At 41.3% G+C, this 141,909-nt stretch overlaps 9 protein-coding genes, 1 long non-coding RNA gene, 2 other non-coding genes and 1 pseudogene across 18 annotated transcripts; 6 read left to right on the plus strand and 7 right to left on the minus strand.

Annotated features, from left to right (window-relative positions):
• Positions 1 to 10,666: 10,666 nt before the first annotated feature.
• Positions 10,667 to 29,899, minus strand: LOC122031450. Of its 2 annotated transcripts, none has more exons than XM_042590575.1 (2): positions 29,407 to 29,899; positions 10,667 to 11,332 (listed from the first exon to the last, which is right to left on the minus strand). In XM_042590575.1, exons 1-2 carry the CDS (start codon positions 29,554 to 29,556, stop codon positions 10,844 to 10,846), a joined length of 639 nt encoding a protein of 212 aa, XP_042446509.1. In that variant the 5' UTR covers positions 29,557 to 29,899; the 3' UTR covers positions 10,667 to 10,843. The 2 variants fall into 2 exon arrangements, with proteins under 2 accessions (XP_042446509.1, XP_042446504.1); XM_042590570.1 differs by having other exon boundaries at positions 10,668 to 11,335.
• Positions 29,900 to 30,034: 135 nt separating this feature from the next.
• LOC122039399 lies at positions 30,035 to 30,196 on the plus strand. The gene has a single exon (XR_006128222.1). It is a non-coding gene; the product is annotated as a U1 spliceosomal RNA (small nuclear RNA).
• Positions 30,197 to 30,637: 441 nt separating this feature from the next.
• LOC122031420 (mitogen-activated protein kinase 9-like) lies at positions 30,638 to 35,281 on the minus strand. Its single transcript, XM_042590542.1, has 11 exons — positions 34,963 to 35,281; positions 34,166 to 34,574; positions 33,951 to 34,078; positions 33,785 to 33,844; positions 33,286 to 33,435; positions 32,192 to 32,347; positions 31,925 to 32,062; positions 31,766 to 31,839; positions 31,579 to 31,680; positions 31,282 to 31,504; positions 30,638 to 31,188 (listed from the first exon to the last, which is right to left on the minus strand). The coding sequence occupies exons 1-11, from the start codon at positions 34,978 to 34,980 to the stop codon at positions 31,117 to 31,119; spliced, it is 1,530 nt and encodes a 509-aa protein (XP_042446476.1). The 5' UTR covers positions 34,981 to 35,281; the 3' UTR covers positions 30,638 to 31,116.
• A 257-nt stretch (positions 35,282 to 35,538) lies between these two features.
• Positions 35,539 to 44,344, plus strand: LOC122031429 (nicotinate-nucleotide pyrophosphorylase [carboxylating], chloroplastic-like). Of its 3 annotated transcripts, none has more exons than XM_042590556.1 (12): positions 35,945 to 37,042; positions 37,174 to 37,295; positions 37,401 to 37,616; positions 38,767 to 38,900; positions 38,980 to 39,043; positions 39,175 to 39,257; positions 41,630 to 41,713; positions 41,808 to 41,960; positions 42,934 to 43,110; positions 43,591 to 43,658; positions 43,879 to 43,983; positions 44,064 to 44,344. In XM_042590556.1, the coding sequence occupies exons 3-11, from the start codon at positions 37,583 to 37,585 to the stop codon at positions 43,973 to 43,975; spliced, it is 894 nt and encodes a 297-aa protein (XP_042446490.1). In that variant the 5' UTR covers positions 35,945 to 37,042; positions 37,174 to 37,295; positions 37,401 to 37,582; the 3' UTR covers positions 43,976 to 43,983; positions 44,064 to 44,344. The 3 variants fall into 3 exon arrangements, with proteins under 3 accessions (XP_042446484.1, XP_042446490.1, XP_042446497.1); XM_042590563.1 differs by having other exon boundaries at positions 35,947 to 37,042; positions 37,401 to 37,511; XM_042590550.1 differs by lacking the exons at positions 35,945 to 37,042; positions 37,174 to 37,295; positions 37,401 to 37,616 and adding an exon at positions 35,539 to 35,916.
• Positions 44,345 to 46,731: 2,387 nt separating this feature from the next.
• Positions 46,732 to 64,302, plus strand: LOC122031473 (annotated as a pseudogene).
• An 834-nt stretch (positions 64,303 to 65,136) lies between these two features.
• Positions 65,137 to 66,271, minus strand: LOC122031483. The gene is made up of 2 exons (XR_006125806.1): positions 66,007 to 66,271; positions 65,137 to 65,678 (listed from the first exon to the last, which is right to left on the minus strand). It is a non-coding gene; the product is annotated as an uncharacterized LOC122031483 (long non-coding RNA).
• On the minus strand, positions 66,032 to 66,193 carry LOC122039118. The gene has a single exon (XR_006128013.1). It is a non-coding gene; the product is annotated as a U1 spliceosomal RNA (small nuclear RNA).
• A 134-nt stretch (positions 66,272 to 66,405) lies between the features above and the next one.
• Positions 66,406 to 79,830, plus strand: LOC122031466 (uncharacterized calcium-binding protein C800.10c-like). The gene is made up of 13 exons (XM_042590582.1): positions 66,406 to 66,821; positions 68,306 to 69,443; positions 69,720 to 69,938; positions 70,066 to 70,277; positions 71,566 to 71,640; positions 72,858 to 72,929; positions 75,052 to 75,150; positions 75,257 to 75,328; positions 75,396 to 75,510; positions 76,838 to 76,906; positions 77,079 to 77,433; positions 78,729 to 78,918; positions 79,005 to 79,830. The coding sequence occupies exons 1-13, from the start codon at positions 66,672 to 66,674 to the stop codon at positions 79,533 to 79,535; spliced, it is 3,297 nt and encodes a 1,098-aa protein (XP_042446516.1). The 5' UTR covers positions 66,406 to 66,671; the 3' UTR covers positions 79,536 to 79,830.
• An 18,854-nt stretch (positions 79,831 to 98,684) lies between these two features.
• Positions 98,685 to 104,905, plus strand: LOC122031489 (RNA demethylase ALKBH9B-like). 3 transcript variants are annotated; one of them, XM_042590608.1, is made up of 7 exons: positions 98,687 to 98,969; positions 99,066 to 99,569; positions 103,073 to 103,158; positions 103,238 to 103,548; positions 103,659 to 103,730; positions 103,813 to 104,425; positions 104,767 to 104,905. In XM_042590608.1, the coding sequence occupies exons 1-7, from the start codon at positions 98,816 to 98,818 to the stop codon at positions 104,770 to 104,772; spliced, it is 1,746 nt and encodes a 581-aa protein (XP_042446542.1). In that variant the 5' UTR covers positions 98,687 to 98,815; the 3' UTR covers positions 104,773 to 104,905. The 3 variants fall into 3 exon arrangements, with proteins under 3 accessions (XP_042446549.1, XP_042446542.1, XP_042446535.1); XM_042590601.1 differs by lacking the exon at positions 104,767 to 104,905 and having other exon boundaries at positions 103,813 to 104,515; XM_042590615.1 differs by lacking the exons at positions 103,813 to 104,425; positions 104,767 to 104,905 and having other exon boundaries at positions 98,685 to 98,969; positions 103,659 to 103,734.
• LOC122031538 lies at positions 104,540 to 106,031 on the minus strand. The gene is made up of 3 exons (XM_042590642.1): positions 105,895 to 106,031; positions 105,344 to 105,512; positions 104,540 to 105,260 (listed from the first exon to the last, which is right to left on the minus strand). The coding sequence occupies exons 2-3, from the start codon at positions 105,503 to 105,505 to the stop codon at positions 104,715 to 104,717; spliced, it is 708 nt and encodes a 235-aa protein (XP_042446576.1). The 5' UTR covers positions 105,506 to 105,512; positions 105,895 to 106,031; the 3' UTR covers positions 104,540 to 104,714.
• A 220-nt stretch (positions 106,032 to 106,251) lies between these two features.
• On the minus strand, positions 106,252 to 111,624 carry LOC122031523 (GDSL esterase/lipase At5g62930-like). Of its 2 annotated transcripts, XM_042590632.1 has the most exons (7): positions 111,421 to 111,624; positions 110,831 to 110,908; positions 109,895 to 110,035; positions 107,752 to 107,828; positions 106,935 to 107,099; positions 106,654 to 106,781; positions 106,252 to 106,394 (listed from the first exon to the last, which is right to left on the minus strand). In XM_042590632.1, the coding sequence occupies exons 1-7, from the start codon at positions 111,541 to 111,543 to the stop codon at positions 106,357 to 106,359; spliced, it is 750 nt and encodes a 249-aa protein (XP_042446566.1). In that variant the 5' UTR covers positions 111,544 to 111,624; the 3' UTR covers positions 106,252 to 106,356. The 2 variants fall into 2 exon arrangements, with proteins under 2 accessions (XP_042446566.1, XP_042446564.1); XM_042590630.1 differs by lacking the exon at positions 106,252 to 106,394 and having other exon boundaries at positions 106,456 to 106,781; positions 111,421 to 111,623.
• A 131-nt stretch (positions 111,625 to 111,755) lies between these two features.
• On the plus strand, positions 111,756 to 113,906 carry LOC122031513 (28 kDa ribonucleoprotein, chloroplastic-like). The gene is made up of 5 exons (XM_042590625.1): positions 111,756 to 112,228; positions 112,820 to 112,921; positions 112,990 to 113,295; positions 113,381 to 113,530; positions 113,678 to 113,906. Exons 1-4 carry the CDS (start codon positions 111,824 to 111,826, stop codon positions 113,435 to 113,437), a joined length of 870 nt encoding a protein of 289 aa, XP_042446559.1. The 5' UTR covers positions 111,756 to 111,823; the 3' UTR covers positions 113,438 to 113,530; positions 113,678 to 113,906.
• Positions 113,907 to 114,425: 519 nt separating this feature from the next.
• On the minus strand, positions 114,426 to 117,061 carry LOC122031546 (probable L-gulonolactone oxidase 4). Its single transcript, XM_042590649.1, has 3 exons — positions 116,319 to 117,061; positions 115,918 to 116,173; positions 114,426 to 115,382 (listed from the first exon to the last, which is right to left on the minus strand). Exons 1-3 carry the CDS (start codon positions 117,024 to 117,026, stop codon positions 114,565 to 114,567), a joined length of 1,782 nt encoding a protein of 593 aa, XP_042446583.1. The 5' UTR covers positions 117,027 to 117,061; the 3' UTR covers positions 114,426 to 114,564.
• Between the last annotated feature and the right edge of the window lie 24,848 nt (positions 117,062 to 141,909).

Raw genomic sequence — 141,909 nt, forward strand, 5'->3', positions numbered from 1 at the left:
AAATCAAGAATCGAAAACTTTCTTATGATGGAGATAGAGCAATGGTTTGCTCTAATGGAAGGCTTCAAGGCTCCAAGAAATTCAAAGGGCAAAGTTCTCAAGAGGAGCAAGTGGAGCCAAGAGCAAGTCCAAAGGTGCGAGGCCAATGACAAAGTGACCAAGCTTTTGGTCAATTTATTGCCAAGCACCATCCTTTGCAAAATTGGAGAATTTGAAGATGCAAAGGAATTATGGAGCAAATTGGCCAAGCTTCATGAAGAGATCCCCTCCATTGCACAAGATCATGAAGAATCCAGAGAGGGTGACTCTTTGGAGCAAGACAAAGAGGAGGACTCCGAGATTGAGAGATGCTCAACCTCCGAAGAAGAGGAAATCCAAGAAGCTTCATCCTCAAGGGAATGCACCGAAGGGAACAAGGAGGGAGTATACTCCTTGTTTCATATTCAAGATGATGAAGCCTCCACCTCTAGGATTGAGGGGGAGCAATCCTTGGTGACACCGGATCAAGAAGAAGGAGAAGTTTCTACATCCGGGTCAAGTGAAGAAGAAGAAGATGGTGCCACCTCCGACATTCAAGAAATATCAAATGGAGGAGCAAGTGCCATCCCTACACAAGAAGGTAAAAATAGTTCAATTAATAATAAAAATCATATTATATGTTTTGAATGTAGGGAACATGGGCACTACAAGAGCAAGTGTCCAAACTTGGCCAAGAAGAAGGGTCAAGTGGCACAAAAGGGCAAGGAGAAGCCAAAGGAGACCATTCCCGGAACAAAGAAGAGCAAGGAGCACATTGTGTGCTTCTCTTGCAATCAAAAGGGGCATTACCGGAGTCAATGCCCTAAGGGGAAGAAGATGGTCAAGGCTCAAGGAGGGAGCTCAAGTCAAGGGGGAGCTTCTAAGGTAAAAAGGAAGGTAACTTTTATTGAGCCTACCCCTTTACATCATGGTAAAAAACATGCTAGTTCTAATTTTTATCATTTTAATGCTATTTACCATGAAAATAGAAAGCATGATAGCGTTAAAGAAAAACATATAGCTTTTCATGCTAAAACTACTACACCTAAGGCTAGGAATGTAGGTAAAAGTCTAGGCAAGAACTCTAAGGATTGTAGCTACAAGCCTAGACACAAAAATGCTCATAAACTTAATGGAAAACCAAAAACTAAGGACTTAGTGATGGAAAATCAAGTCTTGAGGTCAAGACTTGATAAAATGAAAAAGACCCTAAAAAGGATGGAAAATATCCTATTAGGGCAAAATGAGCATAACCTAGGTTTAGGGGTACAAAAGTCATCCAATGGCCATAGAGGTTTGGGATACAAACCAAAGGCTAAGAAGGATGTGCCCTCTTACCATAGAGTTCCATATAGTTATGGAACAAACCCTAGGTCTAGTGGTCAAGCTAAAAATACTAGGGAAGTCATCCCTAAGAGTATTTTTGCAATAAATGTGACTAAGACTTCTAAGAAGTCTAAGAAAGTCACAAACAAGGTCACAAGGGAGGTTATCCCTAGAGTTGACCTAGAAAGTGTGACCAAGGCTTCCAAGAAGCCAAACAAGGTCACTAGGAAGGTATCTAGGGAAGTTATCCCTAGTGAATACCTAGAGCATCCAAGGAGCACCAATAGGTGTTGGGTTTCTAGGAGCATCTTCTCTACCCCATAGATGGGTTAGAGAGTGTCAACTCCGATTAGAAGGGTAGTTAACCCAACTTTGAGGAAATTGACACTCAAGGAGCATTTTCAAGGTTTTTGTTAACCTTTGAAAATGAAATGGAACTATTATTTACTCATTGAAAGAGTAACATGTGTCTATTGGTGGAAAAATTGATTTTATCTTAAAATGGCACAAATCAGAAAAATATAAGAAATACCAAGTTGGGACTTTGGTATTTTCTTAGTGCTACTCTTGTGGAAAAATGAAATATGCCAACATTTAAGGATATGTTTAATTATTAAGTGGCATAAACAAATCAAGAGAAATAAGAAATGTCAATTTAGGTTTTGGCATTTCTTTGAAGCATTTAGGGCAATCTAGGTTTAATGTTTAAAATTAAAACAAGTGGTATCGTTTTAAGTTAAAACAAGTGGTATATTTTGAGTTTAGCTAAGTGATTAAGGATATTTAGATAGGTAATCTAGGTATATTTTATTTATGCTAAATCTTGCCATGATTGTTTGCCCATCATATGCCATGACATCATGTCTATTTTTGACTTCATTGTTTTATTATGAAAAATCCAAAAATACCATGTCATGACATTCATACATCATGTAGTAATAGGATATTTTCTTTTGAAAATTAGTTTCTTTTGATGTATGCCATAACATAATCATGCATTAAGTTCAATTCCTTGTAATTAAGGACAAATGACATTTAACAACCCTTATTAACATGTGACATTCTAGGTGGATGTCTAATATTTCTAAAATGCCTAGATAGATATGCATGATCCCTAGATTAGGGCAAAAACCAAAATCTACATCTCACAAAGACTATAAGGTGACTTGTATGTGGTTTAGTGCACATTAGATACAAGTGAGATGTTAGGATGATGAACAAAACTCAAGATGTTGATTTAGTGCATTCCTTTGAGTTTAAATTCATCAAAATACATAGTTATGTGTTTCCCCATCATTGGGAAAGCTAATGTACAAGTCATGTGCATTATGTCCAAGGAACATGATGAGATATTGGTTTTAAAAATGTTTTCAAAATGATTTTGGAAAACCTTGGTGAAGGCTATCTTTTGATAGTAATCACCATTGAATAGTTAGGCACAAACTTGAAGAAAACACTAAAGTTTTTGTAAGTTTTCAAGTTTGTGTCAATCTTTGAAAATATGAAGTATTTTCATAGAAAACTATTTTTCCGTGATAGTAAATGCCCTAAATAATGTCTACATGAAATTTCATAATTTTTAGATTTTTGTAGAATTTTCTAGGGGTTTACGAGTTGAGTGAAATGGAATTTCAGCAACTATCGAGCTCGATCGATCCATGGATCGATTGGGCGCTGAATCGATCCGTGGATCGATTCGGAAGGCAAGATAGCATGGATCGATCGACCGATCGATCGGGTAGTCTGAATCGATCAGTGGATCGATTCAGAAAGGTTCAATCGATTGGAACCCAACTCCAATCGATCCAAGTTGCTGATTTTGGCTGGGAAGGCCTGATTTCAGCATCTTTGAACCATGGTTAGTCCTTGTAACCATTCCAAACCCTTAAAAATACACTTGTATACACAAACCGGGTGTTTTCGTGTTGAACACGAGGATGGAATAGTTAAGGAAGACTTCGTTGAAGTTTAGGTTGAGGTTTGTTTCAAATTTTGAATATTTGAACCTCCAAACTTCTAAAATTTGGGTTTCCTAAAGTTTTAGGGATTCCAAGTCATTGTTGGTGCAATGACAGAAGTTACCACCATGTCTTTAGGGGGAGGGACTCTTTAAAGACATGAAAATTATTTTTCATGAACCTTGGAAGGTGGTCAACCTTCCGTTAAGAACATGCTCAAGGTTGAGCGTTTGAACTTTAATGGGGAGTGGACATCCTCATTGTTCAAGTGGCTTCAAGTGGATAATGCTCAAGGATGGGCATTTGCCTACATTGGGGAAGAATGTAGGGTTAAGGTTAATGAAGGGTATGAGATCTTCATTATCGTGTTGGTCACAACGAGTGAAGTTGTGTACAACGATGAGCAACTCTTCAACAATGGGGCATTTGTTGAAGAGTGCCAAAAATTGAGGCACGGGTTGATGTGTGCTCAAAGATGGTTTGATGTGTGCCAATAGGGGGAGAATGAAAGGGAGTAAGTTAGGCTTTCATTACCTAGAGGGAGTTTGCCCTCTTAGGGGAAAATGAAAGGCTTAACTTATGTATTCATTACCTAGTGGCATGAAGAAGGTTCAGGCTATGAGATTAGTCTAACTTACATGTGGTATTGTAAGTGATAGTGTTGGTATTGTCAAACATCAAAAAGGGGGAGATTGTTGGTGTAACATCCCCCAGGTCAAGGTTGACCTGGTTGACCAAGCTTGAGTCTTGGTTTGGGTTTCGATGTTTGACAATGCAAGGTTGATTGAAGAAGAGTCGAGTAGGTCAAGGATGACCGGATACTTGACTGGGAAGTCCTAACTGGGATGTTAGGCAGAAGGAAGTCCTAGTGAGTGAAGCTAGGCAGAATGAAAGTCCTGGTGAGTGAAGCCAGGCAGAAGGAAAATCCTGGTGAGTGAAGCCAGGAAGTCATAGTGAGGAAGTCTAGAGAGTGAAGTGAGGTAGTGAGGAAGTCCTAGTGGTGAAGCTAGGCGGAAGGAAATCCTAGTGAGTGAAGCTAGGTGGGAAAGTCCTAGTGAGTGAAGCTAGGCAATGAGGAAGTCCTAGTGAGTGAAGCTTGGCAGTGAGAAAGTCCTGGTGAGTGAAGCTAGGCAGTAGAAATCCAGGTGGGTGAAGTTTGACCGGACATTTAGTGAGTAGAAATCCAAATGGATCATGGATGACCAGACACTTGACACGAGACGGTAAGTTCAAGTGGGTCAAGGTTGATTGGACATTTGGCAAGAGGAGAAAAGTCCAAGTGGGTCAAAGAGTTAACTGGACACTTGGTGACGAAGTCCTAGTAGGTCAAGGTTGACCAAATGCTAGGTAATGAAGAGCCCTAACAAGTCACAGTTGACCTGATATTGGGCATGGGAACCCTAGACTTGAGCTAAGCAAGTTAGGGTTGGTCAAATGATCACCTGATCGATTGAGCCAGAGCCCAATCGATCAATCGATCAATTAGAAGATTGTTGCGAAGAAAGCTAGCCCAATCGAGCTAATCGATTAGTGATATGTCAATCGATCAGTGGATCGATTGGCACCCATTCTCATAAGCATAGAAAGGTCCGGATCGATCAACCGATCGATTGGGCTACTCGAGGCGCTGGATCGATCCATGGATCGATCCAAGTCTCCCGATCGATTGGGAACATTGAATCGATCGGGATCGAGCCGCAGGCGTTCATTGCCTGCGACATCTCTTCACCGATTCACGGATCTCGCCAACTCCTCCTAGCGCTCTCAAAGATCGGATCGCCAGTTCTTGAAGGATCTTGGAAGCTTTCCAAGTCAAGAGGCGGATCAAAGTCAAGAAGAGAAGCTAGAGTTAGGGTTTGTACTCATTGTAAGCTTGTAAGCTTGTATTTCTTGTATCCTTTCCCTCTTTTCTTGTACTGAGTCTTGTAGGGCTTCTCCGCCCTCGGTAGTTACCGAAAAGGAGTGTTTTCTTAGTGGAGGGTGCGTGCGTGGTGTGGATCCTTGGACTAGTCACCTCTTGTGAGGTGGATACCAAGTAAACCAACCGTGTTAGCGTTGTGTGAGTTGTTTCTGTATTTTCCGCTGCACATCTTCGAAGAAACAAGCAACGCCGAGCAACGCGCACGCGAAGAGCTATTCACCCCCCCCTCTAGCTACTTTTGGTCCTAACAAGAGGAAGGCATTCGTCCGCTCGGATGCCTTTGGGGAGAAATTTACTGACAAGATCTCCCTCACCTTTGAAGAGGCGATCAAAGCGGCTGTGGATCACTTAAAGGCCAAAGGCCACTTGCCCGCCGAGCTGACCATCCCTCCCGAGGACCTCGCGACCGTGATGGGCGCCATCCCTGATGCTCTTTTTGATTTCGACGCATGAGGAGTGTTTCTTATGAACTTTTTTGTATCCCCGCCGTTCGGCCAAACTTATCTTTGCTGTAACTTTTTTGGTTAGCCTTGTGCTTAATAGATAATCTTTTCCTTTCCTTCAGCTTTTGTTTTGGCAAGAAATTTTTCTCTCGTCATAACTAAAGTGTTCTTTAAAACTCCTCCGCTCGGCTTCACGCTCTAACATGGACCCAAGCCGCCTGCCTTCAATAACGTCTTTCGCCACGCAATTAAGCAGCCGCTCGGCGCACGAACGTCACTCGTTCACTTGCTCGCATTTTTAATTCTGATTAACCATCTTTTGCTTCGCGCCTTACCTCAAAGGGGATTTCGCTAGATTTTCGCAATGCGAGCCGCTCGGACGTTTATAGACGTCGGCTCGTCTCTCGATATTTAACGTCGGAGCTCGATGGTCTTCCGCTCGGACGTTTATAGACGTCGGCTCGTCTCTCGATATTTAACGTCGGAGCTCAATGGTCTTCCGCTCGGACGTTTATAGACGTCGGCTCGTCTCTCGATATTTAACGTCGGAGCTCGATGGTCTTCCGCACGGACATTTATAGACGCCAGCTCGTCTCTCGATATTTAACGTCGGAGCTCGACTGTCTTCCGCTCGGATGTTTATACGCTCGTCTCGATATTTAACGCGACTCGGCGGTCTTCCTTCGGGCGTTTATAGGCCGGCTCGTCTCGATATTTAGCGTCGGCTCGGCGGTCTTCCGCTCGGGCGTTTATAGACGCCGGCTCGTCTCGATATTTAACGTCCGAGCTCGGCGGTCTTCCGCTTGGACGTTTATAGACGCCGGCTCGTCTCGATATTTGCGTCGGGCTCGGCGGTCTTCCCTTCGGGCGTTTACGCGCTCATCTCGATATTTAACGCCGAGCTCGGCGGTCTTCCTTCGGACGTTTATAGCCGCTCGTCTCTCGATATTTAACGTCCGAGCTCGACGGTCTCGGACGTTTATAGACGCCGGCTCGTCTCTTGATATTTAACGCCGGAGCTCGGCGGTCTTCCGCTCGGACGTTTATAGGCGTCGGCTCGTCTCGATATTTAACGTCGGAGCTCGGCGGTCTTCCGCTCGGTTTATAGACGCCGCTCGTCTCTCGATATTTAACGTCGGAGCTCGACGGTCTTCCGCTCGGGCGTTTATAGACGCCGGCTCGTCTCTTTAACGCGGGCTCGGACGTTTATAGACCGGCTCGTCTCTCGATATTTAACGTCGAACTCGGCGGTCTTCCGCTCGGGCGTTTATAGGCGGCTCGTCTCTCGATATTTAACGCGGAGCTCGACGGTCATACTGCCGATCGGCGGAACCCTTGGCCATCCTTTGAATTAATTTCGCTTCCTGTAGGCGACCGAGATGTATATAAATTTACATTTAGCGCACCTTTCACCCAGCTCGGATAACGTACTCCCAGCCGAACGGCTCGGGGTCTTCTTCGTCGAGCGCTTGGCTCGGATAACATACTTCCGGCCGAACGGCTCGGGGCCTTCTTCGTCGAGCGCTTGGCTCAGATACTGTACTCCTGGCCGAACGGCGCAGAGTCTTCCTCGTCAAGCATTTGGCTCGAATATTATACCTCCGGCCGAACGGCTTGAGGCCTTCGACATCGAGCGATTGGCTTAGATACTATTACCTCCGGCCGAGCGGCTCGGGGCCTTCATTATCGAGCGCTTAGCTCGGTTATTATACCTCCGGCCGAACGGCTCGGGGCCTTCTTTCGGAAAATTACGATGAATTCTATGCCCGAAAGAAACTATATCTGAAAAACTAACCTGCCGATCAGCATAAAATCTAACTCAATTTCTCAACTCCCGAATACCCGTGGAGTGAGGTGGATACAATGTACTCGTCGAAATTTATCAAGGCCAGGAGGATGGCGAAACTCCCCGGTCGGTCCACCATGGCCGCTCGGCCCACCAGAGGTGGAGGCGGCCTGCTGCGTTATCCTTTTACTTGAGCCTTCCGCTCCCGTTGCTCCACGAGCCTTCGTCATCGAGCGCTTGGCTCGGATACTATACCTCCAGCCGAACGGCTCGAGGCCTTCTTCATCGAGCGCCTGGCTCAGATATTATACCTCCGGCCGAATGGCTCGAGGCCTTCGGCCTCGAGTGCTTGGCTCGGATCTTATACATCATGAAGATAGGTCGCTCGGCCGATAATGCCAATTGCGCACATTATAACATTTTGCCTTCTACATGTCAAATATACAACCAAACGGAGAATATACAACACATATTCTATTGGTGCACCTTTCACACTGCCCCGGACGGGCTGGAGATAATTTGCGCTTCATGATGGATCCAAGTGTCAATCCATCTTTATCCGCTCGGCAGCTCGTCCACCCAACTTCCTCGTATGCGGTCGATTCATCGCCGGACATCAAACTCCCGCTCTTGAGGTTCCAGAAGGAGGGACTTGCTATAAGTTGAATTCGGGAGATGAAGTATCTGCTTTTGAGGGAAATGGGACTGTGGCAGTCGGTGCTTCCGCTCGGGAGAAGCGTCCGCTCGGAGGGCCTTGCCTTTTCTATTGTCCCGTATTGGTATTTCATCGGCGAAGATCGATTGCGATTCATACATGATCGGGGCGTCCGGAATAGGGCCCGGTGAATAGAGCGATGGCCGGTGGTGTTTGCTCGACCACCCGGCGTTACTTGCTTCGATCGCTCATTTGTTGCTTTTTTTTGCTCCTGGCGTGGCGGCCCTCCACTCGATCGGGCGTGAGTTCCCCTTGGAAAGCGCACCGTGTGTTGTCATCGGCCTCGTCCATTGTTTCCGTTCGGATCGGGGCGTTCCCAGACAATTTGATCTGTCCGATCTTGAATCAGCGGACCTTTGGGCACGTGGCGCTCTCGGGTTCTTGATGTAGATCTCCGGCTAGTCTCACGAAGCTCCAGCGAACAGAAGTCGGGCGGGAAGGGGTTCCGGCGACCCTCCGGCGCTCAAATCAGGTAAGCAAGTGGTGGAAAAAGTAGTTCCAAAGCTTGTAGAACGCGTCTCCGTGAAGTCTGCGACTCTTTATATAGGCGGTGAAAGAGCTTCTACGCGCCCACCGAGGGCGTGTCCGCAACCCATACCTCGGTATGTATTTGTCAGAAAGCTTACTCATCGCGCCTTCGATGGGACAACAGGACACCCCGTTGTCAGACTAGGAGTATGGCTTAGGCATACGACTTGACGACTATCAGCAGATGTTCCTGTCCCTATTTACCCACCGCCGGCCAGGACGTCCATCCGGCCGGCTAGACGAAGAGCGCCGTCCGGACGACCCTAATTCCCTGCGCCGGCCGGGCGGCGCGCCCATTACGTCCTGCCTTCTCTTAGGCCTTCCGCTCGGTCATTATTTACTGTTTCATTGAGCGTCGGAACTCCGATCCCTGTCAGGGCGCCTTTTACTATTAGATGTTTACTGGCAGACCGATCGGCTTGCCCTTTTCTCATGAGTCCGGTCGGCTCACCCTTCTTCGACGGACCACCTGGCCTTTTGACCTCCACGTGGCGTTGACCCCTCGTTAGGGGGTCCCGGGCTCTTACCACTGGATCATAGATAGTTAACAATCTTATAGTGTATCAAGTTATGGGTTTTTCATTTTTTTAATATACCAAAAGTTAATCAATCTTTGTTAAGTTAAACTCTTACCGTTTACCATGAATATCGAAGAGGAGTGGACCGCCACGGATAATTGGAGTCTGGAGAGAGCACAAACGAACACTGACCGATAGACATCTATTGAATGCTGATTTAGTGCACAGCGATGTAGACGATGGAGAGCGATGGATCCAAACAGCGATGTAGATAAACGATGGAGAGCAATGGAGACGATGGATCCAAATGTGATAGACAGCGATGTAGATAGATGATGGAGACGATTTCTGATGCGATGGACAGCTAGCGATGGGCTTTCTTTGAGCTAGGCGGAGGGAGGGACTATTTGGTGCATTCTTAACTTTTCCGAGCCTACACTATTTTGCATCATTTACGTCTTGCTTATCTTGATTTTCATGATAATTAAATCTAGGCCCAAGAAGAATGTAACTACACAAACTCAAGTGAATTATCAAGTTGCAAGCAATTGTACGTGGATATCTGGTTTGGTTGTATAGGTGGCAGGGTCTTGGAACTTAATTTGCAGTGTATTCAGGCCATTATCAGAGATTCAGAATGCAAGCGCTAGCTTATAATGGCTCGTCAAACTCATCAATTAATGGTTGAGGAGCCAAGGTCAGCTGATAATGGGAATTTCCAGGTGGATATCATTTCATATCTATCAAGTTTTACTCATGTTACATATGATGAAACCTTTAATTTATAGCTAGGTAATAGAAAATCGAAAATGTATCAAATACTTGTACAAAGATTTATCACTGTTGTATTATTTAATTTAATGATGATACTATAGAATAAACTGTCTATTAATGATGGAAAGGTTGTCACTAATGTCACTTACTTGCAATCGGTCACGTACAATCAATTTGGTGGCTTTTGAGTAATGCTTGACACAATATCAAACATGTTACAATCTGCCAACTAAGCTTTGGCCGCTTATCGTGTGGGACGTCCGAGATGAATGTATGATCTTTTTGTATGATCTTTTAGAGAAATTGGTCTTTTGAAATATAGTGACGTCATTTGTTGGATAGTGGATGATGATAATTATTTGGTGACATTTTTGTGTTGACATTAGAGTTTAATCCCACGTTACGTTAGAAAGTTATAGATGAAGAAAAGCGAGTGATGGTGTTTAAATAAGAGGCCTCATCCAACCTTAAATCGATCTTTTTGAGTAGGAGAGTGGATGTCACAATTGAAAAAATTTTATATTACTTTAATATAAATTTAAATAATAATTTCCAAATTATAAAAGATGTATAATTTCATTTTTGGATTTAAGATATTAAATGTAATATATTAAAATTTGAATGAATATAAAATTTATATGTAATTATTGATAGATTAATTATAGGTTGATAGAATCGATTATGGCAGCTACGGCTTCTCTGCTCAGAGCAGTGCGGATGTGCTCGTCGGTCATATCCCATGCTCGCTGTGTGATGTCCATGATTAATACCTCACAGGCACGGGCGAGCAACAAAGGGACATCAGGGGTAATCCGGTTCTCCATCTGTTTGGGCTTCATGATCCTCCTTATGGTTTTTAAAGGCAGGTCGGGGCTGCGAACAGGCATCTGCTCCATCTCCTCCAGCCACAACGGTTTCTGCGGTTGCGGTGGAAACAACAAGAGCAACTGCGACTGCGACTCCGGCTGATGCTGCGGTGCAACTGCGACTCCGGCTGCTGCTGCGGCTGCGGCTGCGGCAGAGACGGCAGCCCACCATCGGTGGCGACGAGGATGCCGGCGGGGGCGTCAGGTGCGACGGCAAGAACGGCCGAAGCACCAGCGGTGGCAGAGGCACGAGCAGTTGCACTAGCGGGTGCACGGGCACGGGTGGCCGCGGGAGTACGGGCGGTGGTAGAGGCACAAACATTGGCACGGGCAGGTGCACGGACGTGGACACGGTTGCGGGCAGGGGCACGAGTGTGGGTAGGGATGGGAGCGCAGGTTGAGACAAAGGTGGCAGGGGTAGGGGCGGCTGCTGCCGTGGCGGTGACGATGGCTGCTACGGTGACATTTGGCTGATGTTGCTGCTGCGACAAAAAAAAAAACAACAATTAGAAAAACAATTCTCAAACTGATAAATTACAGAAACACGACTTCCGCCCATGTTAATAAATTCATGGAAAAAAGATGGATAAGTACAACCGATTGCTAATGGCCACAAGTATAACCCACAGCACTAATTGAACCCTCTATGAGTGTGAGCAAACCTTCCTGTTTCAGATTAATAAGCGTTATAGCATTTAACTGACACTATGAAAGCATATGCATTTTTAAGTAATGCAAATACACTGATTGCGACTCAAAAAACTCTGAATTGTGGCACAATGGAGCACACAAGTGTGACCATCTACACTAATTGTGTAGTTACTATCCTTACTGAACCCCAGCGAATCAAGAATGAAAGCTTCATTCAAGTGGTAGAAAATGTTTGGATAGTGGCAAGGCAGCAACTGGCACAGTTTAATTCAAGCTGAAACTTTTGCCAAAATCAGTTAAACCCAAACTCAAGGAACTGAATTTTGAACACTTTTAGCGCATTAGAGAGAGGGCAGCAAGGGCCAAGGTGCAGTAGGAGGTGGAACAAATGCAGGGTCTCTCTCATGGGCAGATGGGCGAGGCCTACAAGCAGCTTCGTCGCCAAGCTTCAAAGTTGACTGAAGCTGAATTTTTCTTCTACGCTCAGCGTGCCAAATTGCACTATCTGAACATCGTGGACAGGAACACAGTCTTTTTCCATGCACTGGTGAAGAGGAATAACAAGCGCAGGGAAAGTGTGGTTGTTCACAAGCGAGATGGGGAATTAACTACAAGTCTTGATGGGGTCGCGGCTGAATTTTATGAACATTTCAAGTCTTTAATTGGCATTGCAGTATCTAGATCAGCCTTCCAGAGGACTGCTTGGACAATGGTGAGTGGGTAAGGCAGGAGCAGTATGCAAGGTTACTTAGAATGTCATCAGAGGAGGAGATCACCAAGGCTTTGCTTAGCATTGGAGACTCAAAAGCCCCTAGCCCAGATGATTTTAGTTTCAAATTCTTCAAGCAGTCATGGGCATCATTCACTAGGATTTTATGGCTGCAAATTGCAATCATGGAGTTCTTCACTCATGGGAAATTATTCAAGCAATGGAATCATACACGGATAGAATTAGTGTCTAAAATAGCCCCTGCAAATAGTGTTAATGAGTATAGGTCCATATCCTATTACATCATATCCAAGCTCAAAGCTATAAACAGTATCAAAACGAGGTCGCTCTTCATCGGACTAATTGTCAGAAGAAGCACGAGCTAGAGGAAAGAAGAAGCTGAAATTCTGAGCCCTACAATATCAACAACTCAAAAGACTAATCATCAAACGAGCTCGACTTCAAATGGATCCTCGGGATGGATTTAAATACAACACTCGAGTACCTCTACCTTTCAAATTAGAAGGGTTTGCTTCATGGGAAGGCAAGGATGAAAATTTTTCTTATGATGGGCATAGAACAATGATTTGCTCTAACATAAGGATTTGAAACTCCTAAAAACAAAAAGGGAAAACCTCTTCGGAAAAGAAAATGGATCGAGAAGCAAATCAAGAGATCTAAGGCTCATCGTAAGGTAACTAAGATTCTGATTAATTTGGTTCCTAAATCCTAAAGATATATTGTGCAAGATAGGTAAAAACTGATAGATCGGATGAGTATGATAGGGGGTGAATATCGTACTCTTTTAAAACTTTTCTTTAGTCTTTTAAAAACAGAATCGTGCACAGCGGAAAGTAGAAGAATAGACAAGTCTGTTTTATTTCGTTCGAAGCCTAGCTCGACTCCTACTTGAAGACCCGCGATCCTTGATCGCACCGATGGGCAATCCACTATAACCCTTCTTTCCGAGATCCTCGGAAAGAAGCAGATCGTACAAATGAGCAGAGTAAGATAGTAACAGCCTACTATCTTACTTGAATTAAGTACAATGCAAGTTAAACAAATATACCGATTACTTAGATAGAAGATGTAGCTCGAATGACACTTCTTGGATGGTACAACAACTTGCTTGATGGATGTGTAGAAGAGTAGTAGCATGAACAACTTTTTCACAGAGATGATATCAGAATCCGTTACCCAGCCACGGACCTGGAGCTTCACTTTTATAAGAATCGTCAACGTTCGGTCGACCGATCCTTTGGGTTCGGTCGACCGAACCCGCTCCCTTCCTTCCCAACTGGAATCTGACGCTGGCTCGATCTTCTGCATTAACTGGTCATTAAGGGTTCGGTCGACCGAACCTCTTTTTCGGTCGACCGAACAACTTCCTTCCCTGTTCGTCGAAATCTACTGAGATCTTCATTTAATGCTCCATTAATACTGATTGAATCGGTCGACCGATCCCTGGTTCGGTCGACCGATCAAGCTTCGATCGGACTGTGCTTCACTTTGGTTTGAACTGATCTCTGGTCTGAGTCAAGCTGGTTTGGTCAACCGATCCTCCTGTTCGGTCGACCGATCAGGCCGAATATGCAAAACAGAGTTAAATAGTATTCCTGCAAAACAAAGGTTAGCACAGTAATATAATGCATGAGTAATATAGACAGTAGAACTGTCTTGATCTCAACTTGGAAACCTTCCCGGTTTCTTCAGTTGGATCAGCGACCTAAGGTTGTTCCCTTCAGGAACTCAACTTCACTGTCGCTCCTCCAGTTGCTTACCTCAACTTACCTGCCAAACATGGTCCTCCAGACCTGTTTGGACTTTTGTCTGCTCAGTGTCTGATCACCTGATCCACTAAGACTTTTCCTGTAATATTATGTTAGCCAACAACAACAATAATAATAATAATACAGAAAACAATGGTAAACCTAAACCTAGATTTACCGAGATCCGCTGGTCCGATCGACCGCGCGCGGTCGACCGGAAACCATCCGATCAACCTTGCTTGGAGTTCACTCCTCCAAGACTTCTCGTTACCTAAAGTTACCACCCCCTAGGATTTACTTCATTTGGCTTCAGTCACCAGAACCTAAGGTTACCACCCCCTAGGATTTTCTCCACTTGGTTTCACTCACCAAGACTCAGTATTCGGCTACCCAGGGATTAGATTCTCCAGACCTATCCACCTGGCTTCCACGATATACTGAGATTTCCCTTACCTAGCCTACAACTAGGACTCAATATTCGGCTACCAGGGATCAGGTCCTCCAGACCTATCCACCTGGCTTTCACGATATACCGAGATTTCTCTCCTTGCCTAGCCTCTAACTAGGACTTCCCTTGCCTAGCCTACAACTAGGACTTCTCTAGATCAAACTCCATACTTAAGCATATTTAAACATATTTGTCTGACATTAAAACCTTGGAAGTCGATTGCACCAACAAAAACAAGATTCAAGTGAGCTATGGAGTGAGTTGACCAAGCTCAATGAAGATCCCACCTCGACACAAAACGAAGATAAGTCCAAGGAGGAAGACTCATTGTCTTAAGAATAAGAGAACTCAGAGATTGAGAGGTGCTCAACATCGAGAAACATGATGAAGAAACTTTAACCTCAAGGTTTGACGGGGAGGAATTTTTTACACAGGAACGAGAAGAAACCTTAACATTCAGAACCAATGAAGAAGAATTATGTGTCACCACTACAATTAAAGAAGGTATAACAAACTCAATTCATAAAGATAAAGACCATATAATATACTTTGAGTGTAGGGAGAAAGGACATTATAAGTGATCCGGTGGTAAGGATGGGGGACCCTCGTTGGCGGAAGGTCAACGACACGTGGAGGTCAAAGGTCAAGAGATTCAACCCTGAGACCCGACCGACCGGACTGAGAGGGCCAACCGGCCGGGAATCCCCCGAGCCGAATGAAAGACAACCCGACTAGGGGTCGGGTTTCCGATGCTCAAGGTAGAAAGGTTTCAGGGCCGAGCGGGTTGTCCGTTCGGCCGGGGCACAAGGCAACAAAGACAGGCAGGAGCAATCTCATCCGAGCATACGACCGGGAGTCCTCCTAGTCGGACTGATACCTACAACCGGGGCAGAAGTAATATGCCTGCCGAGCGGTCGAACCGCTCGACCCTGGAACAGACAGGAGACATAAGAGGACAAAGGAGACAGGGGATAACATCATCCTCGAGACATCTGCCGCCGACAGGCAGTAGGGTTGGCGGCCGAGCCGTACACAGGATCATACGGTGGAAGCTTCCACCGTCACATCCGGGATATGCTCGGACGATTGCGGAATGACGTCAGGGGTACTTTTCTGACATGGGCTCGTTAAGGTATGTTTGGGGAAGCGTGCACGCATCAAAAAACATGCTCGCGCCTCCCTAGGGTCCTATATAAGGACCCCCAGACGTCGATGAAGGTATGCGCAATCCTCACTGTAGCCACAATTACGCCACCTCTCTCATTTCTCGTTGCCTGACTTGAGCGTCGGAGGGTCGTCGTCGGGAAACCCCTCCCGAATCGGCTTCTTTGCAGGTCCATCAGAGATATTCATCGCCGACCAGAGACAGCGGAGCGTGCCACGTCCCCAGCGTTCATCGACTCAGCGTTCAGACAGGATCAAATTGGTGACGTCTGTGGGAAGGCACCTGAATCCGAGCGGAGACGATGGAAGAAGCTGGACGACAACTCATGGTGACGCTCTCCCCAGAAGAACTCGACGCACTCATCCAAGCGCGAGCAGCAAAAATCGTGGAGCAGCAGCAGAAAGCTCAGGCCGAGCGGGCAGCGCAGCAGGCGACATCAGCATCGAGGGACCGAGCGACACCTGAAGAGCGGCTGGAGCAGCTCTCAATATGGGGGCAAAATAAGGGACCGACCGGCACCCAGATGGGGGCGCTGCCCGCCCCGATACCTTTTCATCGGGCTCTGTTCCAGACGCTCTCGGAGGTCGCGCAAGCTAATCAGGACAAAGGATCTTCATCGGACGAAGCACTCGTCCGGGACGTCAGAAAAGGAAAAGCGCCCCGAATGGACGCGTCACTCGAGCGGATCAACCGGCAGTTCTCAGATGCCATCCTGCGTGATCCACTGCCGAAGTATTATGTGCCCCCTGCGATCGGGGAATACAACGGGACAACCGACCCAGACGACCATCTGGGTAAGTTCGACAGCACTGCCAGTCTGCATCAACACACAGATGGTGTGAAGTGCCGAGTGTTCCTCACCACCCTTTCGGGATCGGCGCATCGGTGGTTCTGGAGGCTGCCGGACAGATCTATCACGAGTTTCAAAGAATTCCGAACGGCGTTCCTCCATCATTTTGCGAGCAGCAGACGCCATCAGAAGACTAGCGTTAATCTGTTCGCCATCAAGCAAGGCTCGAGGGAGTCGCTCCGAGCTTACATCCAACGCTTCAACTAGGTGGCCATGGACATTCCAACGGTCACCTCGGAAACAATGATGAACGCGTTCACGCAAGGGCTCGCGGACGGTGATTTCTTCCGCTCGCTCATCCGGAAGCCGTCCCGGGACTACGACCGCATGCTGCATAAGGCCAACGAGTACATCAATGTGGAGGAAGCTCAGGCGGCGAGAAGAAAGGAAGCCCTGAATGACCAACCAGCTTCCGTCAAGCGAAAGCAGCCCGCCAGTCACTAGTCCCCAGGGGACCGCGAGCCGAAGCCGCCCGTCCTCATCAGCACACTCGGCCACACGCCGTCCAGCAAGTCGCGGCTGATCGGCCTAAGCCCAAGGGGAAGGTATGGACCTCGATGTTTTGTTCACTCCATCAGTCAGCTACTCACAACACCTGCAACTGTTGGAGCCTCCCCCCATCACTCATCCTGCGCCAAAGAGCTACCGCCGTCGATCACCTTCACCAGACCGGCGACATCGACAATGGAGCCTCGTTCAAAGAATAGACAGGAGATCCCCCGAGCGACAGCATCGTCAGCAGCCCGGAGCCCACTATCGGGCGTCGCATGAACGACCTCGACCATCCGCTCGAGAGGAGGAGAATAGGGACAACGCATCTCGAGGCGAGATCAACATCATCGCCAGAGGCCTGACTGGAGGAGACTCCAATAGAGCAGAAAGGCACACGCAAGGCAGCTGAGGATACACGCGGTCGGCCGCAGCCAGGAGAAGGCGAGCGGACCCGAGATCAGCTTCGGGCCTAGGGACCTCGAGGGAGTCGAAGTCCCGCACGATGACGCCCTGATTATTCGAGCGGTAATAGCTAACTACACTATTCACCGCATTTTCATTGACACAGGCAGTTCGGTCAACATAATATTTAAGAAGGTTCTCTACGGGTTCACTGGGAACGAAGTCTTGCCGGTCGGCCAGGTCCGACTAGCTATCTCGTTGGGAGAGGAGCCGCTCAGAAGGACAAGGACCACCAGCTTCATCGTGGTTGATGCTCCTTCTGCGTACAACGTTATCTTGGGGCGACCAGCTCTCAACGAGTTCCGGGCGGTCGTCTCTACCTTCTGCCAGAAGATCAAGTTCCCGGTGGAAGATCAAGTAGGGGAGGTGCGGGGAGACCAGCTGGCAGCTCGAAGATGCTATGTGGAGATGGTCCGAGCCGAAGCCAAGTCCGCTCGGAAAGTGCCGTGAGTCGAGGTAAATGTTATAACCGAAAAATCACCTTCTTTCGTTTACGAAGAAAAGGAGGAGGTGCAGATTGACTCTTCCCGACCGGAGGCCACTACCTTCATAGCATCCGACCTGGAGGAGAACCAGAAGGAAAAGTTGATCGAATGCCTCTAGCGAAACAGCGACGTCTTCGCTTGGTCGACCCAGGAGCTGCCAGGGGTCTCGCTAAGCGTAGCGCAGCACGAGCTTCACGTCCGGCCAGACGCTCGGCTGGTGAAGCAAAGGAAGAGGGACTTTAGCGCTAAGCAGAATGTAATTATCCGGGCGGAGGTAGAGAAGCTTCTGGAGGCCGGCCACATAAGGGAAGTGCAATTCCCGAGTTGGCTCGCAAATGTGGTACTGGTCTCCAAGCCGGGCAACAAGTGGAGAGTCTGCATCGATTTCCGGGACCTGAACAAGGCATGTCCGAAGGACTTCTACCCCCTGCCCCGGATCGATCAACTGGTAGATTCCACGGCCGGGTGCGAGCTGATATGCATGCTGGATGCATACCAAGGCTACCATCAAGTGCCGCTCGCCCGAGAAGACCAGGAGAAGGTCAGCTTTATCACGGCGGACGACACCTACTGCTACAACGTAATGCCGTTCGGGTTGAAGAATGCAGGAGCTACCTACCAGCGTTTGATGAATAAGGTATTCAGGGAGCAGATCAGACGCAACTTGGAAGTGTACGTGGATGACATACTTATCAAGTCCTTCTGGGCGGCAGATCTCTATGCGGATATGGAGGAGACTTTTCAAACATTAAGGAGATACGGAGTCAAGCTTAACCCTCAGAAGTGCTTGTTCGGAGCAAAAGGTGGGCGCTTCCTAGGTTACATCGTGACCGAGCGAGGCATAGAGGCGAACCCCAGCAAGATAAAGGCATTGCAAGACATGCCGCCTCCCAGAAATCTTCGAGAGGTACAGTGTCTCACCGATCGGATAACGGCGCTGTCAAGGTTTATCTCTAAGACCGCCGACCGGAGCCTACCGTTCTTCAAGATTCTGCGTAAAGATATCAAGTTTCAATGGGACGAGGAGTGCGATCGGGCATTCGAGGAACTGAAGACTTACTTGAATTCCTTACCCGTGTTGGCAAAACCGGCCGTAGGCGAGCCACTCCGCATTTATTTATCTTCAATCGAGCATGCTGTAGGCTCGGTATTAGTAAGGCCAAACGACGAAGAACAGCCTGTGTACTTCTTAAGCCATATCTTAAAGGATGCTGAGTCTCGCTACACCGGTCTCGAGAAGTTGGCCTTCGCCTTGGTCCTTGCCGCTCGGAGGTTGCGCCCTTACTTTTTGGCGCACACCATTATTGTGATGACGAACAGCCCGTTGGAAAGGGTACTCCTAAACCCTGAAGCATCCGGACGGCTCATCAAGTGGACGACGGAGCTAAGCGAATTCGACATCTAATACCAACCCCGCTCGGCGATCAAGGCACAGTCCTTGGCAGATTTCGTGACTGAGGTACAAAAGCCCGAGCCCGAAGCTACATGGAAAGTATATGTGGGCGGATCATCCACTCGTCTCGGAAGCGGAATTGGGATCTTGCTACTTTCGCCTCAGGAAGAGCGGATGCATTTGTCCGTCCGGCTGGACTATCGGGCAACAAATAATGAGGCAGAGTACGAAGCCCTCATAGCCGGATTGCAGACCGCATGATATGTTGGAGCCAGCCGGGTGGTGATCCACTCGGATTCCCAGCTAGCCGCTCAACAACTCATGGGCGCCTTTGAGATAAACAATGCAAGACTCAGGCTGTACGCGGAGGCCTTTGAAAAACTCAAGACCAGCTTCACCGAGGTGGTGGTCCAGAAGATACCCCGAACGGAGAACCAAGCGGCAGATGAATTAGCCAAGCTCGCAAGCTCGATATCGCCCGTCGTCATCCAACAACCAATCGAGCAAGTATCCTTGGTAGCGCACGTGGACCGGATGGAAGGCCTCACATTCCCAAGCGATTGGAGAACAACCATCATGGAGTTTTTGCGCTCAGGTGCCATGCCGTCCGATCGGGATGAAGCACAGCTACTGAGGAGGAGAGCCGGCCGGTTCACGCTCATCGGAGATCAGCTTTACATAAAGGCGTTCTCCCGACCTCTACTGAAGTGTGTCGGTTCGGAAGACGCCGAGTACATTCTCGAGGAGGTACACCAAGGATCTTGCGGAGGTCATCCGGGCGGCCGGTCTTTGGCTAGGAAGATACTGTTGGCCGGATACTTCTGACCAACTCTACATGAGGACGCCGCTCGGATCGTCGCAACATGCCTTTCTTGTCAGAAGTACCATAGTTTCTCTCATAAGCCGACGGAGGAAATGAAAGCGACCACAGTGTCCTGCCCGTTCGACCAGTGGGGCATGGACATCGTAGGACCTTTCCCTATGGCGACCGGACAACGGAGGTTCCTGTTGGTGGCAGTCGATTACTTCTCCAAGTGGGTGGAGGCTGAGCCATTGGCCAAGATAACCGAGCAGATGGTTAAGAAATTCATCTGGCAACACATCATCTGTCGGTTCGGCATTCCGCGTCGGCTCGTGTCGGACAACGGGCGACAGTTCGTCGGAAAGCAGCTCGAGGAATGGTGCGAGGGATATGGCATTGAGCAGCACTTCACGTCTGTGGCGTATCCCCAAAGTAACGGTCAAGCCGAAGTAGCCAACCGGGAGATCCTCCGAATTCTTCGGGCTCGACTCGACCACATGGGAGGAAGCTGGATGGACGAGCTGCCGGGAGTCCTATGGGCCATCCGCACGACCCCTAAGGAGGGAACGGGAGTAACACCGTTCCACCTGGTGTATGGAGGCGAGGCGGTCGTCCCAGTCAAAGTCGGCGTAGAGTCCGTCCGGATCCAGAACTACGACGAGGATAATTCTGAGCGGAGGCAGCTAGAATTGGACTTGATCGACGAAGATCGAGCCAAAGCGTCCGTCCGGCTGATGGCCTACAGGCAAAGAATGAAGCAGAACTACAACCGTCGCGTGATTCCCCAAGCATTCCAGGTGGGTGACTTGGTATGGAAGAAAGTGAAGCCGGTCGAGGACGTAGGCAAGCTGGGGGCTCCCTGGGCAGGACCCTTCAAAGTCGTCGAGAAGCTCCGATCGGGAGCCTACTACTTGGAAGATGAGGATGGACGGCGGCTGGAGAGACCATGGAGTGCAAACCACCTCCAGCCCTATCGGGCCGGATGAAAGGTGCGCCGATGTAATATATTTCATGAATATTCCGTTCGGTTGTATCCTTTGGCTGCAGGAATGAAAGTTATAAGAATAAAGCAAAGGCATAGGTATTGTGCGCCAAGCGGGTAGCTGCATGAAGACGGCGGCTGGAGAGACCATGGAGTGCAAACCACCTCCAGCCCTATCGGGCCGGATGAAAGGTGCGCCGATGTAATATATTTCATGAATATTCCGTTCGGTTGTATCCTTTGGCTGCAGGAATGAAAGTTATAAGAACAAAGCAAAGACATAGGTATTGTGTGCCAAGCGGGTAGCTGCATGAAGGCGTGGTGAAGACCTCGTGCCGTTAAGCCGGGCGTATATTATCCGAGTTATGCCGGAAGACCGTCGAACAGCGACGTTAAATCTTAAAGTCGAACTGGCGACTATAAATCCTCCGGCCGGAAGACCGTCGAGCAGCGACGTTAAATCTTAGAGTCAAACCGGCGACTATAAACCCTCCGGCCGGAAGACCGTCGAGCAGCGACGTTAAATCTTAGAGTCGAACCGGCGACTATAAACCCTCCGGCCTGAAGACCGTCGAGTAGCGACGTTAAATCTTAGAGTCGAACCGGCGACTAAAAACCCTCCGACCGGAAGACCGTCGAGTAGCGACGTTAAATCTTAGAGTCGAACCGGCGACTATAAACCCTCCGGCAGAGTCGAACCGGCGACTATAAACCCTCCGGCCGGAAGACCGTCGAGCAGCGACGTTAAATCTTAGAGTCGAACCGGCGACTATAAACCCTCCGGTCGGAAGACCGTCGAGCAGCGACGTTAAATCTTAGAGTCGAACCGGCGACTATAAACCCTCCGGTCGGAAGACCGTCGAGCAGCGACGTTAAATCTTAGAGTCAGACCGGCGATTATAAACGACCTGGACGGGACAAGTCATGCAGGCTTAGGCTCGGTGATAAACACCAGCAATCGACAAGCCTTGTTCTCAGGGGCAAGAAGAAAATAATAACGTACTTCCGTCCGGGTCGATCGACAAGAAGATAATAAAAAGGTCGGCCTGTGAGCCGAGCGACCGATTGGCCAAGTTACAAAAGGTCAAGTTACAAAAGGTACTTCGCGAACATCTAACGGGAATTCCATTTAAAGAGGTGGGTGTGTTTAGACGAGCGGCCTGGTTACAAAAAATACTTCGTGAAAAATTCCTTTTGAGAGCGAGGAAGGCAGGACGAAAGACGATTAACGAGAAGGAAAGGTGGGGGACGCGAACGGCGGTAGTTCGCGCTCCGATCGGAAGACACAGGTATTGGCGATTTAACGAAAAAAGAGTAAGCTAACAAAAGGACGACATATCTTCATTAAAATTTAGGCCATTAGAACAGGTCGGAGTGATTACAAGAAACACTTCATTCAAGGAAATTATAAACCTGCATCGGGATAGAAGAAAGGAGCGCCGCGTAGTCTTTAGCCGGGATGGCAGCGGAGTCAGGAAGCTGACCCTTGGACTTCAGATAGTCCGTCGTGGTGGCAATGGCCAACTCAAAGGCAGTATACATCCGCTCGCAGACTTTCTCAGAAAATTCGTTCGAGCAGATGCGCTGCAGTCTCAAGGCTGCGACTTGGCCTGGCTCGGCCTCTTGATACTCCTTGAAGGCAGCTCGGGAAGCTTCAAGAGCCTCCTGCAGGGTCTTCAGTTCGTCCTTGTGTTTGGTCGCCTCCCTCGAGCGGCCCGTCTTCTCGTCGTCCAGCTGCTCCATCAACTCCTTAACTCGTTGCTCCAGGGCCCGCGCCTCGACGTTTTTCTTATCCAGATCGGCGATAGCCTGATTCTTCCGATCGGTGGCCAGGCTTATTTTTCGGTCAAAAGTTTTAACCTATTTTTTGAGTTCGGCCAGCGTATAGGCCTGGTCGGCCGTCTTCTTTCGCTCGGCCTCCAACAAATCTTTGGTCCTCTTGAGCTCTTTCTGCAGCTCGGCATACGAGGGGCCTTGGGAGGATGGGCCGCCCGAACTCTTCAGCCTCTTCAGCTCTTCATCCGCCATGGCCAGTCGGTTGGCGACAGTGATCTCCTCCACCCATCTCTGACATAAATAGGAGTATTAATAGCCGATCGGAAAGACAGCGTAAAGGACTTCGGAAGAAAACACACTTACCCAAGTGGCCTGTTGCATTTGGCTGTTGGCTAGGTTGCCGAGCGGAATCATCGCAACACGAGCCCGAGTATCAGCCCACATCTCGACGAGGGGCCCCTTCATGGTGATCGTATGCTTGGGCGTTGTCGACCGATCAGACTCGGCCAAAAGCTCCTCGGTGGGAAGGTGCAGGGTGACCCTGATGGTGCGGCTCCGGCCGGGAGTCATGTCAGCAGACGTAGAGGGACCAGAGGCCGGGGCAGCGAACTTGGACAAAATGGCCGAGCGCTGGACCTGACGGGAGGCAGGTGGAAGAGTGCTGACCGGCACAGCCTCGATAGGGTTGGTAGGCGGGTTCAGTTGAGACGGATTCCGATCGGAGGATAATGCCTCCACCATTGAGGTTTTCCCACGAGAATCGGATCCCGTCCGCTCGGACACATGAACAGCGGAAGTAGTCGATCGCAGCGGCATCTCTGTCCGGCGCCTTTTTTGTCTGAGCGGGCGCTCGCCTTCCCGATCGGAGCCTTCCTCTTGGACGACCGGTTCCCTGTTTGACGTGGCGCCTCCCGTCACCTCCACGGGGGAGGCCTGAGCGGCCGACTCCTCCTCGTTTGTCTCGTTCTCACCCTCGTGAGAGCCGACCGGGGTGATGCCCAGTTGCTTCATCTCCTTGGCAGCTGCCGCCTCAAGCGCCTCCGCTTTTCTCTTCAAAATCCCGAGCATCACGGACTCCATGACGATATTCGCTGCCAAGAAAAAAGAAGAAAATCAGTTAGCACTTAAAGTACATACGCAAGTGAAATTCTTACCAAAGCTGCTCGGGAGTGGAGTTCGGCTCGGACTCAGGCCGAATATATACAACACGCCTTCAGGCAGAAGCTTGTTGATGTCGAGCTTCAGACCGGCAAGCATGTTCGCGGCCTGAAGATAGTCCGGTCGGGTCTTAAATCTTTTTAGCTCGGGAGAAGTAGGCGGTCCGACCTGCCATTTGGTTTGGAAGGGAGCCCGCTCAGGGAGACGAAGATAAAAGTAATACTCCTTCCAGTGTTTATTGGAGGAGGGAAGCTTATCAAAGAAGACTAGGCCGGGCCGAGCCTGGAATAGATAGGTACCTAGCTCGGACTGCTTGGGATAATAAAAATAATAAAAAAATTTCGGACGGAGAGGAATGCGGTGTATCTTGAACAATACCACCACTTCACACAAAAGTTGAAAAGTGTTGGGAACTAATTGGGCGAGCGGGAGACCAAAGAAATTGCAAACGTCGATGAAGAAGGGGTGGAGAGAAAATCGCAGACCGGCTGTAAATTGGTCGCGGAAAAAACAGATAGCTCCGCGCGGCGGTTTGTGCGGCCGAGCGGACGGTGAGGGTAGAACGAGTTCAAAGTCGGACGGAATATCATAACCATCAAGCAAGGTCTCGGCGTCGCGCCGATCAAAGCGAGACTCCATGGTAGTATACCAAGTGCCTAAAGTGAGGTCTGCAGGTCGAGAAGAACTGGCCATTGTCCGACCGGGCAAGAAAGCAAAAGGGCAAGAAAAAGACACACGGCAGAAGGAAGAAGATGATGAAGGGGACAGCGACCAGAAAACAAGAACTTGACAAAAAAACACAAGGGAAACAGAGAAGAAAGGCGGAGGAACCTTACAAAGAAACTGAGGATCGAAGGAAGGAGGCGGGGAATCGTCGGAAAATGAAAAATTGGAGTCGCCGGAACGCTGAAGCACCAAAGAAGGCTGCGGAACACGCGAACACAAAGGTGCGGCGGAGGAAGAAGGCGAAGGCTTTATAAGGTTGGGCCTGATCGGCCTCGGCCATCAGATGCAGGTCACAGGAATCGAGGCCCACATCGGGCCGTTCATTTCAAACCGTCGGTGTCCCATCGGACACATCGCCGAGTGGAGGCGACACGTGGCGCCATGCCACAGGGGCGTATTTAATGAGCGTCATTACGACGCGCAGCGCGCGTGCTCGGTCTTAATGTAGAGGATTTGCATGAATTCCGAGGAGATCCGAAGGGCGTCAGCGTTGACCGTCGACACGGTAGCAAAGCCAGCGGTAGTAAGAGCCCGAACGGCCGTGAGGAGGAACATTCCAGAAAGTGGCAGAGCGGGGTCACTCCGGCCGACCGGCAGTCCAGTCAGTCGGACTTAGCACCTCCTTCGACTAGACTTGAGGGAGACATGTGATCCGGTGGTAAGGATGGGGGACCCTCGTTGGCGGAAGGTCAACGACACGTGGAGGTCAAAGGTCAAGAGATTCAACCTTGAGACTCGACCAACCGGACTGAGAGGGCCGACCGGCCGGGAATCCCCCGAGCCGAATGAAAGACAACCCGACTAGGGGTCGGGTTTCCGATGCTCAAGGTAAAAAGGTTTCAAGGTCGAGCGGGCTGCCCGTTCGGCCGGGGCACAAGGCAATAAAGACAGGCAGGAGCAATCTCATCTGAGCATACGACTGGGAGTCCTTCCAGTCAGATCGATACCTACAACCGAGGCAGAAGTAATATGCCCGCCAAGCGGCCGAACCGCTCGACCCTGGAACAGACAGGAGGCACAAGAGGACAAAGGAGGCAGGGGATAACATCATCCTCGAGACATTTGCCGCCAACAGGCAGCAGGGTTGGCAGCCGAGCCGTACACAGGATCATACGGTGGAAGCTTCCACCGTCACATCCGGGATATGCTCGGACGATTGCGGAATGACGTCAGGGGTACTTTTCTGACATGGGCTCGTTAAGGTATGTTTGGGGAAGCATGCACGCATCAAGAAGCGTGCCCGCGCCTCCCCGGGGTCCTATATAAGGACCCACAGACGTCGACAAAGGTATGTGCAATCCTCACTATAGCCGCAGTTACGCTGCCTCTCTCATTTCTCGTTGCCTGACTTGAGCGTCGGAGGGCCGTCGTTGGGAAACCCCTCCCGACTCGGCTTCTTTGCAGGTCCATGGGAGATATTCATCACCGGGCAGAGACAGCGGAGCGTGCCACGTCCCCAGCGTCCGTCGACTCAGCGTTCGGACAGGATCAATAAGAATAAGTGTTCAAAATTACTCAAGAAGAAAGTTAAAATGACACCCAAGGTGAATGGGAAATCAAAAGAGGTCGGTCCATGATATAAAAGGGTAAAGAGCACATGTGTGCTTATTATGCAATCAACAAGGACATTATCAGAATCAATGTCTAAGGAAAAGGAATCTAACTAAAAACAAAGGAGGGATTTCAAATTAAGGGAGAGCGCCTAAGATACAGTGATTCAATTGTCTGTGTAATGATAAAAAGCATGTTAGACTTAAATTTTACAAATTTAATACTTATTATCATGAAAATAGAAGGCATGATAAATCCAAAGAAAATTTTAAGTCATATCATGCCACTAACAACCTTATCTAAGGATAGGAAGGTAGAAAATATTCTAGGCAAAACCCCTAAGGAATCTAGACATATGCTTAGAAAGAAAAATCTCCAAGGCAATCATGAAAATCTTAATTTGAAAATTTAAGGGTTGAAAATCAAGTCTCATGGTCAGGACTTGATAAATTGGAGAAGACCCTGGAAAATATGACAAATGAGGTTAAAGGGTCTAAAAACAAAATTCTAGGGTTAGGTAAGCAAGACTCATTCAAGGGCAAGAAAGGTTTGGGATGCAAATCTAAAGCCAAGGAGAATGTGTCATCTTATCATAGAGTTTCATATAGTTATGAAATTAACCCTAGGTCTAGAAGTCAAGTCAACATTATAAGGGAGGTTATCCCTCGTGTTGACCTTAAGGAGACTAGTATGACTAAGGCTTCTAAGAAGTTTAGGAAAGTCATCAGGAAGGTATCTAGAAAAGTTATCCTTAGTGAGTAACTGCACCCAAGGAACTCTAATAAGTGTTGGGTTCCTAAGATTATGATCTCTTCACACTAGATAGGTATAGGTTATGCCAACCCTAATTGGAAGGATAGTTAACCCAATCATGGCAAAGTTGACATTTTAGGGCATTGTGAGGTATAGTGATACTTCAACGATGAAATTTCGAATTTAATCTTGAGAATTTTGTAGGGTGCCAATAAGAATTGAAGTATTAAGATTGATTAAAATTGGCATCATAGGATAGAATCTAAAGTGTGTCAAGTTGGGGCTTTTGGTACACTCGAGGGAGATAGGTCGTTCATGTCAAATCAAGTATTTGACATAATGATAAGATAATGACATTTAGATGTCAAATCTAGATATTTCCTTTGTGCTATAATTATCATGTTTGTATGTCACATGTCATGACATCATATCATATATTTATTATCATGTCATATCATACATGCATCATAAGTTATGCTCGATTTCTTTTTGAGGTTATGCATTTGATGTATGTCATACTCATTTACATGCATTATTTCAATTCTTTGTAATTAAGGACAAATATGACATTGGTGTTGGATCGAAGAGTTTCGCTAGAAGAGGGGGTGGGGGGGGGGGTGAATAGCGATTAAAAAAAATTCTCGTAGAGTAAGCGCACAGCGGAAAAAGAATAAACGAAAAGAAAGAGTGACACAAGTAGTTTTTTACTTGGTTCGGAGCCTTTGTCGACTCCTACTCCAAGGCCCGCACGCAAGGGTGCTTTCGATGGGTAATCCACTAGCAATTCGAAATATTACAGATGAAGTTACAATTGCTTTTAAAGGAAAATAATACCAACAAAAACTAAGGAATGACAAGAAAAGCACGTTGTCGGAGGAGCGTCGCAGGAGCGTAGCACGGCATAGCAAGCAATGGAAGATCTTCTCGTTGTTCTACTTTTTGTGACTCCAGTCTTTACCCTCCTTATATAGGAGGTTAGGGGCGTCTGGATCCTTTCGAGCGCTCTGAATATGATGTAGCCAAGCCAATCACGAAGCTCCACGTGTCGACGCACGAAATGGATAAAGTTTGCTTCCGGGAGCCCGGACATTGTTTTCCAACAACTTCCTTCCTGCAAGAAAACGTTATTCTGGAGGCAAATACAAGATATATATCATGTAGAACAGAGTATTAGCACAATTTAAAATCAAACAGAATATTAATTAGATTCCGTCTCCTCGAGACTGGAATCTAGTCATGATTTCGACTTAGATATCCGAAATGAATCTAAGTCAGATCGACGCCTAATGTTCCCTTCCCGGGAACGCGTCCTCATAGTCACTATCCTCCAATGACTTACCTCCACTTACCCGCTAATCTTACCACCAAAAACCTATCCCCCGACCTTGATGATCAACAACAAATGAAGAGTCTTCTTCCCTTTGAATATCTTATATATCTTGGTGAATGAGGACTTTGAAATGCATGCATGTCAACCTATCTCAAAAGGTTTCTAGCAAATTAACATGTATTAATGGTTGAAACACCAACAAAGGGGACTACAAAAAGGGCAAATAGATTGCCAAATCTAAGTCCAGCAAGGGCTCACTCATAAAGGAGAAGAAAAATGGATTGGATTGTGATGAAATACCGAATATCAGCAGCCATCTGCTTTTATTTCCTGTTTTTTAATCCTCTGACCTAAGAGATGTCTTAAATATGACAATCCCATCGAATCACAAAATAGTGATGTAAGTAGGAAGTTTCTAATAACTATAATAGGCTTAGCTCCAATCAAACAGCTACACCAAACACATATAACCAAAGATAAGAACGGGGATTCATAAGAATATGGATAAAATTAATGCTTGGACCTGGCTAAGTTAACACAGCAAGAAACAAGCCTCAAGATACCCAATTCAATTGAAGTCGTTGATCCAGATGATTGGATACAACCTCAAAGACATATATGTTAAGACTATGGAACTCTCATATGGATATAAATGGCAACAAACCTCGTTCAATGTCCAATGTGGAATGGCTATTTTTTTTTACAAATAAAAAGAGGAAACGTTAAACATACTGATAACCCATTAAAAGCAGGTATGACACAGGATGATTTCTCATGTGGACAGCATGACTAATCGATGTAAGAGAAAACTCAATTATTATGGGCATAGTTTATAGGATTAACAAAATCCAAAGATGGAATGGTTCTTAAATCTAATTTTACCAAGTAAAAAAAAACAACTACAAACAGATCTGTCTTAATCAGAAAAAGTTATTTTCCCTAGTCATCGAAGGAATTGAACCGATGACAACTTAAAGCAGAAGGCTTCAGACTGCAAATCGAACTAGCCGAGCAGAGCTGGAACAGATTAATGTAAAAAATTTAGTCATACCTGAGCCAAAACGGGTCTCGGCAAATTGGATCCCTCAAAGAAAGTCACCGCCTCCTTGCCGCTGATCCTCCCATCCCGATCCACATCTGCTCTCAGAAAGTAGGCATCGAACACCCGCATATCCGGCACCTGATCCGGCCGAGACGCCATTTTCACACGAAAAGAAGCCGAACTAATAGAAAACCAGTCTCGGATCGACCACGAGGCGGAGCTACAACCGAGGTGAGCTTCAAAAATCGAAAGCGAAGCTAGAACTCAGAGCCGCCTTCTTCCACAAGATCGAGGAGGAGGAACCCGAGAGGAATACGACCGATCTATGTTCCTGGATCTGGATTCCTCCGATCGAGGGGACGAAGCAAGAATCGAGGGAGGAGGAGGGCTTTCGCTCGACCAGGAGACGAAGAAACGGGGGAGATCATCGCGGACGTGGAATTTTGGCAGCGGCGTTAGAAATGGCGATCGGCCTTGATGGACGGTCGGAGATGCGCTTGGATAGAGATCGAACTATAGACGGTGGATGATCATAATGGATCGGCGCTGCATTGGATTTTAGTCCCACATCTGTAAGTTGTGGAGGGAGAAAGCGAGCCGAGTTGCTTAAGATACAGGCCTCGTCCGACTTTAGACCATACTTACCTGGACGGGGTCGACGGGCGATCATGAAGGTCCGTGGCCTAGATCAACGGCCTCCATTGCACTCCGGAGGCGCGTTGGTTTACCATCTCCCCAAGTGGGAGAGTGGACGTCATAATTTGTGATAGAGGGGGATTCGCGCCTGCGCGGCCCCTGCCAATTTTGTTAATTAAATTTTTGAAGTCTAGGCTACAAACTCGTTCCAGAAGCCTGTTTCTCTTTTCCAAAGAACATCTATCAAAATTCCTGCGGCGGCTTCACCTTTTCCCTTGCAGAGGCCATGCTCTAGATGCCAGTCTATTCCTTTTTTCCAATGTGACTTTTTCTCATCCGTTAGTGTTGTTGATACATTAAATAATTCACAAGGATTGTTTTGAGGTCATTGATCACTTAGTCGGCAACTGTTATGAACAGCTTCCTTTCGTTTTTAGCTTTGAGTAGGTCTCGAGAATTGGCGAGGTTTATCTATTTCTTTTTTTTTTTTTTGATACGTTGATTTGCTCGTGAACAACTTCAGCAGATGTGACACAGACTGGAGAGGCTATGTCAACAAGGAAGAACTGGCATCGACAGAACAAGAAAGCAGCCAGAGAAAATCAAAAAGCAAACCTAAGATTGCTCTGAAACAAGCATAGATTAATGAGCTTGCAGAAATTTTTTAATGATAGCATAAACATCTTTCATATCTTCTCCAAGATGTTCATCAGTATCAAGTAATTCAATGTTAAAGATTAACACTTGTCAACCTTCTGCTCAGGTGTCTCAAAACAGTGGAATTGTTATAGTTATGCAGATTTTCCTGCGATAATGGCCAGAGAGTACACAATTCAGAAATAAAGAGGTCTTCTGCTGCCTGGTGCAAGCCTGTAGCAGATAGAATTGTCACACAAATAAATATGACAACGGAGTGCTGCGAAGCTGATCTCTTAACCTCAGCTAAGTGCTTCTCTTGGGCGTGCCATGACCAATATTCTATCAGTATCAGTTAACTATGAAGCATCTTGCACACCATGTTGACTTTTCAAGAATGAAAGTAATTGTGTAGCTTGGAGGCAACCCATAGATCTTAAAATCCTATCAAGAATGTAAATGTGAGAACTTGGAAGCCAACCCGTCAACCGTATGATCTGTAGTCTCACTTGTTTCCTCCTGAAAGAATACAAGACCGTAATTTCTCCTGGTAAAGAATTTCACATAAACCCAATGCATCATTGCTAATTCTTTATCCTTAAGTACACTTACTTCTTTATCCTTTCTTTGTTTGACCACTACACACTTGGAGGCACTGATGCTTTCACTCTTCAACAAGCTACGTGCACCAATCTTTGATCTGTTTACATTAGTGACTGGCGGCTGATCCGACCTCTCCCCACTCTGTGATCTAGTAGGACTTTCAAGAGTAGAGTGCCCTTCATATCGATTATTATCATCTGCAGCTCTGTCTCTATTGGCACCAACTCTCTCCCTAGGAAAGCATGGCATGTGCTAAGAGAATACAGAAAGAGTTAATAAGCTATAGCTATTGTTTTAGTAAGGTACCTTGGTAAAGAGGCATTCTGTCGAATAGCAACGTTGGTATCACCTTTATTACCACAATGCTCTTCAAGATGAGCAAATTGCCGCTTAAAGCGGTCTACTCCACTGACAGAGAGTAATGGATTTAGATAAATGCAAATTGACGCAGAACACATACAGCAACTATCGATGGACAGTAATGTAGTATGACCTAGGGTACATTAAGTTAGTTTGATTTCCACCGCGTAGATACTCTTGCAACATCTGTGGATGGTATTCCAAGATCTAATCGATATCAAAAGCACTAATGTTAGTAGAACACTAATTCAGAAAAGCATCAGGTAACATATTCACAGTGATAGTGTTATACCTCTCGATAAATCAACTCCCGCACATCATCTTTTGCCAATTTTCTCCTTTCAAACTCGAACTCTAGTTTCGATATTAATTGTATCGAAGGTTCACGGTCAACATTTGCCAGGCCTCGGAAATAAGGATCAGCCAATGCCTTAAAAAAAGGATATATACGATAGTCTCATTGAAGCAATTAGAAAAAAATATATGCATTTCATCTTTATTTGGAAAATAAATCGCCGAGGTATTTCATTTAGAAAAACCCACCAAACTAATTGAATACCTCCGAAGCAGTAGGCCGGTCTTTAGGATCAAATGCTAGAAGATGTTCAAGTAAACGCAGAGCCAAAGGATCTACACCACGAAACTTTTGATGGAAAGGGATAGGTTGTTTCTTCCTCATACTACTTAAATACCTTTTAGCTTTCTCATTTCGAATCTGAATGTTAAACAAAAATAACAATGAGAATACTAAGAGACAATAACATAACATGTTTCCTTTTTCTCATATGCATACTGCAATCTTGGAGATTTTGATTATATATTGCAGTTTAATTCATTTGCTAGTATTTATAATTATACTGCAAACTATAATATTATCGTATAAGTTACAGTTTAATTCAACATCCACATACAAAGCTTAGTGATTGGATAAAGATGTCAAATAATTGGGATGAACACTTCTTGACGATAACAACGATAACCTAGCTAATTGTCATGGAACAACTAATTGTTGTTTTTTCTCTGAAATGTTATGCACAACATCTAAGAGCTCTCTTGACACAATTTTGAACCACTCTTACAATCCCACATACATTCAATAGCTAAGATAGGTGGAAAATGAGGGAGCTTGCCATTAGGATTAGCAGAAAACTTAGATTGAAAATATTTGTTCAAATTGTATAGCTAAATGGATTTAAAACTATGTAGATGACAAATGCATTCAACAGGAAAGTCATGCAGCCTGTTCATCTAAACCGAAGTTCCTTAAGGATCATGTACCATCATATTGTAGGCCAAAGATTTACTAGGTTGGGATATAAGATCATAATCTCTACTTCGAAGCTTCAAAAACGTTGATTAAGCAGCATCCAAGCTAAATAGGCTAATAGACATAGCCAATTAATCATAACAACTGATTTATCACCAGGGCAATTCAGTTAATGGGCATTTCCCATTGCTTACCCTCGTCAGATGAATAAAAAGTTCTTTGTGCAGGATGCTCTATAAACAAAGATTTTCGATTGAAGTTTAATTATTTGGCAACAAGTATACATTTACAGTGTAGATCTGACTCTATATAAATCAGGCTAATTTTGGAGAAACTAAAAGCAAAAAAATATTAGATAGGTTCTTTGAGATAAATGAAGAACAAACCCTAGCAATAGATTCAGCTGAAGGTGTGCCAAGCAGATCGGTCATGAGATCCAGCTGATGCACTACATTCTTTCCCGGGAACAGAGGTCTCCCTGTGAGCAGTTCTGCAAAGATGCATCCTATGCTCCAAATATCAATTGCGGGTGTGTACTATAAACATGAAATGTCATAGATGACAATTAGTAAAACTACAAAACATAATTGGTTTACGTATTGTATCTTTAGTTATAACAGTGGATTCAACAAGATGGCAAACTAGATGGATTATTTAAGCAATTAGGTAAAGCATAGCTAAACCTGGATTACAATGGAGCCAACCTAAAGCTTATCCATGCAGATGAAAGGACAGAAAGTACATGTCAAAACTAGATTAGCAAAGTACTTATTCACAAGTTGTATTTCTGAAGCATTGCTTGATAGGTACAGAAACAACCTTACTTTAGATTAGCAGTGTTTTATAGATAACAACTGTAGGACCAGAAGCTACAAACCATCTTACTTTAGAAAAAAATGAGCCACATAATTCAGGAGCACGATACCACCTTGTAGCCACATAGTCCTATGGGAGGGAAAAGACAGGTTAGCAGCATACCAACATCAAAATTAAGCAACTATCCAACCACATTGTGACTGAGAATGCTTAATTACAGGAAGAGAGCACATACAGTCCAAAATATAGCTGATGGAGCATCATTGAATGCTACTCTGGCAAGACCGAAATCACAAACTTTCAGTTTGCAGTCTGAATTGGCGAGAATGTTCTTTGGCTTCAAATCTCGGTGAAAAACATTGCCTGCACATAGAAGAGGAAAAATTGTCTGAATGTCCTTTGACTCCGCTATAAGTCTCATGGAATATAAGGTTGGTAGTGGCCTTTGACCTGCATGGATATACTTAAGCGCTCTTAGAAGCTGGTACAAGAAGAATTGGTGGTGTTCAGGTGTGAGATCATCATTTGCCTTTATAACCTGATGAAGATCTGATTCCATTAACTCAAAAACAACGTAAATGTCTTTGAATTCCCTTCGCGATGGAGGAAGCATTATATGCTTAATTTGTACAATGTCAGGGTGGCGTAGCAGCCTAAGCAACTTGATCTCTCTCAGAATTCGAGTGGCATCAGACACATGTTCAAAGACGTCATTGATCTTCTTGATGGCCACCCTCTCTCCGGTGTGGGTGTCAATTGCAGCCCCGACTACCCCATAGCTTCCTTTTCCAATAACTTCTTGCACATGATACCGGCTCCCTTCACCATATTCTGTGAAGAATTCATTGTCTAGCGTTCCCTGAATGAACGTGATGAGTTATGAAGTCAATGATAGAAAACAAGCAATTGACCAAAAAGAAAATCCAAACTGAAACCAGAGAATGTACTTCCAACAAGCTTGTAAATGAATAGAAGTCAACAAATACCCCCAAAAACTAATTTATCTGTAACATAAAAGCTAACTCTGAAGAAATAATTCAACGATCCAAACAGCAGCATGCCCTTAATGAAGGAAAGCAATCAGAATTGGGCATTCAAGAACAAATTTTCAGAAAGCGCTGATTTGCAGAACGTTAGCAATGCTTCGAGCAACGAAAAACTCAATTGCGACAATGTCAACAAAAACAAAACAAAACAAAACAAAACAAATCAAAGATAAAATTTAAAAAGTAAAGAAATTAAAAGACCATCTTTTGAGGTTCCATGGCGGCCTCCTCCAGAATTCGGCTCACTTAGAAACCCTTGTTCTGATTCCTCCTCCCTACCGCGTTCCGGATTGCTTTGTCTTGATTAAGGATGACGCAACAACGACTCGGCGGAGATGGCGCGAGAACCAGCGACGGAATCCATCCAAGAGGGATCGAATCGCTATAAAAAGGCGATGATCGAGCAGCGGCGAGGATGAGGGAAGGTGGGCAGCCAACGCGGCATTGCCAACCCTACGGATCTCTCGCCCTCTTCGTCGCCTCCTCCCACTCCGAGACATTAGGAATTTTTTAAACAATGGGAGGGGAAATGAAAACTTAAATAAATAGAGATTAACAATTAATAAAAAATAATGTTAATTAATTAAATTCAATCCCTTCAATTTGAGCACTTTATATAATATTTAAATTTAAAGGATAATTAAAAAACAAAATCGTTAATAAACTTTGGGGTCTTTTGACATTTAATAAAGATTTAGGAGTATTTTGAAAAGTAAATAAGTTAGGGAAGGGGCGGTCTGAAAAAATTCGAAGCGATGCGTCTTTTTCTTCTCCACTGGAAGCCGTCGTCGACACTGCCGTGTCCAGTCATCGCACTCCACCCCCCACTTCTACTAGCTTAACCTCCCCCGCCGGCGGCGATGCCCGCCCTCTCCTTACCCTTCTCGCCTCTTCGATCTCTGCGGTATACTTCCATCGTTGCAGCCAACATCTGGTCCCCCTCGTCCCTCCTCCCGCCCCTTCTCCGATCCTCGTCCCGGTTAGTCCGCCCATCTCTTCGGCCCTCCAGTTCGATCTTTTCGGTTTCTACCGATTACGTCGGAAGGAGCGTTGCAGTAGCCGTCGAGTCGATGGCGGTGGAGCCGCCTTCCCACCCCACCTACGATCTCAAGGCCGTCATCGCCCTCGCTCTCTCAGAAGACGCTGGAGATCGAGGTTTTCTGTCTACCTTATTCTACTGGTTCTATATATATACGTACTCCTTTAATCTCCTAGGCTAGCAGAATTTTGATGTTTCATGTTGGTGTTCTCTTGCGGCTTCAAATTCAAACCTTGATCTGCGATTAAGTCTTAAGTGTTTTTTCTTCGTCGTTTCCTATTTATATAATATGATATGATTATTTATTTTAAAAAATGAATCTTGAATGCATTAGGCATCATTACTGTTTTTGTAGTATCTAATGGGTCATGGTATGGTAATCCGTTTTTGTTAAATGTATATAATTCATTTGAATGCATGAGCTTGTGAATTTCTGTTGAAGTGGAGAACATTGGGGAGACATTGGTTTAATAAGGTAGAGTACATACTGATACGACAATGAGTGTGAGCCCTCCGGAATCGGTTCAAAGTCGGAAGGATTGGCCAGTGTGGCGGTCAAAGTCAGCATGGTCAACGACGTATGGCTGTATGGTAGACTCCGACACCGGGTAGAAGGCCGAGCGGACGCGGCCCAAGGCCGAGCGGATGCGGCCGAGTGGACGGGGCCAAGGCTGAGCGGACACAAGGTGGATTTTTGGCAACGAGATCACCGAGCCAACTATGGAGTCGGGTGGCCCAGCCGGGCACACTAGCCGAGTGGACACAAGGTGAACTTTTGGCAACGAGATCACTGAGCCAACTATGGAGGCGTGCAGCCTAGTCGGGCGCACTAGCCGAGCGGACACAAGGTGGACTTTTGGCAAGGAGATCACCGAGCCAACTACGGGACTGAGCCGACCGGCCGGGCGCACAAGCTGAGCTGACAGCGTGTCCGGTCGGACACATGATATCCCTCAGATCGGCCAATTGCGGGACCCACATGTGTAGCTCCTCGTACACGTCGCATACTATTTTGCAAGTTTGCGCCATTGACAACGGAGCAAGTCGCGCAGAGAAATCGTCCTTGGGAAACTTCTAATCTACCATGTCAGGGATTTGCACGCTCGCTTAAGGAAGGATGTCAGGGACACTTTTTGAGCTATCTTTTCATAGGAAACTTGAGGAAGCGCGTTTCTGCTTCGAGATGCATGCATGAGTGCTACAGGGACACCATAAAAGGGGGGCACCCATCTACAGGAGGAGGTATGTGAAATCAACTGTTGGAACAGTTTATTATTGTTCTTCTCCACTTGTGAGGGTAGCTGACTTGAGCGTCAGAGGGCCAACGCCGAAAACCCCTTCCCGGCCGGCACTAACGTTCCTTGTGGTTGCAGGGCGGACGCAAAGTCTTCTTTGAGTCTTCAGCAAAGCTACGCATCCAGCTTGCCATCTCCTCAATTTTTGGACAGGATCACAAACTATAAAGAAAAGGCCACCAAGGCTTGAAAAAAGAAACGTAAATCTAACTAAATACTTACATGCCCCCACTTCTTCATCTTTTTATTGAATAGTAGGTTGTTGAAAGTTCATTGTGTTAGTTGTGTATAAGTTGCATTTGCAGGTTGTTTCTTTCCTGCCATCCAGATAAACCATGACCAAGTTGATCAAGTAGCTAGTTGGAACAAGGGATCTTTTTGGTAGACAATTTCTTTTCAGCCGCATGAACTTGTGGGTATGCATGCCCACATTTGAGATGGGTGCAACTCCGATATTGTTGTTGATTCATTAACTTCTAGAGAACTAATGGTGATGAGGACTTGGAACTTTAAGCTAAATGGTTAGAAAACTATTTGATTAAGTACTAACTTTAAATGCAATAAACATTGCTTAGTTCCTCATGAGGACATATTTTGTTTACCTGCTTGTACTTGAAAGCCTCATCTGGATGCTAACATTCAGTTTTATGACACAGTGAGCTTGTAACATGCAGTATGAGTCTTGCTGCTTATTCCTATATTATAACCAGAAACCTCATTTGATGCAAACTTCTACCAGTTTAATATTGCAAGTGAATTTAAGAAGGGTAAATATGGCAGTCTGAATAACAAAATATCAAAGAACTAAACCAAGAATTTTCTTTCTTCGTCATTCAGGTAAATCACTATTTGTGGCCTAGGATTTTATTCTCAACAATCAAATCTCCATTCACCCCTTTCTTTTTCTTATCATAAATAGATTTCTTCTACATTTTAGATGTCTCATATTTCTCAAAAAAGTGATTCATTAATGTGGTTTTATATGATGCTTCTAAGGCCAATGAGATTTATATTCAAATATTTCTTCTTAGAAATCTTTTATTTGTCCCTCATAAGCAGAAGTGTGTTGCTACCCGAAGTAGAAACTCGTATTTCTTTTGAAAATCTTCTAATTGTTCTAGATATGATACACTATCTTTAGAAGCATCCCAAATATAAATCTATATTTCAATGTATCTGTTTGTATATTGCATACATAAATATATGCACAATTCAGTATCTCTATTTCTGAAGTTAATACTAAACTCTCGTCTACTCCATGTCTAAATAAAATAAATGGTAATAAGTTCTAAAAAATCATTTGATTCATTGTCAAATCCCCACACATCATTATATATCTATTTTGACTAAGTGAAGGATTAGTGTAATTATACTCCTCAAGGATGGTATTGGAATGTAGTCAAACTATGACCAATAAATTTCTCAAAATTGCAAATATGGTAAAGATGGTAGCTTTCAATTCATCGTTTAGGCAAGATAAAGTCTTTTAATGTTTTAATCTAATGAAATTTGTGCTGAATGTAGTTTCATGTTCAACTCCATTTATCAAGGTATAGATTCTCAGTTGTGTTTGGATACTTTATGTTTCAAGAATTCGGTATCCTTAGTAAATTGTAGAAGCACAGGATGAGCATGCTGTATGGTGCTTATCTGATCTCTTTGTTTGTTCAGGAGATGTGACTTGCTTGGCCATTATTCCAAAGGACATGAAAGCAGAAGCTCACTTCATTGCAAAGGAAGATGGGGTCGTTGCTGGAATTGCTCTTGCAGAAATGATATTTAATGAGGTTGATCATTTCTTGAAGGTAAGAAAGTAGGATTGTAATTTTTAGAACTACAAGACTATCATTTCAATCAGAATAATTTTTATGCTTGACTTGATAGGTTGAATGGTCTGTAAAGGATGGCGACCTTGTATGCAAAGGCATGCAGTTTGGAAAAGTATATGGTAAAACAACAAGTTACCCTTTGCTCATGGCATAATAGTGGCTGAGAGGGTTTTTCTTAATTTTTATTGTGCAAACTTTCTATTATTTGGAAGTGATTAGTGATTGTTTCTCTTTTGTTCTTCAATTGAAGGAAATGCACATAGCATAATAGTGGCTGAGAGGATTGTTCTTAATTTCATGCAAAGAATGAGTGGAATAGCTACACTTACAAAGGTAGAACAAATTCAGCCATCAACAAATACTTTGTTCAATTTACAAATTGGTCGAATGACGTTGTTATGCATGTCTACAAAAGGTCCATGTCTATTTAGTCTCATATCACATGAAAAGCTGTGGGTTGATGAGGGGGTTATAAAGCTTAAATAGTTAATTAACATGGATTTGTGCTTTTTTCAGGCTATTTATTGGGCATTTCATTGCCAATTTTTTCATGTAGAAAAGTTAAATTGGTATAGAGCAGACCTAAGGCTAGTCATTATAAGATCTGCTTGTGATGGGTGAAATTGCTGTCAGTTGAGTCTCATATGCGACAAACTAGGGACTTGAGATTTTGATGAGGACATCAAGTCTTAAGCTAGGTCGATTGTGATTCCTGAGTTTGGTTTCCAATGAGAGTGAACGGGTTACTAAGTATTTAGCTGGTGGCTACTGAGTTAATATAGCAATTCTCCCATTTGCCCAAGTTATTATGTATGACTTTAGCATAAGGGATACAATAAGGTTACAAACTCTAGGTAGTTTATATTTGTTTGAATGGACGTGAACAGTTGCTGATCATGTGTTTTAAGATCAATAAGATAGGAACCGCCTTCTCTTGCAAATTGTATTTATATCTAACCACATTACTGCACACATGAATATTGGTTGTTGGGTCAACTTGTTAAATTCCCCTTTCCCATGATGCATTCTCTGATTTTTGGGAAGAACCTATTCAGATTTTTTTTCACCATTGCAAATTCCTTTATCCTTCTTGCGCATTGACTATTTTTGTGTACAAGATTCTACTGTCCATTTAATTAATTTGGTTAGACGGTTAATTGAATTATTGGGAACTAGTTTGTTAGTTTCTTCTTCAGCATCTTTTGCACTCATTAAGTTGATAATTTGTCTTTGATATGGACACCCATTGGATTTCTGATGTATATCAATATAGGGAAAGTTATCAGTATGCTGACATGAATGATCTCTAACGGAAGCCTTGAAAAAATGAAATAAAGGAGATAATACCAATATAGAATATTGTTTATTAATCTTTGGAAACTTATTATTCTACATTCTGGATTTTTTTTCCATCTTTTACATAATTATCAAATGGATTAAACTGGGGTACAACACAATTTGAAATATTTGTGAACTTTTTCCTCTTGTTTTTCCTGTTTTTATCTCTTAGTAGATTACATTGTTCCATTTTGCATTGATTATGAAACTAATTAGATAGAAGGGTTGATGCTTAGACTGTCACAATTCATGTGGGAATTTAAGCATTATTACTTTGGATCTCCATTACCAACAACAATAACAACAACAACAACAACAAAGTTTTTTCCCACTAGGTGGGGTCGGCTATATGAATCCTTTTACACCATTGAGCTCTATCTCCTATTATATCATCATCTATATTTAAATAAATTTTATCTTATTTTATTGTTGCTAACCAAGTATTTTTTAGTCTTCCTCTTCCTCGTTTGGATCTCCATTACCAATGGAACAAAATCATAATTTAATTCAATGATAATTATAAATGACATGCTTAAATTCCACTAAATTCTATTCGCATCTGATGAGGGTTATCTGCCAAAAATCATTTATAATTATTAGCTTCCGATTTCAATCTTCCACCTGGCTTGTATTTTTTTTCTCTGCTGAATTACCCTTCTCTATGTAGTCTTTTGTTTAATCATAAATCATATTGCATTATATATGTGTTGGGGTTGCAAGGTTGCAAACATAATCCCACATTGAAAACACATGGGAAAGATCACGGGTTTATAAAGAGAAAAGATATCTCCATTGGTATGAGGCCTTTTGGGGAGAGCCCAAGAACAAAACCATGAAGGCTTAGACCCAAACTGGACAATATCATGCAATTGTGGAGATATCTAAATTCTTTTCGATCCAACAATTGGTATCAGAGCCCGGACTGTCAGAAGGTTTAACCGCCGACTGTGCACAAGAGCTATGGTCTGATTGAGCCATGTGAGTATAATATTGACCTCGAAGGGGACCGAGGGGTAGGAAGACCTCGTGAGTCGAGGATCGGATGTGGGAAACCCGTGGTGGTCCTTTGTTCGAGGGGGGATTGTTGGGATTGCAAGGTTGGGTTTATAAAGAGAAAAGATATCTCCATTGGTATGAGGTCTTTTGGGGAGAGCCCAAGAGCAAAACCATGAGGGCTTAGGCCCAAAGTGGACTGCAATTGTGGAGATATCTAAATTCTTTTCAATCCAACAATATGTAGATACTTTATTTCACTAACCTTTTTGCCTTTGTTACAAGTTCTAATAAACTGTCAGATCCCAGTTTGAGAGTTTCTTGATCCTTTGGCCATGTCTCTGTATTATCTAGTAAATTGGCTCTTCCTACAGGCCATGGCAGATGCTGCACACCCTTCTTGCATCTTAGAGACTAGGAAAACTGCTCCTGGGCTACGTTTGGTGGATAAATGGGCGGTAATTGTTATATCTCCTTTTAACAGTCTTTTTCTGATGGTTTGATGGTTCGTTAATTATCATGCTTATAAGATGACAAATTTTTTTTTAACAGGTACTGATTGGAGGAGGGAAAAACCATAGGCTTGGTTTGTTTGATATGGTAATGATAAAGGATAATCATATATCGATAGCTGGTGGTGTCACAAATGCATTGAAATCAGTGGATGAATTCTTACAGCAAAGCAATCTCCAAATGCCTGTCGAGGTATGGTCTTATGACACCTCATTTAATAACTAGAACCGGTAAATTATTTGGAAACTTTAATGGTGTTATCATTTGTTTATTTCATCTCAACAGACATGTGGTCTTAAATTTTTGACCCTTTGTGTCGTGTTTTAGCCATTCATAGTATAGTTGAACATCTCAGTAACGCTCGATGTTCACTCAATAGCAAGTATTGTGCTACACTATGCATATTTGGGAGTCAACCTACTTATGTGACCAGACATACCTAACTTCTAAAATCACACAAAATATTCCATTCATTTGTTTTTTTTTTCCCTTATCCCATGAGCTTTGAATGTATCACATGGAGTTTAATTGAAAGAAAGATTGTATAATGAAATACTTTGATTCAATGAATATATGGTTTAAGGATCTCTTTAAGATTGGGAGGTGATTGTTATTGTTCTAAGTCCGTTTTGCAGTTGGCATCCATCATCCCATTTAAGCTGATGATGATAGGCTCAAAATTACTTATCTGGGCGAAAGCATGTTGACTGGGGATTTATTCTGATTAGGATATGAAGCGGAAGCAGTACTAGTTTCTTTGGGGCTGGTAGGGTAGAACTACCTAGTCAAGGGGATGACAATGTAATTGGCACTTTTTCTAGTCAATGCAACTAAATTCTTAGCCTTTGTTTTTCAAATTTCCTTTTACAGAACAATATTTGCTTAGTAGCATAAACTTTCATGAAATACTTTTTCCAATGATCCCATCTAAGATTTCTGGTTTCCAAGATCCATCATGTTAAAACCCTTTGCTTCTTGTGATAGTTATGTCAAATGCAGTGCCATGATGCAAATATAGTGCAAACATTCAAATATATCCTACGAGGCAAAAAAATTGAAGATGTGCTATATCTGTTTTGCTCTTTTACCCTGTCATCTGTATGCAACATATATGCCTCACAGTATCATGCCAATCCTTCTACCATAATAGTGGATGTTGAAACAGGTGGAGACAAGGACTTTGGAAGAGTTGGAAGAGTTATTGGAATTTTCTAGTCAGAATAGGACATCCTTGACTCGGATTATGCTGGATAATATGGTGGTTCCTCTTCCAAATGGAGATGTGGATGTCTCAATGCTGAAGGATGCAGTTCAGTTGGTTAATGGTAGATTTGAGACTGAGGTAATTGATGTTTTTATGAGAATGGTGCATTCCCATCTAATCAGTATCTCTTTTGCCTGAATTTTCATAATTTCTCGTTCAACATCTTCTTACTTGGTTCATGGTAGATTTGAGACTGAGGTAATTGATGTTTTTATGAGAATGGTGCATGCCCATCTAATCAGTATCTCTTTTGCCTGAAGTTTCATAATTTCTCTCTTTCAACATCTTCTTACTTGGTTCATGTTAAGGCTTGTGTGATCCCTGACATTGAGAATGCTCTTGAAAGCTCATGTACCGGATTGATGGTTCAGAAAGCATCCAAATTGAGCTATTACTGAGACATTTTTGACTTTTGTGTGAATTCGCTTGACCCACAAGCAATTATTGTTTTCTGCAATTAACTTGGCAAATACAGCAAACCATTTTCTCTATTTGTATTTAGTTTAGTTTGACCTGCATTTAACTCATTTGAAGTTAACAATAATTTATTGATGACAGGCATCTGGAAATGTTACCATTGAAACAGTAAAGAAAATTGGGGAAACTGGAGTAACCTATATTTCCAGGTAAAGCACATCTCTATTGATATCCCACTATTAGAACAACTGTTTGAATTCTAAAATTGAAGTCACTCTTTTTAACCATTCAGTGTACCTTGCTGTACTTGTTCAACAAAGATATGTAGAACCTATTTCTTGAATAGGTGGTTCAACAAAATGTTAAGAAGAGAAGTATTAATGTTAAATGCACCAAAGGGATAATCTGGCTGTGTTGATCATTTTGCAGTGGAGCATTGACGCATTCTGTGAAAGCACTTGATATCTCACTCAAGATAGATACAGAGCTCGCTCTGCAGGTTGGCCGCCGTACAAACCGTGCATGATCCATTTAGTAAGTAAAAGAACACACTTCATTTCAGCCATTGTCCACCGAGTTGATAACAATTCAAATTATTTATATATCTTTTTCAGGTATCATGTCTCAAGTTTCTGGATTTGCAAGGCCAATTTTGTTTTCTGGTATCTTAACCGGCTTTAGATGCCTATCACATCCTTAGAAAACAAAAGGTTCTACCATTCGCGGTTAAATAAAAACCATTGCTGGTAAGTTGTTGAAGTGTAAATTTCATGCAAATGCAATTACCAAGTAACTAAAGATGGTTCTTCTCTAGTATATACATAAATTGTTACAATTATTGGTTTTTGAGAAAATGCACTGCTACTTAGATTTGCCATGTCTTGAATTTGAGCAAGATTTTAGTATGAGCATGTCAAAAAACATAATAAGCCTCTTGCGTAAACATCTCCCCTCATTTTTTTCATCCGCAACTTCCTCTATTTGGGACTAAACTCTAATTTCATAGCGCCACACATAAACATGCAAACCTCTAGCATGTCCATCAACATCCACCTTCCAACAAATGGCATCACTATATTTTAAGCAACCAAGCTTGGTCAGTCGGAATTGTATCGGGCCTATAATATCTGAGTTGTGCTGGTGTCGCCCCCTCGACATGAATCCTTTGATGGTGTCAAATAAACTATGACATAATACATACTAAGATATACTTAGCTTTATATGATCCATTTTGCACTAGGTCAAGCCACAAGTGATCCATCAAAACCAATTTGACTTGAGTTGTGCTTTATATTATTTTTGGGCAAATTAATCTATCAATAATTACATTTAATATCTTAAATCCAAAAATGAAATTATACATCTTTTATATTTTGGAAATTATTATTTAAATTTATATTAAAGTAATATAGTTTTTTTTTTAATTATGACATCCACTCTCCTACTCAAAACGATTGATTTAAGGTTGGATGAGGCCTCTTATTTAAACACTATCACTCGCTTTTCTTCATCTATAACTTTATAACGTAACGTGGGATTAAACTCTAATGTCAACACAAAAATGTCACCAAATAATTATCATCATCCACCATCCAACAAATGACGTCACTATATTTCAAAAGACCAATATCTCTAAAAGATCATACATTTCGGACGTTCCACGCGATAAGCCACCAAAGCTTAGTTGGCAGGTTGTAACATGTTTGATATTGTGTCAAGCATAACTCAAAACCATAGTGCACCAAATTGATTGTACGTGACCGATTGCAAGTATATATATCAGGAACCCATGTCAAGTGACATTAGTGACAACCTTTCCATCATTAATAGACAGTTTATTTTATAATATCATCATTAAATTAAATAATACAACAGTGATAAATCTTTGTACAAGTATTTGATACATTTTCGATTTTCTATTACCTAGCTATAAATTAAAGGAGTCATCATATGTAACATGAGTAAAACTTGATAGATATGAAATGATACCCACCTGGAAATTCCCATTATCAGCTGACCTTGGCTCCTCAACCATTAATTGATGAGTTTGACGAACCCTTATAAGCTAGCGCTTGCATTCTGATAATGGCCTGAATACACTGCAAATTAAGTTCCAAGACCCTGCCTCCTATATAACCAAACCAGATATCCACGTACAATTGCTTGCAACTTGACAATTCACTTGAGTTTGTGTAGTTACGTTCTTCTTGGGCCTAAATTTAATTATCATGAAAATCAAGATAAGCAAGACGTAAATGATACAAAATAGTGTAGGCTCAGAAAAGTTAAGAATGTACCAAATAGTCCCTCCCTCCGCCTAGCTCGAAGAACTAGCTAGAAGCCCATCGCTAGTTGTCCATCGCATCAAAAATCGTCTCCATCATTTATCTACATCGCTGTCTATCACATTTGGTTCCGTCGTCTCCATTGCTCTCTCTCGTCTATCTACATCGCTGTTTGGATCCATCGTCTCCATCGTCTATCTCCATCGCATTATAAATCGTCTCCATCGCTCTCCATCGTCTACATCGCTGTGCACTAAATCGGCATTCAATAGTTGTCTATCGGTCATTGTCTGTTTGTGCTCTCTCCAGGCTCCAGTCATCCGTGGCGGTCCACTCCTCTTCGATATTCATGGCAAACGGTAAGAGTTTAACTCAACAAAGATCGACTAACTTTTGGTATATTAAAAAAATGAAAATCCCATAAATTAATACACTATGAGATTGTTAACTGTCTAGTTGAATTCTTTCAAACAAATTCGTTGCAAAATTAGTTGAAAATTTTGCAACGAAAATAATATTCATTGCAAAATTCATCGGAGATTTTGCAGCAAAAATAAATATTTGTTAGAAATGTCGGCAGAAAAATCTACAACGAACCCCAAATTTGTTGCAAATTAGCAACAAAAAATGCATTCGTTGCAAACAAATTTGCGACAAATGAATATTTGTTGCAAAAGTTACAAAATACAATTTCCGCAACGAAAATACATATTCGTTGGGAATTTCCAACGAATCATCTGTTCGTTGGAAATTTCCAACGAAAAGAAGAATTCGTTGAAAATTTCCAATGAAAAATGATTCGTTGGAAATTTCTAATGAATTTATATTTTCGTTGGAAATTTCAAGATAAGCAAGACGTAAATGATACAAAATAGTGTAGGCTCAGAAAAGTTAAGAATGTACCAAATAGCCCCTCCCTCCGCCTAGCTCGAAGAACTAGCTAGAAGCCCATTGCTAGCTGCCCATCGCATCAAAAATCGTCTCCATCATTTATCTACATCGTTGTCTATCACATTTGGTTCCATCGTCTCCATTGCTCTCCCTCGTCTATCTACATAGCTGTTTGGATCCATCGTCTCCATCGCTCTCCATCGTCTATCTCCATCGCATTAGAAATCGTCTCCATGGCTCTCCATCGTCTACATCGCTCTTCACTAAATCGACATTCAATAGTTGTCTATCGGTCGCTGTCCGTTTGTGCTCTCTCCAGGCTCCAGTTATCCGTGGCGGTCCACTCCTCTTCGATATTCATGGCAAACGGTAAGAGTTTAACTTAACAAAGATTGATTAACTTTTGGTATATTAAAAAAATTAAAAGCCCATAAATTGATACACTATGAGATTGTTAACTGTCTAGTTGAATTCTTTCAAACAAAATAGCAATTTCCATTTATAATTCATCAGCTGAAACACTTGCTCTGCCACTGACAAGGATAATAAAGGTTCATAGTATGATATAATAAAATTTATTATATGGATACAATAGTTTTAATTTCTGTGGCTGATAATCTGTCTGATATTCATAAAGGCATGAAATAGTTTTAACATTAAGTTTCTTGTATAATATAGCTTATACTCTGTCTGCTACTGGTTTAAGTTTAATCAAGTATGATATTGCACTATCATAATTGGCAATTATTTAATTTTATTTGGTGTGACTGATTCCTTTCTATTTGTGAAGGAGTTTCAATCTTGGTACCAATAGCCACATTTGCTGATCAGTGCAATTGTTTTGGACTATCACACTACAAAAATATTGTCACTTAGGGACGAATTTTGTAACAAATTTTAAAAAAAAAATCGTTGGAAATTAGATTTGCGATGAAAAAAATTCGTTGCAAATCCGCCGTCCCAAAAATTTGCGACGAAAAATTGAAAATTTGTTGGAAATTTTGCAACGAAAACAATATTCGTTAGAAATTTTGCAACGAAAACAATATTTGTTGAAAATTTTGCAACGAAAATAAATATTCGTTGGAAATGTCGACAGAAAAATCTGCAACGAACCCCAAATTTGTTGCAAATTAGCAACAAAAAACGCATTCTTTGCAAACAAATTTGCGACAAATGATTATTTGTTGCAAAAGTTACAAAATACAATTTCCGCAACGAAAATACATATTCGTTGGGAATTTCCAACGAATCATTTATTCGATGGAAATTTCCAAAAAAAGAAGAATTCGTTAGAAATTTCCAACGAAGATCAAAATTTATTGAAAATTTCCAACGAAAAAATGATTCGTTGGAAATTTCCAACGAATTCTTCGTTTTGTTGGAAATTTCCAATGAGTTTATATTTTCGTTGAAAATTTTCAACAAAAATATAAATTCGTTACAGTATTTCGATAAAATATGATATTTTCAACGAATTTAATTTCGTTACAAAATTCATCCAAAAGTAAACAAAAAAATTCCCGACCTATTCAATTTCAATATTTTTTTCTATTATAATTACTTTCCAAACAGATTCAATAAATATGTCATAGTACAACAAAGTTACAACAAACATGTCATAGTATCTAAATTCCAATCTCATACAAAAACATGAAAAAGATAGAGTAGAAGATAATCTCAAGATCTTTCTCAATCCAATTTCTTCATCTACCTACATCAATAAATAACAAACAAAAAGAAAATCTTATAAACCAACGCAAAAATAAATAGGTAAAGACTTACATATTTTTACGTCAATACCACCATCATCTTCACCTACCAACCCTGTTTTAAACAAAACTAACAATACTAATCAAAATACAAAAAGAATTTACAAAATCAATAAAATAAAAGAATTCAAAAATTCTAATTACAAACACTCATGCATCATCATCAACATCATCGGTGGCATCATCATCATCGTCGACATCATCACCAATACTAGGAGGAATATAACTTGGACTCGATCTAAATTGTTGTAAAAAAAAAGATTTGTTGTTTGCGCATTTCAATCATATCCAGATCTCTTTGTGAATTTTGTTGTTGAATTTCTAAAATTTGCTGATCCCTTTGAGATATTATGCCTTTCAAATTATCAACCTCTTCAGTTAAGCTATGAATCTGTGACGTAACTGCAGGTGGGGTAGAAGAAGATAAAGATCTTCAAGGAACATTATGGATTCTGCTCAAAGAACTCATACCTATTATCCTTCCCCCTTTGACTCCCCTACTGGCCTCCAACCATAAATCTAAATTATTAGTAACAAACGGCTCAACTCTCTCAATTATCGCCATCACCTGAACTTCTCTGTGATAACGATAACTCATCATATCTCTCCTATGAAAAATTAAAACCTTAATTAGAGCAAATAGATAAATAATAAAATCTAAGTTAAAAATTAAGATTAAAGATTAAATCAAACCTTAATTATTCTAGCTCTATCTCCGCTCCAAGTCTTGTCTTTTTTAAAAAAAAGTGCGGACGAAAGTGTCTATAAAATTGGGCTCTTTTCCTAGATCCTTATACTAAAAATAATATGGTTAGAAATAATATAATAACATGAAATATATTAAAAATCTAATTGTAGAGTTGAAAATTTACCAATCTACGTGAATGCTCCGCGATATTTATAGATCCTCCTGCATATATTGCACGTGAGTCTCCACAATTATCAGCTTGATTTATTTTAATCTGTAAACTTCTTTGTTTGCACTCATCAATTTGTCAAAAATTACAGATCTTAACCCAATTATTCGACGTGATAAAGGCAGGTTTTTTTCCATAACTTTTGGCATGATTGAATACATCCGAATGTGATCACCACATTTCTTTTTGAAAATTCTTTTAATTTCCATCTCATAATAAGGGTCCCAAGTAAATAACCATTGAAATGAAAAACAAACAATAGATTATACATTAACTTAATTATTTTATATATAAAATAAATTAGTTATACCTTAAACTCGCACCACCAGAGTTCTTTTGTGGGTGCTGGAGTGCTTGAGTATGACATTGAATCTTCTCTCCAAAAATTATTCACAATTTGATTAATCTCGCGAACAACAATTACTGAATTTTCAAATCTATCATAAAATTACAAATAAACAACGTTAAATAATTAAAATAGGTTAAAATGTAATAATTTTATTACTTACGATTCTCCAAGAGGGACTATATGCAGTCGAGCGTCGGTAATATCAATGGATGAGTGTCTGGCAAGTATCGGTGACTCAAGTGGGGAAGGTGAATGGGAAAATCATGCCGACGACTGGTCATGTGAAGGTCCTACTGGCGACTGGTCATGTGAACGTCCTACCGGCGATTGGTCATGGGAAAATTATTTTTAATTCATGGATATAATCATGAGAACTTTATGAAGTATACAATATGATTTCGTCTCGTTCTGAGCACTCAAACATTATTTTGTAAATCTAACAAGTTCAACTAGATCAATTTGTTTTAAAACTCTAACACTTTCAACGAACATTAAAATTCATCTAATTGACCTAGATATGAAAAAATCATCCTATGTCAAAAAAATATTTGAGCTCATTTATAGAATTAAGAGACCAAGAGGGAGCACATAGGAACTTGTTTCATCCGATTCCGAGGTCTCTATGTCCATCAATCGAGTTTTTAAGAAATTGAATACTTTCCAACGAATCACGAATTCGTTGGAAATTCGCAACGAATCTGCAAATTTGTTGCAAATTTCCAATGAATTCATGGATTCACTGCAAATTCTTACATGCAAAAACACTCTGGAACGAATTTATTATTTGTTGCAAAATTGCGACAAATTATCGATTCGTTGGGAAATTCCAACGAATAATATTTTCGTTGCAATATTTGCCACGGAAATATTATTCGTTGCAAAATTTGTTGCGAAAATATTATTCATAGCAAAATTTGCAACAAATTTTATTTCTTGTCGCTAACTTGTAACAAAATTAGCGACAAAAAATGTTTTGTTGCTAATTTGCAACGAATTATTGTCATTACTAAATTCGTTGCTAATTTGCAACAATTTATTATTTTGTCGTAAATTTTGTTGGAAAGTTTGGGATGAAAAATAAATTTATCGTAAATATTCGTCCTTAAAAGATTGTTTTTTTTTGTAGTGTCACTATAGTGCACATAGAAAATATAAAATAAAGATATTATTCTGTTGTGTTAAATAAGAAGGGATGTATGTATGTGTAGTTTGTAATTTTCTTAACTCTTGAGACTAATTTTGATGAGTTAATATCTGAAGCTAATACATCTTGTGGAAGGAGACAGGAACGTGATTTAAAAAATGGAGCACACTGATTAAACAAACACTTGGGAAATTTGGTCCTCATTTTTAGTCTGTTCAACTGTATCTCATATTTAAACATGTGTGATACATGTTACTTGGATTTAACTACAAGAGTCTAATATAGGTGTGGATCTAGGGGTGAGCATTCGATTAATTCGGTTAATTTGATATTAATTTTGTATAAATTCTTTTTATTGTTATTTTAAACAAATTTAGTTAATTCGGTGTTAACTGAAATAACTAATTCAGTTAATTCAATTTTAGTAAAACTTTGATTTGATTCGGTTAGCCAACACTAAATCGATTTTCGATTAATTTATGGACCGAATTAACCGAATGCTTACCCCTATGTGGATCTAAGTGATCCACACAGTTGTATCAAAAAATTTATAGATTATTGAGATTGTCGAGTGTGGACTGGTAGTGTCATTGCTGATATTTGGTGTCTGATATGAGTACGGAAGGGATAAATAAAAAGTTGAGACATAAGATCGAGGCGAATTAATTTGTCTATGTTATCAATGAGTAATACAAAAAGTTGAGATATAAAGGCTCCATTTGGTAGGGATGATAGGATTAGGATTATGTTTTCAAAAAATTATTAATATGTCGTTTAGTAGGATTGATTAGGGGTAGGATTAGGGTTGATTAGGAATGAGATTCACAATCCCTAGATATGGGGAGTGATTATTAATCCTACCCCAATCCTATTCTAATTAACCCAATTCTAATCCTATCACCCTTACCAAATAAAATATTAATGGACTAAACGAGAATAACTCTATACCCCTAACAAAAAGAATTAATTCGGGATGATAAAACAATAAAATTTACATTTAATTGGTTTTATCAAAACTTTTACTCATAGTAATATCATCCTAATAAATACAAAATCTAATAAATAAATGATCAATCAAATTATTATTATATTAATATAAAAGTGTCTTGTCTTAATACTGAAATTTGCTAGAAACATAAGCCTGTAATTTTTACAATTTAATTGTCAAAATTATCATTCATAAATACACATTTCACTAAATACACAAAATAACATCAACTTCAAGCAATTATATTCTATAATCATGTTGATAAATAAATTAGGTTTAATTCATATATAATAATGAGCAGGTATTCGATCGGGTTTCAGGATGAAAAAATCTTATACCTGAGCCTGACCTGACAACAACAAATTCGGTTTCGGATATTATCTGAACTCGACTTTTTAAAACAATTACTCGACCCAATCGAGTCGGATGAGGTTTTAGATACCCAAACTCGAATTCCCACCCCTAATTGCATTAGCTGTCAATAGGACGAATTTAACCCTTAAAACAAAACAAGATTGATTTGAAATGTGACTTAGAATAAAGATATCCCTATGTATGACGGTGTCAAAGGCTTCTTCACGACCAAGAACCATTTCATATTCAAACGACTATAGAGCAAAGAGATAGATTCCAAGTGAAGGCAGATTGCAATGCTATTTTCATTTTCATTGGAACATTACCTATTTAAAATTGATAATGGAGCTATAGGCAACATTCAGTCCAAAAACCTACTGTTTTGGCACATACCCTTGTTTTTCGAGTAAGTGAATAAGGGTTGTAGAGCTTAGCTGATTCATTTGGCACATACCCTATTTAACCATTACATTTCGTAGGTTAATGCAACTTTGACTGATTCATTACAGATGGTTCTATTTCAAATGATCTGGAACTCCAAATACATAAGCTTGAGGTAGAAGCCATATATGCAGTTCTTCGAGCACTTGTTTCTCGATTTGGAGTTCAAGTTGGAAACATACCTCGGGTACATGTCTTTCCATATATGACTTTGCAATTTTATTATTTTATATGTAACTATGCATTGATGCTTCATTAAATTTTTCCTTCAGAAAAAAGAAGACATGGTGACTAATCTTAGGGATGAGTTGCATCTATCGTTTATTGAATACGGGGAAGCTATTGTCAAATTAAATGGTGATGACTTACTTCAACAAATATGGTTAGTAATTGACACGACATGTAAGATTTATTATTTATAACTTCTTTGTCTTAATTTTTCTTGTTTTAATTAGGGAATGGAGGCGAATGGCTGTTGCTGCTGAATTAGTAAGTTTACTTTATGGTCAAAGTTATACAAAAGGTTATTTTTTAACTAGTATTTGAGTTCCAAAATAATGTGACAAGGTTGGGCATGCCCAACATCTTAATGTCTCTAGGATTTTACTTAGTATTTGCCTCTTAAACGACTAATCCAAGGCCTACTCCTAGTAATCTCCCTTCACTATAAACTTTTCCTTTTTGAATACCCTCTGGAGGTGGAGAAATCTCTTACAACCTTTGATTACAAGAACACAATAAGAAAACGAGTACAAAGACAAATGAAATTGAAAATGACTTTACAATGAGAAATTTACTTTGGATGATTTCTTATTGCTTGAAAATGACTCTTGTTGATTTAGAAATGCACCAGCACTTTGCCTCAGAATTTCCAAGAACCAGCACCTTCAAATCTTCACGAAACCCTCTTTGGTAGGATTGCATTCCGGTTGATTTCCACTTACTAATCGATTGGTAGACTACACCAATAGATTGATTGCCACGTTGGATCCGATCATTTATCCTACCTGCTTTTAGTTAATTTGGTGAGACTCACGAATCGATTGCCTGCTTTTAGTTAATTTGGCCAATCGATTCCGCAACATTCTGTTCGTTGCTACAGTGCCACCAATCGATTGTGCCACTCAATCGCCAATCAATTGAACCAATCAAATTGGCTATAGTAGCAAAAACCCTAAACCAGGTCATTATAGCCGCCTTTAAAATTACTGTAGCAATCCCCAAAATCACTATAGAAACCATAATTTTTGGGGTTTAAGGTTTACAATGAACCCTAGCTACTGTAGCAATCCTAGTTAATGTAGAAGGAATCCTACTTTCTATAGCAAACCCTAAAAACACCTCAAAACCTCAATTTCAAGGCTTAGAGTCCATTTAGTCGATCGATGCACCCTATCAATCGACTAATACTCCTATTTCAACCTTATCAAGTTGAATTCTCATCTTGCCTAGTATTCGGTTAACCTCAACCTACTAGTATTTCTTCTGTTCAATATCCTACCAATCTTGACCTGCCAAGACTTTTCATTACGTACTTAGCATCTGGTCAACCTTGACCTATTAGGACTTCTCCATTACCTAGCGTCTAATCAACCTTGACTTGCCAAGAGCTCCATCATCACCAAGTGTCCAACCCTTCATAATCCACTCGGACTTTCTATCTTATGCCAACTCCATGTTGGACTTCCGACTGCCAAGCGTCCAATCACCCATGACCCACTTGGACTTTTCATATCTTGTCAAGTATCTAGTCAATTTTGACTTACTTGACTCTTCGATCAACCAACTTAACATATTGATATGAAACCCAACTCGAGTCAACTTGAGCTAAACATTGAAACCCCAACTTGGGTCAACTTAAGCTTGGTCAACTTGGTCAATCTTGACTAGAGATCGATTGCATCAACAATCTCCCCCTTTTTGATGTTTGATAATATATTTAAGTTAAGCTAAACCTTTAGCCCAACAATCCTACTTCATGCCTCTCCTCATGCCAAAACTTGAATGAGGGGTTCCTAACTTAAACCTTACATTTTTCACCTTTAGCATACATCAAAAATTATTTCTCAAAACTCATTCATCTTATCCAATCCTCACAAATGAAGGTTACATACCTTCCACTTCATCCAATGCTCAACCTAGAGCACACAATCCTTAAATTCTCCAAATCTCTCCCTTTCATATCCAACTCATGCCTTTAAGGTGAACCTCCCCTTAAAGCATGCTTCATCAGTGTATCAACAATGATTTTGAGTTCCTAAACCTTCAGAAAATTTCAAAATCCAAGTCATGAGGTAAAAATTTAACCTTAAATCTAAACCTCCTCCTCAATTCCACATTTTTCTCTTTTTAACAGCCCTTTCTCATTTTCATCAAGAAAATCATCTTTGAATGCTTATCCAAGCATATTAGAGGGTTAGGAATAGTTACAATATACCTAGGAGTGAGTTTAAATGGCTTAAACATCCTATTTTAGCCAAAAATATAGCTACTAATCGATTAGTAACTGACACCAATCGATTAGTAGGCTGAAAGCTTAAAATTTTAATTTTGAGACTGAATTTTAAAAATGCATAAGTAATTCTATGTTTTTTTTTAAAATCATGAAATTTCATATATACATTACTTATGTCAAATATTATCAAGGAAAAATAATTTTTTTTAGGAAAATGCATTTTATTTTCAAACCATGATACAAAGTCAGAAACTCTTGAATATTTTAATGTTTTACTCAAACTTTGTATCAACTTAATCAATGGTGATTCCTATTGGCAAATAGACTTCACTAAGGTTTTTAAGGTACTTTTGAAATGGTTTTCAAACACAATTTCCAACGCTGATCTATGGGCTAAATGTACATCATTTGCATATTAGCTTTCCCTATGATTGGTCATGTAAAATCTATTTGTTTTGATGATACTAAAGCTCATTTTGATACATCAAATAGCATCTTGAACTTAATTCATCATCCTAATATCTTACTTGTGCCTAATGTGTCTCAATACACACACAAGTCATCCTATGCTTTTGTGAGATGTTGTCACGCCCCAAGAGTATAATTGTCCTCCAAATTGGATGGTACCCCTAGTGACAATATAGGAAATAATCGATATCAAATCATTTAAAGCCAACATAACTAGCTATTAATGATAATGTGTGTATGTATGCATGTATATGTGAACACACTTAAAAATCCAGAATAAAAAGAAACTATAACCATAAGCAACGGAAACAATAAAACGAAGTAACTCAACATAAATCCAACTCGAGCGGAGCTGGCAGCCAGGACATCTGAGCGACACAACACCTCCTTTATCTGCTAACCTGAAAGTCAAAAGAAAACCAAAGGGTAGTGAGTATAACAACTCAGTGGATAGAAGAAGATAGTGCATGAATAATATACTATCAAGAGATAAAAGGATGCAGTCTCAGGTGCAGTACTTACTATAACAGTAAGAGAGTCAATATGATCAACTACTAACGAAGCATAACTAACTACATACTCATCTACTAACCTGTTCAACTAAGTGTGACCAATAAATTGGGAGTACATGCGTTACCTCCCAACCTGCACGAATAAATACATGACCAACATATATCAAGTATATAACAAGCACTGACTATATGAGAATGGTCTACTACGGATGATCTCGTGTGCAGTCAAGTAAACAAATAGTCATTATTTGTAGATGAACTCGCTACCACGAATGTGTTGATGCGGTTAACACTAACGGTCTAACTCGGGTTTTGATGAATGACAAATCAGGTTAAGTTAGGTTTGTCGTGATCTAACACTTTGAACGAGTGTGCAGGCTAAGTCCAGATAGGTCGACGGGCTGACCGGATGTCTGGCACGAAGTCCAAGCGGGTCGACGGGCTGACCAGACGCTTGGCGAGAAGTCCAGCTAGGTCGACGGGCTGACCGGATAGCTGGCGAGAAGTCAAAGCGGGTTGACGGGCTGACCGGACGCTTGGTGAGAAGTCCAGACGGTTCGAAGGGATGACCGGATGTCTGGCAGGTGAGTAAAGGTAAGTCACTGGAAGGGAGTGACTGTGAGGACGCGTTCCCGGGAAGGGAACATTAGGCGTCGATCCGGCTTAGATCCATTTCGAATATCTAAGTTGAGATCGTGATTAGATTCCGGTCTCGGAAAGACGGAATCTAAGTCATACCTTTTATATTGAACTTATAAACTGTGCTAACACTTTGTTTTGCAGGATATACATTATCTATTTGCCTCGGACTAACCTTGTTTTGCAGGAAAGATGTTCCCGGGAAAAAGGTGGTCCGGGTGCCCGGAGGTCCGGGCGCCCGGAAGGGATCCGGGCGCCCAGGAGATAACTTTTATCCTATCGCGTCGTCGTCACGTGGAGCTCGCTGGTTGGACCTGCCACGTCTCACAGGGCGCCCGGAAGGGATTCGGGGCGCCCCGAGCCTCATATAAAAGGAGGGTCAGGGGTGGAGCTCAAAACAACAACTAGAAAAGAAGATCTCCTACTGCTTGCTCTGCTGCTCTGCTGCTCTGCGCTCCTGCGACGCTAACGAAGTTACGACAACACAATTCTCCTTTTCGATTTATTTCTTTGTCGGTATTTCTTTTTCATTAGCATTTCCTAAACGTAGTTTGTAATAAATTTTGAATTGCTAGTGATTGCCCACCGAAAGTACTCAAAGAGTGCGGGCCTTGGAGTAGGAGTCGACACAGGCTCCGAACCAAGTAAAATTGGTTTGTGTTAGCATTGTTTAATTTTTTCGCTGCGTTTAACTCTTATCGAAGAATTTTTCGTATTCGATATTCACCCCCCCCTATCGAAACATCACGATCCAACAAAATGATCTTGTGGGCAAACAGGATAAGTAAACAGTCACTATCTGCGGGAGAACTCGCTACCATGAATGGTCTCATGGGTAGACAGTATATATACGTAGTTGTCTAGCTACGGACTGCACGCAAACACACTACCATAAATGGTCTCGTGGGCAGTCATATATATCATGATTGTTGACGACTCTCTCAACCATGAATGGGAGACAATGATTGACAGGATATATTAACGGTTGCTAATGACTCTCTTAATCACGAATGAGAGACAATGATCGACAGAATATACTAATGGCTGGTGACGACTCTTTTAGTCTTGAATGGGAGACAATGGTCAATAGAATAAACTAACAGTCGCTGACAAATCTCTCAACCACGAATGGGAGACAATGGTCGACAGGATATAGCAACCAAGGGTTCAGTAGGATACTCAAAATACTATATTATGGTATAATTTTATCAATGTATAGGCATGAGACTATATAACAAGTAAGGGTCTACTAGGATATTCGGTATCCTATACTACGATATAATTCTAAATATATAGGCAGAAAATAGACAATTAGGTCCCCAAATTACTAATAATCTAGTATTAATATCTCAACTAATTCCATGGTATCATCACACATATAATAATCAATGGGGTCAAGATCAAGTAATCCTAGGGGTTGATTTGAAGGGAAAATCGTAGTGGAATACGCTACTCCTCTGCTAGGGAGTGATTTCCATCAAGTATGGGTTAGTATAATCTCACTAACATATATGCTCTTGCGCCAGTATACAACTATACTACATATAATATCAGTGACCTATATGCACGAACCTAAGTATATAACCATATTATAATATAAATTCATAGACATAAGCTTATAACTAGACTATGGTATGGTAATATCATACATATATATAAACACAATTATGGATAACAAACAAGACTGTATAACTATCAACAATAAGTCAACATATAAAGATAAACAATAAGGTATCTAATTCAAGGGCAATATAGGACAGAGGTAAGATAAGTGAGTAACTGCGACCTCATCAAACATGGTAATAACCCATCATGCACTATAATCAAAGCTCACAAAAGACAAGCAGAATCTACCCACCTCACGTGTAAAATATCTTAACCGTCTTCAAGTTTGAGGTCTGCATTGAGCTCGAATCCTACAAGTGTAGGATATCAAACAAATCTAAGGATCTATAATATGTGAACCAATAAATCAAGTTACTCATCCTATTAGTAATTCTATAGACTAATAATTACTAAGCAGTTAACTTACCATCGAGTTATAAATTTGATTACCGATTTAGTAGATCCTTAATCAGATTATCAAATTATAATCGATTAATTAAATCTATAAACCCACCGGCGGGTTTTATAAGGTTATTAACTAACTAATCTATTTATTAACTATTGACTATGACCTCCAATTAATCATTTAATTATTAAACCTCTTAACACATTACCACAAATCTTAATTTACCTTAACATTAATAAAACAGAACCCTTAATTTCAATTCAGCCAATTGTTACCTCTTCTCTCTAGTTTCTGGCAGCCGACTATGGCATGGGTCAGGGGTATGGTGGCAGGAGGTCGCTGCAACTGTGGCGGCAGCAACACTGAGATGAAAAACCGACATCTCAGATCTGCCCGCAATGGAATAAAAGAAAGTGGCGGCAACTTCGAGCGGCGGTACACAACTTTTCCGGCGACGGCTCGCGGTGGCAGGTGAGCGGCCATGACATAAGGTCATAGACGAAAGATGGTCAGTGACTAGTGGTGCTGTACTAGCCGGAATAGTAATCGACCCGTGCTCCCAACAAGAAGCACAACTCGTGCGGATATGCGTCATAAACACGTGGGGCAGAGAGAACGACTCTACAATGGCCAGCAGCGTCTCGAGCTGACGACGACTGCATCTCGAGCCGGCGACGACGGCATCGTCGTATTGACCTCCCACGAAGGTCGACGTTGAAGCATCTTGGGCGGTAGCAGGACTTACCGGCAGCAGAAACAAGGCGATCTGTTCTCCTTGCTGTCCGTCATTGCTGGCAGAGGCTACTGGCGGCTACACAAGACTCCTCTTGTCTTGGTCTATGGTGTTGGGATCTTGTAATGGTGGTGCAATCTAAGCACAGGCAGAATGACGGTATACCACAGTTTTGGTGAAGTCGAGGCTAGAGTTAGAATCTATCTCTTTAAGACAAATTTGCCCCGCACACGGTGCTCACGGAACACGACAATCGTCTCCCAAGATACAACGACTTTATCTTGCGATAGCAGCACTGCAAATCGCAAGACCTCCGAACCAAAGAAGCTTCTCGAACTCTCCAATGCAATTATGGAATACAATGCTTGCTTTGCTTGGAAGGAATTGAGTGAGTGAAATGAGGATGTGAGAGACCTTATTTATACTAAATGAAGGGGTATAAGTACCTCTTTGTTCCATTGGATCTCATTCATCCATTTTGAATTGGATGATGTATATCACATCCTTTCCTAAGAGACACAATATCTTTTCATTAGATGTCACCATTTAGAAATCAATGAATGAGATTAAGCCTTCCAAAGGGCACTTAAACCTTTCAAGTTGGATGAACAAGATTTATCAATCTTGATCCAACGATCTAGATTTAATTTCTCATTCAAATTAAATTTCCAACCGATGGCAGCAAGGAAAAAGGTAGAGCTTTTCCTTCATCGACGGTGGAAGAAAAAGGGCAACCTCATCTTCGTGAGTGGTGGCAGAAGAAAAGAGGAGGGGAATTCACGGTTTTTTTTTGTTTTTTTTCCAATGTTCCAAAAACCTAAATCCACGTTAGGCCTTTTATAAATCAAAGCTATTATATTTCTCTATTATTTATAACTTTTTATGTTTTTATTTACCTAAATAAATTCATTTAATTCAAACCTTAATAATTTTAATCATTATAATATATATATATATATATATATATATATATATATATATATATATATATATATATATATTTAGGTATTTTACAGTTGTAAAATTGGTTTTCCATAAACTAAGGGATCATGCATCTCTATTTGAGCATTTTAAATTTGACCATCTACCTATGATATCAACCAATTGTTGGTGCAATCGACCTCTAGAGTTTCGATGTTTGAGAATATGACTAAGGGTTGACCCAGATAGGACTTGATGTTTGGGAGAGAGAAGTCTAGTCAGGACTAAATGACTAGCAAAGGTAAGTCCTAACCAAAGGTTAGGCAAAGTGGAAGTCTCGGTGAGTGAAGTCGAGTCCTAGTGAGTGAAGCTAGGTGGTGGAAGTCCCGGTGAGTAAAGTTGAGCCCTAGTGAGTGAAGCTAGGTGGTGGAAGTCTCGGTGAGTGAAGTCGAGCCCTAGTGAGTGAAGCTAGGTGGAGAAAGTCCTGGTGAGTGAAGCCAGGCAATAGAAGTCCTAGTTAGTGAAGTTAGACAACCCTAGGAGGTAACCCTAGGTTATACTTGAATTCTATTAATACTGTGCTAGCTCAGTGTTGCAGGGAAGCTCAGCTAGGTCGACAGATTGACTAGGTAGCTGACACGAAGTCCAGACGGGTCGAAGGGCTGACCGGACGTCTGGCAGGTAAGTGGAGGTAAGTCACTAGAGGGGAGTGACTGTAAGGACGCGTTCTCGAGAAAGGAACATTAGGCGTCGATCTGACTTAGACCCATTTCGGAAACTCTTCGATCCAACAAGTGGTATCAGAGCTAGGTTCTGCTGTGAATTGGTGCAACCACCAATCGAGCAAGGGGGGTCCATTTGAAAAGTAAAATAGATATCGTCTAGGTTTAAAAAATATCCTTGTTAAAAGTAAAATAGATATCCTTTCGTTTTTTCCCTCCAAAACCATTTTCGAAAATTTCATTTTCATCTTTTCACCATTGGTCGGAATTAGCAAAATATAGTATTTTCAAAATTTTGTAATAATATTTTTTAAATATTTTATTAATATTTTATTATTAAAAAATTATTTTGTTCACGCATATTTCTTTATCTCCCACACTGCTTACCCCAAGACAAAGTCTTGAAAATTATCTCTTAACTATTTTTTTGCAAAGACCAATGTCTCTTCTAGAAGGACGGAGCATCAACGAACCACCTCCATATGAGATGTACGAGAGAAATGAATTCAATTTGTGGAGGATGCAGATGGAAAGCTTCATCTTCATGAATGACTTTGATAGTGGCTTGGCACTGAGAAGATCAACACAAAAATTGGAAGCAAACCAAAAGGTAATAAAGTTAGTTTCAGATTTATTACCTAACAAAATTAATTGCAGGATAGGAAAAGTCAAGGATGCCCACGAGTTTTGGACCTGTCTGACCAAGCTTCACGAGGAGCTGTCGGAGTTAGACAATCAAACCAAAATCGAATCCGGACTCGAGTCAAATACAACGGAAAAGTCTACTGAATTAGGGGTTGAGCTCAAGGTTAGTAATATTTACCAAAATACTCCTGCTAATAGTAGTTTAAAAAAATATGCATATTAATTTGGATATCTCTGAAAATATATGTGAAAATAGTGTAGTTGACAATACTTGTAAAAATACCCCTAAGATATTTTCTGATAAAATAAATCTAATTAATTTAGAAAATATAGAAAATCTGAAAATAATTAATAAACCTAAAAATTTAAATTTAAATCTAAACAAATCTGAAAATTCAAATGATAAAGATGACAAGGTCAATATTAATCTGATTAAAGTTGTCTTTTTGATCAATTGCTTGTTTTCTATCATTGACTTCATAACTCATCACATTCATTCAGGGAACGCTAGACAATGAATTCTTCACAGAATATGGTGAAGGGAGCCAGTATCATGTGCAAGAGGTTATTGGAAAAGGAAGCTATGGGGTAGTCGGGGCTGCAATCGACACCCACACCGGAGAGAGGGTGGCCATCAAGAAGATCAATGACGTCTTTGAACATGTGTCTGATGCCACTCGAATTCTGAGAGAGAACAAGTTGCTTAGGCTACTATGCCACCCTGACATTGTACAAATTAAGCATATAATGCTTCCTCCATCGCAAAGGGAATTCAAAGACATTTACGTTGTTTTTGAGTTAATGGAATCAGATCTTCATCAGGTTATAAAGGCAAATGATGATCTCACACCTGAACACCACCAATTCTTCTTGTACCAGCTTCTATGAGCGCTTAAGTATATCCATGCAGGTCAAAGGCCACTACCAACCTTATATTCCATGAGACTCATAGCGGAGTCAAAGGACATTCAGACAATTTTTCCTCTTCTATGTGCAGGCAATGTTTTTCACTGAGATTTGAAGCCAAAGAACATTCTCGCCAATTCAGACTGCAAACTGAAAGTTTGTGATTTCGGTCTTGCCAGAGTAGCATTCAATGATGCTCCATCAGCTATATTTTGGACTGTATGTGCTCTCTTCTTGTAATTAAGCATTCTCAGTCACAATGTGGTTGGATAGTTGCTTAATTTTGATGTTGGCATGTTGCTAACCTGTCTTTTCCCTCCCATAGGACTATGTGGCTACAAGGTGGTATCGTGCTCCTGAATTATGTGGCTCATTTTTTTCTAAAGTAAGATGGTTTGTAGCTTCTGGTCCTACAGTTGTTATCTATAAAACACTGCTAATCTAAAGTAAGGTTGTTTCTGTACCTATCAAACAATGCTTCAGAAATACAACTTGTGAATAAGTAATTTGCTAATCTAGTTTTGACATGTACTTTCTGTCCTTTCATCTGCATGGATAAGCTTTAGGTTGGCTCCATTGTAATCCAGGTTTAGCTATGCTTTACCTAATTGCTTAAATAATCCATCTAGTTTGCCATCTTGTTGAATGCAGTGTTATAACTAAAGATACAATACGTAGACCAATTATGTTTTGTAGTTTTACTAATTGTCATCTATGACATTTCATGTTTATAGTACACACCCGCAATCGATATTTGGATCATAGGATGCATCTTTGCAGAACTGCTCACAGGGAGACCTCTGTTCCCGGGAAAGAATGTAGTGCATCAGCTGGATCTCATGACCGATCTGCTTGGCACACCTTCAGCTGAATCTATTGCTAGGGTTTGTTCTTCATTTATCTCAAAGAAGCTATCTAATATTTTTTTGCTTTTAGTTTCTCCAAAATTAGCCTGATTTATATAGAGTCAGATCTACACTGTAAATGTATACTTGTTGCCAAATAATTAAACTTCAATCGAAAATCTTTGTTTATAGAGCATCCTGCACAAAGAACTTTTATTCATCTGACGAGGGTAAGTAATGGGAAATGGCCCATTAACTGAATTGCCCTGGTGATAAATCAGTTGTTATGATTAATTGGCTACGTCTATTAGCCTATTTAGCTTGGATGCTGCTTAATCAACGTTTTTGACGCTTCGAAGTAGAGATTATGATCTTATATCCCAACCTAGTAAATCTTTGGCCTACAATATGATGGTACATGATCCTTCAGGAACTTCAGTTTAGATGAATAGGCTGCATGACTTTCCTGTTGAATGCATTTGTCATCTACATAGTTTGTAAATCCATTTAGCTATACAATTTGAACATATATTTTCAATCTAAGTTTTCTGCTAATCCTAATGGCAAGCTCCCTCATTTTCCACCTATCTTAGCTATTGAATGTATGTGGGATTGTAAGAGTGGTTCAAAATTGTGTCAAGAGATCTCTTAGATGTTGTGCATAACATTTCAGAGAAAAAAACAACAATCAGTTGTTCCATGACAATTAGCTAGGTTGTCGTTGTTATCGTCAAGAAGTGTTCATCCCAATTGGCAAATGTTGAACGTGAACCTTTGATACAACTAATATCGAAACTAGAGTTCGAGTTTGAAAGGAGAAAATTGGCAAAAGATGATGTGCGGGAGCTGATTTATCGAGAGGTATAACACTATCACTGTGAATATGTTACCTGATGCTTTTCTGGATTAGTGTTCTACTAACATTAGTGCTTTTGATATCGATTAGATCTTGGAATACCATCCACAGATGTTGCAAGAGTATCTACGCGGTGGAAATCAAACTAACTTAATGTACCCTAGGTCATATTAAATTACTCTCCATCGATAGTTGCTGTATGTGTTCTGCATCAATTTGCATTTATCTAAATCCATTACTCTCTGTCAGTGGAGTAGACCGCTTTAAGCGGCAATTTGCTCATCTTGAAGAGCATTGTGGTAATAAAGGTGATACCAACGTTGCTATTCGACAGAATGCCTCTTTACCAAGGTACCTTACTAAAACAATAGCTATAGCTTATTAACTCTTTCTGTATTCTCTTAGCACATGCCATGCTTTCCTAGGGAGAGAGTTGGTGCCAATAGAGACAGAGCTGCAGATGATAATAATCGATATGAAGGACACTCTACTCTTGAAAGTCCTACTAGATCACAGAGTGGGGAGAGGTCGGATCAGCCGCCAGTCACTGATGTAAACAGATCAAAGATTGGTGCACGTAGCTTGTTGAAGAGTGAAAGCATCAGTGCCTCCAAGTGTGTAGTGGTCAAACAAAGAAAGGATAAAGAAGTAAGTGCACTTAAGGATAAAGAATTAGCATGATGCATTGGGTTTATGTGAAATTCTTTACCAGGAGAAATTACGGTCTTGTATTCTTTCAGGAGGAAACAAGTGAGACTACAGATCATACGGTTGGCGGGTTGTTTTCCAAGTTCTCACATTTACATTCTTGATAGGATTTTAAGATCCATGGGTTGCCTCCAAGCTACACAATTACTTTCATTCTTGAAAAGTCAAAATGCTGTACAAGATGCTTCATAGTTAACTGATACTGATAGAATATTGGTTATGGCATGCCCAAGAGAAGCACTTAGCTGAGGTTAAGAGATCAGCTTCGCAGCACTCCGTTGTCATATTTATTTGTGTGGCAATTGTATCTGCTACAGGATTGCACCAGGCAGCGGAAGGCCTCTTTATTTCTGAATTGTGTACTCTCTGGCCATTATCGCAGGAAAATTTGCATAGCTATAACAATTCTACTGTTTTGATACACCTGAGCAGAAGGTTGACAAGTGTTAATTGCTTTAACATTGAATTACTTGATACTGATGAACATCTTGGAGAAGATATGAAAGATGTTTATACTATCATTAAAAAATTTCTACAAGCTCATTAATCTATGCTTGTTTCAGAGCATATCTTAGGTTTGCTTTTTGATTTTCTCTGGCTGCTTTCTTGTTCTGTCGATGCCAGTTCTTCCTTGTTGACATAGCCTCACCAGTCTGTGTCACATCTGCTGAAGTAGTTCACGAGCAAATCAATGTATCAAACAAAAAAATAAAGAATAGATAAACCTCGCCAATTCTGGAGACCTACTCAAAGCTAAAAACGAAAGGAAGCTGTTCATAACAGTTGCCGACTAAGTGACCAATGACCTCAAAACAATCCATGTGAATTATTTAATGTATCAGCTAGCGGATGAAAAAAAGTCCCATAGAAAAAGAGAAATGGAATGACACATAGAAAATGGCGTCTACAATAGAAAGGGTAAAGCCGCCGATGGAATTTTGATAGTCCTTAGGCAGAGAGACACAGGAATTCTAGAACGAGCATGTAGCACGTACATCAAAAATTTAATTATCAAGATTGGCAGGGGCCGCGCAGGCGCAAATCCCCCTCTATCACAAATTATGACGTCCACTCTCCCACTTGGGGAGATGGTAAACCAACGCGCCTCCAGAGTGCAATGGAGGCCGTTGATGTAGGCCACGACCCCTCATGATCGCCCGTCGACCCCGTCCAGGTAAGTATGGTCTAAAGTTGGACGAGGCCTGTGTCTTAAGCAACTCGGCTCGCTTTCTCCCTCCGCAACTTACAGATGTGGGACTAAAATCCAATGCAGCGCCGATCCATTATGATCATCCACCGTCTATAGTTCGATCTCTATCCAAGCCCATCTCCGACCGTCCATCAAGGCTGATCGCCATTTCTAACGCCGCTGCAAAAATTCCACGTCCGCGATGATCTCCCCCGTTTCTCCGTCTCCTGGTCGAGCGAAAGCCCTCCTCCTCCCTCGATTCTTGCTTCGTCCCCTCGATCGGAGGAATCCAGATCCAGGAACATAGATCGGTCGTATTCCTCTCGGGTTCCTCCTCCTCGATCTTGTGGAAGAAGGCGGCTCTGAGTTCTAGCTTCGCTTTCGATTTTTGAAGCTCACCTCGGTTGTAGCTCCGCCTCGTGGTCGATCCGAGACTGGTTTTCTATTAGTTCGGCTTCTTTTCGTGTGAAAATGGCGTCTCGGCCGGATCAGGTGCCGGATATGCGGCTGTTCGATGCCTACTTTCTGAGAGCAGATGTGGATCGGGATGGGAGGATCAGCGGCAAGGAGGCGGTCACTTTCTTTGAGGGATCCAATTTGCCGAGACCCGTTTTGGCTCAGGTATGACTAGATTTTATACATTAATATGTTCCAGCTCTGCTCGGCTAGTTCTATTTGCAGTCTGAAGCCTTCTGCTTTAAGTTGTCATCGGTTCAATTCCTTCGATGACTAGGGAAAATAACTTTTTCTGATTAAGACAGATCTGTTTGTAGTTTTTTTTTTTACTAGGTAAAATTAGATTTAAGAACCATTTCATCTTTGGATATTGTTAATCCTATAAACTATGCCCATAATAATTGAGTTTTCTCTAATATCGATTAGTCATGCTGTCAACATGAGAAATCATCCTGTGTCATACCTGCTTTTAATGGGTCATCAGTATGTTTAACGTTTCCTCTTTTTATTTGTAAAAAAAATAGCCATTCCACATTGGACATTGAACGAGGTTGGTTGCCATTTATATCCATATGAGAGTTCCATAGTCTTAACATATATGTCTTTGAGGTTGTATCCAATCATCTGGATCAAGGACTTCAATTAAATTGGGTATCTTGAGGCCTGTTTCTTGCTGTGTTAACTTAGCCAGGTCCAAGCATTAATTTTATCCATATTCTTATGAATCCCCGTTCTTATCTTTGGTTATATGTGTTTGGTGTAGCTGTTTGATTGGAGCTGAGCCTATTATAGTTATTAGAAACTTCCTACTTACATCACAATTTTGTGATTCGATGGGATTGCCATATTTAAGACATCTCTTAGGTCAGAGGATTAAATAACAGGAAATAAAAGCAGATGGCTGCTGATATTTGGTATTTCATCACACTCCAATCCATTTTTCTTCTCCTTTATGAGTGAGCCCTTGCTGGACTTAGATTTGGCAATCTATTTGCCCTTTTTGTAGTCCCCTTTGTTGGTGTTTCAACCATCAATACATGTTAATTTGCTAGAAACCTTTTGAGATAGGTTGACATGCATGCATTTCAAAGTCCTCCTCATTCACCAAGATATATAAGATATTCAAAGGGTAAGATTTGCAAAACTGATTGAAGATTCACCAAGAAGACTCTTCATTTGTTGTTGATCATCAAGGCCGGGGGATAGGTTTTTGGTTTGATGGTTGCATCAATTTTTACAAGTACAATGGTCAATTGTATCTCAAGGAAAAGACAACAAATTTGGATCAGATTGCAAATACTGTGCGTGTATTGGTATGGGACCAAAATTTTAAGATTGGATTATTTTTGAAATCCATATCTCAAGCAAAGTATACAAGTCATGCTGCTTATAGTTTTGACAGAAACTAAGAATTGATATTATTTGATGCATTGAATGATCACAATTTTTTTTTTCAACACTCATCCTGAATTTATTGTTTCCTATTTAAATTACTAGATCAACTATATGATTCCTGTGGCTGTCCAGGTTCTTTTGGTGTTCTAATCTACACTATGAAAAGAAGTGAACTTAAATTCTGCAAGGTTCTACTGTTGGATTGATACTTCATATTCAATGGTTTTTCCCACTATCATTATTGTCTTATGCAGATTTGGATGTATGCTGATCAGAGACAAGCTGGTTTCCTTGGGCGTGAGGAATTTTACAATGCTCTGAGGCTTGTAACAGTTGCGCAAAGAGGTATACCACTTACTCCTGAAACCGTCCAGGCAGCTTTGAAAACCCCTGATGCAGCTAAAATTCCTGCACCGAAGATAAATACTTTGCCTGGACCTGCGTCTCAGATGAATTTTGCTGCCACCAGCTCCCCCTCTCCCCAGATGAGTGGTGTGGGACCAACTAATCAAAATCCTGGTTTAAGGACTCAGCCACCACTTGCACACATTGGTATGAGCCAGCATGCTTTCCCCTCTGGAAACCATTTAGTGAGGCCACTTCAAACCACACCAGTTGCTATTTTACCTTCACATAAGGAAGGTGGTCAAGTTTTGCAGGGCAGCAATAGCTCAACAGTTTTGCATCCTCCTGGTTCTGTTACACCAAGCATTTCTACTGATTGGTTCAGTGGTCAGAATAAGGGAGTGATGGCACATGGGACTCAACAAGCTTCTTTTGCAAGGGTTCCCCCCTCTGTAAACCAAGATGGTTTTGGCATATCCAATTTTGGATCAACTTCCAGAACAGTTTCTAAACCTCAAGCCGCAGCAACAACCTCAATTTCATCAAATCCTATGGATTCAAAAGCTTTAGTTTTAAGTGAAAATGGCTTCTCTTCTGATTCAAATTTAGGCGGTGATGTGTTCTCTGCAACTCAGACAAAGCAAGAAAAGCCTTTGACTAACCTTTCTGCAAATGTTATGCTTAACTCTTCCAATAATGTCCCTGTTATTTCTGGATCTCAGAATTCCAGAAAAGTGCCCGAAGCTGATAGTTGGCATAGTATGGCATTGGTTCCATCTGGTGAGAATCAGTTACAACCAACTCAATCACAGATCAAGCAAAATCAACTAGACATGAAACAAAGTACTTTAGCAATGACTCTTTCAAGTGGTCCAGTTGGAAGTGTTAGTTCTACTTCCACTCAGCCTCAGTTTTCGTGGCCAAAATTTACACAGTCTGATATTCAGAGCTATCTTGCAATATTTATAAAAGTAGACAAGGATAGAGATGGTAAAATTACAGGTGAAGAGGCACGCAATTTGTTCCTTAGCTGGAGGCTACCAAGAGGTAGGCACTGAATTTTTCATTTTGAGCCTTCATCACATCCCAATCTTTTATTTTAGATGCTATTTTATCTGCAACTTGTTATTTTTATCTTTCTTCTCCATTGCCTTCTTTGTCTAATTGTCCAATAAGACATATCTTTCCTTTACTTCTTTTTGTGATTGTGTTATTCTTGTTTGTATGTTGGGAGGTGCTTTCTTGCTATTTACTAAGCACGTTGCCTTGTTTTGTTACTTGCTTCTGACCTGTAGAGATGCTTTTTGTTTCCTGCATTTCCAGAGGTCTTAAAACAGATATGGGAGTTATCAGATCAGGACAATGATAGCATGCTTTCACTAAGGGAGTTCTGCATTGCCCTCTATTTGATGGAGAGACACCGAGAAAAATGTCCTCTTCCTGTCGTGCTTCCTAATAGCGTGGCATCTGATCAAACTTTGCTACTAGCTACAAATCAGCCTTGGTCTGGATATGGTTCACCAGTTAGCCAATCAATTCCTGGTATGCTTGCTAAAATAAAATCCTCCCATCTGTTACCCTTTTCTGTATCTTGGAGGATCTTGTCACTTGGTTAATATAAGGGATTACTTTTGTCATTTTCAAATATATCTTGTGTTTCACGTGTCAGTACAAGGTATGGCTATGCCCCAACCTTCTATGCCCGCTACTGTAAAGCCACAAATGCACAAACGGGCACTTCAGTCTGATGACACAATTGAGGCTGTGCAACCTAAATCAAGAGTACCAGTACTGGAAAAATATCTGGTCGACCAACTCAGCAAGGAAGAACAAAGTGCGCTGAACACCAAATTTCAGGAGGCCTCCGATGCAGACCAAAAGGTCTATCTTCTAATCATGTCATTATTTTCTTTTAGAACTTGAACATCTCTGACTTCAGGGCTACTTAATTGGAGAAAGTTGAGAAATATCAAATTAATTGGTAATAATTGCTAAATCTTTTATTTTGTTTATCATGTAACTTTCTCTTATTATATGCACAGAAGAATATGCTTTATCTTTGACATTCTACTATAAGATAATTCCTTGTAGCCTATTATGGAGTAACTTTGTTTTCAATAAAATTCCTTCACTAAGAGAAGTCTGCTCACACATGGCATTTGCAGCAAGTAGCTCACTTGTAGCTGTTTGGTTCTGTCCCACTAGTTGCAATGGGAGTTTGGCATTGAAGAACTGTAAACGCTGCATGCAGATTCAAATGATCATGTACAAGTAATTATTGGAGAAGCCGTAAAAATATTAAATACTAGTTTAATAATTAAGAAAAGAAACACATAGGTTTATTAATGATATTGACATGATGTTGTGACTTTCTTCAACTGATATAATAATTTTGGTAATTTATGATTATGTAATATATTTCTTTATTTGGATTCAACCAAGTGATGCATGTGTGATGTCCTAATGTTTTTTTATTAAGTAACTTATGGAAAAAATTTAAAATCGTCTAAACCTACTTAAATTTGTGGTCATGATGCTGTATTAATGGAAACTGATATACATCAGGCTTGAAACATAATACCTGGTAATGGGAAGAATATGAAAGAAGGCATAATTTCTACAAAGGGAACCAATAATTACATCTTCAGATCAAGGCTCATGCATTAGGATTTCGATATTCATAGTAGTCTAAATCTCTTTATATGCATCCCAGAGAATGTAGATAGTAGATAATGAATATAAGATATTGTAGATAGTAGATAATGAATGTTAGAGATTGCAGATAGTAGATAATGAATGTAAGATAGAGACTGTAGATATGAATGTAAAATATATAATACAACTGATGGCCACTAATTATGTTGAACTCCTGTTCCTATACACTTATTATATTATCTATACCATGTTGAAGCTGCAAAACACGGATTTCATGTACCATACACAGTTGATGAATCCAAGATATAATACGATGATGGCAAGGGTTATGTTGGACACCAATTCCTATACTCTTACTTGTTATATATCTATACCATGTTATAGCCGTGGACACAGATTTCTTCAAGTTTCATACACAGTTTCTTGATTTCCATCTCCTGATGATTAAATTTGTAATATAATTAAAAAAAAATCTTGATTTTAGAAATTAATCATCCTTCCTTTTTCCATGAAGGTTCAAGAACTGGAGAAGGAAATATTAGAGTCCAGAGAGAAAACTGAATTTTACCGTTCCAAAATGCAAGAACTTGTAAGTTCATTTTTTTCATTATCTAATTGACAATAAGTTATAATAAATCAATGTCTCTGTGTTTTGTTTCATAAGTTACTATTTCAACTGACTCAAGTCTACTACAGAAAACTGAATTGTTGTCCGTAGATGAGATAACTTTGTCGTTGTTGCTATATATGAATTTTAGTACGATGCTGTAAATATATGCTATGAAGAACTTTATATTTTCTTGTTACACTACTAAACAAACTTAGTTTTGTGATTGACACTGAATGTTGGTTAATGTGCAAACTTTGTTAATCTCTCCATAGCTGAACATTGTCAGTAATGGTGGTAATGTGCATGTAGGTTTCAGCAACTACATTTAAAAAATTCCTTCTGTAGAAAACTAGAAATCTTGTGTGTTTAGTGATAATTAATTACTCTATCTCTAACCATGATTTCTCATACCAAGTGGAAAGTGTTGCCGAGCAGGATTGATAATAGAACATATTACTGGTTCTTCCCAGTGTATTTTTTGGATTTTATTTTAGGGAGTTTCATTTTGGGTTGCAAGGATAGGTTGAATCCTGTAAAGTACAACTTGTTCTCTACTAATCATTCATACTGCCCTTCATTTGGAATCAAACTGATTCAGATTTGTCAAAACTGCATTGGCTGCTGCTGTCTGTGACACATTAAAAAAATGGTGTAAGAGGGGGCCACTCATGCTAGAGTGAACCAAATATTAAAGGAATTTTTTTGGCAAGAATAATGGGGAGAGGAGATTGCTGCTGATGCCTCCTTTGCAATATTTTCACATCTTGCTACTTTGTTAGAAGTATTAATCTTGAAGAGACTTCCATTTATATCTATGAATGGAAACTAACATAAACTTGGTTTCTGTCAATACTATGATAGCAAAACTTGCTAACAGATAAGCTATGATATCTACATTACCTTATTACTCCAGTTTTTTTTTCAAAAAAAAAAGAACATATATTATATTTTCTTGATTACTGAAATTAGAAAAATATGCATATTAAATTAATGTTATCTGTAAATTATAAATTTAAACATAAAATTATTAGTTTTGTTTATAAATATTAAATTTCTTTTCTATGATATATGTGATCTAAGTTTGGCTTGAGCCCATAATCTACATATAAAACAGTAAGATGTGAAGGTGTTTATTGTTTAAATATCCACTTGATTATGACTATGTATCATAAAATTTCATTTTCCATTGTTGTTAGGTTCTTTACAAAAGTAGGTGCGACAATCGATTGAATGAGGTAACTGAAAGGGCATCTGCTGACAAACAGGAGGTACTATTTTTTTGGATTTGTTTTTTCATAATTCTATTACTTATTGTTGTCTTTAGTGCAAGAGCCCTAATTTTTCTTGCTTTGATTCTAGTTATCTTTCTTGCAATTTTCATGCCTGGTGATTTGTTAAGCTCCTATGTTGAAAGCAATGATACTATAAGAACATGATATTTATGGTTACTATTGAACTTATCCGGATAAAATCAATGTGGGTGTAGGAGTGTAGCTATTGTCACAATTCACAATTAGTTTGACTTTTTTAGCAACTAGCCAAAAATGCTGGAAAATTTAAATTTGCATCAATACACAAGCTTTATTGGATACTGAAAATACACTTGATCAAGCTGACTAGTCTAAAAGGTTAATTTGGCAGTGTTCTATGTTTTGATTCATTTTGTCAGAGAGACAAATAACATTGATGCTGTAATTGGGTGGCCAAAATTGTAGGTATCTCAGCCAGACTTCTAATAATGCTGACTTCGGAGCTGGTATAACAATTATCTCAGCCACAACTGGAGATTTTATCTGTTAGAATTTTAAAAGTTGAAAATTCAAAAACTATGGATGCTTGGTTGAACTCACTTCAATTTTGTTGACTGCACTTCATAGAAAGTGGTCAAAGATAACATTCCATGATCTCGATCTTTCTAAAGTCACTTACAACTTGATATTGATTTTTGTTAGCTCCAAACCTATTGGATCTAGAACTTCCTCCTTGATCCTCAATACTTGGCTTCTAGGAACTGACACAAAGTAATATAACTTTGGCTCAACTTCTAACTAGAGCTACTAGGTAATGATTTCCTACCTAGATGCTCTATTTTACATTCAATTACATTTTACTCCATTACAATGCATGGTTTAAAGTGTCGTGCCGAGACGATCGAAACGGGCGAAACATTTCGTTCCGCTCGACGATCGGCACCGGCATGACCCCGACACCAGACCCGCAATGGCTGCGACGTGTTGCACGACCCCATGGCCGCAATGGAGGGGTCGCTCGACCCCGCAACAGCAGCGGAGGGGTTGCATAACCCTTCCGCTGTTGTCGCGGAGGCACCACGTAACCCTGCGGGCGCTGCAAAGGAGTCGCACGACCACCGCGGTCACACCGGAGGAGTCACGTGATCCTCGTGACCATGGCTAAGGGGTCGCGCAACCCCGCTGCCAAAGTCGCACGAGCTTGCGAGTGGTGTCGAATTTTGATTTTTTTTTTAATTAAACTTAGGCTAATTATTTTAATCAACTCCTAGCTATGATGGAGATAATCTAAAGAGACTTTATTAAACCCTAATAAAATTATCTAATTAATTTTATATTTCATTTATTTTAATTTAAAAATTATAATAAAATTTGTATTTATTTATTTATCTATTTTCATATCTTTTCCTTTTTTTAAAGATTAGTTTTTATATTGTTTATTTTTTAAATATTTATGTTAAATATTTTATTTTTTAATTAATATATTTTATATTTAAAAAATACCGAAATTATATCGGCACGATGCGATACGGTATCGAAATTGTATCGTTCTCGTCTAAAACCGAAACCTCGACACGGGTCGAAATTTTAAACCTTGTTACAATGGACATTTTTTGAGTTTGAGTTCACTTCAAGCTTAATGACATCCTTCTAGATTCCAAAGCCTTCCATAGCTTCATACTCAATTTAATGCATTCATCATCCTACCTTGAATAAAGCCAACGTACACACTTGACCCAAAATCAAACACAAAGCATTCACTTAAATTTAAAGCTCCTGAGAGACTGACATAAGATTGGTCTTATGTATAGTAGAAACTTAGAATATGTTTAAGTTTGTTGATGATAACTTGGGCTATGCATAAGCTTGAAGTGGAAGTGCATCGTATTTGGATATCAAACACAAATATGAGTTCGTGATGAATATACCTGGAGCTCCCTTATCCATGCTCTATTTGTACGCCAACTTGGATGGATGTCTGTATGATAAATTACAGTGATTATGCTATCAAGAAACAAAGTACTCCATTTGAGTGATTAAGGATATGCAACTCCTTGTAAATTTATCTGAATTGCTTTCTGAAAGTTGTTAATTTAGCGTAATGTTTATATTCTGCAATGGCAATGTACCCTTTTTTTAGGTTGAATCATTGACCAAAAGATATGAACAAAAATGCAAGCAAGTTGGAGATGTAGCTTCAAAGTTAACTATTGAAGAGGCAACTTTTCGTGATATTCAGGTATATATTTGGCTTTGATAATGGGTTAGTAGGGGCTTAGTTTCTGGGTATTATACCAATGGTTTTCTTACCTTTTCCCCATGAACTGAATCTGGTTTGTTTTCAGGATAAAAAGCTAGAAATTTACAATGCAATATTGAAAATTGAACAAGGAGAAACTACAGAAGGTTCACTGCAGGTAAGCTTTGTTTGCGCCATTTTTTGTGATCAAGTTAACTTGGTTCATCCATGTATTGGTTGTACAGGCACGAGCTGATCATATACAGAAAGATCTTAAGGAGCTTATTATAGTTCTTAATGAACGGTCCAAACAGTATGGATTACGTGCTAAGCCAACTACATTGATGGAGCTTCCATTCGGTACTCTGATATATATATAATCATATCTTTTTCAATATTTTATTATGATGTTGCTGTTTAAGTTTCTAACAGTTAGTTTCATTGAGTCTCGCTGTCTTCAGTGTTCATATTTTACTGCTGAGATTGCCAATAGCTAATACAAATGTACAATTTCATATAATGGATTTCATCTTGCTTATTGATCTTTCTGAATTACCTTTGGTTGCAGAGTTAGAATTTAATGTCATGATTTTGTTGAATTAGATTTCTGCTGACCCTGTAGGGTTCCATTACTTCGGTGGAAGATATGAAGGAGAGAGGACGGAAGTTTAGAAAATTAATATGGAGTTCCATCATTTACTCACATCTTTTGGTCACTTTTTTTCCTCTCATATCTTTCATCCAAGTAATTGGACCACCCTTTTTCCTTAAAAATAGGTCCACTTCATGTGGATTTTACTTCTTTGTTGAGTGTTATTCAAATTACTGGTGAGTCATAAGTGCTAGGTAAAATACTATTTACCACTTCAAGAAAGTAAACATCCAGCTAGAATAAGAGTGGTAAGAAAACCTAGGAATTAAATACTCTTTGCAGTACGATTGAGATTTTTAGGGCTGGAGATTATAAGCTAGTGTAAATAGACTTGATTTTTGTCCCTTTTGTCTAGAATCAAGGGCAGCAAGGAATTAAGGCATTGCTAACAAGTTATCATTGGTAAGTCTTCTTAACAATGTCAACCAAATTTTCAAAAAGGATTAATCTAATTATCTACCCTCTATTTTGGATTTGTAGCAGTTCTAACTTGCTGTTAGTTTTATGTTAGGCTAGTCCTGACCATTGTAGTTGTAAACTCCACCATTTAGCAATGGCCCTAATAATAATGTGGATCAGATAGATGATGTATTAAATATATCCCAGGATATAGGTGAATAACGGTGGTATGATTTAGTGCTTTCTTGTTTTGGATAATAATTCATAGATTGTGATGGCTTATTTATTATGATATCAGAGTACTTAAACTCATAATTAATGATTAGCCCATGGAGGACGTTGCCTTTGTTGAGAAGGTCGACCTTGTGTTGATGCCTTGATTTTCACTTTTCTATTATGATGCTGTCACATAAATATTTCATGGACTGAAAATAAGTTGTTTAAAATGCTACTATAGCTTAAATAAAAGTTGTTTTGACTTATTGATCTTCTTTGAAGTTTTTATGCTATATCCCTAGTTATTCTTTTGAGCCATGGATTGTCGTATTTGCATTTGTTACTTGTTTTAATTATGATTATTTGCACATTCACTATCAACTCACTGACAATAATTTTTCCCTGTATCATTTTGTTAAGGTTGGCAACCTGGTATACAGGAAGGAGCTGCAGATTGGGATGAAGACTGGGACAAATTTGAAGAAGATGGTAGATCTCTGAAATTCTCATGTTTGAATGAGAGCGTGCGAAAAATATTTGTGTGTGCAACTCCAGTGAAATTTTGATAGTAGTTTTGTGCAGTGCTATTGAAAATAAATGATTTTTTCATATAATTTCGACTAGATGGCATCCAACTATTATCTTGACTATTTGTTTTCAGGCTTTTCTGTCATAAAAGAGCTTATGATTGAAGTAAAAAAGGATATCCCCACTGGAACACCAAAGCCTCAAGTTCAAAATGATGAACTTTCTACTGAGGAGGTGCAAGAAACATCTTTGAATGGTGAGGACAAGTCTGTGACAACAAGCTTGAACACCGAGGGCACAAATGAGAAGCCTCATTCTTCTACAACTGTGGAGCCAATGACTGAAAATGGATCAACTAATCTTAATAGCTCTGAAACCATAAGTAAAAGTCCTGCAAGTCCTGGACTAAGTACCACAGAAAATCCTAAAGATGGTCAGGCTGTACCTGTTAGGCTCGATGATTCACCCCGTGCAAATGAAAATAGCAGGTAAAACTGATTCTTTAGTTGCATGAAAATCAGAATATACATTGGAAACTAAAAAGGTTGGAATATCACAAGACAATGCATCTTTGATATCATGTTAAATTGATCCAACCCCTCTCAAGTAATGCCCCAAGGATTGTTTCACCTTTAAAGAAAATGGGTTATTTAAGACATTTTGGGGAATTTGGATGATACAATAACAACCAAGTATTATTCTACTAGGTGGGGTCGGCTAGGGGAATTGGATGATATTAATAAAAAAAACATCATCAATTGGTATCAAGCCATGTTAATCCCAACTATTTGGAGTCCGGCCAAAATCATAAGTAAATGGGGGATGAATATGTTACCATGGTATTAGGGGCTCAGATAGTATTCACTTTTGGAAGACCTGACCCAAGCAATTAGTTGATGTAATTTATAATGTTTTCATAGGAGCATAAGTTGTGGTCTACAATCTGATGTACATGGGTTTTCCTTTCATCAGATGCACCACTCCACTGGCTTTGGCTTCTTTACTAGTATAACCTAGAAACCTATCCTGTATTGCTTGAGTTATTCCAAATCTAATTTTGAAGTAGCAAAATGGATAAAAAAAAAAGATCCTTGTAGGGTTGAATAGAACAATATCAGATACTATTATAGCAAAAAGGTAATTACGCTCATCCCATGTCTCCCACAGTCCGTCCTTGGGTTATGTGAAGGGAAGTAAATTATAGGTAAGCTTATAACCGACCGCCAAGTAGCAATATTAGATATTCTACAAACCTACCATGTGATAACCAACTCGGCTATGCCTTGGGGACAAGCAATATCAAATACTGGTTCATACAAAAAGTGGTGTCCATATTATACATTCTGTACTCGGTAGCACATCAGTCCAACAGTACCACCAAGTAAAGGGTAGTCCAAGCATTAAACATTGGTCGGCCAGTTTTTTAGTGAAATATAGTCCATGCTCAGTACAATATTCATCGTTTCTATCACTTGTAGCATCTTTTATTACTAATTTAGATTACCAATAACCAACAACCAAAGTCTTATCCCTCTAAGTGGCTATATGGATCCTCTTACATCATGGGACTCAATCCCCAAAAATACATTTAATTTTAATTTTCACACTGACATTTGATCTGCAACCTCAGGGATGAGAGCGTTGCTAATTCAGATTCTTGAGTTGTATAAAGCTATGCCATGTTCATTTTGGAACTTGTAATAATGTGGTTTTGGCCTTTTATTAATCTCTGTGGATTTCATTTCATTTTATATTTTAGTGAATATATTTATTTCTGTTTTAGTGATCATGAGACTGCTGAATCAAGTATTTCAGAGGATAAGCATGCTATTGAGCCTTCATGGGGTCCAACTTTTGATCGAAGCGATGACACTGATTCTGTCTGGAGCTACAATCCAAATGTAAAAAATTCTGGTCCGAGTTTCGATCGCAATGATGATGACACTGATTCTCTCTGGAGCCACAATCCAAAGGTAAAAAAATTATAATTCCATACGAGTTTCTATCTTTTTTTTTAAGTTCTGCAAGAGTTCATATCATGCCCCATATCCTGTCTCAGGAAAGTGATCATCATACGCAAAGAAAATACTCGTTTGGGTCTGATGACTTCGGTTTATTCCCTCCCATCAAGACAGATTCTCCAAGCGGTGCCAGTGTGGTTGGAAAGGAGAAAGGGCCTTTCTTTGATTCTGTTCCTAGTACACCCATGTACAACTCTAGCTTTTCTCCGAGGTTCTCTGAGGGCCCAGACGATCACTCTTTCGATAGCTTCTCCCAAAATGATTACTTCGGCACACATGATACCAATGCTTTTGGTCAACGCCAGAGCTTTGCAAGATTTGATTCATTTAGCAGTACTACCGACTTCAACAGGCCCGACAACCTCGCAAGATTAGACTCCATAAACAGCACAATTGATCCCAATAGGGGCGGTAACTTTGCGAGGTTTGACTCGATACGCAGCACTGCAGACTACGGCGGGGGCTTCTCGTCCTTCGATAGCGTTGACTTGTTTGGCTCAGGACCTTTCAGATCCTCAGATAGTCAAAATAGCCCAAATAAAGGAACCACAAACTGGGATGCATTTTAGCATTATACACTGCGCTAGCGTTGGGGATCTGCTGCTATCGAACCTTTTGTCCGTCCACCTGTAAAAAATAACAATTTTTTTCCTTTTCTTTTTCGGTTGCTTGTTAATCATTATTTGTTGTCTGGTTACCTGTGCGAGATTGTTTCCAGGATGTCATGTCCTCGTGTGGATGGGTTGCTGTGTGAGAAGAGAATAAAACTAATGGTAGGACTCTGGATTTGGTACATCAAGGACAATATCTGTATTAATCTATCCGACAGTAAGTACATCCCCCACTACTCTTCTTATGTTGTAACTTAGATGAGCTTAGGGTTTAGGGTGCGTTGTTAATCATATCTCTCCTTGGGATTGCTATATATATACGACTTATGCCAGTAGCAATCTCTATGACTAGTATTGATTCTATATTATATGTCCATCTTGATCCCTCTTTTTAGCTTCCTGAAACATTTTACTCCATTTTTTTTATGTGCTAGTCATTTTTTCAAAGGTTATTAGTCGTTCGTGATTTATTTTCTTCATATTGGTCCTGAGACGAGTTGACGGGGGCGCTGGGGGCGAGCGTATTCGCCCCCAAATAAACAAAACAAATAATAAGGTAAACTAATTATCTTTCAAAAAAAAATCAGTTTGTGTTTGAGATCTTTTAATATCGTTGCTGTCTCTTCAGAAAGTTGGTAAATGCCTGAAAGTGCTCTTACACCCTGTTTGGAAATAACTTAAGTCATGGAATTGAATTGAATTTCATTATGAATTGAATTCCATAAGGAATTGAATTCAATTCTCATATTTGGAATGAATTGCAACTTAAGTTATGGAATTCTTATGTTTTATCATTTTATTCTTCTCTCTTTTTTCTTTTCTTTTTTTTTTACAAAAAAGAGAGAATGAGGGCACAATGGACATAATATGGAGAATGGAATTCCCTATCTAAATTACACATAAGGAGGTGTGATTTACTTTTGCCTTGTTTGATGGAAGCATGGAATTCAATTCTAATTCTAAAAGGAATTGAATTCTATATCATTCCAAACATACTGTTAAAGAATTTAGTTGAAAGTACGGTCTCAATGAATTGAACTGAATTGAGTTAAATAGTATAAAAAATATTAATTTAAAAATATAAGTGATTTTGATTTGAGTTCGATTCAAAATGAAATTCACATGTGAATGGTTTGGATTTTAATTGGAACATAGTTGAATTAAATTTAAGTTTAGTTAGAGTTACTCTTTAAATTAAAATTATATAAAAATAAAATAGAATTCCATTGAACTCTATTAATTGTATGTAAATAAGAGAACTAAAGATTTAAATAATGTATAACATTGCACACGTGACGCGTGTGTAATATAATATATTAAAATCACATTACCTTTTATAATGAAATTATATTAATTAAAGTATTTTAGTATTAAAATACTAAAGTAGAGTCATTAGTAGAATCATTCAAATAAAAGTACCTATTTTTGAAAATTTGAATTATTTGAGTCTTTAAAAATCCGAATTGTTTGGATTTTCGAATGTCACCCTTATAACTTCCCTATGAAAAAAATTAATTTAATTTAATATTATACTTATCTTAGTTAAAAAAACTAAGAAAAATATATTTTTTAACATTATCGGCCTAAAATATTTATAGAAGCTTTTTTGATCATAATATTGTCAATTCTAAGATGTGGGACTAAAGAGAACTATATCGAACTCTAGATCATTGATTGTTTCGCTTGTGAAATTACTAATAAACCTTGGAATTATTTTTAGTGTGAATAGAAAAAAGGATATTAACGTAAATTCATTTTAGGCTTAGTAAAGAGGAGAGATTTGTTAGTTAGAGCCTTAGAGCCAATCATTTGATGATTGTATGGACTCTTGTATATCATATTCTTGTATATTAATAAAGGCATTTGTTTGGTTATTATACTTATTTGTATTAGTGCCAAATAGACTAAGTATAATAGCGTCCTTGAGTAGAAGGTTCATACCTATATCAATCGATTAGTTGAATCGATAGTGAGATGATATAGGGAACACTACTCTAAATCATTCCTAATCGAGTATTAACATACAAGGATAATGTTAATGCAATAAGACTAGCATGTAGGTCAGTTTAATTACTTGATCTCACAAGTCATGGATATAGAGATATCAAGCTGACACATGAGTATACATTGGAGAATGTATACTGAATGACCCGCCATGAGAAAGTATCATGGATCGTTATATGAGTGTCATATACTTTCTCATGTGGCTATTAGTATGACTATTAGTCCTTAGACCTGAAGTCACCATGGATCCCTACATAAGGAGTTATGTACTTTGGTTTCGTCAAACGTCACCCGTAACTGGGTGGACTATAAAGGCAATTACTGGGTATATAACGAATTATGCAGAGGGATGTGAGTGATGTAGATGGGATCTATCCCTCCCATATGACGGGAGCGACATCGCTATTCTTGATAGAGTGAGACCACTAAGTGCATGGTCATGCCCAAATGAGTCAACATTAGATGTTGAGCTCATTTGATTGAGTGAGTCTACTTGGAGTTCAAGATCTAGATTGATCAGAGGATGACACGGTCTATACCTCATATTGATCAATCTAGATGTCTAGGATAGAAGGACACTTGTCATATATTGTGAGGAGTCACAATTAGTAGTCACAAGGTGATGTTGGATCTCGACATTTCTTGTAACTTGGGTAGCAATGATGTATTGCTAGATGCCGCTCATTGCTTATGTTTCTAAAGGAGTTTAGAAACATTGCCAACGTTACAAGAACCTATTGGGTTACACACAAAGAACAAGTGGATGGAGATTAGGTTCATATGATGAACCAATTGGATTAGGTTCATATGATGCACCAAAGATTGGATTCAAATTAGACTTATTGAGTTATATTCAATTAGATTCAATTGTTGAATGAGTCTAATTTAAATTTGATTCATTGAGTCAATTTATATTAATGAATTGAGATTCATTAAATTAAAATTGACTTGAATCAAATGTTGGATTTAACTCAACAAGGAAGACAATTGGTCAAGTTTGACTTGACCAAGTAGAAGTTGAAACATCAAGTTTGACTTGATGTATTGCCACATCATAAGGATGACTCATCCTTGCCACATCACGTCCACCTCATGAGACATGCCACCTCATGGGGGTTACACCTTCCTCTTGGCTTTAATGTGGCCGGCCACATTAATGGGGAGGTTACATTGTGTGGCCGGCCACACACTAATGAGGAGGGGTTTTTCATTTGGTGTATTGATTGTGTGGTTATTGAATCTTCTTCTTCCTTGCTTCTTCCCTCTCTTGGCTGGTGGTTGCCATGACTTTTCATGGTGGAAGAAGGTGGGTGAGTGAGTTAATCCAAGAAGTCCAAGAAGAAAGGTAATATTTTAGAGAAGTGTATTGTATTCTCTTCTTTGCTTTCCTTTCTTCTTCCATTCCCATCCGAGAGCCCTAGAGAGAGTGCTAGCACACTTGGGGTCTTTCTTCTCCATCCTTGAGTGCTAGAGAGTACTCCTTGTTCGTATGGATATCACTAGAGAAGTATCTATCTTGATACTTTGGAGATCCGACACGTACCTTGGACAAGCGGGATTTTTACGAGGGCACGCATCGAAGGTAAAATGTTTTCTTTGTAGATCTACTGTAGATCAAAGTATTAAAACTCGTACTCGTGTTTTTCGGAAATTTTCCTTGCACAGATCTACGGCTTTGGGTGATTCGGGGTTTCCGCGATGCGAAAAGCGGTTTTCGCGGCCCGAAAAACCCAACAGTGGTATCAGAGCCACGTGCAAGGCTTGTACGAGTTTGATTTTTGGTTTTATGAAAACTAAAGTTTCTGTAATTTTCTGTAAAATTATGATTTTATAGTTTTTATGTGTAATTTTTCTGTAGAAGCGAAGCACAAGTGTCTCGGCACTTGTAGGCTTCGGTTACCGGAAAGATTTTTCCAAAACGGCTTCGTTTTGCCCCAAATCCGTTTGGGACAGCGGGCTTGGGTGCCATTAGATCGCAAAGGAGCAACTCACGATGGTTAGATCGTGGATAGGAGTACTGCCCCTAACCCCGCAAGGGGATTTGCTCCGCAATTGCACCCGAAATCGCTAAAAATGAACCCGCCGGGAAGATTTTTCCGAAACGGCAATGTCTCGGCCCAAATCGTTTTGGGACAGCGGGTTTAGGCGTTGTTGGATCGCAAAGGAACCCTCGCGATGGTTAGATCGCGGGTAGGGGCGCTGCCCCTGGGCCCCGCAAGGGGATCCGTTCTGCGATTGCGCCCGAAACCGCTAAACGGGACCGCCGGGAAATTTTACTCGTAAAAATTATAAAAATTAATTTTAAAATTATAAAAAAATTATGAAAATATATAATTTTGAATTATATATTAATTTTGTGATAGTCATGGCCCAAAAACCCAATATGATTGGATTGTGTTGTAATTCATAATACGGCCTGCGTGCCGTTATGTGTTTGCGCGTGTTTTATGTTTTTATTTATTCGCGACCTGCGCGTCGTGCCTTCTCTTATATTCTTGTTGTAAATTAGATTTAGACTCGAATGTAACTCGGTTTTCAAATTGTAATGTACAAATTGGAGCGGTGGAGGGTCCATACGAGACGGAGTTCCAAGGCGGGCACGAGCAACACAAGATGGTCAAAGGGAGGAGCTTGGAGAAGCTGTTGACCCTAGGTTGACCATTCGATCTTCTCATTGGCTTGAGAAGATCGTAGTAGGGCCATGACTAAATCACAAATAGATTAATTAGTTAATTGCTTATGTATATGATGCATGTTTAATAAGTAATTAATTAATTAGTGCCTTACGATTAGATTAGATCTAAGTCGTGCACATGATGCACCCTTGCGATTAGATTAGATCTAAGTCGTGCACAAGATGCATCCTTTTCGATTAGATTAGATCTCGATCGAACCAACTCTAAATGCCTAACCGTGCCGTGATACCTATCACTACCTCGATCACATGTATTGTTGAATCTGTCAAAACAGAGCAATACATATTATCTTGGTAGGGTACGGAGGGACAATCTTGGTCCCGCCTATCAACGCATGGGTGAATACAAACTCAATTAGATTGAGTATTCCTAGTTACTCGGTTGGATCAAGTCAACTATAGGCATTCTTCCAATGGTTGGACATGTAGGACAAAATCACGTTTATATTAATTCTCGGGCGTATTAGCCAAAGCTAACTCGAGTTTTAATATAAATGCGGATTTTATTTTATAAACAAGAGTTGCATAGAGATGTAATTGGTAATCGTTACCTACCGATCATACTAAGCCTTGGGCGTATTAGCCAAAGCTAACTCAAGGGTTAGTATGATGTGGATCTTGTCCCACAAGAATTATAGAATTCAGTGGGAGCATCATTTAATTAAAGGCCTAATTAAATGATTTTAAAAGAATATGATATTTATTTCTGCAAATTTTCTGTTGTAGATAATCATGACGTCGAACACGAATTCCTTCTCCCTGCGATCTGTCCTTGAGAAGAACAAGCTCAACGGAGCGAATTTCCTGGACTGGTACAGGAACTTGAGAATAGTTCTCACCCAGGAACGTAAACTGTATGTTCTGGAGTAGCCCATTCCGGAGGCTCCTCCTGCCAATGCCCCGCGAGCAGACAAAGATGCTTACAAGAAGCATCAAGACGACACATTAGATGTTTCCTGTCTAATGCTCGCGACCATGAACTCAGAGCTTCAGAAGCAACATGAGTTGATGGGCGCTTATGATATGGTTGAGCATCTTCGCCAACTATATCAGGGACAAGCGAGGCATGAGAGATTTGAGATCTCGAAGGCACTGTTTCAGTGCAAGATGTCAGACGGGGCTCCTGTAGGTCCTTATGTACTCAAGATGATTGGGTACATGGAGAACCTACAAAGACTGGCAAGAGCTGGCCCCTGACTTGATCTTGCGGTCCTTGCGGATAGCTATAGTCAATTCGTTCTCAACTATAACATGAGCGAGATTGACAAGCCACTGCCAGAGTATGTTACGAACTGTTGAGATTAACCTTAAGAAGGTTAAGCCCATTCGATGGTCCGAAGCACAAGGGCAGGGGCAAGCCCAAAGGTAAGGGAAAGTCCCAAACCAAGGGCAAAGGCAAGGAAGCCTAAAGGAGGGTCGCCAGGATGCTACACTTGCCTTTGCGTAGACCGGGCACTGGAAGAGGAACCGCAAGGTATACTTGGAGGATCTTAAGAAGAAGCGAGTGAGACTTCCACTTGGTATATATGTTATAGAAGTCAATCTATCTATTTCTACATCATGGGTATTAGATCCTGGATGTGCTTCTCACATTTGTCTTGATGTGCGAGAATGAGAAATAGCGAGCATTGGCAAGGCGAGGTGGACCTCTGGTAGGCAATGGAGCGGTTCTTGCTTATTCTTTGTAGGAACTTATCACTATCTCTGCCCTCTCGGGCTTGTACTAAATTTAGATGATTGTTGTTATGTACCTGCTCTTACTAAGAACATAGTTTCGGTTTCTTGTTTAGACAAGAAAGGATACTCTTTATAATAAAAGACAAATGTTGTTACTGTTTATTTAAAAGATATGTTCTATTGTAGTGCACCACTAATAAACGGACTCTATATTCTAGACCTTGAGAGCCCTATCTATAACATTAGTACCAAGAGGTTCAAGTCAAATGACATGAACCAAACTTATCTCTGCACTGTCGCTTAGGTCATATAAATGATAAGCGCTTATCCCGACTCCATAAGGATGGTTTGCTGAACTCATTTGATTTTGAATCATATGAGATATCGAGTCATGCCTACGAGGCAAGATGACCAAGACTCCCTTTAGTGGGCCCAGAGAGAGCGACTGATTTGTTAGGACTCATACATAGTGATGTATGTGGCCCTTTCAATGTTGTTTATAGGCGGTTATAGATACTTCATCACATTTCTTGATGACTTCAGTGATATGGTTATGTGTACTTGATGACACATAAGTCGAATCCTTTGAAAAGTTTAAAGAATTCAAGAATGAAGTGTAAACCGACTTGGCAAGAGTATTAAAATACTTCGATCAGATCGAGGTGGTGAATACTTAAGCCATGAGTTCCGTGACTACTTAGCTGAGTGTGGGATTTTATCTCAACTCACTCCTCCTGGAACACCACAGTGGAATGGTGTATCCGAAAGGAGGAATCGTACCTTATTAGATATGGTACGATCTATGATGAGTCACACAGATCTTTCGATATATCTATGGGGATATGCTCTAGACACGGCAACTTTCATTCTCAACCGAGTTCCATCCAAGGCCGTGATAAAGACACCATATAAGATATGGACTGGGAGAGATGCCCAGGTGTCTTTCATGAGGATTTGGGGCTGTGAGGCTTACGTACGACGTCAAGTCTCAGACAAATTAGGACCCAAATCTGACAAGTACTATTTCATCGGATATCCCAAGGAAACTAAGGGATATTACTTCTACATTCCCAGTCAGCACAAGGTAGTTGTGGCAAAGACTGGGATCTTTCTAGAAAGGGACTTTGTTTCTAGAAAGACTAGTGGGAGCGCGTTCGATCTTGAAGAAGTTCAAGATGCGAACAATAGCACTGATGCCTCGATGGAAATTGAACTGGAACCACAAAGTGTTGTGGATGATGTTGTTCCACAAGGAGTTGAGGAACAACAACCGGTTCAAGTAGACATACCTCTTCGCAGGTCTGATAGGGTACGTCGTCAGCCTGAGAGATACTCATTTCTCTTGTCTGACCATGATGACATTGTGCTCATAGAGGATGAGCCCACCACCTATCAGGAAGCTGTGATGAGACCAGATTCCGAGAAATGGCTAGAGGCCATTCTCGGAGCTGGAATCTTCGATTCGATGATGCGATCAAACAGTTTGGTTTCATCAAAAACGAAGATGAGCCTTGTGTCTACAAGAAGGTTGTAGAAAACATAGTTGTCTTCCTTATATTGTATGTGGATGACATACTAATCATTGGGAAGGATATCTCTATGCTTCAGTCTGTCAAGACCTGGCTAGGGAGTTGCTTCTCAATGAAGGACTTAGGTGAGGCATCCCGCATTCTAGGGATTCAGATCTATAGAGATAGATCTAAGAGATTGTTTGGCCTAAGTCAGAGTACATATAATGACAAGGTACTCCTTCGGTTTGCCATGCAGAACTCCAAGAAGGGATTTCTGCCTATGTCACATGGCGTGAGTCTTTTGAAGACTCAAGGTCCTTCTTCTAGAGAGGAGAGAGGCCGCATGGATCAGATCCCTTATGCCTCAGCCATAGGGTCTATCATGTACGCCATGCTATGTACTCGACCTGATGTCTCGTATGCTTTGAGCATGACGAGCAGATACCAGTCAGATCCAGGTGAAAGTCACTGGATAGTGGTTAGGAATATTCTTAAGTACTTATGAAGGACTAAAGAATATTTCTTGATATATGGAGGCAATGATGAGCTAACTGTAAAGGGTTACAGTGATGCCAGCTTCCAGACCGATCAGGATGATTAAAGATCACAGTCGAGGTTCGTGTTTTGCTTGAATGGTAGTGCTATGAGCTGGCAGAGTTCACAGCAGTTCTACAACGTTTCCATCTCATTCGAGAGATTATCGATAGAGGAGATGTGAAGATTTGCAGAGTATCTATAGAGGCTAACATCGCAGATCCCTTGACCAAGGCTTTGGCACAGAGGAAGCATGATGGTCACACTAGGTCATTAGGCCTTAGAGCCTATACTGATTGGCACTAGTGCTAGTGGGAGATTGTTAGTTAGAGCCCTAGAGCCAATCATTTGATGATTGTATAGACTCTTGTATATCATATTCTTGTATATTAATAAAGGCATTTGTTTGGTTATTATACTTATTTGTATTAGTGCCAAATAGACTAAGTATAATAACGTCCTTGAGTAGAAAGGTTCATACCTATATCAATCGATTAGTTGAATCGATAGTGAGATGATATAGGGAACACTACTCTAAATCATTCCTAGTTGAGTATTAACATACAGGGACAATGTTAATGCAATAAGATTAGCATATAGGTCAGTTCGATGACTTGATCTCACAAGTCATGGATATAGAGATATCAAGCTGACACATGGGTATACATTGGAGAATGTATACTGAATGACCCGCCATGAGAAAGTATCATGGATCGTTATATGAGTGTCATATACTTTCTCATGTGGCTATTAGTATGACTATTAGTCCTTAGACCTGAAGTCACCATGGATCCCTACATAAGGAGTTATGTACTTTGGTTTCGTCAAACGTCACCCGTAACTGGGTGGACTATAAAGGCGATTACTGGGTATATAACGAATTATGCAGAGGGATGTGAGTGATGTAGATGGGATCTATCCCTCCCATATGACGGGAGCGACATCGCTATTCTTGATAGAGTGAGACCACTAAGTGCATGGCCATGCCGAAATGAGTCAACATTAGATGTTGAGCTCATTTGATTGAGTGAGTCTACTTGGAGTTCAAGATCTAGATTGATCAGAGGATGACACGGTCTATGTCTCATATTGATTAATCTAGATGTCTAGGATAGAAGGACACTTGTCATATATTGTGAGGAGTCACAATTACTAGTCACAAGGTGATGTTGGATCTCGACATTTCTTGTAACTTGGGTAGCAATGATGTATTGCTAGATGCCGCTCATTGCTTATGTTTCTAAAGGAGTTTAGAAACATTGTCAACGTTACAAGAACCTATTGGGTCACACACAAAGAACAAGTGGATAGAGATTAGGTTCATATGATGAACCAATTGGATTAGGATCATATGATGCACCAAAGATTGGATTCAAATTAGACTTATTGAGTTATACTCAATTAGATTCAATTGTTGAATGAGTCTAATTTAAATTTGATTCATTGAGTCAATTTATATTAATGAATTGAGATTCATTAAATTAAAATTGACTTGAATCAAAGGTTGGATTTAACTCAACAAGGAAGACAATTGGTCAAGTTTGACTTGACCAAGTAGAAGTTGAAATATCAAGTTTGACTTGATGTATTGCCACATCATAAGGATGACTCATCCTTGCCACATCACCTCCACCTCATGAGACATGCCACCTCATGGGGGTTACACCTTCCTCTTGGCTTTAATGTGGCCGACCACATTAATGGGGAGGTTACATTGTGTGGCCGGCCACACACTAATGAGGAGGGGTTTTTCATTTGGTGTATTGATTGTGTGGTTATTGAATTTTCTTCTTCCTTGCTTCTTCCCTCTCTTGGCTGGTGGTTGCCGTGACTTTTCATGGTGGAAGAAGGTGGGTGAGTGAGTTAATCCAAGAAGTCCAAGAAGAAAGGTAATATTTTAGAGGAGTGTATTGTATTCTCTTCTTTGTTTTCCTTTCTTCTACTATTCCCATCCGAGAGCCCTAGAGAGAGTGCTAGCACACTTGGGGTCTTTCTTCTCCATCCTTGAGTGCTAGAGAGTACTCCTTGTTCGTGTGGATATCACTAGAGAAGTATCTATCTTGATACTTTGGAGATCCGACACGTACCTTGGACAAGCGGGATTTTTGCGAGGGCACGCATCGAAGGTAAAATGTTTTCTTTGTAGATCTACTATAGATCAAAGTATTAAAACTCGTACTCGTGTTTTACGGAAATTTTCCTTGCACGGATCTACGGCTTTGGGTGATTCGGGGTTTCCGCAACGCGAAAAGCGGTTTTCGCGGCCCGAAAAACCCAACAAGATTTTTAATAAAATAGTATTAGTAAAAAAAATTAAGAAAAATATATTTTTTAACATTGTCGGCCTAAAAATATTTATAGAAGCTTTTTTATCATAGTATTGTCAATTCTAAGATGTGGGACTAAAGAGAACTATATTTTTTTTATATAAAACAACCAGAAAAAATTAATGATGAGAAAAATTCATAATAATATGCCGCAGCTGAATCTCGAACAATAGATCATTGATTGTTTCGCTTGTGGAATTACTAATAAACCTTGAAATTATTTTTAGTGTGAATAGAAAAAAGGATATTAACGTAAATTCATTTTAGGCTTTATCAAAGTTAGTTAGTGATCCTGTCCGAGTGCTGAATCGATGGACGCTGGGCACGTGGCGCTCTTCGAATCGATGACGTGGATCTCCGACCAGCCGTATGGAGCTCCGGCGAACCTGTAAAGAAGTCGGGCCGGGAAGGGGTTCCGGCAACGACCCTCCGACGCTCAAGTCAGACAAGAGGAAACTAAGAAGTGACTTCGAATATATGAGATCGCGTACCTCCGGCGAAGTATAAAGGCTCTTATATAGAGCTGTGGGGAGGCTCGTGCACACCTACCGAGGCGTACACGTGTCCTGGTACCATACCTTAGCATGGGCTTGTCAGAGGAACATGCCTGACACTATACTATACAGTCTGATCACCTCTTTGATGGGACAACAGATCCTTTCGTCGTACGATTCTATGTATGGCCTGGTCGTCGAACATACCTGCTGTCAGAAAATGATGTTCCCTAATGTCCCCTTGCCCTTGTCTTCTTTTTCCTGACGCCAAGCGTCCAAGCGCTCGGCCATCTACAATCGTCCGATCGGGCCTAAGTATAGGTCCGACCGGGTGCTTGGCTAAGACGGCTTCCACAGTCTGGATGCTTTACGGTTCGGCCGAGCGGGTCGCCCGCTCGGCCAAGCGACCCTGTTCCCATGAGCGTCGGAACCCCGAGTCCTCGCCGGATCGTCTTTTATTCCGCTAGGATCCCGCTCGTCCGGTCGGCATCCCCTTCTCCGGTCGGTCGTTTGACCTTTGACCTCCACGTGGCGTTGACTTCCCTCAAAGGGGGTCCCCCGTCGTTACCACCGGATCACTTGCCTCCCCTTCAAGTTTAGTCGAAGGAGGCGATTAGTCCGACTGACTGGACCATCAGTTTCGCCGAGCGACGTCCATAAGCAACTATCCTCCGCTCGGCCCCCACGGGAGCAGCTAAAACGCCAGTCAACGCCAACCCTCCTCGGTATCTTTTCGAAGTTTTCGCCAATCTCCATCATTAAGGTCGAGCACGCGCTATGTGCCTCGTTAAGACGCTCCTTAAATGCTCCCCCGTGATGGAATGCCACGTGGCCTTGCTAACGTCATCGTACGGCTAAGGAGCTCGGGCGGCGTGCCTTCCCAAGGCCCATCATATGCTGAGCTGCAAAAGGAGCTCAAAAAGACCCAAAATCTGTTGGAGGCCAAACGGAAGAAGACAGCCGACCAGACTCACAATCTGGCCGAACTTGATCGCCTGAACAAATCACTGGATCGCAAGATAAGCCTGGCCACCGAGCGGAAGAAAACGGCTATCTCCGATCTAGAGAAGAAGAACGTAGAGGCTCGGGGCCTGGAGCAAAAAGTTAAAGAGCTGATGGAGCAGCTAGACGGCGAGAAGGCAACCCGCTCGGCCGAGGCAATTAAGCATAAGGACGAACTGAAAACTCTGCAGGAGTCCCTCGCCGCCTCCCAAGCGGCCTTCAAAGAATATCAAGAGGCTGAGCATGGCCGAGTCGCAGCCCTAAGGCTGAATTACATCCGTTCGGAAGAGTTCGCGGAGAAAGTCTGCAAACGGATGTACACAGCCTTCGATCTGGCTATGACTGCCACCACCACTTATTTGAAATCCAAGGGCCATCTGGCCGACTCCGTCGTCATCCCGGCCCAAGACCAAGCGGCGCTCCTTAGCACTATCCCGAAGGATCTTTACGATTATTTAGAATAGGAGTTTGCATGTTATTCGGCCGCTCGACCAAAAAACTATCCCTTTTTATAATTTGGCCACTCGGCCTTATTTTCTCTAATGATATGATATCCTTTTGCTTGCTTTGTCCTTTTGCTAATTAATATGTGTGTCATCCGCTCGGCTCAACAACCCCTGTTCAGGTTCCCTCGCTTCTCCTTGTTATTCATTCGCCTCTCATCCCACCTTTCTTGTGTTCGGAAGGGATTTTTTACGAAGTATTTTGCATAGCTTGTCCGCTCGGCTGAATATATCCTGCTTAGCAAATAGGATTTTCGATAGACGTTCGCGAAGTACCTTTGGTTCACTGGCCGAACGGCCAAACGACTAACAAGCCGACCTCTTTATTGTATTCTGGCCAGAGGGTTTATAGTCGCCGGCTCGACTCTCGATATTTAACGTCGGAGCTCGACGGTCTTCCGCTCGGAGGGTTTATAGTCGCCGGCTCGACTCTCGATATTTAACGTCAGAGCTCGACGGTCTTCCGGCCGGAGGGTTTATAGTCGCCGGCGCGACTCTCGATATTTAACGTCGGAGCTTAACGGTCTTCTGGCTGGAGGGTTTATGGTCGCCGGCGCGACTCTCGATATTTAACGTCGGAGCTCGATGGTCTTCCGGCCGAAAGGTTTATAGTCGCCAGCTCGACTCTCGATATTTAACGTCGGAGCTCGACGGTCTTCCGGCCGAAAGGTTTATAGTCGCCGGCTCGACTCTCGATATTTAACGTCGGAGCTCGACAGTCTTCCGGCCGGAGGGTTTATAGTCGTCGGCGCGACTCTCGATATTTAACGTCGGAGCTCGACGGTCTTCCGCTCGGAGGGTTTATAGTCGTCGGCTCGACTCTCGATATTTAACGTCGGAGCTCGACGATTTTCCGGCCGGAGGGTTTATAGTTGCCGACACGACTCTCGATATTTAACGTCGGAGCTCGACGATCTTCCGCTCGGAGGGTTTATAGTCGCCGGCGCGACTCTCGATATTTAACGTCGGAGCTCGACGATCTTCCGCTCGGAGGGTTTATAGTCGCCGGCTCGACTCTCGATATTTAACGTCGGAGCTCGACGGTCTTCCGCTCGGAGGGTTTATAGTCGCCGGCTCGACTCTCGATATTTAACGTCGGAGCTCGACGGTCTTCCGGCCGGAGGGTTTATAGTCGCCGGCGCGACTCTCGATATTTAACGTCGGAGCTCGACGGTCTTCCGGCCGGAAGGTTTATAGTCGCCGGCGCAACTCTCGATATTTAACGTCGGAGCTCGACGGTCTTCCGCTCGGAGGGTTTATAGTCGCCGGCTCGACTCTCGATATTTAACGTCGGAGCTCGACGGCCTTTAAGGCTAATTTCAACACTGCCGTTCGGCGAAGATTGCCAAATGCGTTATCATTTTGCTTCCTGCATTAAAAGAACACAAGCGACCAAGAGATACACAAAATGAATTACATCAGTGCACCTCTCACCCAGCTCTGTACGGCTGGAGATGATTTGCGCTCCATGGTCGATCCAGTTGCTGTCCATCTTCATCTTCTAAATAATAAGCACCCGAGCGGAGCTTTTCGATGACTTTGAAGGGACCCGGCCAAGGAGCCTCCAGCTTGCCAACGTCGCCGACCGGCTTTACTTTCTTCCACACTAGGTCGCCGACTTGGAATGCTCTAGGGATCACGCGTCGGTTGTAATTCTGCTTCATCCTTTGCCGGTACGCCATCAGCCGGACGGACCCTTTGGCTCGCTCTTCGTCAATCAGGTCCAATTCCATGTTCCTCCGCTCGGCCTTATCATCATCATAATTCTGGATCCGGATGGACTCGACGTCGACTTCAACCGGGATAACTGCTTCGCCGCCGTACACTAAATGAAACGGCGTGACGCCCGTTCCCTCTTTTAGAGTCGTGCAGATGGCCCATAGGACGCCTGGCAGTTCGTCCACCCAACTTCCCCCTATGTGGTCAAGTCGAGCTCGGAGAATTCTGAGTATTTCTCTGTTGGTTACTTCCGCTTGGCCGTTGCTTTGGGGATACGCCACGGAAGTAAAGTGTTGTTCTATGCCATAACTTTTGCACCAGTCTTCGAGCTGCTTACCGACGAACTGTCGTCCGTTATCAGATACTAGCCGGCGAGGGATGTCGAACCGATATATTATATGCTGCCAAATAAACTTTTTGACCATCTGTTCGGTGATCTTGGCTAGTGACTCGGCCTCCACCCATTTGGAAAAGTAGTCGACCGCCACTAGTAGAAACTTCCGCTGACCTGTCGCCATAGGAAATGGACCCACAATATCCATTCCCCACTGGTCGAACGGACAGGATACCGTAGACGCTTTCATCTCCTCTGCCGGTCGGTGGGAGAAGTTGTGATACTTCTGGTAGGAGAGGCACGTCGCGATGGTCCGAGCGGCGTCTCTGTTTGCAGGGTTGGCCAGAAGTATTCGGCCAGCAAGATCTTCTTGGCTAGCGATCGTCCGCTCGGATGTCCCCGCACAATCCTTGGTGCACTTCGTGGAGGATGTACTCCGCATCCTCCGAGCTTACACACTTCAACAGTGGGCGAGAGAAAGCCTTCTTGAAGAGTTGGTCTCCGATGAGCGTGAATCGACCGGCTCTCCTCCTTAATAGCTGGGCTGCTTCCCGATCGGATGGTGTTGCCCCCGATCGAAGAAACTCCATGATGACCGTCCTCCAATCGTTCGGAAACGCGAGACCCTCTATCCGGTCGACGTGAGCCACCAAAGTTACTTGTTCAATTGGCTGCTGGATGACGACCGGTGATATTGAACTTGCTAGTTTGGCTAACTCATCTGCCGCTTGGTTTTCCACTCGGGGCATCTTCTGGATAATGACCTCTCTGAAGTTAGCCTTGAGCTTTTCGAAGGCTTCAGCGTAAAGCTTGAGCCGAACGTTGTTAATCTCAAAAGTGCCCGAGAGTTACTGAGCGGCCAACTGGGAGTCCGAATGGATTGTCACCCGACCGGCTCCTACATGCCGATCTGCCTGCAAGCCGGCTATGAGGGCTTCGTACTCTGCTTCGTTGTTTGTGGCTCTGTAGTCCAGCCGAACGGATAGATGCATTCGTTCTTCTTGTGGAGAGAGCAATAATACCCCAATTCCGCTTTCGAGCTGAGTAGACGATCCATCCACAAATATTTTCCACATAGCTTCGGACTCTAGCTTTTGTACTTCGGTGACAAAATCTGCCAAGGACTGCGCCTTTATCGCCGAATGGGGTTGATACTGAATGTCGAATTCGCTCAACTCCGTGGTCCATTTGATGAGCCGTCCGGACGCTTCTGGGTTCAACAACACTCTTCCCAAGGTTCAACAGCACGCTTCTTCATACACCAAAGAGGGTGGTTTTTCGGTTATGGCATTTACCTCGATCCGTGGCGCCTTCCGAGCGGAATTAGCTTCAGCTCGGACCATCTCGATGTAGCATCGCCGAGCCGCCAGCTGGTCTCCTCGTACTTCTCCCACTTTATCTTCCACCGGGAACTTGATTTTCTGTTGGAAGGTGGAGACGGCCGCTCGAAACTCACTGAGCGTCGGTCGCCCCAAGATAACATTGCATGCTGAAGGAGAGTCGACCATGACGAAGTTTGCAGTCCACGTCCTTCTGAGCGGCTCCTCTCCCAGCGAAAATAGCCAGTCGGACCTGTCCGACCGGCAGAACTTCATTACCCGTAAACCCGTAGAGGGGGGTTGTCATGGGCAACAGCTCGGCTCGATCTATTTGCAGTTGGTCGAAAGCCTTCTTAAATATAATATTGACCGAGCTTCCTGTATCGATGAAAACACGGTGAATATTATAGTTAGCTATTACCGCTTTGATGAGGAGAGCGTCGTCATGTGGCACTTCGACTCCCTCCAACTCCCTGGGCCCGAAACTGATTTCGGGACCGCTCGTCCATTCTTGGCTGCAGCCGACCGCATGGATCTGAAGCTGTCTGACGCTCGCCTTCCTTGCTCTGTTGGAGTCGCCTCCGGTCGGCCCCCCAGCGATGATATTGATTTCGCCTCGGGAAGTGTTACTTCTATTTTCTTCTTCTCGAGCGGACAGCCTAGGCTGCTCCCTAGACATCCGGGGATTGTCCTCACGCCTCGGAGTATGATGTCGCTCGGGAGTATGTCGCTGTCGCCCGTCGGATATCATCCGATCGGCTTCACGAGGGCGCTGCCGTCTGTCGGATGATGACGATCGATGACTGCCACTCCGGGGAACTGGGTGGGCGATCAGGGGAAGGCTTCGGCAATCTCTTGTGTTATGCGTGTCGGTTCGATGGAATGAGCAGAACATGGGGGTCCATACCTTCTTCTTTGGTTTGGGTCGTTCGGCAGCTACTTCTTGCACAACATGGGACCTCGCATGGTGAGAGCGGACTGCTTCGGTCCGCGGTCCTCTGGGCGGCTCTTGAAGAGTGACAGCCTTCCGCTTGGCAGGAGCTAGTCGTTCAGTTGAAACTTCTTTTCTTCGAGCCGCCTGGGCTTCCTCCACATTGATGTATTCATTGGCCCGGTGTAACATATGATCGTAGTCTCGGGGCGGCTTCCGAATGAGCGAGCGGAAGAAGTCCCCGTCCACGAGGCCTTGCGTGAACGCATTCATCATCGTTTCTGAGGTGGCTGTTGGAATATCCATGGCCACCTGGTTGAATCGTCGTATATAAACTCTGAGCGGCTCTCTGGGCTCTTGCTTGATGGCGAACAGGCTGACACTTGTCTTCTGATAACGCCGACTGCTTGCGAAATGGTAGAGGAAGGCTGTGCGGAACTCCTTGAAACTTGTAATGGATTCGTCCGGCAGCATCTGGAACCACCGTTGTGCCGATCCCGAGAGGGTGATAAGGAACATCCGACACTTTACTCCATCTGTGTATTGATGAAGGGTAGCTGTGTTGTCGAACTTACCCAGATGATCATCCGGGTCGGTGGTTCCGTTGTACTCACCGATCGCCGGGGGCACATAGTGCTTTGGTAGAGGGTTCCGCAGGATGACCTCTGAAAATTGCCAGTTGACCCACTCGGGAGAAGCGTCCGTTCGGGGAGGGGGCCTTGCCTTTTCTGTTGTCTCGCACGGGCGCTTCGTCGGATGAAGATCCTCGGTCGCGATTAATTGCTGTGACTTCAGGAGGCGTACGGAATAAGGCCCGATGAAATTGAACCGTGGCAGGCGGTGCTTCCGCTCGGCCTCCTGAAGCTGACGTAGCTTGTTGCTCCGGCCGCTCGGCTTGCGACTTCTGTTTCTGTTGTTCCACAAGCTTAGTTGCTCTTGCCTCGATTAGAGCGTCGAGCTCTTCCGTAGAGAGCGTCACCGTATGCGGTCGTCCAGCTTCGTCCATTGCTTCCGATCGGATTCAGGAGCGTTCCCACAGACGGCGCCAAATTGATCCTGTCCGAGCGCTGAATCGATGGACGCTGGACACGTGGCGCTCTTCGAACCGATGGCGTGGATCTCCGACCAGCCGTACGGAGCTCCGGCGAACCTGCAAAGAAGTCGGGCCGGGAAGGGGTTCCCAGCGACGACCCTCCGACGCTCAAGTCAGGCAAGAGGAAACTAAGAAGTGGCTTCGAATATATGAGATCGCGTACCTCCGGCGAAGTATGAATGCTCTTATATAGAGCTGTGGGGAGGCTCATGCACACCTACCGAGGCGTACACGTGCCTTGGTACCATACCTTAGCATGTGCTTGTTAGAGGAACATGTCTGACACCATACTATACAGTCTGATCACCTCTTTGATGGGACAGTAGATCCTTCCGTCGTACGATTCTATGTATGGCCTGGTCGTCGAACATACCTGCTGTCAGAAAATGATGTTCCCTAATGTCCCCTTGCTCTTGTCTTCTTTTTCCTGACTCCAAGCGTCCAAGCGCTCGGCCATCTACAATCGTCCGACCGGGCCTAAGTATAGGTCTGACCGGGTGCTTGGCTAAGACAGCTTCCACAGTCTAGATGCTTTACGCTTCGGCCGAGTGGGTCGCCCGCTCGGCCAGACGACCCTGTTCCCATGAGCGTCGGAACCCCGAGTCCTCGCCGGGTCGTCTTTGATTCCGCTAGGATCTCACTCGTCCGGTCGGCATCCCCTTCTCCGGTCGGACCTTTGACCTTTATGTGACATTAACTTCTTTCAAAGGGAGTCTTCCATCGTTATCGCCGGATCAGTCAGTAAAGAGGAGAAATTTTTAATAAAATAGTAAGAGAATAATAAAGTAAAATCGCAATTTTAACAAAGGGGAAAATATCAACAAGCTATAGCCGAAATATTCCTTTTTCTTAGATCGAATTAACATAAAATAGGAGTATCTTGTTTTCATTTTACAAACTATTCAATATATACGGGGAGGTCAAATATATACGGGGGAGGCCAAACTGAAACTTCGCGATATTTAGTGGGAGTAGTAAAGATATTCTGATCATTCGGTCTAATCCAAATTTTCCAAATAAAGAACTCAAACGACAGAGAGAGTGAGGGGAGAGAGAGAGAAAGAAGTGTTTGTTGAACGAAGAAGACAGCTGCTCATGGAGGACGACGATTTATTCCTCCAACAGTTCGATCCGAAAGACTTGGAGATCGCAGCCGAGTTCCTCACCAATTGGCTTCCCTTCCTCACCCGATCCCTCTGCGACGGCTGCTCCGCCACTCTCCGCGGCCGCATCGACTCCCTTCGCCCAGGTATCGCCTTTCCCTTCCCGGTTCTTGATTTGTTGTTCCCTTTCCCTTTGGAAGAATGCTAGATTACTTAGTTCGCTGGGTGGTGTTCTTCTTTAGGGTTTGCTGCCGAAGCCGACGCGGATGCCTCCGGGTCCACTACCACGGAGGATCAGGCGTCTTATGCCTCCGCTAGCTTCGCTGCCCCCTTTCCCGATGCCCAACCAACTGGGTGGGACCCGGATCCGACGTCTTCGCCGGAGTCGCCTCGAATCCGGATGTCTTGGGCCGACATGGCTCAAGAAGACGAGCTCGAGGAGGCTGCGGCACAGGAGGAAAAGACGGAGGAGTCAGGGAGAACTTCGATTGAGGGAGCGGCAAGAGTTAAAAGGGAGATTGCGAAGAAGGAGACGGGATTGTCGAGGGAGCAGAGGGAAGAAATACGCTTTAGGAATGTTGTCAGGAAGAAGGATTTCATATGCCTGGAGAGGGTCAATGACAAGATCGTTAATATCCTCAATGGCCTCGAGCTGCATACTGGAGTATTCAGCGCTGCCGAGCAGAAAAGAATTGTGGATCTGGTCTATGAGCTGCAAGAGAAAGGGAAGAATCATGAGTTGGGAGGTGAGTGCAGCATAAAAATCTTAGCTTTAAGCAGTGTTTATTTATTTATTGTCAATCCTAAGCTAATGATTCAAGAACCCTAATGGAAATTGGACACCGTTTTAGAAATAATGTAAAAAAGATCAATAGATATGAGAACTGAGAAGCAATCATCATCATCAAGCCATATTGTTCTTTTATTAGTTTTTGTCCAAATACCTACCCAGCACAAATATTGTGCTGACTTAACAAATATATGGTTGATACATGGTTTGTAGTTTCACTTCATAAATGTTGAAGACCCTCTTGGACGACTAACAGCTTCTCTGTGCTCAAGTATATCAATCTGTGCTTTCTGTTTGTTCGCTTGAACTAATAGTATCAACACTGATCCAGAAAAGATTATAGTGCACACATGATTCTTATTTTATTTTTTCGAAGCAGATAAAATTGCTGTTTGAATTCTTGATTTCTAGTTATGATTATGAGCCATTTTTTTCTGGTAAGTCCTTTCAATTGTTGCTGGGTCTCATAGACAGTACCTAGGGGTGTGACGTATTCAGAAGTTAAACAATTTTCTATTGCAATCAGACACATAATTGCTTAGATTATTTTTGGTCTTTAGAAGGATGGAAACAAATTAACTACACTTGTTAAAAGTCATCTGAAGGTTTAAGGGAATCACTAGTTGGTGATTTAGTCTGTCTCTGCTCAAAGGTGATGGGTTTGATTCTGATTACATAATCTTTTTCAAAGAACATGTATGATCCATTAGGTTCTTTTTAGTATGTACATCATTGATTGAGCTTAATTTTTGTCTCTAGCATATTTGAGCACTTTGCTAATTGTAAGAAATATTTAATTTTCTACACAATGCTGACCTGTCATTGTGAGTTATGTCGATAGAGAAACAAGACTTCATGATAGTTGGGTTAGATTAAATATCAATTATCCTTTTTTAAGAAGCTAATTGGTAGGATTTTTCATTTCCATTCAAGGTTCTAATTTGCTAGCCCATGACGTTCTAAGAGAATTTAAATCAGGTTAAGAAAGATAATTTGGATTGAGTTGAATTAAATTAATTTTCTTCTTTTTAATCTTACATATTTTATAAGTGTTCAAATTTTAAACATATAAAATTATATGCATACTTATTTTTAAAATTTCAACATCACTTCTGAGCTTTCTTCAAAAAAGTTAAGCATTGCATTAAGCCTTATCAGCAAAACGTAAATAATGTGAAAACTATAAAAGTATGGATTTTGATTGTATTTGTTATAGGGTTAGGTCAACATCCTTATGTCTTTTCCTACATAGTGTGAAAACAATTAGAGAAAGAAAGAAGGTTGGGAAAAATTGATGCAACACTAATATTGAACACCCGAACCACTAAGGAATATGGCATATAAATTGATGAAACAAAGAGGTAACTATCTTAAGATAATGGATACAATTTTATCAACAAAAACTTGAATATTACATAAGCATGTCACTGCTTTTATAAATTAATACCAACTAAATTAGGAATGAAATACCATCACAACAGTCCTATTAAAGTCTTACCAAATCAAAGAACCATCCTGTGCTAAAAGATACCCATTAAACTATAACCAAATTAAAATGATCTCTGCCAAATTAAAAGTTACTAAATTAGTAAATTTTGACACCCAAATTAATATAATTATCAAAATCAGTTATATTTAATTAAAATTAATTTTCACTTTGCATCATTCCCCCACCTAGGAGAACTCAACTATAAATGAGTTGTAAACATCTTTAATTAGGTCATCATTTCCAATGTGTTAGGAAAAATAATAGTACCGTTAAGCTTTGTCCTTCACATAGCATAAAGTGTCTGTCATCATGTCTTTTGGATGTCCCTTATAATGAGTAAGAAATAAGTATCCTATACTTTTTTTTATCCTTTTGTTATTTGGAGCATTGGTGAATGCAAAGTTACCCAGAGCCTCTAAATTTGGAAAAAGGAACAAAGAGCAAACTGCAAATTTAGAATTTCTTTAGGATTTTATCATTGTTTGATATGGATTTTAAGAAAAATAAGAGACAAACATGATTGTATTTGTACCTAAGATAACATCCACTTTAATTGATTTGTCATTGTCTCTAGATGAGAAAATGACACTTGTCAAGCTCAGCCATTTATTCAAAATTCTTAAGCTCAAGATGGTTGTAGTTCATTTGTCTAGGCTAATAAACCCTTTCATTAACTCAATTTTCTGTGGGACTAAACTAGGGTGCCAAATAACTAAATAAGAAATCATGAATAGAAAGAGTGAGTGATTGGAATAGAGAAGATGTTAAAGAATCTTACAATCGTGATGTGTTCTTAAGATTAAATAAAACTTTATATGACTGGTATGACTAACCATACTTTATGGACTGGAATGTTGGGTAGCTAGTAAATAATATGCTTAAAATTTTAGAATAACAGAATGTAAATGCTAAAATGAATTTGTGAGTTTATTAGAAAAGATAAAAACAAGAATGGTATTATCTGAGTGTAATTATGTAAACTCCAATGGATGATAGATGAGATCATGAGAAAAAAAATTAAATTGATATATATATGTTCAAGACCATTAATTAATTGTGGTTAGGCAGGTTAAATCTACTAAAACTGTAAAGGAAATTATGTTGGCTGCTGTCTGCAATTAAGCAAATTTTGAAGATTTGGATATTCATAGTGATTAAACCTTGCATATAGTTTAGTGAGATAAGCTTATATATATACTTCATGGTCCTTTTCTCAAATCCCCTACCTAACTCAATTCATTAAAGGAAAAACTCAGCCTATGTTTCTTTTGGAATGTCTCTTGTAAAATTAATTTATAAACTCGCTAAATTGTACTGTCTAATAATCAAGTTTGAAATCTTTTCAAGCATATTTGGCCAGCATTCTAATTGTATTTATTTTAAGAGTCAGTATGAACAATGTTCATTTTCTTTTCCATCAACTGAGTAATTTGTGCAATAAGGTCAGTATAAAAATTGTTTTTAGCTTCATTTTGATGATCCAAATAAAGTAACTGTTTCACTTAATTAAGCACTAAACTACTATAAACGCTGAGAGAATAGGCTCAAAGATTGCTGTAATCTGTCTTTTAGTTTTAACTGAAACCTCTGTTGCAAGAGCAATATAGTTAGTCATATTTTAATAAGCAGCCTTTACCATATCCTTGACAATTCCATTTGTACAAATATTTCAGACTCGGATTCTTGATTCCCTTTTTGTCTTCTTCAGGATTTCACATTACAATTTTTTAGAATCTTAATTCCTAAGGGTGACTTTGATACTTAAATTAATCATCTTATCTTGAAGAGAATTGCACTTCAGCATTACATCACTGATAATTATTTGCTAGGGTTGTTCTTTGGAAATTGGATTATCCTTTGCATTCTGGTATACTCGTCACTACTTAAGATCATGTTTTAAACTTTTAATTTTTATTTTCTTTCACATCCATGCAAGTTTCTGATTGCATCATGAACGTTTGTACTTGTAGAACACACATATGCTGAACCACCGAAATGGATGCGTGGCAAAGGACGAGTGACAATTCAATTCGGATGCTGCTATAATTACGCTGTGGTACTGTATTTTTTTTTTCTTTGAGTGTACACGTTTCTGGAGAGAAGATTTGATCAAACTAATAAGTATTTTGTTGTAGGATAAGAATGGAAATCCTCCAGGCATTATGAAGAAAGTCCTTGCTGATCCATTTCCTCAACTTTTCAAGGTGATAATAAAACGGCTAGTTCGCTGGCATGTGCTTCCAACAACATGTATCCCTGACAGCTGTATTGTCAATATCTATGAACCTGGAGACTGCATACCACCTCATATCGACAGCCATGATTTTGTTCGACCATTCTGTACTGTGTCATTTCTTAGTGAGTGCAGTATAGTCTTTGGATCAAAATTACAGATTGTCAGGCCAGGCGACTTCAAAGGTCCAATTGCAATCCCCTTGCCAGTTGGGTAAGTTCAATAATTAATGCATACCATAAATTTATGATCGACTTGTTACATTTGACGCCACCGAATTTGTATCTCTTCCTGGCTGATCCTTTGTTTCCTCTCTTGTCTAGGTCGGTACTTGTTATCAATGGTAATGGAGCCGACGTAGCAAAGCATTGTGTCCCAGCTGTTACAACCAAAAGGTAAGTTCAACTCCATCTAAATATCCTTTTTCCTTTTGGTCGGGGAACTGACTGCCCGTGTGTTTTCCCCTGGAAATTACAGAATTTCTATAACATTCAGAAAAATGGATGAGTCAAAATGGCCGATTGGGTTTACACCGGAATCAGATTTGCACAACATCAAACCACTTGAATATCCCCTGTTAGAAGCTAGCAGATCTCCCCGTCCGGAGAAGTACACGCAACTGGAAATAGAGAGTCAAAGCTTCAAGAAAGGAGAAAATAGAAAGGGCAGGCGCCGTGAAACTAAACAGGTACAGAATTTCCAAGACAGGCAACAGCACGCTAGCGATGCAGGCTTTCATAGAAATTGGGATGGCCAGTCACCAAGTCACAGTGGCAGCGGTAGTTTTGTAAGAGGGAGCAGCAGTTCAGATTACAAGATTGAGCCAAAGCCAAGGAGGCCCAGACGAGGCATCCAGTCGAATGCAAACGATGATAGTGAGTGGACGACCCCAACAAGCCATCCACAACAAGAGGACAATCACAATTTCGACGATAACACGGAACCAAACGGAAGGACGGTTAGGCTTTTGCAGCGCAGGATCATCATAAATCGCAGAATAACAGAAGAAGATGAGTTAACCCAAGGGCCGCAACTGCCAACTCAGGATGATTCCCGAGTTCATTCACGATACTCAAAAGGGCGGCAGAAGGTGAGAATGAACTTGTCTGATGGTTAGTCCGGGAAGCTGTTCAGTTAACATCCAGTATTTATATATTTAGTTGAGATTGATTGGTTCGAATTGTTTCCAGCCTCGACGCTATTCTCTTTACTTTACTCCAGTGTTTGTATTACATGACATACTTATCTCAAGTGTTGGCGTAAGTTGATTAAACACGAAGAATTACTATAAATAAATAATATTTTTTTTAAAAAAAAATAATATGTTTTGATAATACAATTAAAGTGTTCCTCCATTAGATTAGATTGTTGTTTACTAACTAATTCCTCTCCATTTCTTTTATGATCTGCTGTTGTTGGTGGATCTGGCAGGAGTAGACGTCCAAGAAGTAGAGCATGAAGACGAGAAGGAAGCAGCAGCAGAGCATAGGAATGGGGCCGAAGACCCACAAGTAGAGTGGGAAGGAGAAGTAGAAGGCCCTGAGGCCGAGCGACCAGAAGTATCCTCCCTTGTTCACCGTCGCAGCCACATACTCCACTGCCAGCTCCGCCCCCTCTGGCCGCTGCCGCTCTGCTGGCACGTTGATCAGCATGCTGGCATGGCTGTAGTACCTGATTGACTGCAGATTGAGTAGAAATGCCAGCAGGAAGCACACCAGGATCGCAAAGAACTTCACCGACCGACCCACCTCGCTCGTGTCCCCCACTACTATTTTTATTTCTTGACGCCCCCCGCTGCCGGCCATGGTCGTCATCAGCACCGCAATCAGCGAGCTGAGTGTGATGGCCATCGACGCTAGCAACGTCGACGCCATGATGTTGTTCCTCAACGTTTGCACCGCCAACACTCCATTCTTCGTCGAATCCTGTGTGTATGCACATATACGCGCACATACAGCAATCATTCTACTAACAAAATTAATGAATAAATACCGTTATAGGAATGCACCTCCATCATGGTTCGAGTCCAGATGCGGCGGTTGACGGCGTTGATGCCGATGACGGTGGTGGTGGGGCGGTGGAGGATCCTGTAGAGGAGCCAGAGATGGTAACACAGCATCACTGCAAGGCCAAAAGGAACCAAAACGTAATCCACCTCGTCTTTCGTCATGTTAAATCTGGATTTCAAAGGCCAAACATTTATACATGAGCATAACTACAAAGAGAGGATTTAGTTAGTGCCAACATTAAAAAAAAAAAAAATTCTAGTAAGTAGACAACTTGGTCTTTTTCTGTGGCAGAGAGAAATGTGAAATGAAATGATGGTTCCAAGATGATTCCTTGTAGTGCAAACTTACTTATCCATTGCCCTTTTCAATACATTAAAGTAAAATTAAAAAAAAAACAAATATATTAATTGGATTTCTTAAGAAGAGTAAAAAAGATTATAACATGGTGTTGAAACCTATTCCGAGGAAAGGGAAGAGAAGATAGTGGGTCTGACTGTCTGAGGCAGCAGCAAATTGGAATATTTCCTCGTATGGCAAAGTGAATTCTAACCTTCGGAAATGAAATTAGAATGCAAGTAATTATCTGATGGTGGAGAACTGGAAGTGTGCCCAAAAGTGAAAGCTGCTTTGTGAGCTTAGTGCATGCCAGGCTACCCTCCACTGTGCAAGTATATTGTCATCTCAAATGTTGCAATAGTAAAGGATTATGCTCCATCCACATGCCCCTCAGAATCCGTTTTCTAGATGTGAAAAAAGATAAATTATGGGAGCCGAGTCAAGTGATTAGGTGATGGAAAAAAAAATCTTCAAGGATATACACCCATTGAGATTGATTTCCGCCTAATAATAATAAATCTGCATCCCAAATGGTGCAAGAGGCTTGAGACGGACGATATCCTTCTTATGATCATCCACTAATTCAAAGACGTGACGTGGCTTTAATGCCATTTCTTCACACGATCGATCGCACTGCATCAAGCTTCGGAACTTTCAGGTCATAAAACCATGCAGGTCAAACTCGACCGCATCCGTTTTCAACTGTGGCCCAACCTGAAACAGGGAGATGATAAGGAATAAAAGCCACGCCAAAGAATTGGATGAATCACAGTTCTAGCTCGCAAATAGTTGAATTTATTTGAGACTTGTTCTGCCATGACAACGTATAGCGCAAGCTCAACAGAATGTTGGAATGACGACCAATTAGCACAATAAAATGAAATGAAAAGTTTGAAGAATTTGCATGACTCTGTCATGGGAGGTAAATAAAGATCCTAGCTCTCTGCTGCAAATGCTTTTTCAGGGTGATTACCATCGATCATCGAGTGGTGAGGAAAATCGTGTTTCATTCTTTCAGCTTGGAGATGGTTATCAATGAGTACTCGTACCACTTCTTGGTGGACCACTGCATTGCCCTCTTTTGTTAGGTGCAAGCCGTCACTGTAAAAATGATTTAACAAATAGGGTATCTTGCTTTAGTAATCTCGTATTACTCGAAGACTATTGGCAAGAACATCAACAATAAAAATAAAGAGAACAACTTGAGACAGTAAAAAAAAAGGCCTAAACTTGTGAAGCACTATTGCAAATTACCTTAGAAACCTTTCCTGCCATCCTATTGTTTCTTGCATCTTCGACCACAGATCAATGCAGGGAACATTCAACTCTTTAGCTAGCTCCACACACTGCCTAGCATAAGTGCCGGTATTGTCGTTCGTCCTTTCTGGTTGTTTCATTGCATTCTCACCATATACGGATCTAATTCGTGAAAAAGAAGCTAAATGTCAGGATATTACAGACCAAATATTGCATTACATGATTAAATAAAGCAGTTTGATGAACAAATATAAGTGTTTACTAGAGTATAACTTGGACAGCTTTGCAAATAAATTTAAAAATATATATATATATATTTATACAAAGAAAGGTATTGTGTGTGAGGTTACACTCCATCATCACATATCTGAATGTTTCCTTTCGGCAAGTATAAAATTCAAATTTGACCAACTATATACACTGCAATATATCTCAAGCACACCAGATCGAAAATTGATCTGGGCTATCATTGAAGATGTGGAGTGTTTCAGATTGATCATGTTGGGCCAGATTTAGTAACGTTAAAGAAACAAAAATCCTTTGTTTGAACCAGTTAATTAATCTAATTCTGAGTATTGTTTATCTGCGTTAATGTAACTGCATTAATTCTATGAACAGACAACTGCATGATTACCCAAACAAACTCCTCAACAGGATGTGTTGAACTACGCATCCTATGAATTCAAAATGTTTTGAAAAGAAACCAAACAGAGATGATGCCTGCAGCATGCATTTGAACTTACTAGTTATACAAACATGCTACAGCAGAATATGCTATTTTATTGTGTAAAGCTGAATTAAGAAGAAAACCAACCTTGAATATTCCTTCCGCCCATCCTCATCAATTGGGGGTGGAGTGATCAGTACTACCAGTGTAGTGGATGAACAATCCTAAAATATCAGATTATGCACAAGATCAGGAAGGAAAACATACATGAATAACAAAAGCATTCAACAATATTTAGTGAATGTCATCAAAACATGAATCAGAAAAACTAATACCTGTTACATGCAAGAAGCGAAACTGAAACTTTAGCTCAACAGATGGTTTACTATTGCTTGTTTAAAGCTAATCTACACTTTTCGGATATATAACACCACCAACCAATTCATAACAAAATTACAGAAACGTCAATGCACAAAGTCTAGCATTTATACTCCACAAAGTTTGATTTCCTCTAGCCCAACAGATACAATGAGCATCTTATCTAAGCATGTCCAGATAAATATGGATATCACCATAAACAACTATATCCTATGGATATTTATTGTCTGGAATATACACTTGAACCTTATATTTATAGCCTTGACGAAATCTATAAATTCTGTTAAACATAACTGCTACTGTCGCAAATATTCAAGCATAGATTTTAAAGGAATAATTAGAACTAAGAAAGTGATAGTTGCATTTCTTCATCATTTTAGTCGTGCTAGTTCTAACTATCAGTGTATAGGCGGTGGTAGTTAGTTACCACTTACTGCCTAGGCAGTGCCTAAGTGGTGCTAGAATTTTTTTACTATTTTTTTTATATAATATTATAAATAATCATTGTAGCAAAGGTGATTACGCTCACCCTAGGCACCCCTCACAACCCGTCCCCATGTTAATATTATAATTAATCATTATTCTTTATAATATTTACTTTTAATAAAATATATTAATTAAAAATTATGCTTTAATTAAGTTTATTTAAATTATCTCAATCATAATTAGAAGTTAGATTAAAATTATTAACCTAGGCAACGCTTCCAGGCTTGCGCGACATGTGGGGACGTGTCACCGGGCTCGGGCGATGCGTCTGAACGCATCACAAGGCATGGGCAACGCTTCGCAAGGATCGAGCGACGCATAACGAGGCATGAGTGACGCATAACGGGGCCCGAGCAACGCATCACAAGGCCCGGGCGAGGGCCGGGGCAACGCATCACAGGGCCCGGGAAACGCATCACAGGGCCCTGACGCCTAGTCCGGTCCCATCGTCAAGCTCGGTCGACGCTTCTGAACTCATCGTCGTGCCCAACGTGTCCGGACGCATTGTGGTGGTAGAACGGCGGCGACAATAGTGGTTCCAAGTGCATCGGTGGTGGAGGGAGGTGAGTTACCGCCTAAAGCACCACCTTACACAAAGGCGATGCGGTTGATGCCCGCCTCCCACCTAGGTGGAGCTTAGGCGGTTGTCTCGATCGTCATTTAGTACACTGTTAACGATGTCGTGTAGACTCTAGGGATGTTATCTCTCATTTGAACTATGCAAGACTGAAGTTTTCTCTACATCCTTTTATCCCTTGCTTTTATTCCTTGACGGTCAATTATAATTGATTTAACTTGTCAAATTATAGAGTTTATCAATTGTCTTTGAATTATATATTTACATATTTTTCATTAATTTTATCATAGGTTAATTAAAAAATTTATCACTATTTTTGTATGGAATTTCAAATCTCATAAAAATTAAAAGTTTTAACATATATCAAACTTTTATGCTTTACCTTAAATTCCTTCTGCATTCTTTTGTCCAGGTTAGTGTTAACACCATTCGTCAACTAGGTACCAGCCATGCCATGCCACCAATTTAAGAGGAAAATAACTCTTAACACTTATCTCTAAAGTTGGCCCTAACCTTATAATCGACCCCGCCTAAGTACTTTTTTTCACTACGTTGGCATGATTGTATTTGGTACCCAGTCAGAAGACTATGTAGGCAGATTGACTGATCTCACATTCTGCCATGTCAGCTCCATGTCACCAAATTAACAGCAGATAGACAGAAGACATAATCTGTCTAGAACTAAAATCTTAATATTGTAATAGATTTGATATTCCATTCAAAGATTGATAGATTTATGAGTTAACCATTTATCATATGTTCGAGCTGCATCTATTTGCTACTTTTCTACACAATTGCATTTAAATGTTTGATGAGGGAATTGCACTTCTCCAGATAAAGAATTGTAACCTTCAAATGTTTGACAATTTTTCTTAGGTTCTCCTTGTATTCTTCAAGAGGAACATATTGTCGTTCACTTGTCTGTCCCAACAATGCTGCATCATTTGCACCAAAGAAAATAGTTACCACAGCAGGAGGTGTCAAGGAGTTCTGGAAAGTGGAAACATAGAATAAAGCTTTCAGTTCACCACAGAACATAAATTAGCATAAACAAGATCCATATGATGATGGGAACAAGACAAAGGTACTTAGAATTATTTAAATTTTGAGTTCCAAAAACTGTAAGCAAGGCACGTGATCTAGTTAATAGTTAACACAGTTTAGATGCGTTGTCAGACTAATACATGGTTGTATTAAGAAAATTATCGCTATAAATAATATAAAAAAAAGGGCAGCCCGGTGCACGAAGCTCCCGCCATGCGGGGTCCCGGGGAAGGATCCATTGTACGTAGTCTTACCCTGCTTTTTGCAAGAGGCTGTTTCTAGGATTCGAACCCGTGACCTTTTGGTCACATGGCAACAACTTTACCGTTGCACCAAGGCTCCCCTTCATCGCTTAAAATAATATAACCATAAATAATTGCTAATATCAACAATAAATAATCTATAATACCAAATAAGGCATAATAAAATGGAATATGATTAAGTTTCTAACATTTGCCAACAGCTGAAATATGTATTGACTGTGCAAATAGCTGAAATATATACATAAATTGATTGAGTTCATCCCAGTGATAATGCTTCTTTTTTCTTTTATTTTTCATATTCTGATTTGTTTTGTATGAATTAAAATAAATATAAACCATTTTAGTCCTCCCCATGTCTGGTAAGGTGGACCTGAACTAATAGAATAGTTTGGTCCAAAGAGACAATTAAAAACTAAAACAATGGAAAAAATGTGGTGAAACATAACTGCATATTTTCAAATGAGAATGAAAGACATACCGGGGGAAAGAGGTGATTAAGCAAAAATAGAGCCCATCTTGTGTTGTAGCCACCATAACCTCTTACAATTACATCAGCCTTGAAATTGAGAAAGATGTAAACAGATAAGACAAACAGCTGAAAATTCAAAGAACATGCATGAACAAATGAAGTTAAATCTAAATATTCTAAGACGACACCATAATTGTCTTGAACTTTTCTATAATGTACTTCTCCATTTACATTACATTCTAGTTAACTTTCTGATGCAATACCAGAAGATGATTAAACAAGAGAGATTGATGTATATTTAAGAGGCCCCAACAATCACAAATTTTGGAAATAAGCAACCTATTATTCTCCGCCAACATAGTAGAGAATAAACTACTCCCTCTTAAGGAAAAGTCCACTATCTACGAAAGAAACCATTAGGCATAGAATGTTCATCGCATCCACAGACCAAGATTTTTAAGAAAAATAAAGAATTTCTAGTTTGACAACTATAAAGGAACAGATGCCGAAGATTTAGTACACTTTGCGATCGGATCCATACAGAAAACTCGCAATAGGAGGATCGCGTTAACGAGAAAAATAGTAAAAAAGAGCGTAACCTTTCGCGAGTAGGTGTTCGCAAGCGAAGCCCCCCACCCGCCAAGCTTGAAGGATTGCTCTGTGATGGAATCCCCAAAAAGAACGAACTGCGGCCTAGCCTTCTCCGGCGCCCCGATCGGCATCTTGTCCTCCGCTTTCTTCGCCCGCTCCGCCGAAATCTCCGGACACAGATCGGTGTGTTTGGTGTCGGTGATGGCGGTGGTAGTAGAAAGTAGAGACCCTCGAACCAAACCGGCTGTCGGCCCAAACTCAAACCCAAGTTCGGCCCAGCCCGGAGGATGGGAAATGACATATCAATCCCCCAATTTCTCTATATTTTACAAAATCGCCCTTTCTCCTTCTTCCGCCCTCTCCTTATCTTCGTAGCTCGCGGCCGCCCTGCTGTCTCCTCCAATCGATCGCATGGCTGCGGCTTCCTTCCTTAAACCCTCAACCCTCCATTTCCCCACCAAATTCCTCCTCCTCCCCTCCTCCTCCTCCTCCTCTTCTCTCCGCTTCCACGCCGCCTCCTATTTTAGTCTCTCCATTTCCCACCGTCGCCGTCCGCTTTCGCCACTTCCTGCAAGAGCCAAGGAGGCCGCCCTTGAAGTCGTTGCGGATGAGGAGAAAAAGGAGGATCTGGGCGCTTCCTTCGACGCAGCAGTGGAAGCGAAGGCTGAAGAAGACTCCGATGCGGCGGTGGCCCAGGAGGTGAACGCACAGGAGCGTCGGCCGTGCGAATTGTACGCATGCAATCTTCCCAGGAGTTGCGACATTTCCCAGCTCTTGGATCTATTCCAACCTTACGGCACCGTGGTTTCGGTCGAGGTTCACTCTTCTCCCTTTTCAGATGTTCCACTCTTCCAAGTTTCCAATTTTGTGGGAAATGGGTTGTGTTTGATTTCGGGATGAGGATTGACAGTAATTAATTGACATTTTCTTAAACGGTAATAAGCAGATCGTTCCCCGTTGATTACAAAGATTTGGCCTTGTAAAGATCTTTGATTGATTTTTTTTTTTATCTGAAACTGTAATTCCTAATGATTCAGTGTCTTCTTTTTCTTGGCATATAGTTTTCCTGCTGAGTTGTTGCAGCTATGTTTGTATGGGTTCCTTAGAGGAGAAAGTAGTTCTCACAGTTAAAATGACTTCTTAGACATGTATCTTTCACATGTTGTCTGCCTACAAGAAGATACAATGGATTGATAATTCAATTATATTTGTTAGAACTGAAACTTCTTTTACTGATTCATTCAATTTGGCTTTCCTATGAATCAAAAGTGCTTCCCGTGAATTTTTTAATAGCTTGTACATTAGTCACTCAAGTCTTACCAGAGCCACCTAACCTTGATGTTAGTGATCACGCTTTAATTTAATTTGTTCTTATTAGTTCTTAACTGAAGCATGGACTTATTTCAGGTATCCAGAGATGCTAAGACTGGTCTTAGCCGAGGTTCTGGTTTTGTTACAATGAGCTCTATACAAGAAGCTAAAGCAGCAATGACTGCTTTGGATGGTTCAGTAAGCTTTTAAATTCTTTTCTTCTACCATGTTAGTTGTGTTTATATATACGGCCTGTCTTCCTGCAGGACCTTGGTGGGAGAGAAATGTGTGTCAAATTTTCAGCCGATATGACTTCTGGAAGAACAAACATCAAGGCCTTATATACAACACCAAAAAAGAACATAGTCTTTGAGAGCCCACACAAAGCCTATATTGGTAACCTTTCATGGTTCGTGAAACCTGAAAATTTGAGGAAATATTTTAGTGAATTTGGAAGTGTATTAAGTACTAGGGTGCTCTATGATCGCAAAGGAGGGAAAAACCGCGTCTATGGTTTTATTTCATTTGCTTCTGATGATGAACTTAAGGCGGCAGTGAAGACAGATGGATCGGTAGTTTCCTGGTTTCCTGTAACATTTCAATTCGGAGCATGTAGTTCTAAACATATATATCCAGTTTTATATATATTTCTTGCAGGTATTTCATGGGCGAACATTAGTGGTTAGGGAAGTCATAAACAGTGAGGATCAATGATCAGTTTGGTGTGTTCAGTTAGGATGCATTTGTTATACTTGGCAGGAGTAGTATGCCATGTTTGCTTGTTGATGGTGTTTGCTACTGTAACAGGTACTGATTTCTTGATTCCTGATGAATGAATTGTTCAGGATGTGCTATCAACCTTGTAACTATCTTTAGATCAGTTTCACTGAAGCCTTTGCTTGATAAATTGCTGTTCTATTCCGAATCCTAATGGTAGTTTTCCATTTTTCACAGGGTGAATTCGTTGCTCATTGAGGTGGTGCAATTGTTGTTAGCATGATACACAACAAGCTTCAGGCGTTTTAAGTTGCATTGACATGTGATTTTCAGAACATTGTACCCGATAAACTAAATGTCTAGCTAGTCGTAATAATCCTTTTACTTTTAGTTGATAACTTGATTGTCAAACGTATTTTCTGTGAAAGATATTTTTTTTTATAAAAAAAAAGAAACTTTTCTTGTATGAATGTCGTACTAAAATCCATTTTAATTTTTTCCCCCTATTTTTGGTTCAAGACTTTTAAATTTTATGGCAAAAATCAGAAGGGCATTTTCAGGTATAATTATTCAACTGTTTTTCAATACTTTCAATATTATTTTCATTATTATTTTCTGTTTAAATCTTCTATTTAAATTCTAAATTGATTGGATGTGTTGTAGTAACAATGAACTCATAGCTACTATATATGTGATAATAGTTAAGATTTTATAGTTGTTTCAATGTGAATATTATATAATAATAGTTAAGATTTTATAGTTGTTTCAATGTGAATATTAGATGAACAAGTTGAATTTGTGCTATAGTTGTTACGGTTTTATAGATGTTAAATGGTAGATGAATAAGGTTGAATTTTTAAATAAATTAAGTATATATAATAATAGTTATGGTTTTTGAATATTATATAGTAGTTATAATTATAATATGTCCATAGATAATAAGATGTATTTATATATATATATATAATTAAAATGGGACGGTTGATTAAAAAAAATAGGCCTTTTAACTTTTGCCCTAAATTTTATAGATCGGACAAATTAATACATTTATTTAATAATTATTATTATTTTTAACTAAAATAAATTTCCTAACTTTTGTTGGTGTCGTTGCCCTACTCATCATCTCAATGGAGGCGGCCGCATACTCTGGCTTCCTGGTACACCTTCCCCGGTCGGCAGTAATACCCCTTCTCCGGCGCGCAGTGCGCGTCCTCCGAGCAGACGCAGAGCCCCTCCAGCGCGCACCCTTCCCTCACGATGCTCGGCGTCCTCCCTTGCACTCCCAGCACCTGATCGCTCCACTCGCTCGAGAATAACCCCTCCGGATCAAAGGCATCCTTCACCCTCAGGAACTCCCTCCCCTTGGCGTACTTCCTCGCCGCCCCCTCGAAGGCTAGGTTCCGGTTCTTGCCCCAGTGCGGCAGCCCACCGTACTTGACCACCGCCATCTGCTCGATCTCCTCCAGCGCGTCCTCGTGGAGGCGCGGAGTCATCGGGTTGTCGCGGCTCCGGTAGTACGTTATGTCGAAGTCGACCGAGTCTTGCTGCTTCCCGAGGAAGGCCGTCGACGCCTTGACGAAGCGCATGAGGATGCCGTCGTACAGTTCGACGCCGCAGAGGGCGTCCGGGTCGAGGTCGCGGAGCCTCTGCACGTCGCGGATGAAGTCGGAGGCGTTGGGGAGGGCGAGGCTGACGGTGGTCTGGTGGTAGAACTCGCCGCGGATGCGGGGGTCCCACGGGCAGGAGGTGAGGAGGCCGTCGGCGGGGCTGCGGAGGCACCCGCCGGACGATTGGAGCTTGTGCTGGTAGCCGATGACCGGGTAGCCGGTGAAGAGGAGCCCGTCGTTGGAGAGGCCGTATCCGAGTAGGCGGATGGCGGAGGTCGTGACCTTGGAGTTCAGGCACTTGCCGGCGGCGTCTCCGACGGCCTCCGAGATCTCCTCTGGTCAAAGAAAGCAAATCATTGGCGAAACTTACATTTCGCCCCTATATTTTATCCTTTTCTAAAAAAACCTCCTGACTGTTGTTTACTTGGGAGGAAATTAATCAGAAATAGCAGAATGAATGAAAGGGAACGAAGTCGATCAAATCAAAGGTCAAAATTAGTCGATTAATTTTCAAGATGATCAATTTAATCCTATAAAAAAATTTATTAGTCGGTCTCATTTCCACCATAGTCCCAAATGCTCACTTGTTATCTATGGATTTCCTGTTATTTTGTCCTCTGTTTTTCCCTGCTTCCTTTAATGCTACATTCATTATTTTATTTTTCAATTCAATCATTAATATTAGTCGATTCATCTAATAAATGAAGTGTCAGATGCCTCATGTTCACTATGATCGCTTGCAATCCAGTCACACAGCGTCGACAAAAACTTAGAGGTGAAATGTTTAAAATATAAGAAACACAGGGAGTATTTTGAAGAAGCAATTTATCGAGAAGAAAATCATTTTTTTAAAACATTTAAACTAATTACCTGCTGACCGAACGGCTTGCGCCACCAAGTTCGGCGTGGAACGGAACCCGACGAAGTCGAAGCGGCCGTCGCCGGGAGTTCCGTCGGGGACCCGATCGTCGATGCGGTAGATAGCTCTCCGGTGGCCGGGGTACCACGCCACGTCGGCGAACTCGTGCTGCTTGCCGAAAGCGACGAGCTTCGCCGCCAGATCTGAATCGTCGCGGGTCGAGAACGTGATCGACCTCTTGAACAGCGGCTGCACGGCCAACGTCACCTGCAAATTTAGTCCGGTGATTTTCACCGCGGGAATTTTACTTTTTGCCCCCTCAAACTTTTGCCGGTTTCATGGTTACGCTTGGTAAATTTTCCGGGACTATATTGAGAACCCATGATTAAGGTGTTCGTCGGCGACGGCGTACCTCCGAGATGACTCCGAGGACTCCGAGGGAGACCTTGACGGCGTCCAACTCCGGGTCGCCGGCCTCCAGCACCCTCACCCTGGCGTACCCCTCCGCCGGCGTCGCCGGCGTCACCAGGCGCACCCCCACCACGTACTCGTGCACTGCGCCGCCCTTGCCCCACAGCGAGCTCCCGTGCGACCCCGTCGCCAGCAGGCCACCCACCGTCACCCCCGACCAGTAGGTCGCGTGCGGCAGCGCCACCCCCGCCGCCCCCGCCGCCGCGATCACGTCCGCCAGCACCGCCCCGCCCTCCGCCGTGATCGTCGTCCCTCCCGCCGCCGCGACGACGCGGTTGAGTCGCCGCGTGCCGATGAGGAGCCCGGCGCCGTCGCCGGCGCCGGGGCAGGACAGCTTGGGAATGCTGTGGGAGTAGCGCGTGACGACCTTCATCTTCCGGCCGGCGGCGGCGCCAGCGGCCACGGCGGCGACGAGCTCCTGCTCGGTGGACGGGTACACGACCTCGGCGGCGGAGCAGACGGAGCGGTCGGGGAAGGCGCCATAGCCGTTGGTGAAGGTGCACTTGGCGGTGCCGCCGCGGGCGCACCGCACGGGCTCCGGCGGAGGGCTGCAATTCACAACGCGGCCATGGAGCATAGGAATTAAAAGGCAACAGTAGTGAAGCAAAAGAAGACCAACTTTAACCACCCCAATGACGAGCCTTCTCATGATTCAATTCACACCCCACAGACACATCTACTGCCATATATAGCCCTTGACATGTATATTGAATTGAGTAATCTCAATAAAAATAGATAAATTATGACTAACTTCGATTTCTTAATTTACTCACTCCTAATAGTGGAATACTGTGGATGTGCTAGGAGACCACCATATATCAGATTTCATCTGTTTTTACCTAATTTCTACTTCCATATATAACATTTATGCCAACATAAAAATAATTTATATATATAATTTATGCCAACATAAAAATAATTTATATTTATATATATAAATAGTACTTTTTTAGCTTTAGTAGGGACTGAAGCTTGGTGGTTGCATAAGAAAGATAGGACAAAGGAAAAGTTTCATAGACCCAATTAATTCCGTAGGTAGATGATTTTTCATTTGATTCGTCCTCGAGTAAATTCGAAAGAAAGCGCTCGTGATAATTCGTCCGGGAGCCAACTTCCACAATTAAAAAGCCACTATAAAATCTATCTTCACCCAGTTGAATTTTGAACCATGATATTCCGTAAATCCATCCAACACCTCATCACTACTGCATCGTGTTAACTCGGTCTGTTGTGTTTTAAATTCCACTCGACCCCCAGTCACCTCTCCTGTCCAATTTAACCGTGATTTATCTCCTCTAAATATCTGTGGAGCCAGATCCAGAGGACCGCTAAGGTGACAGTTCCACTCTTTTCTTTTTTTTGTTTTTTTGCAACTATTACATCGTGTCAAGGTCATTTTCAAACCTCTCCAACTGTCCCTCAATGTTAACTCAAGCAGACCTTGAAATTATTGGGATAACATTCTTTTCTTCTTCTTTTTTGGACAGGGTCTGCTATAAAGTATGTCCTCACTTGAATTTTAAACCGTGATACTTTATAAATCCATCGAATACCTTATCGTTGTATCATAATCATACTCGGGGTGTTTTCAAACGTCAACAACTACAATGTTTGTACGTGTCCCTCAATGTTAACTTGAAATTATTGTGATAACATTACTTTATTTGGATGAGTTGTTGGTGCTTTGGTGATGGGCTTGGGATCCGAATCCGTTTGATGCAGTTACGGAGAGAGATAATAAATTAACAGAGGATATGACTTGAGAGTAGTTAGTTGGCCGAAGGAAAGACGGGACGGGATCGGTCTAGCACTAGTTGGTTTTTTTTATGTGATGCAGATCGGCCAACTCCTTCGGTGCTGGAGGACGTGCACAAGCATTTACGTATCCATCATTGACTCAAGTTACGCAACCCAAAAAGGCAAGAACAATGTTAAGAGCACAAGGCACGCTGAGCATCTTCTGTCCAACTAAATCAGTGAGTGAGTCGGTCTGATGTAGTGATGTCTTCCAATGAGATTGGTCTGCTTCAACTACTTTGTTTTGTCTTTGCTTCTATTCCCTGCATTTGATTTTAGTGTCGGAGGGATCTGGCCAAAGTCGGTGCTAGCGCTCTAACTCTATCAGGTGTTTGCAGCTAGCTTTCGTGCTCGTCCAACATTCATGCATAGGAGAGTTCTTGCTCGTCCGGCAGTCGCTATTCCTCCAATCTTCGTCGGGGCTCAAAGAGCTAGGTCGACAACTGATGATCTCTGATTCTGGTTGCACGAGGGTGCTCTAATTACTTGTCGATTCGATAAGGATTTAATTAGTCAGCAGTAGTTCAACTCGTGCCCGACTTGTTTTTGTTTATGGTGCTCTAATCCCTCAAAGAGTTAACCCATCCCCGATCTCAGCCGGATCACAAATCATTGTGGCCAAGGTTGTCCAACAAGGGAGGCAGATTCATCTATTTGGATACTGACACAGTTATAAGGATAAAGCCCTAAAAGATAGGATATATTAATGCATTAGAAATTTATATAAGAAAATGCATGTTAAATTTTTTAATTGACTTTTTTAATTTAAAATATTAAAAAAATAAAAAAAAAACGAATGATCTTCTGCGCACGTGCACAGTTGTGTACTGTGCGGGCGCGCAAGAGATCACTCATATATATATATATATATATATGTGTGTGTGTGTGTGTGTGTGTGTGTTAACATGCATTCTCTTATTTTGTATATTCTTGGGCAACCCTCATAGAACTGGGTGCCCAGATTTTCTCTTGGAAGCTCTGATTTTCAAAAGTGAATCAGAGTGCATGGAAGGTGCTCTGAGTGCCCAGACCTGTGAGGGTTGCCCAGAGTATGCAAGATAAGGATACAAGCTATATATATAGAGAGAGAAAGAGAGCGAGGGAAGCTCTGATGTGGACGAAACGTAGCGTGACTATAATGATCCAGGCGCTTGGATTCATTTTTTTTAAAAAAAAAAATCAACATTTTCTTAAAGAGGAACACTAGACCCCATGAGCATCTAAAATTTTTAATCTTGAATACTATAACTCAAGAGGAAAGCTTGAACCCTAGAAGGAAAATATTATTAGCTTAAGTCCAATATAACTCAGCCCCTAAATACTAAAATCTTAAACCCTAAATACATATAAAATTCTCCTTGAATATCTAAAATTTTTAATTTTAAATAATATAATCTAAGAAGGAAGCCAGAACCCTAGAGGGAAAATCTTATTGACTCAAACTCATTATAACTCAACTCCTAAATTCTAAAATCTTGAATCGTAAATATATAATATACCCAAAATAAAAATAAAAAAATAACAAAATAAAAGGTTATTGCATGAATCCAGGCGCCTAGATTTGTTCCAAGCACATGGACCACTATCACACACGGGCATGCGGCGAATGGTCCACAGCATAGCACAGTCGTGTGTGTGAAATCTCACTTGTGGTGATTTCCTTGCGGGTTGATGAGGTGGAGATGAACTTGTTAGAGTGTATACTAAAAGCCTAACTTTTTGTAAACATCTATTTTGAAATAAAAGAATCACATTGGTCATATGTCTACATTTATTTGCTAAGTGTAGTTGTTCAATTAATTTATATTGTAGATAACATGGTGAGTGGTGTCACTCACAGAAGATCATGTTATCAGTTCTTTATAAATTATAAACAGTTGCTCACGACTAAGATGGAAAGAAACAAACCGTTGGAATAGTCGTAGTGTAATTAGGTATTAGTTTATCTTGACTAATAAATTACACTAGTACACTCTAAGTGTATTGAGTAGGACCATTTAACGTAAGTTCTTTTTATACTGACTTAATAAAAAAATAAGACCTTAGTTATTATGGAAGTGTGTGTTGGTGCGGTTAGCACTAACGGTCTAACTCAAGTTTTGATGAATGACAAATCAGGTTAAGTTAAGTTTGTCGTGATCTAACACTCTGACCGAGTGTGCAGGATAAGTCCAGACAGGTCGACGGACTGATCGGATGTCTGGCACGAAGTCCAAGCGGGTCGACGGGCTGACCGGACGCTTGGCGAGAAGTCCAGCTAGGTCGACGGACTGACCGGATAGCTGGCGAAAAGTTCAGACGGGGCGAAGGGATGACCGGGCGTCTGGCAGGTGAGTAAAGGTAAGTCACTGGATGGGAGTGACTATGAGGACGTGTTCCCGGGAAGGGAACATTAGGCGTCGATCCGGCTTAGATCCATTTCGGATATCTAAGTCGAGATCGTGACTAGATTCCGGTCTCGGAAAGACGAAATCTAAGTCATACCATTTTTGTCAAACTATAAACTGAACTAACACTCTGTTTTACAGGTTATAAATTATATATTTACCTCGGACTAACCTTGTCTTGCAGGAGAAGAAGTCTTCTAGAGAAAGGAGGTCCGGGCGCCCGGGAGGCAACTTTCATCCAAACGCGTCGTCGCCACGTGGAGCTCACTGGTTGGACCTGCCACGTCCCACCAGGGTGCCCGGAAGGGATCCGGGGCGCCCCGAGCTTCATATAAAAGAAGGGGCAGGGGTGGAGCTTCAAGAAGAACTTAGAACTCTCTGCTCTACTGTGCTCCTGCGACGCCTTGAGGCTACTCCAACAAAGCGCTGTCTTCAGTTTACTTCTTTTCAGTTTGTCAGTATTAATTTTTTTTATTAAGCATTCCTGTAATTCTTAATTGTAACATTCTTCGAATTGCTAGTGAATTGCCCAACGAAAGCACCCTTGTGTGCGAGCCTTGGAGTAGGAGTCGCCAAAGGCTCCGAACAAAGTAAAATTGGTTCTTGTGTTAGCATTGCATTGTCTTAATTTTTCCGCTGCGTTTAACTCTCTTATCGACGAATGTTTTTCGATATTCACCCCCCCTCTATCGAACGTCTATGATCCAACAATGTGTGCTCTTAATCATAATATAATAACAAATACATATATTTAGTATTTATTTCTTTGACTTGTCAAATGGTGAGATTTAGCTCGATAAATCAAAAGGCCCGATAAGTTGGAAAATGATATTACTTATAGTGTGTGTTGTTGATTATAGAAGGAAACTGTGCCCTATTAATCTAGGTTGATAATGCCCCCAAGAGGAGCTCATAAGGATTGTCATGTTAAACCCTGCAGGTGGACTTAGGCCGACATGATGATAAAGTTGAGTGGTACTACTCTTGGACTGAGATATTAATTAAAATGAGTTGTCAGTAACTCAATTAATTAGTGGACATTCGACATCTTAAACACAGGGAGACTAACACACTCATAATAAGAAGGAGCCCAAAATGTAATTTGGGATTAGTGCGGTAGTTCAATAATAATTCTTTAGTGGTATGAATTATTATTGATAAAATTAAGTTGAGTGTTCGGGGTGAACACGAAAAGCTTAATTTCATCGGGAGGCCAAAACCAATTCCTCCTCTTGGTCCCTATCGTAGCCTCTTATTTATAAAGTATTATACTCACCTATACCCACCTTTATACCCATCCTAAGGTGGTCGGCCAAGCCTTGCTTGGAGCCCAAGCAAGGGGTCGACCAAGTTAATCCTTGTATGAACCAAGTGGTGGTTGGCCCTAGCTTGAGTCCAAGCTTAGGTGGTCGGCCACAATAAAATTAAAAGGATTTTTTATTTTTTAAATTTTTCTTATGTGGATTCCATGATTTTAAAAGAGAGTTTAAAATTTAAATCTTTCTTTTTATAACTTTCTACAAAAGATTGAAAAAAGATTTGATATCTTTCCTTATTTGTAGATTGAAAGGAAGATTTTAATTTTGATAAAACTTTCCTTTTTGTAACCATGTTCATGATTTAAAAAGAGAGTTTTAAAATTAAATATTTCCTTTTATAAGTTTCTACAAAAGATTAAGAAAAGATTTGATATCTTTTCTGATTTGTAAATTGAAAGAAGATTTTAATTTTAAAGATAACTTTCCTATTTGGAAATCATCCACATGTTTAAAAAAAATATTTTAATTTATAAAATTTCCTTTTATAACCAACTATGAAGGGAAAATTTATTAGAGAAATTTTAATTTTAAAATTTCCGAAAACAAATAAGGAAGTTTTAATTTTGTGTTTAAAACTTGCCTAATTTGGAGCTCTTTATGTGGCCGACCATGATATTTAAGAAAAGGAAATTGATTTTAATCAATTAAATTTTCCTTTTCATGGCAAAGATAAAAAGGAAGGTTTTATTTAATTTTTCCTTATTTGCCAAGACCAAGGATTATAAAAGAGGGGGTAGGGGTGCATTCATGGATGAGAACTCTATTCTATTTCCCTCCCTCTCTTCCTTGGTGGTGGCCGACCCTATTGCTTCTAGCTCCTCTCCTTTTCTCTTCCTCTTTTGTGGCCAGCGACATCAACACAAGAGGAGTCCTTGGTGACCGGTTCTAGCTAGGAGAAGAAGGAGAGAAAGGAGACTTTGTTTCTAGTATCCCTTGGAACTTGGTGATGGTGGCCGGACCTCTACATCTCTTGGAGAATTGGTGGTGGCCGAATCTAGCTTGGAGAGAAGAACGAGCTTGGTGGTTCTCGTCTCGGAAGATCGTTGCCCATACAACGTCCGAGATTAGAAGAGGAATATGGTAGAAGATCAAGAGGTTATTTGCTTATAAAGAAAGGTATAACTAGTAATTATTTTCCGCATCATACTAGTTTTTCTTTGTTTGAATTCCAAACACAAGAGGCATATGATTCTAGAGTTTCGAATTTGTTATTCGAGTTTGTGTTTTTTTTTTATTTTTTGAATTTGTGATTCGATTATTCTTTTTGGTTAAACCTAATGTTATTTTAGGAAATTAAATATTGAATTTCTATAAAAGGCTTTGTCAAGTCAGTGGTGGATGATCCCATACCCAAGAAGGCCTAGTGCCTCGTCATGTTTGACCTGGGAGCCGATTTTAGAAATAAATATTTAATCAACTTTATAACATAGGTGGATTTGGATCAATAGTATTAAGTTCCGCTTGTGATCCAAATCTAAACCATTAAGAACAGTTAAGTTAAATTTGGAATCAATAATGTTAAGTTCCGTTTGCGATTCCTAATTTAATTTCTAAAAAACACAATAGGTTATCTAGGAAAGGTTCGACACTTGTACAAAATTTTTGTACAGTGGAACCGATACAATCTTCCTAGGACTAACCAACAGAACTAGAGGTTGACGTGGAGCGCGTGAGAGAGGAAACAGATTAACTCATGAAACAAAACGCGTCAAAATGTTGCACATCCTTCCTCTCCCGAAAAACCCTAGCTGAAGCTCTCTGAATCGCCGCATCTCCCTCTCTCGTCACGATTAGCTCGCCACACCTCCCTCTCGCGCTCGCCTCTGTCACTTCAGTTCCTTGTCGTCGCCTCCCTCTCAATCTACGAGATCGCTAGCTTCTCTCTCCTCACGCCTGGGTTCCTCGCCACCACAAAGCCTCATAGGCGCCCCTCTTCCTTTATCGGTTGCTGGTAGGAACGAGATAGATCTCTTTTGCAGCGAGCTTTCTCAAGTTGCGACCTCCCTCTCTCACCTCAGTTCCTCGCTGTAGATCTCTCTCGCAACGAGGTACTTTGTTTGCTTTGATTTAGCATTCATCGATTAAGCTTGTTTCCCTTGATTTGGGGTTCGAAGACTAGTGGTTGTTCAAGGGTTTAGGCAGATTATCCCTCTGATTCTGCGTACATCGATTCTCTCTCACATTCATTGTTATCCTTTATTTCATAACGCTTTGTAGCACTCCAAATAAAGATTTCATCGTGTGATGATGAATTGACATTGCAATCGATTCTGTAAACGCTGTATTTGTTTCTGACGATAAAGAGATGTGAATTTCAAAGCCTCTATTCTTGAATGTTTAACTCAAACTTGATTAGCTTAGGATTCCAATTGATATGTTGATATTCTATATGCATTTTCTTGTTTACTTATTAACAATTGTATAGTCTTCAATCATCGTTAATTAATATGGAAAAATAACTACTGGGTTATTTTCTTGTTTACTTATTAACTACCAGATTAATTAATATGGAAAAAAGTTTATTTTAATTTCCATCATAATTATCAACTTGGACTTTGTTTCTCATAATAATCTATTGATTCATTATAGTTATAATAGTTACCTTATGCAGCTAATAATTGTGCTACCATGTAGCCCTTTGAAAAAAAGAAAAAAAAAAAGAAAAGAAACTCATCACTTTGTTCCTCCAAAGCCTCCTCAATCCTAAAATTCAATCTTGATGCCCAATTCTCTAACAAAATTTAACCGCATTGTTTTTTTCCTTACAAATACAAGCTTTGCCAACAAAGCTTTGAATCTCCTTGAACTAAACACAATCTATAGTGTTAGTTCCATAACAAAATATCTTTAGTATTCCTTTTGCAGAATGTTGTAATTTTTTTTTAATGGCATAATTTTTTGTAGTTTTATAATTATTAGGTTGCTATTGTTGGTTGCTACTCGGAAAACCTAGAGGTTCCACTGTACAAAAATTTTGTACAAAGATCTGAACCTTTTCCTAGCTACCATGTGTTCTTTTAAATTAAATTTTGGATCACCTGCGGAACTTAACACGTTTGATCCAAAACTTAATCTATTTGTTCTATTAGGTTTTGACTTGGATCTCCTACGGAACTTAACACGTTTGATCCAAATCTCCTAAGTTATTAATTCCATTAAATATTAATTTCCAAAATTGGTTCCCAGTACAGACGTGGCGAGGCACATGACCTTCTTGGATATGGGAGCAACCACCACCGACTAGACAAAACCTTTTAAGGAAAGTTAATATTTAATTTCCTAAAATAACTTTAGGTCAACCGAAAAGAACAATCAAATCACAAGGAAAAGAAAAACAAAAGAATACTATATCGAAAACAAATTCGAAACACTAGAATCGTATGCCTCTTGTATTTAGTATTATTTCCAAAAATAACTAGTATGATGTGGAAAGAAAAATTACTAGTTATACTTTTTAGAAAGACCTCTTGATCTTCTACCGTATTCCTCTTCTAACCTCAGACGTTGTGTGGGCAACGATCTTCCGAGATGAGAACCACCTAGGCACCTTCTTTCTTCTTCCTTCAAGTTTCGGCCAAGCACAAGAACTTCCAAAGGATGAAGAATTTTCCACCAACCAAGCTCCAAGGGATGCACGCTTTCTCTCCTTCTTCTCCTTCCTTGATCCGGCCACATCCTCTAAGCTCCAAGAGATGATAGATTTCGGCCACAACAAGAGGAGAGAAGAGAAAGGGAAGGGCCGACCACCACACCAAGGAAAAGAGGGAGAAAAATAGAATAGAGTCCTTAGCCTTGAAGCCTCCTCTACCCCCTCTTTTATAATCCTTGGTCTTGGCAAATAAGCAAAATTTAATAAAAACTTCCTTAATTCTTTTGCCATTGAAAAGGAAAATTTATTTAATTAAAACAATTTTCTCTTTTCAAATTGTAATGGCCGGCCACCACATAAATTCTCCAAGCAAATAAAATTTTAAATAAAAATTAAAGCTTCCTTATTTGCTTCCGAAAATTTATAAAAATTTCTCCAATAATTTTTATCCATTCATGATTGGTTTATAAAAAGGAAATTTATTCTTTCTTTTAAACATGTGGATAAAAAGAAAGTTATCTCTATAAATTAAAAACTCTTTTAATCTACAAATAAGGAAAGATATCAAATCTTTTCTTAATCCTTTGTAGAAACTTATAAAAGAGAATATTTAATTTTAAACTCTCTTTTAAATCATGAACATGGTTAAAAAGGAAAGTTTTCTTAAAATTTAAAATCCTCTTTTAATCAACAAATAAGGAAAGATTTCAAATTTTAAACTCTCTTTTAAACATGTAGATGATTTTACAAATTAGGAAAGTTTTTACCAAAAATTAAAACCATCCTTTTAAACTACAAATAAGGAAAGAGATTAATCTCTTCTCTTAATCTTTTGTAGAAAGCTATAAAAGAAAATTTTTAATTTTTAAACTCTCTTTTAAAATCATGATATCCACATAAGAAATAATTTTAATAAAAATCCTTTTTAATATCCTAGTGGCCGGCCACCTAAGCTTGGGACCCAAGCTTTGGCCGGCCACCTAAGCTTGGGACCCAAGCTTTGGCCGGCCACCTACATGGCTCATCCACTTGGTCTTGGCCGACCCTAGCTTGGGTTCCAAGCTAGCTTGGCCGGCCCCATTGGATGGGTAAGAAGATGGGTATGCGGTGGGTATAAATCTCTATATACTAGAGGCTACGATAGGGGCCAAGAGGAGGAATTGGTTTTGGTCTCCCGATAAAATTAAGCATCCCGTGCTCGCCCCGAACACACAACTTAATTTTATCAATAATAATTCATTCCACTAGAGAACTATTATTGAACTACCGCACCAATCCCAAATTATATTTTGGGCTCCTACTTATCATGAGTGTGTTAGTCTCCCTGTGTTTAAGATAACAAATGTCCACTAATTAAGTAAGTTACTGACAACTTACTTAATTAATATCTAGCTCCAAGAGTAGTACCACTCAACTTCATCATCATGTCGGACTAAGTCCACCTGCAGGGTTTAACATGACAATCCTTATGAGCTCCTCTTGGGGACATTCTCAACCTAGATTACTAGGACACAGTTTCCTTCTATAATCAACAACACACACTATAAATGATATCATTTCCCAACTTATCGGGCTTATTGATTTATCAAACTAAATCTCACCCACTGATAAATTAAAGAAATAAATATCAAATATATGTGCTTGTTATTATATTTAGGATTAAGAGCACACACTTCCATAATAGTTGAGGTCTTTGTTTCTTTATAAAGTTAGTATAAAAGAAACGACCTCTAATGGTCCTACTCAATACACTCTTAGTGTACTAGTGTAATTATATAGTTAAGATAAACTAACACCTAATTACACTATGACCTTCCAATGGTTTGTTCCTTTCCATCATGGTCGTGAGCTACTGTTTATAATTTATAAGGTACTGATAACATGATCTTCTGTGTGTGACACCACACACCATGTTATCTACAATATAAATTAATTGAACAACTACATTTATCACAAATGTAGACATTTGTCCAATGTTATTCTTATTTCTAGATAAATATTTTATACCAAAAACTAGGCTTTTAGTATACATCCTAACAATCTCCCACTTATACTAAAAGACTAAACTGCTATATCTGCTGCCATACATCCGATTTCTAACCCTTCAACATGCCCATCAAAAGCTCTTGCCTTAAGGGCCTTAGTGAAAAGATCTATAGGTCATTGTTTAATGCAATCTAGGCAGCAACAACTTTTCCTCGTTTATACGATTTCTCGTATTGGGTGGTACTTGCGCTCTATTGTGTTTACTTGCCTTTTAGACTCATGGTTTCTTCGAGTTTGCTACTGCACCACTATTATTACAATAAATTGTAATAATCTTTGGGCAAACCAGAAATCATATCTAAGTCTAGCTTGAGGTTATTGAGTCATTCATCTTTTATGACTACCTCAGAGGCTTGCCATATACTCAGCTTCTATGGTAGAGTCCAGAAAAACACCTATGCTTATCACTCTTCCATAGTTATGACTTTACCTCCTAAAGTAAACACAAAACCCCGAGGTTGACTTACTATTGTCCCTATCCGATTAGAAGTCAAAATTCGTGCAACCCACAGGGACCAAATTAACTGCCTTGTAAGCTAGCATATACTCTCTAGTGCCTCTAAGGTACTTCAATATATGCTTTACTGCAGTCCAATGTCCTTGTCCAGGGTTACTTTGATATCTTCTAACTATGCCCTTGGCAAAATAGATTTCTGATCTCGTGCATAGCATACATTAGGCTTCCAACAGCCGAAGCATAAAGAACTGCCTTCATTTCCTCTATCTCCTTTGATGTCTTCAGAGACATCTCTTTAGATAAAACTACTCCAAGCCCAAAAGGTAAGGAACCTTTCTTGGAGTTCTGCATGCTTAAAACGAACAAGGATTTTTTCGATATATGAAGCTTGGGATAAGTAAAATATTCTTTTCTTGTGATCCCTTATTACTTTGATCCCAAGAATATACATTCTCCCAAGTCCTTCATATCGAATTGTTTGGATAACCATACCCTTACTTCTGACAACACTTTGATATTGTTTCCAACTACCAAAAATGTTATCTACGTATAGTACAAGAAATACCACCACGTTTCCATCACACCTTTTGTATATACAAGACTTATCCGGTTACTAAATAAATCCATAGGTCTGGATTACTTTGATAAACCGGATGTTCCAAGACCTTGAAGCTTTGCCTCAGTCCATAGACTGATTGAGCTTGTACACAAGATGCTCTTTGCCCTTTGCCCTTTGCAATGAACCCTTCTGGTTGCTTTATATGGATGCTTTCTTCAAGACTTCCATTAAGGAATGCTGTCTTGACATCCACTTGCCAAATAGATAAAAGAATCTAGATAGACTTAAGCATGGCTACTAGTGAAAAAGTTTCCTTTTTCATCAAACCTTGCTTTGAAAGTTTCCACCTTCCTGTCTATCCTATTTTCACCCAAAGGCTTTTACACCATTTGGTATTTCTACAAGCTTCCAGATTTTATTAGAATACATATATTCTAATTCTGTTATTCATTACTCTTTGCCAAGATGTTGCATCTTTATCTTGGAGTGCTTCGTAATATGTCCGGAGATCAGGTTCATGTCCTCCAGGGATCGAGTCCAAAAACTCTCCCAAAACATGAATCCTTTTAGGTTACCTAACAACCCTCCCACTACGACAAGACACTTTCTGCAATTGTGTATCATTTGTGATACGTGTTGTAGTTTCCTTATGGTATCTCATCTTGTACAATTGGTACTAGATTAGACATGTTTTTTATTATTTCCTTAAGAACAAATTTTCTTATAGGCACATGGTTTATTACATAGTCCTTTAAAAATTAGTCATTGATGCTAACAATGACCTTCTGATTTTTAAGACTATAAACCTACTTTCGTTTCTCTAGGATAACCCATAAATAAGTGAATTTCTATCCAGCTTATCATTGTCTCTCTTCAGCATATGTGCTGGACTACTCAAATCCGAATATGCTTCAAAATAGGCTTACGCCTATTCAACAATTCTATATGAATAGAGAGTTCTGACTTTGGAAGGAACTATGTTCACTTTCTTTTCCAGAGTATATCCTTAAAACGAACTTGATAATTTTCTGAATAACTCATCATCAATCTAATTATTTCCATAAGAGTCCTATACCTTCTTTCTACTACACCATTCTGTTGGGGTGAACCAGGTGCAGTTAGTTGGGAGTGAATCCCTACTTTTGATAAGTAACTCCTAAATTATCCCAAGAGGTACTACGATCTTACCATAGTGACTTGATACTTTTACTTTAACGTTTCTCCGCATCAGCCTTGTACTCTTTGAACTAATCAAAGCATTTAGTCTTGCGGCACATTAAGTAAATGTATTTGTATTTTGAATGGTTGTCTATAAAATAGACAAAATATTCGATACTACCTCTTGACTGGATAGTCATAGGATCACACAAATCAGAATGAACCAATTCAATATATCTTTGGCTCCATACCCCTTAGACTTAAAAGCTTCTTGGTTATTTTTCCTTCCAAGTAAGACTCGCAGGTTGGAAAGATTTCCACTACTAATGAAGCCAAAAGTTCATCAGCTACCAATGAATCCTACTCAAGTTAATATAACCTAGCCTTAGATGCCAAAGATGTAATTGGTTCATTTCCGAAGGTTGCTTTCTCTTAAAGTTAGAAGATGTGTTACTAATTTCCATTTGTTGCATCGTGGAAGTTATTGGATTATAATTTGTCAACCAACATACCAGAATAGATAATTTCCCTATTTTTCTTGATAACACCTTTGTTATCAAAATAGACACAATATCTATTCTATAATAGTTTAGAAACTGAAATCAAGTTCTTTCTAAACTTAGTATGTAAAGACAATTTCTAATAATCCATATTTTATTCCTATTAGAGAATAAACCTCTCCCACTGCAACAGCTGCTACTTTTGCAGTAGTGTCCATGTGGACGGTGTTTTTATTTTCATTTAGTTGTCGGGTTTCTAGAACCCTGCAATAAATTTGCAGACATGATTAATGGCATCTGTATCCACACTCCAGGTTCTGGTAGATAACACCATTAAACATGTTTCTACTAATGAATTAAATACACCTATATTGTTCTTAGTTCTAAGAAGACAGTCAACCTTAATGTCCAAGTCCTATTTCCAATCATTACAATTGGGACTACTAAGTCTTTTCTATAGTATAACAACTAGGGGATTGACAAACATTTTAAATCCTAAGAATCACAAAAATATTTGGTCAAGATCAATTCTTTAAAATCCCCATGAATTTTGTATGCCACGATAGTGTGGACGTATACAAAATCAAAGAGGAGATTTTATCCATTAATTTTATTATCTCGTCAACTTTACTTTATGACGAATAAAATTAATAGTTGATCTGTCTTTGATCAAATATTTGGTCAAAACTTTTTGAATTTAAAATAACATTGATTCCTCAAACAATATTATTTAAATTCACCAACACCTCAAACACCGTAAATTTTGCATGCCACGATAGTGTGGTCGTATACAAAATTTAAACATTTGTAAGAGGAGGGTTTTACCCATTAATTATCTTGTCAATAAATCTTTATGACAAAATAAAATTACCTCAAATACCGTTGAATTTTGTATGCCACGATAGTGTGGACGTATACAAAATCAAACATTTGTAAGAGAAGTTTTTAATTTTATTATCTTGTCAACCTAATTATTTGACAAATTAATAGTTGGTTTTCTTTGGCCACACAAATAATAGTAGTGACTCCGATGGGGAGGATACTATTAGACGTGCCTAAGTGTATACCATTACTTGACACTAAGTCCATTAATAAGATTGTGCCCCTTCCGATGGGGAAGATCACACGCTCTTAATTAATTTCCTATAGTCATCCAAAATGGAAGTTTAAGCTAGTGATCCGCAAACAAGCTCATCCGATATGGAGGAAGGCACTCAGAGCCAACGCACAAGCTTGTTGCATCACTTATAAACCAGTAATGGAGACCGTGGAATTTATTTAAAATTAAATCCCTCTCCCACTTAGTTATTTAAAGTGAGGAATTTTGACTATGCTAGCCTACTTAGCATGCATACTAACAAGCACACACAACACAACATAAAAAGCAATAAATAGAAAAACTAATTTTCAACTATTATGGCTTTTTATCTATTGCTGTCCTCCGTATGTCGTCAACCCTAGCTGCTGCCATCTTTGGCCACCGCCACCGGGTCTAGTTGTCGCATCCATCTTGCTCCTTGTTCCGCTGCGCCTCTGGTCCTCAAAAGGTTCCACGCCTTGCAAGATTCGATCCGCGACATAAATAGAATTTTACATTTTTCGATCCTATATTCCTCGAAGGAATGTACATGTAAACTAGATCGAACATAAAATAAAATTTACATCCATCGATCCTATATTCCATAAAAGGAATGTACATGTAACTAGATCAAAAAATAAAATCCTAATAAAACTAAATACAGCTCATGCTGTATTTTATAATACAATCATGCACACACAATAAAATGCCCTTGACATGTCCAAGGTTCAATCACACACATAATAACTATAAGTCATAATAGTTGGATCCTGCATCCACAAAGTTAGCACATCCTACTATTAACCTGCCTAAATTATGTATGACATGTGCATAATTAAACTAATACCAAATACACAGAGGCAAAACCCTAGCTCTGATACCAATTGTTGGTTGCTACTCGGAAAACCTAGAGGTTCCACTGTACAAAAATTTTGTACAAAGGTCTGAACCTTTTCCTAGCTACCATGTGTTCTTTTAAATTAAATTTTGGATCGCCTGTGGAACTTAACACGTTTGATCCAAAACTTAATTTATTTGTTCTATTAGGTTTTGACTTGGATCTCCTGCGGAACTTAACACGTTTGATCCAAATCTCCTAAGTTATTAATTCCATTAAATATTAATTTCCAAAATTGGTTCCCAGTACTGATGTGGCGAGGCACATGACCTTCTTGGATATGGGAGCAACCACCACCGACTAGACAAAATCTTTTAAGGAAATCTAATATTTAATTTCCTAAAATAACTTTAGGTCAACCGAAAAGAACAATCAAATCACAAGGAAAAGAAAAACAAAAGAACACTATATCGAAAACAAATTCGAAACACTAGAATCGTATGCCTCTTGTATTTAGTATTATTTCCAAAAATAACTAGTATGATGCGGAAAGAAAAATTACTAGTTATACCTTTTAGAAAGACCTCTTGATCTTCTACCGTATTCCTCTTCTAACCTCGGACGTTGTGTGGGCAACGATCTTCCGAGATGAGAACCACCTAGGCACCTTCTTTCTTCTTCCTTCAAGTTTCGGCCAAGCACAAGAACTTCCAAAGGATGAAGAATTTTCCACCAACCAAGCTCCAAGGGATGCACGCTTTCTCTCCTTCTTCTCCTTCCTTGATCCGGCCACATCCTCCAAGCTCCAAGAGATGATAGATTTCGGCCACAACAAGAGGAGAGAAGAGAAAGGGAAGGGCCAGCCACCACACCAAGGAAAAGAGGGAGAAAAATAGAATAGAGTCCTTAGCCTTGAAGCCTCCTCTACCCCCTCTTTTATAATCCTTGGTCTTGGCAAATAAGGAAAATTTAATAAAAACTTTCTTAATTCTTTTGCCATTGAAAAGGAAAATTTATTTAATTAAAACAATTTTCTCTTTTTAAATTGTAATGGCCGGCCACCACATAAATTCTCCAAGCAAATAAAATTTTAAACAAAAATTAAAACTTCCTTATTTGCTTCCGGAAATTTATAAAAATTTCTCCAATAATTTTTATCCCTTCATGATTGGTTTATAAAAATTAAATTTAATCTTTCTTTTAAACATGTGGATAAAAAGAAAGTTATCTCTATAAATTAAAAACTCTTTTAATCTACAAATAAGGAAAGATATCAAATCTTTTCTTAATCCTTTGTAGAAACCTATAAAAGAGAATATTTAATTTTAAACTCTCTTTTAAATCATGAACATGGTTAAAAAGGAAAGTTTTCTTAAAATTTAAAATCCTCCTTTAATCAACAAATAAGAAAAGATTTCAAATTTTAAACTCTCTTTTAAACATGTAGATGATTTTACAAATTAGGAAAGTTTTCACCAAAAATTAAAACCATCCTTTTAAACTACAAATAAGGAAAGAGATTAATCTCTTCTCTTAATCTTTTGTAGAAAGCTATAAAAGAAAATTTTTAATTTTTAAACTCTCTTTTAAAATCATGATATCCACATAAGAAATACTTTTAATAAAAAATCCTTTTTAATATCCTAGTGGCCGGCCACCTAAGCTTGGGACCCAAGCTTTGGCCGGCCACCTACATGGCTCATCCACTTGGTCTTGGCCGGCCCTAGCTTGGGTTCCAAGCTAGCTTGGCCGGCCCCATTGGGTGGGTAAGAAGGTGGGTATGCGGTGGGTATAAATCTCTATATACTAGAGGCTACGATAGGGACCGAGAGGAGAAATTGGTTTTGGTCTCCCGATAAAATTAAGCATCCCGTGCTCGCCCCGAACACACAACTTAATTTTATCAATAATAATTCATTCCACTAGAGAACTATTATTGAACTACCGCACCAATCCCAAATTACATTTTGGGCTCCTACTTATCATGAGTGTGTTAGTCTCCCTGTGTTTAAGATAACAAATGTCCACTAATTAAGTAAGTTACTGACAACTCACTTAATTAATATCTAGCTCCAAGAGTAGTACTACTCAACTTCATCGTCATGTCGGACTAAGTCCACCTGCAGGGTTTAACATGACAATCCTTATGAGCTCCTCTTGGGGACATTCTCAACCTAGATTACTAGGACACAGTTTCCTTCTATAATCAACAACACACACTATAAATGATATCATTTCCCAACTTATCGGGCTTATTGATTTATCAAACTAAATCTCACCCACTGATAAATTAAAGAAATAAATATCAAATATATGTGCTTGTTATTATATTTAGGATTAAGAGCACACACTTCCATAATAGTTGAGGTCTTTGTTTCTTTATAAAGTCAGTATAAAAGAAACGATCTCTAATGGTCCTACTCAATACACTCTTAGTGTACTAGTGTAATTATATAGTTAAGATAAACTAACACCTAATTACACTATGACCTTCCAATGGTTTGTTCCTTTCCATCATGGTCGTGAGCTACTGTTTATAATTTATAAGGTACTGATAACATGATCTTCTGTGTGTGACACCACACACCATGTTATCTATAATATAAATTAATTGAACAACTACATTTATCACAAATGTAGACATTTGACCAATGTGATTCTTATTTCTAGATAAATGTTTTATACCAAAAACTAGGCTTTTAGTATACATCCTAACTGCTATTTCATGACATCATCAAGTTATAGCAGTATCGATAATAAGAGATTTCTGTTGGCACGGTGCGACCGATAAGAGAGGGTGAATTGTCTGTAGAATGAAATAAATCTTTTTCGATCTTTCAACTCTAATTAGTAGCACAATTATACTAAATTAAATTAATAACTAAAAAGAAGAGGCAAATAAATTACTTGGTTACAACATAGGTGGTTATTAATCTAAGGCAAAATAAAGTACTAAAAATCTCTTTTATTGAAGGCAGAGAAGCCTCTTACACTGGTTGAATACTTAGAAAGTTGCTAGAAAATAAATACAAGAGTTGATGATTATTTTCTAGGTCCAGGGGTCTTTTTATACCCCCTTGAAAAACTCTATCTGCGGCTTAAAGTCACCTCCAAGATAGTCCAAGGCACCTTCCATCAAATAAGTTTTATTCACTGCTGATAAAACTCTATCCGTGACTAAAGGCTATCGGAAGGCGCCTCCATACGGCATATCAGCTCCTTTTTTGATCTCTTCATGTGGGTGATGCTCCAGCTGATCGAAGTTGAGCTCACCCGAACCTAAGTCTGACCTTCTCCTCGAGCAGCCTTTCTTCCTAGTTTTTTGTCCCTCGGATCGCCACGCGCGTTCTTCTCATTCGTCGGTGTACTCTTCCGCAATCTCTCATCTCTCGGATGCACTAAGCCTGACAGCTCCTTTCCCGTGCTATCATTCTCGCTAGTTGTGTCCTTCTCGCTAGTTATGTCTTTCGTTTGACTTCTTATGTTCCTAAGCTCCTACACACTTAGACACAAGGATCAAATACACAGGACCTACCTTAATTTGGTTGACCATATTAAAACTACCATGGAGTACTTATAATTTCAACTTGTAACATGTAGGGGTTGTGGACAAAGAATATTGGTGTGTGTTTCTATATCAACCAAGAATCCTAAAAGATGATATTATAGATGTGGGCAACATGGATGGTAAAAGTGAGTGACGACTAATACCAGTTCATCTGACAATATTGAAAGTAAACACAATGCTTCTCATGGACATAATCCTGGAATAATCCATGTACCAAAATTCATTTGGATATTAGTGATGGTAAACTTGATTCTCTTAGCTGTAATCCTGATTGATCCTGTCCGAACCAGGGGTCAACGAACGCTGGGGACGTGGCGCTCCCTGCTGGATCCTCGAGTGCTCCGGCGAACCTGCAACAAAACCGAGCCGGGAGGGGTGTCCCGGCGACGGCCCTCCGACGCTCAAGTCAGGCGAGGAAATAGCAAAGAAGTGGCTTTTAAGTAGAAGACTCGTGTACCTCCGGTGAAGAAATGGAGACCTTATATAGACCTCTCAAAGAAGCCTGGGGGCGCCAATCAAAGCAACCACCTCCTTTTGACCATGCCCAGGTATGGGTCTGTCAGAAGGGCCATGCCCAGACATGGATCTGTCAGGAAGACGTCCATGAGGCCATACTGCTACTGTATCAACCTTTCCATGATATGACGGCGAGATCTTCCATTGTGCAATCTTGTGTACTGCCCAACCATCAGACATGCCTTCTCTGACATCCCAGATCCCGAGACAAGCGAATAGGCCGCTCGGCTACCTTTGTACCCTCGCCCTTATCTTGGCCGAACGGGCGACCCGCTCGGCCCTTCGATCCTAGCCGAGCGGGATACGGGCAACCCGCTCGGCCCTTCGATCCTCCTTCCTTAGCGTCGGAAACCCAAGCCCATGGATGGGTTATCTCTAGCTCCGCTCGGACCCTTCAGAGGGTGGGCCCCCCCATTCTTACCGCCGGCTCACTTGCCTTCCCTTCAAGTCTAGTCGAAGGAGGCAGTGAGTCCGACTGACTGGACTATGTGTCCCAGCGGGCGGTCGTCGCCTTCCAGTCGCTTATAATATCTCTAGGGCCGTTCGGCCCTTCTGCCAAATTCAGCCGTTCGACTCTTCATTTCGGTTGTCTTGTCGCTCAACATGGGTGTTTGCTTGTCTAGATCTTCTCGAAAATCACGCAAATCCTCTCCATTAAGTCGAAGCATGCGCGGTATGGGCGCATTAATTGTGCCTGGAGACAGAGCGCCACGTGGCTTCTCTGGCGTGGCGGTGATGATCCGTACGATGGGACGCCGGTCATTTTGAAACGGACGGCTAGATGATGACTTCGTCTTCCGTGACCTGCATCCGACGGACAAGGCCGGCCAGCTTCGTTCGTATAAAGCCCTCGTCTTCACCTTTTACGCCGCATTCTCTGTTTCATCGCGTATTCTCCGTCGAAGGTGCCCGCTGCTGCTGCATCATTTCGACCGTCCTAGCTCTCGTCTCTTGTTGGTCTCCGGCTCTTTGGTGATCCTTTCTGTCTACCTTCCCTCAGTAAGCTTCTCCTTTCCCTTACAAGATCTTCTCTGTTCATTTCGCCCCTTTCGTTTCCCTTCCTTCGATTTCTTGCCATTCTTTCGCTTCTCCGAGATGGCAAGCTCCTCTGCACCCGCTGTTGGTGTTCATGGCCCTTGGTACCTGACCATGGAGAGTCGATTTGATGAGGAGGGTGCTCGGCGTCTTGTTCGGACGTATGGAATTCCAGATAACTATGAAATAGTCGTAGCCGACCCGACCGACCGACCACATGACCCGCCGATCGGCACAATCTGTTTCTTTTTAGACCAATTCCAGGGTGGCCTTAGATTTCCTACCCATCCCTTTGTTTTAGAGGTTTGTAACTATTTTCGCATCCCGCTCGGCCAACTTGTGCCGAATTCCTTTAGGCTGCTGAGCGGGATGGTCGTCCTCTTCAAGCTGCACAGTATCCCTCTTGACCCTAAAATATTCCACTTCTTCTTCTACCCCAAACAATCCGAGCTGGGGACTTTTATTTTCCAAAGTAGAATAGGCTTTAAATTTTTTGACAATATGCCGACCTCCAACAAACACTGGAAGGAGTTTTTCTTTTATATCCGACTTCCCGAGCGGCCAGCATTCCGAACCAAATGGCAGACCGCTGTGCCGACTCAGCCGGAGCTCGGCAAGTTCAGAAGCAATCCAGCCTATCTTCATGCGGCGACCTGGTTGTTCGGTCAGCGATACAAGATTGACCAGTTGCTTCTCAAGGGGGTGTTGTATATTTTCGGATTGTCTCCCGTTCGGGCGAATCTCCCCTTCCGCATGAGTAAGAATTCTTTACTCTCTTAGTCTTTTTTGTCTAATTGATTTTAATTTCTTTTGCAGTTGAAGTCATGTGGCGCTCTAAGGCTACCGCTCATTTGAAACTCAAGGCCGTGGAAATTGAGGCGGCCACCAAAAAGGAGCTCGCCGGCGGTCTCATTCCCCCGCTCGGCAGACGCGGGAGAGGGGGCGCGGTCCCCCAAAGCAGATCTTGCCCATCCGCTGAGGTTGGCGGATCCTGACTCTCAGCCCCCGAGGGGGTCCCTCAGTCGAGGATCCACCTGAGATTCGTGGCGTCGAAGAGACTCCGACCTTCCGCCGCCACAAGAGGAGCACCACAGTGTCGATCGGCGTAACCGCTGCTAGCGCCATCACGGATCGGGACTCCGGCCTCGCCACCGCCTGACCTCGGCTCTCCTCCCCGGACTCGTCGCCGTTTCGTCGGTTGGTGAAACTTCCACCATAGAGTCTTCGCAACAAGCGGTACCGAAAAGCGCCGTCCGCCATCCGACCATCAGACCACCCTCCGATTTCCATCGGAGGAATATTCTTGTCTGCCGATCGGCCATCGAGCCCTGTTCACGAAATAACCTTGACGGGTCCGCTCGCCAAGCTTTTTGAGGACGCCCAGATTCAGGTTGCCCTCATGGCGCCCAAGCAGCTCGGCGATAACAATATGCAGCAGGCCACACAGGTAAATTCATCTCTCTTCATGTGCCATGCTATTGTTTGACTCCTGATTTTATTATTTCCTTACAGCGTTGGGCTGAGAAAATCGCCACCAGCCACCGGCTAGCCGAGCTGGAGGATCTCCTGGAAAAACTCCAAGTGTCGGGGGGTCCATCTGCCGAGCGGGAGAAACAAACCCTCGAGGCCGAACAGAAGAAGGCTGCCGATCTGGCTGCAGAGGTGGCCCGACTCGAAGACTTGGTGAAGAAGCGGGACGGGGACGTGAAACGCGCTAGTGGCCGGAAGAGGCGGGCGATTGCTGATCTGGACAAAATGAAAGTCGAAGTCCGGGCCCTAGATCAGCAGTCTAAGAAGCTAGAGGCCGATCTGAATGCCGAGCGGGAGATCCGTTCGGCCGAACACACAAAAGCTGCGATGGACTTGAAGGCAGTCCAAGATTCCCTAATTGCCTCCCGGGCGGTGCTTAAAAGGTATAAGGAGGGAGAGCCGAGTCGCTTAGCAGCGGCGCGCCAAGAATATCTCCACTCGGAGCGGTTCGGCGCGAAGTTCGGCGACAATGTCTCTTCTACGTTCGCCGAAGCGGTCAAGGTCACCCTGGCGTACCTGAAGAAGGGTGGCCACCTTCCCGAGGGAATGCATATTCCCGCCTCCGACCTGGCGGCCATGATTGATGACATCCCGGACGTCTTTTTTAATTTTGAAGACCCGGAGTGAGGCGAGTCCTTTCAAGTGCTCTTTGTATTTCATCCGCTCGGCGGATGCAAAAACTTTATTGTACGTGCCGTTCGGCTCCCTTATGCGCCTTGTATTTTTTGTTTGCCTTTCATTGCCCCTTTTTAATGCGTTGCTGCTCATTCGTATAATCTGTTGGGCTCCCCGGGTTTCCTACTAAACGACCGATCGGGTTAATCAATTGACTCGCTTCCTCAAAATCACTTGGCGCTTAACCATACTGCTTGCATTCAGTGCACGCGAAGTATTGGCAAACCGACGGCCGACCGGCATTAATCAATCTGGTACTTGTGAACGATCATGAGCTCGTCGGCGCGGATGTTTATAGCCGATCGGCGCGGCTCTCGATTTTTAACGACGGTGCTCGTCGGCGCGGATGTTTATAGCCGATCGGCGCGGCTCTCGATCTTTAACGACGGTGCTCGTCGGCGCGGATGTTTATAGCCGATCGGCGCGGCTCTCGATTTTTAACGACGGGGCTCGTCGGCGCGGATGTTTATAGCCGGTCGGCGCGGCTCTCGATTTTTAACGACGGTGCTCGTCGGCGCGGATGTTTATAGCCGGTCGGCGCGGCTCTCGATCTTTAACGACGGGGCTCGTCGGCGCGGATGTTTATAGCCGATCGGCGCGGCTCTCGATCTTTAACGACGGGGCTCGTCGGCGCGGATGTTTATAGCCGATCGGCGCGGCTCTCGATCTTTAACGACGGGGCTCGTCGGCGCGGATGTTTATAGCCGATTGGCGCGGCTCTCGATTTTTAACGACGGGGCTCGTCGGCCTTCAAGGCTAACTCCTTACCAGGTCGAGCGACCTTGGCCTTCATAACTTATCTCGCGCTTGAACAGTCTTTGTGCCCGGCCGAACGGCATGGGTCATTTGCTTGCGAACCTAATCGGCTGGGAGGCCTTCACTTATTCGGGTGCTTGGCTCGGATAATCCATATGCCCCTTTTACCCAGCTTGGAGAACGTACTCCTGGCCGAACGGCTCAGGGTCTGCTTCGAGCATTTTGGCTCGGATAATTTATCTCCATCCGGAAGGTACTGGGTCTTTGATCCTCGAGCGCTTGGCTCGACCCATTTACCTCCGGCTGAGCGGCTCGTGGCCTTCGTTTCTTGCCAATGCCTTATATTTGTTCTCTTGATTCTTCATTTCTGCATTTCCAGTATTAGTTGAAAAAAGTACATAGGATGATTTACATTGGCACACCTTTCACCCCGCCTGGTAAGGCGGGAGGTGGTTCGCGCTCCACGGCCTATCTAACTGCCGACCGTCATCATCCTCCAAATAATAGGCGCCCGAGCGGAGCTTTTCGATGATTTTGAAGGGACCTGCCCACGGAGCTTCAAGCTTGCCGACGTCGCCGACCGGCTTGACTTTCTTCCAGACAAGGTCGCCGACCTGGAATGATCGGGGGATGACGCGCCGGTTGTAGTTTTGCTTCATCCGTTGACGGTACGCCATCAGCCGAACGGATGCCTTGGCACGCTCTTCGTCGACCAAATCCAGCTCCATATTCCTCCGCTCGGCGTTGCCTTCATCATAACACTGGACCCGGATGGACTCAACGCCGACCTCAACCGGAATGACCGCTTCACCTCCGTACACCAGATGAAAAGGTGTAACGTCCGTTCCTTCCTTAGGAGTTGTTCGGATGGCCCATAAAACGCTCGGCACTTCATCTGGCCAACTTCCTCCCAAGTGGTTGAGCCGAGCGCGCAGGATACGGAGAATTTCCCGGTTGGCCACTGACCGTTGCTCGAGGATAGGCTACGGATGTGAAATGTTGCTCAATCGTAGCTCTTGCACCAATCCTCTAACATCTTCCCTGTGAATTGTGGACACTAGTCGGCGAGGATGCCAAACGACAAATGATGTGTTGCCGGATGAATTTTTAACCATTTGTTCGGTGATCTTTGCGGCTCGGCTTCCACCCATTTGGAGAAATAGTCGACCGCCACTAGTAAAATTTCCTTTGTCCGGACGCCATCGAAATGGACAATATCCATTCCCCATTGGTCGAACGGGCATGAAACGCTGACGCCCTCATTTCTTCGAAAGGTCGGTGGGAGAAGTTGTGATACTTCGACATGAAAGGCTGTAGATACTGTCCGAGCGGCGTCTGCTTGTAAAGTTGGCCAAAAGTATCCGGCCAAGAGGATCTTCTTGACCAATGAGCGCCGCCCGGATGACCCCGCATGAGTCCTCCGAGCTTACACATTTCAGCAATGGGCGCGAGAAAGCTTTCTTGTAAAGCTGATCTCCAATGAGTGTAAACCGACCGGCTCTTCTCCGAGGAGTCGGGCTGCATATTCATCGGAGGTGTGGTGCCCGAACGGAGGAATTCTATAATAGGTGTTCTCCAGTCGCTTGGAAACGTGAGGCCTTGCATCCGATCGACGTGTGCCACCAGCAGTACTTTTTCAATTGGTTGCTGAATGGCAACCGGTGTTATTGAACTTGCGAGTTTGGCTAACTCATCTGCTGCCTGGTTCGGGGGATCTTCCGTAT

Source organism: Zingiber officinale, chromosome 1A (assembly GCF_018446385.1).
Source record: "Zingiber officinale cultivar Zhangliang chromosome 1A, Zo_v1.1, whole genome shotgun sequence".
NCBI lineage: Eukaryota > Viridiplantae > Streptophyta > Magnoliopsida > Zingiberales > Zingiberaceae > Zingiber > Zingiber officinale.

Bases quoted from the DNA above. Each gene is read 5' to 3' on its own strand.
- LOC122031523 (XM_042590632.1), bottom strand. From the start codon at position 111,543: ATGCCGATCGGGGCGCCGGAGAAGGCTAGGCCGCAGTTCGTTCTTTTT. The intron at 110,909-111,420 runs GTTACGCTCTTT...CTCAATTTCAAG, and splicing joins CGAACACCTACTCGCGAAAG to GCTGATGTAATTGTAAGAGG. The intron at 106,782-106,934 runs GTAATTTGCAAT...TCATTTTTACAG, and splicing joins TGGCAGGAAAGGTTTCTAAG to TGACGGCTTGCACCTAACAA.
- LOC122031466 (XM_042590582.1), top strand. From the start codon at position 66,672: ATGGCGTCTCGGCCGGATCAGGTGCCGGATATGCGGCTGTTCGATGCC. The intron at 69,444-69,719 runs GTAGGCACTGAA...CTGCATTTCCAG, and splicing joins TAGCTGGAGGCTACCAAGAG to AGGTCTTAAAACAGATATGG. The intron at 69,939-70,065 runs GTATGCTTGCTA...TTCACGTGTCAG, and splicing joins AGTTAGCCAATCAATTCCTG to TACAAGGTATGGCTATGCCC.
- LOC122031429 (XM_042590550.1), top strand. From the start codon at position 35,622: ATGCCCGCCCTCTCCTTACCCTTCTCGCCTCTTCGATCTCTGCGGTAT. The intron at 41,714-41,807 runs GTAATTGTTATA...TTTTTTTAACAG, and splicing joins GTTTGGTGGATAAATGGGCG to GTACTGATTGGAGGAGGGAA. The intron at 41,961-42,933 runs GTATGGTCTTAT...ATGTTGAAACAG, and splicing joins ATCTCCAAATGCCTGTCGAG to GTGGAGACAAGGACTTTGGA.
- LOC122031420 (XM_042590542.1), bottom strand. The intron at 34,079-34,165 runs GTCAAAGGCCAC...TTCTATGTGCAG, and splicing joins GCTTAAGTATATCCATGCAG to GCAATGTTTTTCACCGAGAT. The intron at 31,681-31,765 runs GTCATACTACAT...ACTCTCTGTCAG, and splicing joins ACTAACTTAATGTACCCTAG to TGGAGTAGACCGCTTTAAGC.
- LOC122031450 (XM_042590570.1), bottom strand. From the start codon at position 29,556: ATGGCGTCTCGGCCGGATCAGGTGCCGGATATGCGGGTGTTCGATGCC. The intron at 11,336-29,406 runs GTATGACTAAAT...TTTTTGTCGCAG, and splicing joins CGAGACCCGTTTTGGCTCAG to CAGCAACATCAGCCAAATGT.
- LOC122031546 (XM_042590649.1), bottom strand. From the start codon at position 117,026: ATGAGAAGGCTCGTCATTGGGGTGGTTAAAGTTGGTCTTCTTTTGCTT. The intron at 116,174-116,318 runs GTACGCCGTCGC...CTAAATTTGCAG, and splicing joins TCCTCGGAGTCATCTCGGAG to GTGACGTTGGCCGTGCAGCC. The intron at 115,383-115,917 runs GTAATTAGTTTA...TTCTTTGACCAG, and splicing joins GCAAGCCGTTCGGTCAGCAG to AGGAGATCTCGGAGGCCGTC.
- LOC122031513 (XM_042590625.1), top strand. From the start codon at position 111,824: ATGGCTGCGGCTTCCTTCCTTAAACCCTCAACCCTCCATTTCCCCACC. The intron at 112,229-112,819 runs GTTCACTCTTCT...GACTTATTTCAG, and splicing joins GCACCGTGGTTTCGGTCGAG to GTATCCAGAGATGCTAAGAC. The intron at 113,296-113,380 runs GTAGTTTCCTGG...TATTTCTTGCAG, and splicing joins CAGTGAAGACAGATGGATCG to GTATTTCATGGGCGAACATT.
- LOC122031538 (XM_042590642.1), bottom strand. From the start codon at position 105,505: ATGACGAAAGACGAGGTGGATTACGTTTTGGTTCCTTTTGGCCTTGCA. The intron at 105,261-105,343 runs GTGCATTCCTAT...GCATACACACAG, and splicing joins GGACTCGAACCATGATGGAG to GATTCGACGAAGAATGGAGT.
- LOC122031489 (XM_042590601.1), top strand. From the start codon at position 98,816: ATGGAGGACGACGATTTATTCCTCCAACAGTTCGATCCGAAAGACTTG. The intron at 98,970-99,065 runs GTATCGCCTTTC...GTTCTTCTTTAG, and splicing joins CATCGACTCCCTTCGCCCAG to GGTTTGCTGCCGAAGCCGAC. The intron at 103,159-103,237 runs GTACTGTATTTT...ATTTTGTTGTAG, and splicing joins GCTGCTATAATTACGCTGTG to GATAAGAATGGAAATCCTCC.